At 44.1% G+C, this 125,266-nt stretch overlaps 3 protein-coding genes across 7 annotated transcripts; all 3 read right to left on the bottom strand.

The window, feature by feature from the left end:
* Window positions 1–6,204: 6,204 nt before the first annotated feature.
* On the bottom strand, window positions 6,205–10,887 carry LOC144730084 (uncharacterized). Its single transcript, XM_078610629.1, has 4 exons — window positions 10,728–10,887; window positions 8,865–9,031; window positions 7,892–8,020; window positions 6,205–7,289 (listed from the first exon to the last, which is right to left on the bottom strand). Coding segments are annotated over exons 1-4 (450 nt in total). The 5' UTR covers window positions 10,730–10,887; the 3' UTR covers window positions 6,205–7,137.
* A 3,213-nt stretch (window positions 10,888–14,100) lies between these two features.
* SLC6A1 (solute carrier family 6 member 1) lies at window positions 14,101–30,030 on the bottom strand. The gene is made up of 13 exons (XM_078610404.1): window positions 30,021–30,030; window positions 28,667–28,767; window positions 27,259–27,368; window positions 25,287–25,419; window positions 24,498–24,632; window positions 24,218–24,321; window positions 22,716–22,840; window positions 21,841–21,953; window positions 21,324–21,455; window positions 20,105–20,207; window positions 19,240–19,340; window positions 15,672–15,839; window positions 14,101–14,229 (listed from the first exon to the last, which is right to left on the bottom strand). The coding sequence occupies exons 1-13, from the start codon at window positions 30,028–30,030 to the stop codon at window positions 14,146–14,148; spliced, it is 1,419 nt and encodes a 472-aa protein (XP_078466530.1). The 3' UTR covers window positions 14,101–14,145.
* Window positions 30,031–42,658: 12,628 nt separating this feature from the next.
* LOC144730083 (IQ motif and SEC7 domain-containing protein 1-like) lies at window positions 42,659–120,674 on the bottom strand. Of its 5 annotated transcripts, none has more exons than XM_078610625.1 (14): window positions 120,221–120,674; window positions 88,656–88,962; window positions 84,341–85,608; window positions 72,416–72,577; window positions 71,353–71,475; window positions 63,584–63,750; window positions 60,362–60,501; window positions 58,566–58,691; window positions 57,708–57,807; window positions 56,055–56,216; window positions 55,113–55,295; window positions 50,338–50,387; window positions 49,287–50,025; window positions 42,659–48,803 (listed from the first exon to the last, which is right to left on the bottom strand). In XM_078610625.1, exons 1-14 carry the CDS (start codon window positions 120,253–120,255, stop codon window positions 48,742–48,744), a joined length of 3,624 nt encoding a protein of 1,207 aa, XP_078466751.1. In that variant the 5' UTR covers window positions 120,256–120,674; the 3' UTR covers window positions 42,659–48,741. The 5 variants fall into 5 exon arrangements, with proteins under 5 accessions (XP_078466751.1, XP_078466749.1, XP_078466753.1 ...); XM_078610623.1 differs by lacking the exon at window positions 120,221–120,674 and adding an exon at window positions 105,226–105,934; XM_078610627.1 differs by lacking the exon at window positions 120,221–120,674 and adding an exon at window positions 105,226–105,832 and having other exon boundaries at window positions 49,600–50,025.
* Window positions 120,675–125,266: the final 4,592 nt, after the last annotated feature.

The following is a 125,266-nucleotide window of genomic DNA, read 5'->3' as shown; positions in this document are numbered from 1 at the left end:
ACCTGCCATGACCTATCAGGTCTCTCAGCTGTCTGAGGTACATGCTTCTGTACTCAGCTGTTAGGTAATATGTGGTCACAGCTCCTGACTTCAAACTGAATCCCTTTGTCCTTCCAGCTGTCTAGGTGTCTTTGTTCGCCGTTTCTTCTATAGCTTGGATTTGGCCAAAGGGATTGTTGGATCCCAGTTGAACTGAGAAGCCTCCTTCCATGAATTCCGTGTACACATCTGGGTGTGTGATGGGCAGCTGAGACATCTGAACGTAGTAGTATATTCAATAATATTCAGTCAGTTTTCACCTACACCATACAGTACAATCAGAAATCATCAATACAAAACCTGAATTAATCTGTCAGTACTTTGGTTACACATTGACAGCAGCAGAGAGTTACAACGCAAAAGCAAAACTAACATTGATAAAGGGTAAAATTCATCTTAACTAATCTTAACTAAATTAAGGGGAGGTACTACAGGTGAATAGGCAAAAAAATTCCTGTCCTTGTATCAGAATGAAAAATGACCAGATGAATATACACAACAATATAATATTTTTTTGTATTGTGACTTTCCCCGATTCATTTATGCATATGTTGTGTTATCGCATTAGATATGCACAAATGTGCATATTATGTAAAACACAATATTGACTGAGTAGATTAAGTTATAACTTTTTTTTTATTGTGATCAATAACTAATTGGTTGGTAATCTATAGAGGCTTTTGTCAAAATATTGTTACTTCAGTTAATTATGTTAAAATACACTTGACACGTTAAAAAACAAGATTTTCGCCAATTTTTTTTAGATATAATACCACATAAAATGAAAATGACAAAAAATATAAAAAAAATCCCTCAACATTTCTAGCGATTACAAGTAGGAAGCAGTATGTAGAATTATGTGTCTTTACCTATTATGAAACATGAGTTGTCAAACTCGGCATGCAAAATGTCATTTTGAGAAAAACGCAATGCCAGTTCTGGCATTGTGATACCCATAGCAATGAGATTTGAGAGTTCTACTTGTGTGTTCCCCCTCGTATTGCCATGACAGCAGAGCCGGCCCAGCCACTAAGCGACCCTTGCAATTGCAAAGGGCCCCGTGGCCAGCAGAGGGCCCCCTAGAGTCATTGCTAGCGAGTGGGTGAAAAAAAATCATACATCAAAGGGACCTCCAACCAAATTTTGCTTAGGGCCCCCAAAGGTCTAGGGCCGGTTCTGCATGACAGCAAAGTAAATAGCCATATATGGCTGAACTACACATCTGCTCCAGAGAATAAGCTTTTCAATGATATGCAATTCAACTCGGTTCTTTCTTAAAATGCGGACACAAATTGCGATGAAAGATGCAAAAAAAACGCTAATTTAAGGCTTTGTTTACTTGGCGAAGTTTGTTTAAAATCGTAAAAACGAACTATTCATAAAATATGAATAGTTCATTTTTATTATTTGAATCATCAGTTATTACCAACATCAAAGTTATTGGTAATAAAAGTTATTGGTAATAATTGTGTGCGTGTTATGAAAGTTTACAATGTATAGAAGCAAAATATGAAAAAAATATATAAAAATTGACAAACTGAACAAAAATCATTATATTTGCCTGTAGGACCTGGCCCTAACTAATAATCTTAACAGGTACATTAACAATACATTGAGGATAAAGTTAGCACTTTAGACATCTCCTGCCAGTAAATTTTCATGAGCAAACAAGCTGCTCGAAACAGAAGGAAAACAGATGGCGCCAATCTTTCCCAGACTGAACTAAGTCACTGAAATTGAATAACAAGCGTGAATAAATGCAAGAATGTGTATGAAATACATGCATTGGGGACAAACATCCATTTTGTCAAAAATGTATTGTCTTAATTAATAGCAGAGGTGTTGGAATGTTTTATTTGTAACGTCCGGGCAAATAGGCGTGATTGCGATAGGTGCAAAAACAGGTTTCCTGCGAGAAAAATTCAACAGCTGCTCATTTGGAAAGGTAATCACGTGTTATTTTACGTGTGTTGGTTGTAACAAATAAAATGGCAGCATTGAAGTTTTGCTACCTTGGGTGGTACCGATATCTGGTCTGGCCCAAGGGGGCCGTCCATAAATGACGTCACGCACCTAGGGGGGGTCAGACATTTGTGACGATGTGTGACGAGGGGGGGGTTTGAGAAATGTGACGTCACATCAAAATGCGCAACTTTAAACAAATATAGACAACACGTTTTAATAAATGTTTCTCCTACAACATCAGAGTGCAGCGCCACATTAAATACGCACTAAAATGGCAATAGTTTAAAGCAATTTTAAGCATGGTTTTTTTGGGGGTGGGCAAAGCTTTGTGACGTCATATTTGAGGGGGGGGGGTCTGACTTTTTGTGACGCCGTGTGACGAAGGGGGGAGGGGTCAAAAATCGCCTAAAATCGCGTGACGTAATTTATGGACGGCCCCAAGGAACTGGCCCTCCTCCATCCTGCACACCTATCCCACCCAGTGCCTCATCATGTCGACAACACTCACCTGCCACGTTATTTTCCGGACATCCACATCGCTTATTCGTGTCTTACACTAAAGTTTCGGGCATCCGTCTCAGACACCTGTGCTCGAATGCCAAAAACTTTTTTTTTGTTTCGAGAGGCTCAATTGTAAGTAAATCAACCGCGTACCAAGTAGAGCCAGATGTGTGCCCACCTCGTGCTGGGTTGATGATGGGAGTCGTGGGGAGTTGAGGAGGAATATGGGACAGGTGGCTGAACGTTGAAGTCAGCAGAGATCCATTTTACTGATGCATTATTGCACCAAAACAACATGGTCAGACAATAAAAACAATATATCATTCTTTATTGCCGATTGTTTTATTTTTATTTTAAGAATGATGCATGCATATGTTCTTACATTGGATACATACGTTTCGATTTAAAGCTTTCGTGACTGCAGGGATTCATCTTCTTGGTTCTTTCGGTAAAGTCACGACTTTACCAAAAGAACCAAGAAGATGGATACATACGATTCAAAGGCTCATGGTACATGCATTGAATCATGTGTGTGAGAACATATATCGAGTATATGCCCAATTGTATTTTAAAATACGACACTGTAATAAAACCGTTGAAAAATGAGACATAACAAATAAAAACAGTACACATGAGATGGCAAAATTGACCGGTGAATTTTAAATCGAATCTTAACAATTCGTTGAATCGCTCGAGGGGTGAATCGTTGCAATACCTAACATTTTATTTTCCAATTCTAAAAACATGAAATTGCATCTCAATACTTTTTTCAGGAGAATGCTGAATTGGGATGTTGTGCCAAATATTTTTTTAAAAGTAATATTTTGTTTCGTGTAGGATTGGCTAAGGTTTTGACGAGGGGCATTGAGGCTTCTCCTGAATAAACGGTGTTTGTGATAGTGTGGTGTCGGGGGGGGGGGTCACCACTGAGGTCACCTCATACCATGGGGATGGTGGCCACTCACATTCACACCCTCCGTGTAAAACTCACTGCGTGCGATGGTTACAGAGCATAACTCAGAGATCAGCCGGTGATTACATGTGAAACGTATTGACTTTAGTGACAAACTAAGGCAAAATGTAACGCCAGGTGTGTTGTGGCATCAGTTGTGTATCCCTGTGTGTGTACCTCGGGGTCTGTTTGCCCAACTGTATTTTAAAATACGAAACTATCTATTTTTATTCTGCTACTCATCTTGTATTTCAGTTTCTCTAAATGCCAGACGTTGGGAGTCATATTCCACGTGACGTAATTCAAGCACTCTGGAAATGTGTAACACAGTTGATGTTAAATGACACATCACTTCCTCTCTTTGTTAATATAAAGGGATTTAATAAAATGTCGTTAAGGCCGATCAATGGATATTAAGAGTTACTGTTCTTTTAACATGAGATGTCAGCTAACATTGTTAGGCCGATAGGTACTCGAAAAAAAAATCTTTCATAGTTTAAGCTATACAGATCAGGCCCACTCAGCTATATAGCTCAGGCCTATTGAGGTATATAGCTCTTTTTCAGAAGAGACCTGGCCACAAATGATAGCTCAACGAAGTGGCTTATGTGGAAATGTATTGCAGCCAAATACTCTAAACGCACGTTTATAAATGTGGGGGGAAAACCAGAGGACCCGGAGAAAAATCCCTACGACCACGGGGAGAACACGCAAACTCCAAATAAACTGCAGGCGTCAGGGTCAAGATCAAACCCACGACCTCCTGTATACGAAGCGAGCTAGTTACCTCGCTACCATGGCGCCCACCACCATGTGAGCTGTATTCTTAACACCTTCATACAAAGGTAGGCTCCTCTGTTACCCACACCTTTGTTGCTAACATAACTTGCAGAATATGTAAGATCATCCCACCCCCCTTCCTTGGCAAGGGTTTGTACTTGTGCCTCCCCCTCTAACTTAAGATGTCACCAGCCTCCACACGCACTGTCTCACTGGGCATGGGTCACCACATAATAATCTGACTACTCCAGTGAGTTGTGAGTTGGGGAAGTTTGGCAACCCCTGTAGGATGCAATTGGCCTCAGGCCATGGCATCTGATAGGTGGCGAGGTGTGGTGAAATCAATGACGGCTTTTGGCCATAACCACCACCTTTACTTTGAACTTGGGTGCATCCCCACAGCCACCCTGAAGAGCTACCTCTGAGTGGGGGCGGTAGTACAATGGGGGGGGGGGGGGTGACCTCTGACCCAATCGGGAGTCGTTCGCTTCCCAGACACCACACCGAGAGATTCCCCCACTGCTCACATCGCTGTCGCGACGTCTCACCCTGCGAGACGTCGCATTCGGAGGCACCGCCAGATGTAGCCAAAAACACGACCCGGTGCAACGTCGCACATCCGACTTGCTGGTGTGGAGGACAATGTAGGCGGATATGTGAGAAGGTTATATACGTGAACATCTAAAGATAATGAATGAAACCATGAAGAAAAAACGTTATTTGACAAGGATAAAGCACAAACTGCTTTCAACGTGGGAAACTAATGTGCTTATAAGCGAATCTACATGATTCTAGATTTGAAGCTTTCATGACTGCAATGATTCATATTCTTAGGTTTTTTTGGTAAAGTCACGTAGGTAAAAAATTTAAATTAATAAAAGTAAAATAAAAATAAAGTAGCCAAATTTTGTTTTATTTGATTTTTATTTAACTTTTATTACTTTTAATTTTTTACCTACGTGACTTTACCCAAAAACCTAAGAATATGAATCTACATGAGTTTAAGAAGACAATACTGCAAGTGAAAAGATCATATTTGTGAACATTTATAGAAGATTACAATTGCACCGTGTATAAATGCTGCTGCGGTTTGTCGGCTGTTTATTTTGCCAGGACGGATATGAGACTGTTGGATACGTGACGCTGCACTGTCGCATTGTAGCTGGTGCATAATTACTACAATGGACTGTGGTTCATTAATAGAATGCGTTGAGCTATGTTTTTTCTCTCTCTAAAAGCCATAACAATTCGCATTTGTCACTTATTTATTTGTAATGGGGGACAAGGTTTTGTTTGGGGGGTAAACCATAAACATAAGCCATATACACAAATCATAAACAATAAACAGACCCCACATTAAATGCTGTTTAAGTGGCAACCCAATACTTCATGCAGAGATCCTGGTAAGGATTTTTCCTGATGTTTTTTTGTAAACAAATTTTAAAGTCTGCTTTTAGAGGCACATGACGTATTGAATGCTGACATTTCCTTCCTGCATTCCTGTGAAGTAATGGCCGTGTCTCACCGCGTTATGTCCAAATGTGACACAAGCCCGCATTTTTAGTGTTCCCTTTGCAACAAAATGAGTTGCAGATGTTTGGAACAATTACCCTCCGATGGTAAATTCTGCATACCAGCAAAAACACCTGATTTGTATTAGTGCCACTGAATTGTGCATTGCCTTGCACAAGTAAATCTGGGAGAGGGGGGAAAAAGTTGGTGATGGTGACGAGCAGACATATGGGCAATTTCAAGCAAAAACGGTTGTGAAATGAAGTGTCGCTTTTACCCCTGCATCCTTATATGGCAAGAGAGTCGTGGGGTGAGGTGGTGCGTGAAAGATGTTGGACTAAAGTCAGTGATCGCAGCGGTGAATATTTCTGGGATATTCCATGAGCTGTGCAAACCAGATGTGTAACAAAAAACTCCCCAATAGCCTAATAAGCAGCAGACACGTGGCTTCGTCCTTTGTATCGAGTCAGTGATGTGAAATGTATTTTTTTTGGGCAAATAAAGTTACGGATGACAGATTCATTGAATAAAAAGTGATATTGAAAACATCAGAGGTATTATACGGTAAATAATATACTCTTACAGGATATATTTTCAATTGTAATAGGTTAAAAGTGCTCTTTTAAATCATTTTCCTTCACTACTCATCTTGTATTTCAGTTTCTCTAAGATCTAAATGCCAGACGTTGGGAGTCATATTCCACGTGACGTCATTCAAGCACTCTCTGGAAATGTGTAACAAAGTTGATGCTAAATGACACTTCACTTCCTTTCTTTGTTTATGTAAAGGGCTTTAATAAAATGTTGTTAAGGCCAATCCGTGGCATTAATGGTTACTGTTCTTTTAACACGATATGTTAGCCAACATTGTTAGGCCGATAGCTACACAAAAATCGTACAGCTTTACCTAACACATAAAGAATTCCCTTCCAATAACGATCATATAATCGATAAAGGACGCTCCAATCAAGTATTGTTTTGAAGATAGTTTGAAGTTCAGCCCTAATCAGGTAGAACAATGTGTTTTAATCATGTGTAACTATGTTACCTAACCATAAACGTTTATATATTATAATCGTTAACATACAACTGCAGGCTGTACGAAAATGGGGAAATTAAGCCAATTAAGGAAGCCCTTTGTAGCACGAATTATGTTTGGAATCCTTTAGGTAAAACACCATTGGTTTGCTTTATTTAAAGTGATTTTTTTTCCCAATAGCAGATTTGCCTGTCAAGGCATATGGTCAGTGATACACACGGCTATACATAATGCATAAATGTGTTTAGATAACATAGGTGTGCGTTTTTTTTGTAACTGGCAGTAAGTAAAAAAAAAACTACCCCACCAGTGTTGCACTCAGCAAGAACACTGGAGTCAAAAACATGCGTTATTCTTCCACAGAAACTTTTTCCCCATCGGCAACTTTTTCAATGACTAAGTGTCCCTGTTCATCTTCTTTAACAGGGTTGGCAATGTCCTCCGGTACGTGAAAAACCCAAGGCGCTTCCAAAAATTCTGTTTTGGAAAGAGCATCATTCCCTAAAAAAGAAAAAAAACACAGCATATGCAGTTTTCATTTGAAGAACACTGGAGAATGCGCAGTAAATTATTAAAATACAATGCTACGGCCTTTGAAGTTTTATGAAGAAAATAATGTTATATAGGTTTTATTTATAAATAATAATGATGATTCATAGCACTGGTGAATCCATTGCTGGGCGAAAGTATCCCTATAATGTGTCAGGTTATGGGGGGGGGGGAGGATTGTTTGACCATACTTCACCATTACAGTCCATGTGAAGTGGGAGGCCCAGGACGAGGGTAGATACCACTCACCGCTGACGTTAGGTGTGGCCGGAAAATCCAATTCAGTTCATCGTGTTCACAGTGTAGTGCGCTAACCGCTGAGCCACTGCATCCCTCAATACAAAGTTAAACACTTACATAATCGGTAAATTAACTAACGTATTGTTAACCAATCTTGACACCACTCAGGGGTTTTCTCAAGTCATTTTTTTTTTCTCTCCAGTGAACAGATGTTAGATCGTTGCCATTGGGCTCAAACATTTTTTTGTTATATAAGCCTCTAGCTGGAGCAACGTTGCAGTTTCAACTGCTGGCACAACAGCTGTCCTCCTTACCATCGACGTCCGCACTCTCAAACGGCTTGATGGCAGCGTCTTCGCTCGTCTCCGTCACATTTGAGAGCTCAAGCAATGTTATTTTCCCGTCACCGTCAATGTCAAAAGTGTTGAACTCTGTTGGAAGGGCTGTGTGGAGGAGGGATCAAACGTTGCATTGCACATGCTCAGCAACAACAGCGAAAACATTTACAGTTCTTAAGAAAGAGAATTTCCCCGATGTGGATTTTTTTTCGGTGGGAACATGTTAATACCATTTAAAGAGTCCACGTAAACAACGCTGCATCTAAATGATGAAATGATCCAGTGCCAAATGCTGTAGTTACATGGCTACTTTGTGAAGCTCACAAGCTCAAAACATACATCTTTAAGTGTATAAATTATACATATAAATATATAAATGATATCTTCCAAATTATATTTCAATTTGTGATTTCTGCATCATTAATGGAATATTTCAAATGTAAATATAGAACCCTACAGATCGGCGTGCATCATAATAATATCATCGAACAACTTAAAAAGTCGCTTCAAAAAGAGCACAACTTTTATATTCCCAGCAACACGTGTCCGTCACGTGTCAATGCTTTCACATCTAAGAACTGAAATAAGCCAAATGAAGTGAGAAAAAAACCTCATTTAAATTCTACCGATGGTACTCTTTGGTTCATTCGGTAAAGTCACGTAGCTAGTCACGAAAGCTTCAAATCAAGATTATACCGACGGTGTGTGGTATTAGTGACCGCCCAACGTTCCCTTTAGCACCCCGTTGAAATCACGGGTCGCTTCATCCCGGATTCAATCTCGGGGTTCTCACCTGTTGCCGGCCTCAAGAGCTCTGACCTCCTGAGCCACCCGGGTTCACCCTGTCCCCAAATTTTCTTAAGGACACTCAACACTGAGCTGTTGTGGAATTCGCTTTCTTTAGGCTACTCTCAAAGTGGAGCGGGCGGGGAAGGGGGGATGTCGGTACCTTCCATGTGAAAGTTGTTCACGACTTGCGGTTGTGTGGATACCTCGGGCAGGTCGTCGCCATCATCGTTGTCATCGTCCGCGGCCGGTGGTCGAGGGGAGGCGCACACGAGAAGGAGCGACAGGGAGGCGACTGCCAGCAGCAACTCGAAGCGAACCCAACCGCGCCTGATGGTCGAGCGGTGTCAATGTCATTCACCGTTTGTGTTCGCCGAGACGCGCAAAGCTCGCACCGTTGTGTGCAAAAAAAAAAGCTTTCCGCCTCTCAACCGTTATGCAATAAAAAAAAAACCCCACTGGTTCCTGATGAACTGCACTGTTGGTCATCATGTCTAATATGATTATAGGTTTTTCCCCTTTTTTATGGCAACAAAACAGGTGTTAAAATGTTATAACACCAAACTGAAACCTTTTTACGAGGAATCGTGTCTGCATTAACCACATTACTTGTGGTCAAAATGCAAACAAAAAAATACTCTGATAATATATACATTGTCCTTGAAACTGATTGGTCCACACCAAAGACAGCTTTCTTTTGAGCCTCGTCTCAAACGGTGTTAGACCAGAGGACGCCAAAAGGCGTAGACCAATCAGTTTCAAAGACAATGCATATATTATCAGAGTATGTTTTTGTTTGCATTCTGACCACAAGTATTGTGGTTAATGCAGACATGATTCCATGTAAAAGGTTTCAGTTTGGTGTATTAACATCTGAACACCTGTTTTGTTGCCAGAAAAAAAGGGGAAAACCTATGATCATATTTTGGTACTGGCAAAGGAGGTCCCATCATGTGGTTACCATCAATAGTTGGAGCAAATGTTCGCAATCAACAGGCAGCCGTGGGACACGGAGACAACTGTCAAGCGTTTTTGTTCTTGTGAGTGCTCATCAGTACGGCAGTCACCGATGCTTACTGTTGCAAAGTCTGCCTCTTCTTTAGTGATGGGTTTCCTCATCATTTACAGCTTTGAAATTGAAACCTCTGCATTTTAGTCATAGTCTTAGCCTAGTCCATACTAACATGTGGAACTTGAATGACGTCTTAGATTGTCTTTTTAAAAAAATCATACTTCACCACACTTGTCAGCGTGTGTTGATGAAGGGAGAGGGAAATCGATCCCAGGACTGGTTCGGATATCACTCAAGCTAGCTGTGTGCTCGGTATCGAGCTCATGTGGCTTAGTTCATAGTGCAGTGCGCTAACCACTGTGCCACCACTCCACCCAATAAAGACACATTTCAACGAAGACTGTGACTCAATATTGTTTGTAATGTATCAGACCAAGCAAAAGCCAGCCAGATACGACAAGTTCGTCAGTTTACAGATGATGAATGTAAAGAAGAATGACCAGATAATGTGTATTCTGCAGTAATCCGAATAGCATTTGCAAACAATCACATTGGCAACACCATGTATTAACGTTCACATTTATTACTTTCTTCTAAGTGTCCTAGCTATAGTGCGCGTGCTATACGCAGGGGTGATACATTCATTGATATGTCACTGATTTCTAATGACCCTTTAACTTCTCAACAGCTGATCAAATATCGTGAAAGCTCCATATCTTACAGAGGAGAGCGTTCAAATGAGTTTATTCACATTGGTTTGTAAGGGGACATGCGGACGAGGCTTGGGAATTAAACGTTGTTTCCTAAAAATGTCTCCGTTTTATTTTGTATATACACACACACACAACACACACGAAAGCAGCGGACACAAATGCTAAAAGCAAAATGGGTTAAACGAAACGCCTATTGCCTCGACATAAAGCATGAAGCCAGTCCAAACACACGCGGGCTGTCTCTAACAGTAACACAAGTGGCTAATAACAGTAACACAAGAAGAAGCCTTAAAATACTCACATGGCTATGACCTTCAAGCGCACGGACGGAGACTTGTTATGGAGATGTGTCTTACTAAAATTCCGAGGCAAACTTTCTCAGTTCTTTAAATGGTTCACTCCAGGTTTTGACGCCGGACGGTTCAATTGAGTGCGCATCGGCGTGATTTCGTTACGCACAGAGGGGGTGGAGGGTGGATGACGTTCGGAAGAGAGGCGTTCCGTGAGTTTTTTTTTAGTGGGTTACTACTTAAATAACACAAGGGCGAGGCTACCATCTCTCGGACGAAATGTATCATTGCAATTGCATGAGTGTGCATAATACAGGTTTTGTTTGGGTTAGATCGCGTGAATATAGAAATGTGTCGTTAAACCCGCCACCACCCGACACAGTGAATTGGTAAGGTGTGTTACGTCAACAGAACGTGCCAATTCGTTACTCGTACAGCACGCCGGTGTGTTGGAGAGTAAATCCACAAGATTTACAATACTTACTAATTGGCTGTGTCGGGTGGTGTTGGTGATGGGTTTAACGACACATTTATATATTTACGAGATTTAACCCCCCCCCCCAAAAAAAAAAACCCTGTATTATGGATGATATTGGTCGCGAAAGCCTACGTGTTAAACTACATAAGTGTCGTGGGAAGAATTCCAGTTTGCCAAATGCACGCCCCCATCATCAACTTGCACTGGAGTGGACCGGCGATGGTGAAGTATGGTCAAATGCCCTCCCCGCCAGTCCCACCCATGGCGTGTTCTGGCCCTCGTTCAGGGGACCGTGTAAGTAGAACACAGTTTGTGTTAGTGTACCACGATCCCATAATTGTTCACGCGAAATTTCACGGGCGAAGACCACCCCCCCCCCAACACGGAATCAGACTAAAACACACAAAGAAACACACGTTGGATTCAGTGCCGGATTATCCTAGTAGCAAACGTAGCTACACATGTAGTAGCTACATATGTAGTAGCTACGGGCTCCGTACGTTCAAGGGCCCTGTGCTAAATGCGTTCAAGCTATCAATTCCAGTTTAGTGATTCTGCACTTGCTCTATTACTATAGTACTATACTGCCTTCAACTTTTATGAATGACTGGGTGTTTAAGGTTAGTGATTTGTCGTATTATCTGGCTGTATAGTAAATGAAAAAATACAATTACTTTACTATACAAGTAAAACATTTGTGTTTTAATATTTACGTCTTTTTTTAGGGCCCCTTTATAACATATGCTACAGGCCCCGCACTAGCTTAATCCGGCACTGATTACAAAAAAGTAAAATGAGGTTGTTCCCGAGATTAACCTTTCAGTTTACAAACATATTACCTCTCAAAACGGTCTCCGTGATTTCCTGCTCAAATGAGCATTGGATTGGTGCTCATCTTCCATTTACAGCCCTGAAGCAGTGGTGGAAATTCCACATTCATATGACCAGGGCAAGTATATCCATAGCACAAACACTGTTGACGCCCCCTTCCAAATTTTTGTTTTCTTATTTTATTGACCCCAGCGAGGGGAACGATGGGGCTGAGTCAAGCTCCAACCAGGATTTGAATCCGGAACCTTTCGAATGTGAGCCACTCGCTCTACCGCTGATGCAGCAGATCTCAACTCATTAAAAAAACAATGGAAAGAGAGTTTGCAAAGTAGCAATGGAAAGAGAGTTTGCATATTTCTAGAAACCCCATAGCATGGTGAAAATGTTCTATTTTGTTCGTAGGTCACACGTAACTCATCATCGATACAACACTTCCCTGCCCGGTTAATTCCAGGCCAGAATTTAATATTATTTGAATCCGCGTTAACATTCATTAAAGTGCCGCGACTGACAGTGCATGATGCACCCTGTAATTTTCCACTACTGCACGTGTCAGCTAATTGAACTTGGTAATCGATGGTGGCCGAGTAACACGGAGATTTGAACGTCACAAATTTGGCATATACAGTACATTCAAAGTCAGGTACAATACTTTCCAATAGCTATCACTGGCATAAATATGCATTTAAAGAAACTATACATCTTGCTAATAAAATCATCTTAACAATTTATATTAAAATGTGGAATATATAGAACTAGTCAAATTTGATATTGTTAAAGTTCCTACAGTAATACAGACTATCACAGGCAATGTGAACCATCAAATTGACATTTAATTGGTGGTGGGCAAAGGAATCAGATCACTCACATTTGCCGTTAATCATAATGCATTTGTTTATCCCACTATCATGGAATCTCAAGACGCATTTAAAGGAGAGTTCTGCTCGGGGATGATAGCCAAAATTCCTCTTTTTGGTATTTGGAAAATGATAAAATTAAATACACTGACTGCTTTTGCAGCGGTGCACAAGCACAAAGGAAAAAAAAAGTGCTCGTTACTTTACCTTTGTTATTAACACAACATTCTACCAGAAAAGTACCTCGCAGGCTAACATGCCATTGGTGGAATTATAGCTTACAATGGCATAGAGCTGGGACAGTTTAATCACATAAAAAAAATAGTTGACTACTATTTTGTCATCGATTGCTTGGGCACTTTTAAAAATGCTGGTCACCCTCCACATGCTCCTTGTGAAAGCAGGAAACCCCCTGGAAGCCACGCCCCCATCGTGACACACCACCTGAAATGTTTTCGTATTTATCCAGTTAGTTAAGTAATTTAACCAATAATCAGTAGAGCAATGTATGCCTTAAATAATGTGATAGTCCAGCTCTACTCTAGCATATTTCCTTCATAAGGGAGTCTTGATGAGGAATGTGGTGCATTTTTAAATATTGCTTATGCTACCCATGGCTACAATTCAATTTCGCCTGGGGGGGTATTACAGGGGCTCACATTGCCTCTTCAGTATATTTTGTAAAATAAATGCTGTCTCTTGCCAAAACACACTGTGCATACTGAATTGAGAAGCTCTACGCTCAAACATAGTACACATCACAAGGGCTTCAGTTATACAACACATTTAAAAAATACCACATTCTGAACCAAATGCACATCAACTTTTGAACGTATATCAATATATGTCAGTTTAACACGTAGGTTTTCGCGACCAATATTATTCATAATCAGCGTTTTTGGGTTTAGATCGCGTTATTAATAAATGTGTCGTAACCCTCCACCACCCGACACGGCCAATCAGTAAAAAAGTTTCACGTTTCGCTGGTAATTGCATCCAGCATCCAGCATCATCGGGCAATTCGCGAATTGCCCGATAATGCTGGATGCAATTACCAGCGAAATGGTCGTACTCAAATTGTAAATGTTGTGGTTTCACGCTTCAACACACCGGTGGGCTAAAGCAGTGAACTATTTGTCTTTTGTCAACGTGACACTTTTTTACTGATTGGCCGTGTCGGGTGGTGGAGGGTTATGACACATTTATAAATAACGCGATCTAAATACAAAAACGTTGATTATGATCAATATATGTGTTGAGCACTTAGAACGTGACTTCATTTTCATAGCATTCTCCTCCATTGTCTTGGCGCTTGATGACTTGAACTCTGGACATTTGGTGCCATCGCTGCCAAACGAAGGAAACGAGAGAAGATAAAAGGCGGTACACGTTGAAATACAGGGGAAGAGACGGCGACGCAGTGGTCAGTGCGCTGTTGTTCTGAATCTGAGAAAACGAGTTCGATCCCTGCACCAGTAGCTAACGTTCATTGTGAGCGATACATGAACATGTCTGGCCCTTGCCACCAACCGCAATCCCAAACCTGCATTGACCAGCGTGGTGAGGTATGGTCAAGCCACCCCAATGATTTATATGATGGAGGGGGGGGGGGCTTCAGCCAGCAATGGCTTGACAATGCACTGTATATTGTTACTACAATAATTGTTTTTTAATAAGTACATTTAATACATATCGCTTAACATATACGCCTGTATGGCTCACGTAAAGCCACAAGTGTGAAACATTTGACAATCTGCGCACACGTGAAATGTGGCACTTTCCTGTATGGAAACAGAAGGCGCATTTTCTACCCGTTGTCGGTATTCGGTGGTAAGTGACCACGTAAGGCAGGGTTTTAGTCAGACCCCTTGCCTCACAACCGACTAATGCCCACCTTTCCATACCCACCAAACATCTCCACTCAAAAAAAAAATTGAGTTTCTAAACGGTGCACGTACATAATGATTGTAAATGCCGATCGTCATGCATGTACGTTGAACTCATATTCTTGGTTCTTTCGGTAAAGTCACGTAGAAGGAAAATAATAAAATAATATGCATATATTTATATTATTTTATTAAAATAATATAAATATATTAATGTTATTAAATCATATAAATAAGTATATATTATTTAATTATTTCCCTTCTATTTCCCTTCTACGTGACTTTACCGAAAGAACCAAGAATATGAATCCCTGCAGTCATGAAAGCTTTAAATCAAAATTTACGTTGAACTCCTTTCGCACTAAGCAGCCAACCGTGCTAATCTCTTAATTTGAATCGGCACTCCTTGCGTCAGGTGGGAGACACCACGCGTGCCCACGCACTTGTACAACATAGACAAACGTCTGTATCGCAACGTGAGTCAAGCGTTCTCCCCGCATCATGCTGGGTGTGTTCATCGGTGTTCACGTGCGGCATGTAACGACTTCAATATTCTAATAGGGGTTTTCCCCTTTTTTCTGGCAACAAAACTGACACCTTTTGCAAGGAATCATGTTTACATTAACCACAATACTTGCAGTCAAATGCAAAAAAAAACCATCATAGTATTGTTTTTTGTTTGCATTTGACTGCAAGTATTGTGGTTAATGTAAACATGATTCCTTGCAAAAGGTGTCAGTTTTGTTGCCAGAAAAAAGGGCAAAACCCCTATTAGTATATTTTGGTACTGGCAACGGAGGTCCCATGATGACTTCAATATTGTTCAGCGATTCATATAGCTTAATAGCTCTTGACAACGACCAGCTACAACGATGAACTGCGGTGTGGACATCGCCTTAGTACCTGTCGCAGAGTTCCCTTGCTGATCAAGAAGAGGTAGACCATGTATCCAGGGATGAGGAGCATGGACGACAACGCCATGAACCAACCCATGCCCTGACCCCACATCGGGTACGTGTAGCTGCCCAACGTCAGCGGAGTCATCTCCACGACGCTGAACATGAACACGCCCTGCAGTGGCACCCGGCAAACGGCGCGGTTAAGAGAGCGGTGGAGAATCAAATTCAATTTCTCAAAGATTCATCTCGCGAGAGACGGTCGCGTTTGTTGCGCGCGAAGCAAAACGCGCGACAGCGCGCGATGACCCCGCGGTGACCCCGCGGTGACCCCCGCTTCTCGCTTCGGCTTCCGACCACTTAATGACCACAAATTAATGGGTTTGTCCATCGAGAGGGCCTCTCTCAAACCTAAATAAATAATAGTCCGAGGTAAGGTAACAAAAAAGAAAAGGGTGCAGCGCTGCAATGTGTCGCTTACATCACTCCTGGCAGAAGGGCCGTCCGCTACAGAGGCTCCAGAGAGTCCCTCTAAAGAATATTTGGCATATTCATATTTTTGTTTCTTTCGGTAAAGTCACGTAGGTAAAGAAAAAAAATAACTTTATTTTTCATTTTTATTATTTTCTTTACCTACATGACTTTGCCGAAAGAACCAAGATCCTTGCAGTCACGAAAACTTCAAATCTAGAATATTTGACATGCTCTTCCATTCTGGTCAGGCGGTGGGAGTACCCACGCTTTGCTCCACCTGCCGATTGACTGACTCGTGCTACTCGGTGGACAGGGGCGAGAGGATTCTAGAACACTTGCCCCATTGTTCAACTGCCACACTTGGGTGGAGTGGGGAGGGATTGAACTGGTGACCTCTGGATTACACATTCAATGTGCTAACCATTACACCCTAGCAGCATTCTCCCAAGTTTTGGCATTTTTCCATTTTAGTAACAGAATCGATACATTATGAGATGTCTCGTTTTAATGCACGTGTTTGCGGTGCGTTACTGTGTAATAAACATCAGTTTACCACGTAGGCTCGAATTGTAAATGTTGTGGGTTTACCCTCCAACACACCGGTGTGCTGTACGAGTAACGGATTGGCAACGTTATGTTCACGTGACAAATCTTACTAATTGGCCGTGTCAGGTGGTGGTGGGTTTAACACTACATTCATATGTACGCGATCTAACCCCCAAAAAATTCGATGTTATTTTTGATAAACCTCTTTATTACACAGTATTTTATTTGTTCTATTAGTTACTGACAATTTCTAAATTTCCGAGGGCGGTTTGGAATTGATTTCATACCAAGGAACCAAAAACAATGGTTCTTGCTAGAAAACGGCTCGGCTCACCACGTTCATCGATCAACAACCAAATGCGCCACTTAGGAGGGAGAGGCCGCATTGTCATTCCCTGCAAGAAAAACAAAGTGTTTCTTTGAAAGAGTCTTTGTTTACAAAAGGTCAAACCCGTTAAAATTCCCCATCACCACCACCACCTGCACTTGCAGACAGGGCAAATGGGGACCCACAAGATGTCATTTGTAAAGGGGACAGTGTTTGTTTCTTCATAAACAGCAACACTGCTGTCAGTGTTCCGCCACGGAGGAATGTGCAGAGTAAACACCGTGACGAGGTCGACGGCTCAGACTTGTGGAACACCCAAGCTGTGGTGGTTTTCTGTATTGTGCTTTATTTATGGATGCCAACATTCTTCCTGATGATAAGATGCAATGGAAGAAAACATGGGTATTGTACACAACGACTAGATCAAGTTCGATGTAAACAAAGTGTTTAAAAGGGACAGAATGTGCTGCAATTTTGCAATGTGAGTGATATAATATGAATAATCATCGTCATTATCAGCCGTAATCAATCCAATGTGGGATGAAGACCTCCACATTCTATCGCTATCTCTCACGCTTCTGTCAAATAACAATTCGCATAGCTTCTACACACGAGCTGATTCCATTGCTCCATCTCCTCTGTAGAGGTGCTCTTGGAATGCGTTCCTTTCCTCGCTGTTGTTGAACACTGCCCATCATTTGTTTTAGCGGTGTCACCTTCCCAAGCCCACTTAACTCTCTCCTAAACGTTTTTAACGAAGTCTCTAGCCTGCCTTCGTTCTCTAATTTGTCTTTCAATCTAATTCCGATCGTGAATAAAATAATAACGTCAAGATGAGACAACAGGGTTGTTTCACCACAAAGGGACAAAATGAAACACAATCCAGAGTTTTCCAGCAGTATTCGCTGAATCGACTTTCTCAGCCTCACGGTCTGTCAAATACATTCTGCTTCGTCGCCAGATGTTATAGCCAACAGCTCTCCGAGTCGTGTTTATTTGACCCTTGTCCATTTTTAATGTTACTATTTTATGTCCCACAACCGACCGTGACAGTGCATCATGATGCTCGCAGTCGAGCCTTAAGCTCATGGTAAGCCCCTCCCTGGGAAATGAGAAAAAAGCAAACCGCTTGGCAGCCTTTAAAACTGGACTGCGGCAAACATGTTTACTTGTGAAAATGCATCGGTCAATCTTTTAAGCAGTAACTGTATTTGATTTTGTTTTAAATCCAAAAATAATTGTGCAACTGTTTAGATTTTCCGCGGTTGTGATGTTCTCGCCCTCCGATGTGTTTTCGGGTCGCACTGCGTGTTTCTCAGCGCGGATGTCCGACGTTCCATGTGCTGGACGTTCAGTGTGATGATGTGTGACTAAACGTCAGATATTATTTCAACTCTGAACAACACGTCGGCGAGCCAGAAGAACTTGGGCTTCCCTGATTTGAAGCTTTCGTGACTGAAAACATTACTCTTTGGTTCTTTCGGTAAAGTCACGGAGAAAGAAAATAAATTGGCCTTCCCTATTTTACTTGTTGATGTTCAGCATACTGTATATGTTTTATATACCTCTTGCATTCATTACTTGTACTGTATTAATTAACATGGGTTATATATTCAGAGCACTGTTTTTATCTGCAAACAGATGACTTAAAATGGTAAGTTTATGCAGCTTGCACATTGAAACCTACATTATGAATTGTACATTATAAATTATGTCGATGACGATAATATATTTTGAACAATTCTTATATACTTTGGCATGATATACATCAAGTCATACAGTTTGGAGTTGTGCGGCATTAATTGTACAGCAGAACATTGCATATCCGATTCTTGGGTACTGTGACAAGGTCAGATATCTGAACATCCAAAGAAAAAAGACAGTTACAGAAACCGTGCACAGAGAGTTTACTGGACAAAAATGTACTCTAGGAGTGAGCACATGTACACGAGATTAAGAATACATTACAGCGTGTGAAAAGGTTAGATTTGTGAAAACGTAGATAATAATGGCTACACCATGTAGGAAAATTCCATTGAGTGTGGGCGGTTAATTGGTCAGGGCGGATGTGTGGTGGTCAGATATGCAACGCCGGTCTGCCGCATGATGTGTAAAATAATGATTTGATGTTGGAAAAAACACATTCTAAGTTACTATGCTTCTGTGTGCTTAATGGACAAAAAATTAATTCCATGTTCTGCATTGCAATTAACCCTCATATACTCACCACGACCACGAGTGGAGTGAAGAAGACCCAGCAAATATTCCACCATTTGTGGACCTTGTGCCCAATCATCTCGCAAATGTTGTCGTTGAACCTGTCAACACCTGAAAAAAGAGTCACGTATGCTCGTGAGATGAAAGTGTGTTCGCCTGTCACTGTTGTGTTCGCTTGAGCAGCAATGTTTATTAACGTAACACAAGCCTCCGTCATCAGGTGGAACTGCCACAGCAAAATTACTGTAGTGATTTAATTTAGTTGTTTTCATTTTTATTTAATTTAATTTTCACCTACGTGACTTTACCAAAAGAACCAAAGAGCATGGATCCTTGCAGTCACGAAAACTTCAAATCTAGAATTTATTAACGGAGGTGAAAATGTTTTGTCGCGAGGAGACAAATGCAGCGCCATCCAACAAAAAAACATTCAACTACGGTGTAAGCGTGATGACACATCGTAATTTTGCAATATTCAACCGGTTAAACTTATTTTCTTATAGGCAGTTTATTTTCACGCGCACGTTTTATTTTAAATTACGGTTGCCTCGTAAAGGCGCAAGATGTCAACTTGCCAGCAACAAACAGCACTCTTGAAGGTGTAATAGATAATGATTAATACTGTAGAGTTCTTAAATGGAGCGACGTTACAAGAATTTGCTAAAACAGAAGAGTGCAGGGAATTCCTGCCTTTTGTGCTTAGATGGCTGTCCTTCCCCTGTACCTACAATGAGTACGGCAGGCTACGTTCAACATAATACAATTCCAACGCGAAATAAAAGTTATGAACATCTATTAAAACGAGAGCTCTACTGCGCCACAGTGTTCTTCCTCAAAAGCCACTAAACAAAGATCCAAATGTTTAAACAACGTACCGTAACACCAAGATATGGCTATCGTTTCAAAGAAGACGAGGAAGAGCAGGCTCATCCCACTTGCTGAGTAATAGTCAAACATCTTGAAGACATACAGCCCGCCCTGTGGATCGGCAGGCAGTCAAAGCAAATTCACGTCATTTCAGGGTGGCGACACAGCCCAGCGGTGACGCGTTCGCGGCTTGCTGCGAGAGGTTCACGCCTCCGAGTCCGGCGGCCACCCTGGTTAATACTGCAGTGCGTATTAACCGCTGAAAACACGCGTGCCGTCTGCTTCACGGTGGGCGTTTAAAAAATGCCGTGGCGTAATTTGTGGGCCATTGTGTGCCGGTGTCACAGTCCTAACGATTGACAGATTGCGCCCCAAATTCCTCAGTTTGAATCGCCGCAGCGAAAACTTGGCAGTGCGAAAACTTGGCAGGACCCTCCTGAAAAAGATTCATGAGACTCACTGAGGCTTTCCTGGATAAACAAGCACAATACATGAAAGAAAATTGTCCACTTTTTCGAGATAATACAAAATTCAATGCATTGTGTTAACGCTGGTCTATGTCACCCATGGAGAACAATGTACTGCTAAATTTACTAACTAAAAGCCACAATATCGCTGACATATTTATCGAGTATGACATTTAAATAATACAGAGCAGGGCTTACTATTAAATGAGACACTGAATGTCGAAACTGGTCCACAGTGTGTTTGTGCTGCTGACATTATGCACTCCCAGAAGGCCGTGTGGCTGATGAGGTGTGTAAAAATAACTTCCTGTATTTTTTTTTACGTGAAGGGACAGATATGTGAAAGTGTAGAAGTAGAATTTGCTTGCTTATTTATTTTAGTTATTTGAATAACAGCATTGTGAGGTGACTGGCTTTGGAAACTGAGCATCTAGTCGTCACTGTTCAGATTCTAGGCTTGAATTTGGGTTTCAGCCACACATAATTGTTGATGGTCTTGATCACCAATCAATACATCAAGTAAAATGGTATTAAAGTAGATTTTTTTGTAAGTTATTTTGGGTGAATTCCTCTTTGCAATGGTTGTCAGATGAATGTTGTGGCATGTACTTTTCGTGGGTTGTTCTCTACCACACAGGGTGATGTATTAGTACTCTGAGAAAGTCCTAAATGGAAACGTTGTTTTTTTATCATGACACCGATAGCGCAAACGGATTCAAATTGTAAAAAAAAAATACAACAAAACAGCATTGCACTTAACCTGTGTGATGTTGGCGAGTCCGATGATGTAGGAGATAACGCAAATGACGGCGATGAAAATTTCCTTATGCCCACGGAGGTACTGAGGATATTCATCAGATAGTGCTGTGACGAAGCCTTCCACCGTGCAAAACTGCAGGAGAAACGTAATTTCACAGCACTTTCAGTGTCAAAAAAGTTAATTTACAGCTCTGTAATGTCTTTCTCGCACCCATGCTGGAGCAAGGGGTGTCCACTAGAAGTAACTCTGTAAAGTCCCTCCAACAGTGTGTGTTGGTCTATTCTTCCATGCTGTCGACACATTATCACAAATGGTACTTTTTTCATTTATTTCGTTCAACCGGTAAGAACATAAAATACAAGGATAGTCTCATTTGCAGGAGTCGCATGGGTTATAAAAAATTACAAATTGGTAAATAAACACGAAAAAATGTTTATATAAAATAAGGACACATTGAACAAATGTATGCACACCCCAATTGGGCAGGTTTTGCCTGATAAAAAGCCCGAAAGATTACCTGACTGTCCAGTCCAAGCATGAGAAGCATGGAGAAAAAAAGAATCGACCAGAGAGGCGATATGGGAAGTTGGGTGACAGCCTGTGGATAAGCCAGGAAGGCAAGGCCTGGACCTAATCACGCAAAAGAGAAGCACAAAGGAAAAGAGTACAATTTCCACTCTATGTTGTAACAATTGACAATAACAAGAATGACAGATCGTGGTGAGTAGAATAGCAAGTACGGCTATACTCGGCTTATTCACAATTTACATGATGCACGTTGGCCTGGTTATTTTCCCTCTGTTCTGGTTTCCCAGGATCAGCTTCTTTGCTGAGGCAGCCATTTTGGAAAATGTGTTAGTCTTCCTGGGACATTAAAAGTTCTCGCTTTTGCGAGTTGCGTAATCATGATAACAACACGCCACTCTAGACAATGCAATTAAAAGTAGTTATCCCATATAGTGGTATTGTGAAATATTTGTCTTCCCAAGATATGTTGTGGTGTTTGTGTCTCAAGAGATTGCAGCCCTATCTGATGACAATCACAAAAATTGGCACATTTTCACCAAAAACGAGACGAAGAAATATTGAACACATTTGTCAAACAAACAAACAAACAAAGAGGAACGCTTGCCAAAACGTGAACGAGACAATCAAATCTGTAAAAGATTGAGAATATCCGTCATAAGAGAAACATTGTGAAAAAGACACTCAAAGGCAGTGGGGTCAAAAGTGGCGGGGGGGATTTGCCTCCAGGCCTCACACGAAAGAGGGCTCCACATGAGGCCTGTTTTTTTTGTTGGTGTCGGTAATGGTCATGAATAAGTATGCCCCACGTGGCATTCTGCCCTGGGCATCCAGGAATATTGTGTGCGGCGCCCTGCGTCTGTTTACCCGATGCGGCCAGCTCCTTCACAGGCTTCTTTGAGATGTGAGACATGAAACCCACGATGGAGAAGATGACGAATCCAGCGAAGACGCTGGTGACCGAGTTGATGCAGCACACAATGATGGAGTCCCTGCCGATGGAAAACAAAGAATTGCTGTTTGTCGCAGCACCATGCCCTTTAACGTAAATTTGAAGTGATCTCCTGCTGAAATGAACTTTGTTGTGGTGTGTCATCTCCCGTTTGTAGCCCTGAGCTTGGTGGTGTAAGTTCCACATTGATGTGGCGGGGGCGAGTGTATCCATCGGACAACCACTATTGACTTACCCAGAATGTGGTACTTATTTTATTGATACCACAGGGATAATAGGCTAAGTCAAACTGCAACCAGGATTTGAACTCACAACTTTACGATTGTGGGTCGCTCACTCTACCACTGAGCCACCTGGCCAGTTCCTTTAGCCACTTGTATAACACTTATTAAACTGTCAAGCTTTCATAAATAAATGCAAACAGTGAATGGTAGCTTTTCCAATGGGTTAGCTAATCAAGTCTCACAAAAAGGTGTCATCGGACACTTTAATGTAATCCTCGTAATCATAACATTGCGGTTTCCGACGTACTCTTGCAGCCTCCAACGCCAGTTGACAGTTACGCTTGGGTTATATTGGCACCATTATGCATGTATCCAATTTTGAAATCCACAGCGGAATAATAAGTTAAAAGACACCACGTGACCAGATGGAATCTAGAGCGGGTGACGTCACAGCAGAGCGTGCTCTACAAAACAACTAAACAAAATCATGAAAGATCTTGTGTCGCCACGTGACAATTAATCACGATTTCGTTGCGATGGCCTTTGCTCCTTCCAGATTCCTGTGCTCAGCAGCTTGCCGTCTGCTCAGCAAATGCTCGCAATGCACCAACAAAGTGAATCGTCAAATGTGAACAATGCTGCCGTTGCTCCACAGAATGGGTCTCAAGGTGTTTGTGCGGAGCGATTCTTTCTCGCTTACAGCATCAGGGATAACACAAATTTGAACGGGCCACGCACACCTCAGACGAGACAGGCGAAGTCAAAAAAACCTGTCCAATGTTTGATTCCGCTTAAGCAAAATGCTGCTCGAAATACCACGACCCCCCCCCAGCTCCGACAAAGGCCTCCCTCAACCACACCTGAACCTCTCCCACCTGTTCTCCTGCCACCATCAACTACACCGGCACTCCGTAATAGAGTCCATAATAGAGAAATATAAACGTGTCGTTAAACCCGCCACCACCCGACACAGCCAATATTAGTAAGGGTTGTCACACAAACGAAACATGCCATTTCCTTACTAGTTCAGCACACCGGTTGTGCGTTGGAGAGTAAACCCAGAATATTCACGATCTAACCCAAATTTCAGGGCTGCACCTCTACATATAAAATGTTGTCTTATATATTTTTACAATGAACCGAGACCTTTGCCTATATTTTTGTGTAATTCAAATCATGGTACGGCCGCTCACTTGTAAACGTTGTTGTGGAAGGGGTTGTAGCTGCCAAGAGCGACCAGAGAGCCGAGGCCGAGGCCGTAGGAAAAAAATATCTGCGTCGCAGCATCCAGCCAGACCTTGAAAATAAATCAATGAGTTATCTATATGCACAGCTTACATACACACACGCACATGCACCACCACCCGTGTGCTCTTAATTCCAATCAATACTTGGCCTTAATTGGAGGGCAATGAAGTGTGATTAGCATGATGCACACTGCTATGTGTGCGTTTGTGTGCTGTGTTTAGTTACCGCGGAGTCTGTGAGCCTGCGGAAGTCTGGTGTGATGTAAAACAGGATGCCCTCTTTGGCGCCCGGCAGGGTGATTCCACGGAAGAACAGCACAATCAGCATGATGTACGGGTACGTGGCCGAGAAGTACACGACCTGCACACGGCAACCCAACGTGGATTCGAGATTCTAGTGATGCCACCCACCGCATCGTCATGGTTACCCAACACAATCTGTCAGAGCAATGCCCGCAGCGCTTTGTTAACCTGTTCGCGAATTTCCGCGCGTTGCGTCCATGAAACAGTGGAGTGCGGAGCAATTTTGGTTAAATAATAGTAGTACTAAAGGGAATGTTTAGCAGTCTGACAATCCACTGCTGAATGAGGCCTCCTCTCCACGCCATATGATTCCGAACCCGATTCAAATATCGTTGCCACTGGTGTTAGCCATGGCCAGGAATTGAGCTCAGGTCATTGGGTTCAAAGTGCACCATAACTCTATCTTTACTATAAAATAACAAGTTGATAATAATAGTGTGTTCTAAGACGTGAATTAACAAATGTAACCATTAAACATACATTTTAATCAACAAATGCACTGTTTACGATTAACTATTTTGAATAAATAAATCTGAATTTAACACTCGCAGATTTTTTGTGCCACTAAATTTGCTAAATTTAGATATCCGCAAAAGCCAGAGAACCGCTACGACGGCCCGATGTTATATAATCATCCCTTGAATGGCAGAATGCTCATTCTAAACTCATCCATCAAATTCAGCAACATTTGGAGAGCTGAGACGCCGCATACCTTGCCAGTCCACTCAACTCCCTTCCAAATGCAGAAGTAGACCAAGACCCAGGAGATGGCGAGAGTGACGGCCAGAGGACCTCTCACTTCACCTGGCTCATCCAATCCACTGGACAACTGGTGCATGTTCCGCCTGCATGCGTGGAAATGCAAGGCACGCGTCGTCTCTGCGCAAGTTCAACAATTGGCATTGTGCGGTTGTGGATAAAACGACGAGCCGATAGCATCACGGGTGTACTTATTAATATGACCATTCCTTACTAAAATAACTCTCGAAGTCGTTGATGTCAGTGTTGTGTCACTGTAGCCGAGACGTCACCCCCAAGATTTAAATTGCGGACATCTTTGACAAGTACAGTAAAACCTTGGATAGCGAGTAACTTGGTCTGCGAGTGTTTTGCAAGACGAGCAATTTTTTAAAATAAATATCAATTTGATAAACGAGCGAGGTCTTGCAATACGAGTAGTACGTGTACACGCTTTGTCTGCCGAGCGTCACGTGATCACCACTGATATACGAGTGCTTTGATATACGAGTGCTTTGGATTACAAACACGTTTCCGGAACGAATTATGCTCGCAATCCAAGGTTTTACTGTATATACAAATGAGTTAGGACGGGATGGCAGCGGTGGCCATTAAAAAGTTAGTTTTCATTTATTTATGGGGCTCGTTCGCTTGGATCATTATACAAATTTATTATGTTTTAAATCAGTAGGTTACGGACTCGTGAAAATGTCAAAAGTGGCCCAATGAAACCCCCCTCTCACATGACTATAAACATCTTTTTAGAGTCACTTTCGCTCAACGGATGTAATGCTTAGCCTCCAATGTGTTGTCGGGTCGTTCGACATGGTACCTGACGTTTCACTGCACGTGCTCAAGAAGTCACCAGGACGTGGAGCGAAACGTCGGACATTGTGCCGTACAACACGCGGTACGTTATACAAAAATACGTCGGAGAGCTGTACAGAACCATCGCGAAAACTACGTAGTACATTTAAGACTTTGTGTCAACCCCAATGAAGCTGCGTGAGGACCAATATCTCCCTCCTAAATCAAATTGACTCAGTTCTAAGTTCATTGGTATCAAAAGATGAAAACCACAGGTCCCCAACGTTTGCTCAAATTCGCAACATCAGCTTGCTCGTGCCACTGTTGGCAGAAGGGCATCATTAAGACAAGAGTCCTATTGAACACCTCGAGAGGGTTTTTGGCCTACTCTTCCATGCCGGACAGATGTCTTAGACGAAGTGAGAGTGACCACACACTTTACCTCGCCATACACTGTGAGGGCGGGCACAAGCCGGCGTGAGTAGGTTAAACGTTGGGTTTTATAAGGGCACCACGGGGTGACCAGCCCCTCCCCACCCAGCCCCACCCCTCCCACCCTCCACCCAGCCCCATCCTCCCCACCCAGCCCTCTCCATCCTCCCCTCCCCTCCCCACCCACCCAGCCCCACCCTCCCCACCCAGCCCCTCCCCACCCTCCCCTCTCCACCCAGCCCCTCCCTCCCCACCCAGCCCCTCCCTGCACGACGGACGGACGGACACAATAATCCCCTGTGGGCTGGTGTACCTAGGAGGTTCCTACCAGTATAAAGACAGCAGTCATGCACTTCCCTGCATGAGCGCGTGCTACACATTAGGGGGCATAGTCACTCCACCGAGGCTGCTGCCACTGTGCAATGATTGTGAGATATCACCGAGCTATGCTTTTGGTTTCGATTTAACTCCGCGAGCACTTGTTTAGGTACACTGAAGGTACTCAAACTTTACACGAAGTGACTGCTCTATCATTTACACTTTAGATTGCTTTCCAAATTGGACGGAAAATCTATGTAATGGAAGCTTTTTTTCACAAAGTGTTTTTTTTTTATCATTTCCAAGTGGCAATAACAAAAAAATACTGTTTAGTGGATGTATCGACGGAAACGCTAATGTCTCTATTGACGGAGCTGTTGGCCACTCACTCCCAGAACTCCACAACGGTGCTTGTGAGGTTGGTGGTGTCAAGGATGCTGTAATTCGAGAAACATTTATCTGTGTTCCACGGGTTATTGCAGTCTTGCCATGGCAGCACCTGCAAACACGCAGCACACAGCAGTTGGAAAGTACGCACTTAAAATAGAATCAGAATCATACTACGTGTTTATAATGGAGGGAATCCGACGAGCTATGAAGCTCTTATTCACAAAGCACAGCTGCTTTATTTGTGATTATTAAAATCATGCATATTAATTATAATAATTGACAGTTCTACTAACTGTGCTGGTGAATGCAGGTTCGTAAAGAGGTGGGGGTGACCTCAATCAGTTCATTGTTCACTCACCCACTGAGGTTAACGTTGAGCAGTAATCATACCACGTTCACAGAACAATGCGCTTACCACAGTGCCGTCACTCCCTAGCTCCCCGTTTACATTGTAACATGTGCAAACCTCTGATAGCAGGCATTAATGCAGCTGGTTCAATTATGAAAACGTCAACAGAATTTGTTTGCATTGCATTTGATGTCTAAGTCGCTAATGCTATTCCAGTTTTTCTGTTGGTGCTATGTTTGTGAGCCGACGGTATATCCAGCCAGAACTTTCGCAGAGCAGTGCACCGTCCCCTGGTAGAGAGGCCTGCGAAATTGAAATGTCATAGAACTTCTTCTGAGACCCCTTCAAGCGACCTCTTATCCACGCACCCAGCAGCAGAGATGTTTGCAGCGTGGCAGCCAAACTGAAACCGATTCGATGTGTCGGTTTTCGCGGTGCAGTCATTGGCGACCAGGTTGAGATCATTGACCCACTGGGCTTGAGGTCCTTGATTAATCACGGGTGGGCCAAACCCAAGGTCAAACTCGGATCTCAGTGGTGACGGCTAAATGTTCCAAAACTTGGAGCCAACAGGCAACCTCTGGCTTAAACAGGTTAAATATAATAGAATTATATCCCATGACACGGAACTATGATGCGGACAACATGAATATGAAGTTGTAGAATTTAACTTGTGGCGTATGCTACCGTTATACACAGCCCTTTGTCAAGCCAGTATTCTCTTGGTCGTCAGGGTCGTTCGACCATTATTCATCACACTGGTCGGTGTGGGGGTTGGTGAACAGGCAGGGAAAAAAACTGTTCTGGTTCTAACACCACACGCTACTGATGGTAGCCGTAGTCGGGAGTCTAACTCACGTCGCCGCGTTCACAGGGCAGTACGCTAACCACTGCGCCGCCGCTCCGCCCAAATGTCACGTGATTTTCCATTGCACATGTCGATGAGTTTGATGATTACACCTGGCACGTGGTATTCTGTGTGCTACTTTGCTTAGTTTTTTTTTCTGGCTCCTCTACATCAATTGGTCAACGCACAGCACCACACGTGCCCTACTCACAGAGGTGAAGGAATGGTACAGGTAGTAGATGGCCCAAGAGATGATGACGATGTAGTAGATGTTGAGGTAGAATGAGATCACGACTGAAGCAAGCCCCACTCCTACATGCCAACACGAGTACAATGACATTTGACCGTGGTGAATATCATAAACGAGCAATAAGAGAGGGAATTGAGGAAGACAGTTTGCTGTGGCGTGGTCACGTTAGAAGAATGGCACCGAATATGAATGTCCAGCAAAAGCAATGACAACGCTAACGGAAGGCAATCGAGGGAGAGGTGGGCGGAAGAAAAAAAAACCCGCTGGGCTGATAGAGTGGGTGAGGACGCGCTAAGGTAGAGAGGAATGACACGGGAACATCAGCAGCAGATGAAATATGAGACGATGGCGATTGCAACAGTGGAGGACCCCCGTGGCCTCCGAAAAAGGGTGGATGGGAGAAGAGAAAGAAATATCGTAGACAGTAGATTATACATTCGTCAATAATTTATGTGTACATATTTAAAAGAAATCACGACCCTTAACCACCACACATTGAAAGTTGTCGGCGTACAATATTACGACAACATTATCATTGATTTGATTTATCAGTAGATGGTGCAATAGCCTTTTCAAAATAAAATTGTCAAGATAAATAATTGTATTTAGCAGACCACATAAATCATCCTTGCAATGTCACACTTGTGATTTTAAAGCTGTCTTGTGAAAGGATATATGAAAAAATATTTTTATGATTTTGATAAAGGGTCGAGGCCACTGAAGTACTGGGCTTTGGAACAGATTGGGCTCACAGCAGAACTCCATCTACTTATCTGCGAAAACAATTGCAGATAAAAGTAATAATGACAATTTTCTGCAGTGAATGCCAGAAAACTGCTGTTCAATTCCTGTGGATAACCCGCAGATAGTAGAAGGAGTTCGCTGCGTGACTCCATTTTTCAACAATAAATTTCGGAGAATAGGAAGCCATTCCGTGGATAATAGGAGTGGTGGATAATAGGATGGCAGATAATAGGAATTCGAATTTAGAATTGAAAAATATATACTTTATTAAGAAAAACCAAGGGGAACATTGCCCCTGACTTCCAGACTAAATTCCAATTGCAGACAGGAGCTTTACCACCCTTTGCCACACAGGAACAAATACCACCAGGGGGTCCCCTAGGAAGAGAAAAATAATCGAAATATACAGCTGGGAAATGAAATAATTTAGATGACACGTGATGTCAGGCACGTTGAGATTCTAGGGCAATCTAAGCGTCCAATACGTGCAAATCCTTATTTGTTTCTTGCATCGCACAACCTGGTGTCCACTGCTCCTCGGTAAAAGGGAAGAGTCGTGACCGCCGGTCACCTTTAAACATGGGAGCCAGCTTCCAGACTCCCAGGCCGCCTACGGAGGTGTACTGCCCAAGTGAAGTCTCCAGCAGGAAGAGCGGAATTCCAGCAAACACCAGCGTCAGGAAGTATGGGATCAGAAACGCCCCTGCAATGTGTCAGATGTGAGCAGCATTCACATTCAGAAGTTGTCACATGGCAAATTGCACAATTTGAATAAGTACCCCGTATTTTAGCTAAAAACAATGCGCAAGTTTCTTAAAATCCATCCCCGCCTCTGTCTGGCCAGCGGTATAAAAACGGGTAAACCAGTTCGTTTATCGGCAGGTCCGCGTGTGGTGAGGCAAAGTGTGGGTGCTCCGACCTCTCCCATGATGTCTGGCCAACGTTGAAGATTCGGCCAAAACACTCTCTCGTGGGACTCTCTGGGACGAGAGCTCCCTCCAGTGGAGACCCATCGGCCAGCAGTAGCGTGTGTAAGTCGAGTTGGATTACTCTGCTTACGATGGAGATGCGTTACGACGACCCCATCGTAAGTCAAAAATATCGTAAGTCGAAGATGGCCTAGCCTACAGTACCGTACTGTATAAACTATATACTGTATGTATTTATTAATTACAATACTGTATTGCACAGTAAAATGTAAAGTAAAAAAACAAAGTAAATTCTTAGCCTGTCTATATGAACTGCAATTCAATATAAAGTTTTTTCAGGAAATAATCCTATCTGCTATAAAAACTTTTAATATGCATTGAACGTATCGTATTGTGGTAATCCTGAAATAAAATCGCTAAAGCTACGTATCATACATGCATTGAACGAATTGTAACGTATCATATTGTACTGTACTCACCAAGATTCGTATGCTGCTGCGTTTGCCTGCCGCGCGCATTTTAAAATATTTTACAATTTTGTCGTATCGCTATCGCCATCGTAAGATCGAAATATCGTAAGTCGGACCATCGTAACTCGAGGACTATCTGTCCACAGTTGAAGGGCTGTACCTTAACGTTTTACATGAACGATCATGAGTACCACTTGTTGGGAAATCAACAGTGATCATCCATGGATCGACTGGCTACTGCCATGGAAATGTGGAATCTCCACGACTGCCTTAGGGCCACCAACAGAAAATAGCATCACCCCACTGTTCATTCGAGCAACGGAGACGATTTTACTTGACGTTAGATTGGACGAACAACTCACATTAGTGATTGTCAAAGCAGAAGAACACCATTGGAGAATCATCCAAGAAGCGGGTGAACTCTCAAAAGTCTTAATTTACAACGGGTTAAAATACATGTCATTCAAAAGTTATTGTTGCTACATAATTACACGAAATGTGTATTCCCTATTTTGTCTTGTAATAGTTTGGTAAAACGTATTAATGAAGCAAAGGAATCATGGATGAAATGTAAAATTCAATGTTATATCTTTTCCGTGGCAATTTCGGGCCAGAAAACTTGAACTTTAACGCGTATATTTTAAAGGGAACATTCATCACCACTTCACAATCTGGTAAGAATCCACTTTTGATTCAATATTTCTTTCTCAGAAACAATTTTGCAGAGAAAAACAAAAAAGGAAAACATCAATCACAGCCGCAATTGCAAGTCGTGATTTGACAAATGGTGAAATGACTCACGTAATGGGGAAAGAACTCTGGAAGATAAATGCGCACAAAACACTTTTTTTTACATTTATGTACCCAGGAAAGTCTCACTGAGTCTCAAAACTCTATTCCAAGAGGGTTCTGCTACGTTTTGCAGTAATGGGGTAATGATTACTACGTATCTTTCCAAAATAATAATTTGCAGGTAGGGTATTTGGTTTATGTATTGGGGCGTATTGGCGATACACCGGTTCAGCAATAACTCACCGGTCCTCATAAAACAGTCCAACATCAACATTTGAACTGACATTCGTTTTCCGATTGATTCGACATCACGAGGTGTACCGCCACAACACGTTCATTTTGATAATTTGTAACACAACGTCGGCACACGTGGCCTCGTCTTTTTCGAATGACATCACTGGATCCTTAACGGCCGCTGTGAGAGCAAACGGCGCTTATTTTTTTGACGCTTCATGCACCCACAGCATTGACCAAGGCCGCCCGCCCGGTCTCAACCCGTGAACCTTTCCACAGCGAACAGCAACACTTTGCACGAAACGCTCCGACATTCTCACGCCCGCTCACCTCCGCCATTCTTTCCACACAAGTACGGAAAGCGCCAAACGTTGCCCAAGCCGACGGCGTAGCCCACGCACGACAGAAGGAAGTCAAACCTCCCCTTCCAAGCACCTCGCTCCGGAAACTGTTTCTTCTTGGCCACGGGAGCCTGGCTGCTGATGTCATCGACTCGCTCCAGGTTTGGTAGAATCCTCTCGTGGCTGTTGAGTTGGGACCCAGCTCCAATCTCAACCGCTGCGTAGCCCTCCGCGTCTGAAACGGTGTTTGGCATCTTGAGGTCGCCTTCGTTTCAGCTCAACTTATCTCGCTCACTAAAGCGGAGTTTGAGGATGGGTGGGACAAAAAATGTAATCACAGCGGCGCTCTCATCTTAGCGGTGCTTCAACTGATGCCTCGAAGGTTGCTTTTGTTCCTGGTTTATCTTGGGTTTACCGGTGCCTGCAAGACATAGGCGGTCAGTAAACATCGACAAAAGTTATTTGAGCAACGACATGCAATTATATTACAAAAGACGTAATTACTTGTGCAACAACATGCAATTATATTACAAAAAACATCTTCAAAATGCTCATTCCAACGTGCTTCTCAACGTTAGACCTGAGGATGTATTTGACGTTTAAAAAAAAAAAAACATTGCGCAAGTATTTTATTTGTCCTTTTTTTTTTTTAAAGTCTCATCATCAACCTGTCTGGTGCCTCGATTGCATCAACAGCGGCGAGTCCCAAGTGGGAAAGCCAGCAGCTCCCCCGCGGTTGGTGCCACTCGTTGGACAGGCGTCGAGCCGGTTGGAATGCCAGAGTGAAGTGGGCAGAGTCGTGGTGAGCTGGGGTGGTGGGGGGAGGTGGCACGGAGCGGGCGAGCGAGAGTTTTTTTTGTTCTCGAAAGTTGCCATTCATTGCAGGAGGGGGTGCCGTCCATAAATGACGTCACGCGATTTTGGACGATTTTTGACCCCCCCCCCTCGTCACACGGCGTCACAAAAAGTCAGACCCCCCCCTCAAATATGACGTCACAAAGCTCTGCCCCCACCCCCCCCCCCCCAAAAAAAAACATGCTTTAAATCGCTTTAAACGATTGCTATTGTAGTGCGTATTTAATGTGGCGCTGCACTCTGATGTTGTAGGAAAACAACATTTATTAAAAAGTCTATTCAATTAAGTAGAACGTGTTGTCTATATTTATTTAAAGTTGCGCATTTTGATGTGACGTCACATTTCTCAACCCCCCCCCCCTCGTCACACATCGTCACAAATGTCTGACTTCCCCCCCTAGGTGCGTGACGTCATTTATGGACGACCTCAGGGGACGGACGCGGCTTGCGGGGCGACGATGCCCGCGCGTGCCGTGCGCGCAATTGAAGCTCATGGCGTGACCCCGGGGTCCAGCCACGAGGTTCAATTATCGTGGGTTGTGACGTGGAGAGAGGTGGGGGGGTGCCGTTTAAAGCGATGCGTTTGCTTGTCAAACCGAGGCTCCCTTCGATTAAAAAGCCACTCCTCCTCGGAATGAAGTCAGCCGTGGCGATGACGCAAAACGTGCGTGACTTGTGAACTTACCCTATTTCGATTTAAAGCTTTCGTGACTGCAGGGATTCATCTTCTTGGTTCTTTCGGTAAAGTCACGTAGAAGGGAAATAATAAAATAATAAAAATAAAACATAATAAAATAATTCTCACGACGTTTCGGCCACAACGCAAGCAGCCGTCCGCAGGTGAAGACCAGGTCTGTCGGGGATGCTGATAGTCTTTAGATGTGGTCTTCACCTGAGGACGGCTGCTTGCATTGTGGCCGAAACGTCGTGAGAATTATTTTATTATGTTTTATTTTTTATTATTTTATTATTTCCCTTCTACGTGACTTTACCAAAAGAACCAAGAAGGACTTACCCTATGTCGGGCCCGGCTAAAGGTCCTCTCAGATGGGGGGGGGGGGGGGTACCAGTGGATCTGTGTGGGGAAAGGGGGGGGGGGGGTTACAAGGTGACCAGGGAGGGGGTAACGGGGGGCAGTAACCAAAGAGTAATTGATAGAAACAACATTTCAACTAATTATCAAAGCTACGTCGTCATGCATGTGCCACTATTTAACTGATTGAAACACGCAGTGGGGATCTATATACAGTCACCAACACAATGCAGACATTAAACAAGTAAACCCGTAAAAACAAAGTTTTTCACTATAAATCCTTTATATGCGTGGCATCGGGGCGGCTAGAGTCCTCTCGTCCTCTGGCAGCATTAAACAATTGGTAATTAAATATTTTAAAAAAATTCCGTAAACAGTGTAAAATTTTGGAAAAATTTTTCACGAAAATGCATTGTCACGCACAACGAGTCTGTGTGCAAAATGTCAGCTCGATTGGATCACGGGAAGTGGGTTAAAACACGACCTAAAGATTTGCACGGTCCTAAGCAAGCAAGCGAACTTAATATAAAGGATTTAAAAACATGCCTTGAGCGTGTTTGGCAGCTGTTACAAATGCAGCGGATGGGTTCTTTCATTACAATTTGTAGCTGATTTGTGGCATTTTTAAGTAGTCGTATTTGCATATTGATCACATTGCAATAACAACAATAATTGAAATGCAATCGTAAGTAATAAGAGTTAAAAGACTGGAAATTAATGTTCTGATGTGAACTGTATGATCTAAGAATGACCAATCCAAGACTGCAAAATATGACAACGCACTTTGGATGGGTGCAGCGTCCAAGAAGACCTTTAAGGAGGCGATGGAGTAATGAATCAGCTCGTGTGCAGGCGATATGTTGAGTTTTACATCCCCAGACCGTGAGAGATAGTGACGGCTTGGGGCGGCCTTCATCCAGCAGTGGATTGATCATGCCTGGTGATGATGATGATGATTGTGTTTAAATGCAAGTGCATCTCAAGACGTTATCCAGAAGTCGTGGGAATAGTTCTTCCACAGAAGGAGGCGGTCAGTTGCAAGCAGAGGGAACATCTGGTCCAGGAGCCTGCACCTGAGCTGAGCTAGGAAGTTGACAGCACGGATGCCATGGGGGGGGGGGGGTGGGGGAGTTCCTGGCTATGAGTGGTGGGAGAGTGCGTGGAGGGGAGTAGAGTGAGATGAGAGGGGAGAGGTAGGAGAGTGCGTGGAGGGGAGTAGAGCGAGATGAGAGGGGAGAGGTAGGAGAGTGAATGGAGGGGAGTAGAGTGAGATGAGAGGTAGGGCAGTAGAGTGAGATGAGCGGGGAGAGGTAGGAGAGTGAATGGAGGGGAGTAGAGTGAGATGAGAGGTAGGGCAGTAGAGTGAGATGAGCGGGGAGAGGTAGGAGAGTGAATGGAGGGGAGTAGAGTGAGATGAGAGGTAGGGCAGTAGAGTGAGAAGAGAAGGGAGATGTAGGAGAGTGCGTGGTGGGGAGTAGAGTGAGATGAGAGGGGAGAGGTAGGAGAGTGAATGGAGGGGAGTAGAGTGAGATGAGAGGTAGGGCAGTAGAGTGAGATGAGCGGGGAGAGGTAGGAGAGTGCGTGGTGGGGAGTAGAGCGAGATGAGAGGGGAGAGGTAGGAGAGCGCGTGGAGGGGATTAGAGTGAGATGAGAGGGGAGAGGTAGGAGAGTGCGTGGAGGGGAGTAGAGCGAAATGAGAGGGGAGAGGTAGGAGAGTGAATGGAGGGGAGTAGAGTGAGATGAGAGGTAGGGCAGTAGAGTGAGATGAGAGGGGAGAGGTAGGAGAGTGCGTGGTGGGGAGTAGAGTGAGATGAGAGGGGAGAGGTAGGAGAGTGAATGGAGGGGAGTAGAGTGAGATGAGAGGTAGGGCAGTAGAGTGAGATGAGAGGGGAGAGGTAGGAGAGTGCGTGGTGGGGAGTAGAGTGATATGAGAGGGGAGAGGTAGGAGAGTGAATGGAGGGGAGTAGAGTGAGATGAGAGGTAGGGCAGTAGAGTGAGATGAGCGGGGAGAGGTAGGAGAGTGAATGGAGGGGAGTAGAGTGAGATGAGAGGTAGGGCAGTAGAGTGAGATGAGAGGGGAGATGTAGGAGAGTGCGTGGTGGGGAGTAGAGTGAGATGAGAGGGGAGAGGTAGGAGAGTGAATGGAGGGGAGTAGAGTGAGATGAGAGGTAGGGCAGTAGAGTGAGATGAGCGGGAAGAGGTAGGAGAGTGCGTGGTGGGGAGTAGAGTGAGATGAGAGGTAGGGCAGTAGAGTGAGATGAGAAGGGAGAGGTAGGAGAGTGCGTGGTGGGGAGTAGAGTGAGATGAGAGGGGAGAGGTAGGAGAGTGAATGGAGGGGAGTAGAGTGAGATGAGAGGTAGGGCAGTAGAGTGAGATGAGAAGGGAGAGGTAGGAGAGTGCGTGGTGGGGAGTAGAGCGAGATGAGAGGGGAGAGGTAGGAGAGTGCGTGGAGGGGAGTAGAGTGAGATGAGAGGTAGGGCAGTAGAGTGAGATGAGAGGGGAGAGGTAGGAGAGTGAATGGAGGAGAGTAGAGTGAGATGAGAGGTAGGGCAGTAGAGTGAGATGAGAGGGGAGAGGTAGGAGAGTGCGTGGTGGGGAGTAGAGTGAGATGAGAGGGGAGAGGTAGGAGAGTGAATGGAGGGGAGTAGAGTGAGATGAGAGGTAGGGCAGTAGAGTGAGATGAGCGGGGAGAGGCAGGAGAGTGAATGGAGGGGAGTAGAGTGAGATGAGAGGTAGGGCAGTAGAGTGAGATGAGCGGGGAGAGGTAGGAGAGTGAATGGAGGGGAGTAGAGTGAGATGAGAGGTAGGGCAGTAGAGTGAGATGAGAAGGGAGATGTAGGAGAGTGCGTGGTGGGGAGTAGAGTGAGATGAGAGGGGAGAGGTAGGAGAGTGCGTGGTGGGGAGTAGAGCGAGATGAGAGGGGAGAGGTAGGAGAGCGCGTGGAGGGGATTAGAGTGAGATGAGAGGGGAGAGGTAGGAGAGTGCGTGGAGGGGAGTAGAGCGAAATGAGAGGGGAGAGGTAGGAGAGTGAATGGAGGGGAGTAGAGTGAGATGAGAGGTAGGGCAGTAGAGTGAGATGAGAGGGGAGAGGTAGGAGAGTGCGTGGTGGGGAGTAGAGTGAGATGAGAGGGGAGAGGTAGGAGAGTGAATGGAGGGGAGTAGAGTGAGATGAGAGGTAGGGCAGTAGAGTGAGATGAGAGGGGAGAGGTAGGAGAGTGCGTGGTGGGGAGTGGAGTGATATGAGAGGGGAGAGGTAGGAGAGTGAATGGATGGGAGTAGAGTGAGATGAGAGGTAGGACAGTAGAGTGAGATGAGCGGGGAGAGGTAGGAGAGTGAATGGAGGGGAGTAGAGTGAGATGAGAGGTAGAGCAGTAGAGTGAGATGAGAGGGGAGATGTAGGAGAGTGCGTGGTGGGGAGTAGAGTGAGATGAGAGGGGAGAGGTAGGAGAGTGAATGGAGGGGAGTAGAGTGAGATGAGAGGTAGGGCAGTAGAGTGAGATGAGCGGGGAGAGGTAGGAGAGTGCGTGGTAGGGAGTAGAGTGAGATGATAGGTAGGGCAGTAGAGTGAGATGAGAAGGGAGAGGTAGGAGAGTGCGTGGTGGGGAGTAGAGCGAGATGAGAGGGGAGAGGTAGGAGAGTGCGTGGAGGGGAGTAGAGTGAGATGAGAGGTAGGGCAGTAGAGTGAGATGAGAGGGGAGAGGTAGGAGAGTGCGTGGTGGGGAGTAGAGCGAGATGAGAGGGGAGAGGTAGGAGAGTGCGTGGAGGGGAGTAGAGTGAGATGAGAGGTAGGGCAGTAGAGTGAGATGAGAGGGGAGAGGTAGGAGAGTGCGTGGTGGGGAGTAGAGTGAGATGAGAGGGGAGAGGTAGGAGAGTGAATGGAGGGGAGTAGAGTGAGATGAGAGGGGAGAGGCAGGAGAGTGCGTGGAGGGGAGTAGAGTGAGATGAGAGGGGAGAGGCACGAGAGTGCGTGGAGGGGAGTAGAGTGAGATGAGAGGGGAGAGGCAGGAGAGTGCGTGGAGGGGAGTGGAGTGAGATGAGAGGGGAGAGGTAGGAGAGTGCGTGGAGGGGAGTAGAGTGAGACGAGAGGGGAGAGGTAAGCCCATTCCTGAGTATAGTAAATACGAGCATGAAATTAAACCAATATTTGATTGGGAGTCGGTGGAGGGATTGGAATATGGGGGGGGGGTGGTCTGTTTATGGGTCTTGGAGAGAAATCTAGCAGCAGCGTTGCTAATTATCTGGAGGAGGTAATGATGAGAGATTTGGAGAGTCTGTTTGAGAGGGTTGTAGTTAGGTGTTTGGCATATGTGGGAAACTGGCATCAGATCACTCACAAACCTTGCATGAGAATGAAGGCATGTCCCCTGATGCCACTGATATGGCAAATCCATAAATTAAGTTTGTCATGTTCCACAAAAGCTTTGATGTATTGTTTCTTCAAAGTAGATGGTAGTAAGAAAATACCGCAAATGTGAAATTGTGATGTGGAATGAGCGAATTTAATGAAATAGCTATTTTCTGTGCCGAGCTAGCATACTCAATCAGGGTTAACTTGAGATCAAAATATGTATTTGTAAGTGTTCCTTGTCTACAATACCGTACAATGTATAAAAGGTAAAATTATACATTACGTAAGTATAACAATTTGCATATATTCAGAGCTTATATGCAACAACTTATAGTGATACAGTTCTTTGTCAAACCACCGCTGCATGATGGTCTCATTCCATGTGTCTCGACCGCAGATGTGTTTGACTTCAGTTTACCACCATGGTCAGCGTATGTGCAAATATTATATAACTCAAAATTACATTTTGGTCACCGAAATTCCGCATGTGATTGTTGTTGTTGTTAAACAATTCTGTATACGCTATATATAAAAACTCGTGATGTAATTTACCCAATGTGACCTATTGCGTAAACAAATGCATTATCGGCAATCGATAATTAAGAAATCATTTTTCAGAGTGCACTGATGAATAAGTAATCACATGTCAGAATGATTTTAGAAATGCGCACACGTTGTACATGCGCGGTGTGGTGTTCATGGCCCAGGGAACCAAATGCCATTTCCGTTCGTCTCTTATTTTATCAACGTCGCAGAATTTCGCAATTCAACCGAAAATTTAATCATTTAACTATATAGTTCCATATCATTTGACGTATATTTGTTATGTACTGTTATAGCAGTGTTCCAACAGATGGCTCGCGTTTCATAATCAAGTTTTTTTGGGTGAGATCGCGTAAATATCAATGTCGTTAACCCACCACCACTGGATACAGCGAATTCGTAAGGGTTGTCACGTGAACTAAACGTGCCGATTAGTTACTCTACTCTTTGGTTCTTTCGGTAAACTCACGTATGTGAAAAATAAAAAAATAAAAACCAAAAAGAACCAAAGATCCTTGCAGTCACGAAAACTTCAAATCTAGAATGAATTAGTTACTACTTCGCCTACCCGTCACATTTATGACAATGATGTATCATTGGATACCTCCCAGGTTTCATCCAGATGTTTAAATATCCACAGTGATTTGATGTTGCGAGGCATCACGCTGCTTGTCCATGTGACAGATGGGTGTGCTAAACAAAACCCTTCTGCTTCGATTTAAAGCTTTCGTGACTGCAGGGATTCATATTCTTGGTTCTTTCGGTAAAGTCACGTGACTTCAACGAGTGCTGACCAGCATGATGAAGTCGAGTAGAAAACAAACTTCCAAGGCCTGCACGGAGTGGAGAGGCCCTCATCCAGCAGCGGAATTACAAAGGGCAAGACATTTGGATATATATCTGTAATTTAGTCGACCTAAACTGAAGTGTATGGAGAATTTGGAACACACTGCAAAATTGATTTCCTTACCTCCATCAATAATATTCATGCCTTTTCACATGGAATTATATAGCAACCCAATTAGAGCCTCACTAATGACATAGGAGAGTAATTAAAAAGCAAGAAGCCCCAATAAACGTCATTAGGTTACAGAATTCAGATAAGGTGATGAATATTGCGCTGTGGTCTACGTGAAAGCAGCGCGTGAAAATATGCAGTGTGGTGTGAGTGGGTGGGTGGGTAGGTGAGCGGGTGGATGAGTTGTTGTGACCTGCAGGGTGGGGTGAGTGGGTGGGTGGGTAGGTGAGCGGTTGGATGAGTTGTTGTGACCTGCAGGGTGGGGTGAGTGGGTGGGTGGGTAGGTGAGCGGGTGGATGAGTTGTTGTGACCTGCAGGGTCGTGTGAGTGGGTGAGTGGGTAGGTGAGCGGTTGGATGAGTTGTTGTGACCTGCAGGGTGGGGTGAGTGGGTGGGTGGGTAGGTGAGCGGTTGGATGAGTTGTTGTGACCTGCAGGGTGGGGTGAGTGGGTGGGTGGGTAGGTGAGCGGGTGGATGAGTTGTTGTGACCTGCAGGGTCGTGTGAGTGGGTGAGTGGGTAGGTGAGCGGTTGGATGAGTTGTTGTGACCTGCAGGGTGGGGTGAGTGGGTGGGTGGGTAGGTGAGCGGGTGGATGAGTTGTTGTGACCTGCAGGGTGGTGTGAGTGGGTGAGTGGGTAGGTGAGCGGGTGGATGAGTTGTTGTGACCTGCAGGGTGGTGTGAGTGGGTGAGTGGGTAGGTGAGCGGTTGGATGAGTTGTTGTGACCTGCAGGGTGGTGTGAGTGAGTGGGTGGGTAGGTGAGCGGGTGGATGAGTTGTTGTGACCTGCAGGGTCGTGTGAGTGGGTGAGTGGGTAGGTGAGCGGGTGGATGAGTTGTTGTGACCTGCAGGGTGGGGTGAGTGGGTGGGTGGGTAGGTGAGCGGGTGGATGAGTTGTTGTGACCTGCGGGGTCGTGTGAGTGAGTGGGTGGGTAGGTGAGCGGTTGGATGAGTTGATGTGACCTGCGGGGTGGTGTGAGTGAGTGGGTGGGTAGGTGAGCGGGTGGATGAGTTGTTGTGACCTGCAGGGTCGTGTGAGTGGGTGAGTGGGTAGGTGAGCGGGTGGATGAGTTGTTGTGACCTGCAGGGTGGTGTGAGTGGGTGAGTGGGTAGGTGAGCGGGTGGATGAGTTGTTGTGACCTGCAGGGTGGTGTGAGTGGGTGAGTGGGTAGGTGAGCGGGTGGATGAGTTGTTGTGACCTGCAGGGTGGTGTGAGTGGGTGAGTGGGTAGGTGAGTGGTTGGATGAGTTGTTGTGACCTGCAGGGTGGTGTGAGTGGGTGAGTGGGTAGGTGAGCGGGTGGATGAGTTGTTGTGACCTGCAGGGTCGTGTGAGTGGGTGAGTGGGTAGGTGAGCGGGTGGATGAGTTGTTGTGACCTGCAGGGTGGGGTGAGTGGGTGGGTGGGTAGGTGAGCGGGTGGATGAGTTGTTGTGACCTGCGGGGTCGTGTGAGTGAGTGGGTGGGTAGGTGAGCGGTTGGATGAGTTGATGTGACCTGCGGGGTGGTGTGAGTGAGTGGGTGGGTAGGTGAGCGGGTGGATGAGTTGTTGTGACCTGCAGGGTGGTGTGAGTGGGTGGGTGGGTAGGTGAGCGGTTGGATGAGTTGTTGTGACCTGCGGGGTCGTGTGAGTGGGTGAGTGGGTAGGTGAGCGGTTGGCTGAGTTGATGTGACCTGCGGGGTGGTGTGAGTGAGTGGGTGGGTAGGTGAGCGGGTGGATGAGTTGTTGTGACTTGCAGGGTGGTGTGAGTGGGTGAGTGGGTAGGTGAGCGGTTGTATGAGTCGTCGTGACCTTCAAGTTCAAGTTTCATTTATTAAATATAGCCCTGTGAGCAATTCGGCTCTTGAATCGGGTGCAACCGCAACAAACAAAAAACTAAAACATGAACAAAAAACATCTTAAAGTGAATATGTTACAGCAAAATTTTGCAGGGTGGTGTGAGTGGGTAGGTTGAACACAGTGTGGGTGAGGCGAGACAGTCGGTCTGATAGACCGAGTCCTCAACATTGCTGGAGGAATCGAGTGAAGTTCACGGGGACCGTGATCGTGGTAGTAACGATAGAAGAGCGATAGGGAGGTGACTGACCACCGGTGAGATAATATTCTTAGGTTTTTTCGGTAAAGTCACGTAGGTAAAAAATTAAAATTAATAAAAGTAAAATAAAAATAAAATAAAAATCACGACGTTTCGGAGGCAACACAAGCTTCCGTCTTCAGGTGGAACCGTCACAGCACGATAGCTGTATCAAGTGAGAGAAATTCCAAGAAACAGTATTTGTATATATACTGGTTGAGGGTGGGAGGAGCCAAGGTAGGCCCTGAATATTATTTTTGAGGTTCGATAATGTTGCTGGGAAATCGCCACCATCACGTGTTGGTCTTGGAAAGTAGCACGGGAATGAATAGTTTCACAAATATTAACACACACTTGTTTATTATTGCACGTCTAATTAATGAACCAAATTGGTAATATTTGCATAGTGGTTACATTTCATTGACGATCATGTATTATACATACAATATATATCCACAGTTACTGAGTTGAATTAAATAATAGGTAATTACATAATCTTCACCACAGATAAAAAAAAGTGTTCTAATGTTAAAACAATTCAGTCGAACCGACAAATGAAAACCACATGATGAGAGAATGTTTTAAATAAGTAAATTTATTCGATTACTGTACATTACAGCTTGTAACGTTTTGTGCTATTTGGAATATCAAAACAAGATTAGAGATATATATACGTTTATCTGTACACATGTTTGTCCCGGCATTCTAAATCTTTCCAATGTGCTTCACACGGGGTCTCCTCGCATGTCTTTTTCTCTATGGCACAAACAAACGAACGCAAAAGACTTTACCGGCTTGACGAAGAATCAGGTCCCGGCCACGTGAGCTCGTATTGCACTGTGGGACTGACATTTTTCACGGCAGCATACTAACGGAACCCCTCCCCCCCCCCTCGAATTATTTCTCGCCTACACAAACCAAAAAACCGAATGCCCCATTGTTGGCTGGGATACTCAATAAATTAAGGGACAATAGAGAAGTGAAAAAAGTTCAATCGTTTCAGAAATACAAGAATTTTTTAAAATATGGGTTTAAGCATTAGCTTGCATCCATTGTACATATTCACCAGATTGACTTGATATTGCAAAATAACGTTAATCACTTCTGAAGTTCATGATCGGTACGCATTCGATTGAGATTTCAATAGTTTGAAATGATTCTTTAACGACGGTATGATTATCTGAATGCTATGAAGGAATTAAATCGGCTCGGTGAGGACGTAGCGGACGTGGTTGAATTTGCGCACACCAATCACCCCTACCTCGTGTCGGTGGCACTCAACAGGCGTTTTACGCAGTCCTCCATCACCATTTAGTCATTTTAGAACAAAGTGTGTAAGCAACTCGAACACATTACCTTCAACCTTTAACAGGCCTTTCACACAGCTGGAACGTTCCAGATTAAACTTTGGTTGGGATAACACTGAATGTGGCTCATCTTCGTCTTTCTATACGCATAACCAACCATAGCACACACTTTGACAAAAATAATAATACATATATAATACAAGTGGACAGAACATTTGAATATAAGAAAACATCATTCCAGACATATGCTTGCCATGTGGTACAGAAAAAACACATTTAATACAAATATCTACTGGCATCAATTGTGTATGCAAAAAGGTGTTGTTTTTAATACTCTTATGTATTGCACACAATATAACAAGCATCACAAAGCTATACATTTTTTGCTAGGGTTTTTTAAAATCTACAAAGTGCTCATATTTCTCATGTTTTTGCACATTATTGCAATATTCCAAAAAGCCCACTGCTCCCGTTCGTTGTTGGAAATGCAACGTGCAAACTCAGTGAATTCAAACTCCTTTTATTTGAAATGCTTATGTTTTGTTCGGCTGTTGCACTCTGTACGATAGAATTTCCACACGTTACCTCTTCCCTTATATTGAGCACCAAATCAGACGGTCAACTTCGGCTTTAGACACTGTTTTTGGAATCCCCCGTCTCTTTATAAATCACTAAATATTACTTTGCATCTTCTTGGTTCTTTCGGTAAAGTCACGTAGAAGGGAAGTAATAAAATAATAAAAATAAAACATAATTATTACTTCCCTTCTACGTGACTTTACCGAAAGAACCAAGAAGATGAATCCCTGCAGTCACGAAAGCTTTAAATCGAAATATTACTTTGCAAGAAGGGAATTGTGAAGATTATCAATGGTGTTGCCAACACAGCTATGCAGGGTGTTGCATATCTTAGGTGAGCCTACCAGGCCATTGCACAAAACTACAGCAGTACGTTCCGTGTTAAGTTTGGGCCAGCAATTCTCAAACTCCACAACCCAGGATGATGGATTCTCACGCACTTTATTTTACACATTCAGTCGTGTTTTACATGCCCACCGCTCATCCTCATGAATAACAATTATAACACAATTTTGATGAATGGTAAACATTGGAATTTGCAAGATTGGTATTTGGGAAGTGTAAAGGGCTTTATTTGCTATGGGCAAAAGTCAGTCTGAAGATATCCTGATTTCATTTACACCAAATGCCACTTGGTAGTTGGAAGTTCCATATTCCACTTGAAAAAAACTATGTGTGAGCCATGTTTGCTAATTTAAAATAAGTTATCTCGACAGACGTGTCTTTGCTTGTCACAATCGTTGCTGTACTTAGTGGACGTGTGACGTTTACAGTCAACAATTTGCGTCTCATGTTGTAATACATTTGCCACGAAAAGGTGCGGGGATTGTTACCGCTCGGCGTGTAATGTATAAAGTGTAGATAATTAAAATGCCAGAATAGAATTGTCCCGAGTTGAACAATTGATGTTCTTGGACTAAAGAAAATAATGATAGACATAAATACGCTATACACATCCCAATCGTGTGGTACTGTACACACAACATGGCTGGAAATGTGTCATTTGCAGTCATGATATAGGAGGCCTTCCACTGCCCGATGATATAGGATGTATCCAATAGAGATTAATTGCACCTGGAGTACTGGCAGGTGTGTTTTATTTTTAGTTCAGATCAAATGCAAACGGACAGGGCGATTTAGAATAGCGTAACATTTAATAAGATCATACACCACAATACCGTACGGTATTTGGTAGTTTTGGTAAACAAACAAAAAACCTTACCGTCACGTGACTAGCTACTGTCTAACGCTTAAATAAACGTGAAACAATTCAATTAGCTTATTTTATGCTCAAGGCAGAATCACCATTCAAAAAGGTAATTCCCTACTCAGCCAGCTGAGTAGGTATTTACCTTTAAAATGTAACTGTGTAATCATTTCCTCTTTAAAACAGGATACACTTTATTTTGATTGCGATGCATCAGATATGGACCATGTGCTTCGAATATGCTGCAAAGCAATTTCTTTGCAATGTTGATTTTAACCTTCAATCAACTTCGATTAGCATGGTTGGCTACGTAGGGTGCGAAAGAAGTTCAACATACATACAGTATCATATACATAACCCTCCGTATAACCATTTCAAATGTGATCAGCTCCACTCTGACATTAAATGTATGCGTGACACATTGAATCTGTGACAGTGTAATTGCCCGTTAATGTGATTTTTGAAGATGTGATATAATAGATTTATAAGAGCATACTGTGGTGAATTTCAGCTTTCTTTCTACGCCTCAAAGACAAAGTTCCCCCGTATAGCCTTAACAGGCTGCTGGGGCAAGTGCTGTTAGCGAGCACTTATTAAGGCCGGCACGGCACACGAGGGGGCGTGTGGCCAACACCACGCCCGGCCGCCTTTGTCTCCCCAGTGGCGATGTTTACACACCACACCAGGTACTCAATTGAGGCTGAGTCGACCTAGGGGAGGGCTCAGGACCGATTCAGACAATCGTCACCGGCGTTGTGCCGTGAGCGGGAATCGAACTCGCGTTGCCGGGTTCGTAGCGCAGCACTCACCCGCTACACTACCGCACCACATCATTATGCCTCACACACGTGAACACAGTCCCATGGGTGCCCGCTTGCCGTTAGGTCAGGTACGTGTGTTGCAAAACGATGTCCATGCTGGACTCTATCACGCATCGCACAATGCTAAATGCGTATAACCCCATTTGCACGCACGCCACGTTTCAGATCGACAAAGTAAAAAAAAAACAAAGCGAGCGGTTTCACCAACAGAGATTAATTTCCCAAAGGCAGGCGTTTAAACCACGCTACGACTAATATGTGCCACACAATGATCAAGCCAAGGGATGGAACTCGCCCAAGGGCCCGCGCACTGAGGAGATGGAGTGATGAAATCAAGTTCATGGATCGTTTCATCGCAGGATCGCGAGAGGTTGGCAGTGGCTTTGGGATGCCTTCATCCAGCAGCGGGTTGGCTACGGCTGATGATGTTGGTGACAATGAGATTAGTTTAGATTAGCATCCCTTTTCTGCCTCCAAGGCATTGCTAAGTAACTTCTACCGGAAGCATTGGCTTTCGGTTGCCGAACAAATACATTGGAAGGTCGCACTCATTACACACAAAGTGCTTGCCACAAATGAACCACAATACCTTGCTGATCTCGTCAAAGAACACACACCATTACGCTAACCTCAGTCATTCTCGCAGCGGCTTTTGGAAAACCATCGAACAAAGACAGTCACTTCGTCGCGCGCTTTCACATGCGCTTTTGCGGCCGTCTGGAACGCTCTTCCTTCCGATATTAGGAAGTCACTGGGGGCTATGTACTTTTAAATCTAGATTTTTTTTAAAATTTAGAACTGCTTTTTGTGTTCAGCTTGTTGTCCTTTCTCTGCACCTCCAATTAGCACGGTTGGCTATCTATAGTGCGAAAGAAGTTCAACATACCTACAACTGTCTGCTATTTTAAGCCTCGGACACGTAGCTGAGCATTTGTAAATGTTGTGGGTTTACTCGCCAACACACCGGTGTGCTGAACTAGTCGCAAATTGACATGTTTGTTTACATGACAAACCTTACTAATTAGCTGTGTCAGGTGGCGACGGGTTTAACGACACACTAATCTTTACGCGATCTAACCCAAAAAAAACCTCCATGGATAGCCGAGCATGATCTGCTATCGACTGCAATCGTTTTTGTTGCTGTTGTTGCGTCTTCTCCAGAACTCGTACCAGACCTGAATTAATCTTGCTGACTTCCCAGCGAAAGCAGTGGACGGAGAAGAAAGAAAACAGTTTCATCAACACTCTGCCTGCAGCGCGGAAAGTAATTGCATGGAAACGTACACGCAAATGTATGGGGGGGGGGGGGGAAGGCTTTTTGTTGTTGCGACCACGGTGTGTGCCCTGTGCGAATGTCTTCCGCGATGACCTCGCGTTGTTCGGCTGTCGACATAACCGCAGTGGGTTTTTTTTAATTTATCTGCCCCCTCGTTGGACTTGTTATTCATTTGTGACCGAATCACAGCAAAGGGGGGAATACATTCGTGTCATGGGTGTTGGGTAATGTGGCGGGGCTTCCGTAAATGTGCGATGGTGTTTCAAATATATGGATTTGAACAAAAAATAAACCCCGATGCAATAACGACACAGCACTGTACTAGAGAAAGTTTACAAAGGTCCTCGAAAGAATAATGAGACCGGAATAAAGAAACGTCAAATGCAAGTTCTTTAGTAAGATACCGTATACTGTATTTCCTTTAGAACACATACCGTAATAGTTCAATAGACATTAAACGCGACCTCTCATCTCATGCTTTAGCATTTTCTGGTCATATCAGGACCATGCAAAAGGTTGCCTTGGCTGAGTGTGAGCCACTAGCTCTTTGACCTTTGACCTCACACAACGTATTTGTGCGTCCCTGTCGAGTTTGCACTCACGCAAAGATTTCGTGAGACACGACCGCACGTGATAAAGTGCCCTTCTTGAGCCCTTGGCCTTCGATAAACCTTCTGCACCTTCCTGAGCTCTCGCCTCTTTTGTTGTTCAATTTCCAACTGAAGAATATTATCAGATCACCTTTTAAATTAAGAGTTTTTTTTTAAATCGTTTGTAATATAAATATTCCCAGCCACTTTAAAATGATTTAAGTATTCGCTAAATTTTTTGTCGACGTTGAAATTTTTAACAAAACATATATTTTCAGGACGTATAGCTTCCTCGTTGATGAGCCCGAATGTATCAACACCGAATGCACCTTTAGGTTGCCAATGTCCAGCTGTTAATCAAACCACACACAAACATGCCATCATTGCCACCGCTAACTTCAGCCACAACCAAGTGGAGTTTAACCGAGGCGTCCGGCCTTGGGCAGTGGAACGTTGGAGTGCGCTTGAGGAAAGAACAAAGGCGTCGTTCACGGTCAGGCTCTCTCTTGCCCCCTCCACCAACCCCACCCTCCTCGCTGGACCCAAATTGACGGCACCTCGACGTCAAAATATCAGGACGGATGCCGTGAGTGCAGCCGCCACACAAACATCGCTTGCCATTCGAGACCGGTTCCTTCTAATGCACAGCGCATCATGTTGTCACTCCGCTTGCGGGCGGCTCTCACTGCTCATCCTGGCATGGCAGCCGATGATGTAACTTGGTCGACGGCAGAGGATATCGGAAGCAGGTCCCTATGCTGTGAGTGTATGCACATCGCCTGGCTTGCACCATTTTTTTCCCCTGCCCGATCGCCTGACGACCGGCACAGGGTTCTCGCTGAGGATTACACAGAGACAACTTGCCCTTCCAAGTCCTCTCTTAGCTCTTTGGGAGCTTATCTTGTGGTTTCATTCTGGGTAGAGTGTTGGCCTTCGAGGACTCTGTGAAATACAACACAATAAACGAGTATGTTTCATGACTGGCTGACACAGAATTCCATAAGAAGTTAAAGGGCATCTTTCTCCAATACAAATTCAGTGTGGTATTATGAGCATTTTAAATACAGTAATTGGCAATAACTACAGTGCAGAAGCAATCTTTTGAAAGAGAACAATGTTCTGGCTTTTAGGATTGTGTTTATTGGCAATGAAACTGCAGCTTATTACATTATGTAACTTTACACCAAATTGCATTTTCTGCATCTGATGTAGTACTTTGGAGAGCATAGCGCATGCATTTTTGTAAAACTTTTATATGCCCTCCGCGAAATTACCCTTGCTCTGACACTGTCTCGAACCACGGTAAAACTAAGCCACTTAGGCGAGAACTAATCCATATCAGCAGGAAAGGGTTACGGCGCATTCCTGTAAGCAATAAGAGCATTTGCCATTGTGAGAAACAAATATGAAAGTGGCTGTTTGTACCCAGGAGCGTGGAGTTGGCTGGCAGGGGGAAGGGTGGCAGCTGGCCTAAGCCGGGATTCTGCCGGGTGGTAGCGGCCGCGGCGGCGGCAGAGTTGAGGGGAGTGGGAGGGAGGGAGGAGGCGGTGGCGGCAACAATGCTGACGATCGGGAAGGGATGCGGGGGGAGCACCCGCACGGCGTCTACGGGAATGTGCGGCTTAGCGCGCGAAGGCGAGGAGCAGCCAGCGGCCCGGGCGAAGCCGCCGCCCCCCTCCTTAGCTAGGACCGACGATCGCTCGCACAACTGCGGGAGGGCGTGGGTCCCCTGCGGCACCTGCTGCTGCTGCTGCGGCGCCGCCTTGTGAGCGTACTGGCGCTGCTGTTGCTGATGATGCTGCTGCTGCTGATGATGATGCGATGACGGCGGCGGCAGCCGCTCGGCCCGAGCCGACCGGGGACTGTGCGGTGGTGCCTGGGCCGATTCTGCCGGCGACGCGGCGAAAAGCTGCTGAGGTTGCGCTACGAGCGGGGCGGCGACGGCCGCCGCCGCCGCGCACGCGGCCATCGCCGCCTCGGATTGCTGGGAAGCCGAGCGGCCTCGGCTCGACTGGGAGACTGACTTTCCGCGCAGCGAGCCGAAGATGGTCCCTAGTCGGAAGGAGGACGAGTTGGACAGGCGGGAGTGCGAGGAGGCCGTTAGGCTGTCCGCGTCTGTCGTTGATGCCTTCCTTGGCGGGGTTGGGCTACTCATTCCAGGGCTCTACAGCGAAACAATACAATTGCACTACTCTTAGAGGTGGCCCAGCGCTTATGACCGTGGGCAAAAAAATAACAGATCAAGATTTCATGACTGACGTTAACCAATTACTGCACCAGTCCTGAAGAAGTCTCTTGTCAAAGCCATGCTAAAATACATGTATTTGATGCACAGACGTGACGAACAATGGTTTAAAAATCGATGCTTCCAGTCAATACGTTAAAACGTCATCAGAGTTCTTCATAAACTACCAGCATGCAAGCATACGTTAGGGATGAAATGTGTTGAACTTCAGCAGAGCAGTTAAGTCCTTACCTCTGCTTGGCCATCAAGTGTGCTTATACTTCCATGCCGTCCTCGCTTTCCTGAAAAGGTAGCACAGAATTCGCTCTTAATGGATTTCATTCATAGGATTCTGCTGTGGTGTAACGGAGGAAATTTCACCAAAAAGGGTCTTTGGACCTTCCACTGCAACCAGGACCATCTCCAGTCGTCTTGACTACGTCTTGCCACTGGGTACAGATGGGGCTGGTCGAGAGAGTGAGGTTGACGCTGCGCAAATCACCCTCACTTAAATCCAAGTTCTCTGCGCAAGTCATGGCACTAAAGGCACTCATCAAAACCCAACAAAATGACAAACGTGCCATGGTCATCATCAACTATGATGGACGAACAAGAGAGAGAGAGAGAGAGCGCACCTGACTTGCAATGCAGAGGTTGCCGGTTTCATACTCCAGTGCAGGAGTTGAAACAATGGACAGGCAAGTTTCTTAAATCCCCACACCTCTCTCCACCCATTAGAATAAACGGGTAAACCGCAGTTAGGCGATCGGCAGGTTGTGTGTGGTGGGTTTAAAGTGTATGCACGTATGTCACACTTCTTTCGCACCGCACGTAGCCAACCTCGATAAACGAAGTGTGGGCACTCCCACCCCTTTAAAGACATCTAACCAGCGTCGAAGAGTAGGCCAAAAAACATTCCCTCCAGAGAGGCTCTCTAGAGGGAGCACTAGAGAGCCCCTCCAGTGAAGGGACCTTCACATAGCGGTGGCGTGAGCAAGCAATTGCAGGGGTGCATCTTTACTTTGTGACATCTTGCGTATTAGCATCGTCTTGTGGAATTCATTTTTCCATGCTGCAGCATTTCATAGCTTTCTTTTACTCATTGTATTCTAACTAATTTTACTGATCCTCGTTTAGTTTCCTTAACTCTGCATTTTTTATTTGTTGCACTGGATAAACTGACATTTACTCTTTTTGCCTTTGTTCTAAAAATCGTATTCCATCTGTGGTTTTTGGCATCATGTAATGAGATGGATGAATCGGGATGGGTTATGGCATCTCTGTGGCCTCTGATTGGATGATTATTTGGTTCTCTACGATCATCATGACCGTTTACATTCATGCGAGACGAGAATAGTACGACAATAATATGAGTGAACCACTTAATTTATGTGTATACAGCAAAAAAAAAGATGGGTCTGCTAATTTTCACCGAACAGCTGGTTCCTCTTCCTTGGCGATGTCTATATTTATTCCATCTGGTCTGGAAATTGTCCCTGATTTCTCTGCGAAAGGGCAGCAGATACCCCTTCAAGTGCGATGAATGGAACACCCTCCTCACATGAAAGATGGTCGATTTCCATGTGTATATGATATGCATAGAAATCCTACAGTAGTATTATAATGATGTCTCCATTATGTATTATGGTTCCATCTTTCTATCCAATGGCTACTCTGAAGATATTTAACAATCATCAAGTCTCTTTTCTGCTTTCATGCTCAGATTAAAACAATTTTATTGCATTTTTTAAAAATGTTCTCAATGATTTCCTTCACTCTTTCCTGAGTGGTTTTCAGAGTTCGGTGTCTGATATTTTTAATTTTCCATTTTTTCATTTTCACATCTCTTCTTTCTTCATCGTGCTGTTTGCGGTTTGAGATATCTTGTTTTCTATTTAAACATTTTTAGTGATCTAATTATTGAAAGTGATGATAACCATTCCATCATTTTAGTTTTATATTAATTTTAAACTTTGCTAAGGACCAGTCTAATCCATCAGCGATATCTTTGATGAGAACTGTCTTTGCTGTAACTAGTTCTGTCTTACATTAAATCAAGCAAAACGAATTTAATTCAACTAAAAAACATTGTATTCCGACCGTTTCAAGTATCGTATATCAAAATATTAATTGGCACAGGCGATATACCGCAATTGTATTTAAACCAGCAGTACCTTGGCATTCAAGGAATTCATACATTCACTTGCTTAACAGCGTTGGGAATACATCTGCAAATTTAAGACTGAGGCACCCATAGGCCAGAAATGCTCAACTGAACAATCAATGACCACCTTGCTACCAATTAATGCCCTTGCAGCCCCATTCAGCCAGCCAAACAACAAGGCTGCATTTGCGTCTCTTGACTGCTGATGCACAGCGGCGCTGCAGGAGTTGTGACACTTGCAATGTCCTTGTCGAACCATTCTTCATCACATGTGCGGGGCAATGTGCGTTTTGCTCATGCCTGGGGGGTTTTTCATCACACCCCATGGGATTCTCCTCCAGAAAACAGGGAATGCTTTTCGGAATGAATCTGCTGCAATACGCAGGAGGAATTGGATTAAATGTGTTTCAGATAACAATTTAGTGTTTATTTATTACCATTATTCGGCATGATGACTCCGCGCTAGAACAATCGGACGGTTGTAACTTCAAATCTCGGTTTTGGAGTTGTCTCAGCCCATCATCGCTCTGAGGTCGATATAATTCGTACGCACCGCTTTGTGGAAAAGTCAACAGTGTTTGAATAGACTGCCCCCACTATGAGACATCTCCTTTACCAGTGGCAAAATATAGTAATAGGTGTTTACCCTTTCAACTGGTACAAAAAACTGACACCTTTATACAAGGAATCATGTTTGCAATAACCACAACACAAGCAGTTAAAATGCAAACAAAAAGAAACAACTCTGATAATGATAATGATATGCACTGTCCTTGAAGTTGATTGGTCCACACGCGATACAGCTTTTCTTAGAGCCTAGTCTCCATTGTTGTTGGACCAGATGACGCCAAAAGATGCCTTTTGTTTGCATTTTGACTGCTTGTGTTGTGGTTATTGCAAACATGATCCCTTGTATAAAGGTGTCAGTTTTTGTACCAGTTGAACGGGTAAAAACCTATTACTAGACTGCCCTCCCCACCCGCAAGAATGTGGGATTTCCACCACTCCCTCAGGGCTATTAAACAAGATGTGAGCTACACCTCAATGCTCATTTGAGCACAGGGCATCACTTTGATGTGACCAATATGTTGGCACGTAGTGTCACGTGTGATTAATAAAAAAAAGGAAAAAAGAAAGGTGCATTTTCAATTAAGGATCAAAAATCTGACGCTCATATTGCAAAAATATGTTTATTTAATCGTCTTATAATTTTATTCAGCTCAAGTGCGGAAGCTGGGTGGATTGTTACATCACAGGATCGTCAGGGTTGGTGATGGCATATGGAAGCCTTCATCCAGCAGTGCATTGGCCATGGCTGATGATGACGATTGTTTATTTTATGCCATTCCAAGTAATGCCTTGTCGGAAATTGCCATAACATCCTCAATATCCACCGCATACAGCCACACACAATCGCGCTTCTCCCGTATTGCACCCAATACACCCTGGAGACAACATCAGGCATCTCGCCCACGAGCCACAGGGGTTGATCAGTCACCACCTGATGTGTTTTTTTTGTAAATGCACAAATGGTTGAGCTTTTTTTTTACGCACTTTGAGTCTTAGTAGTAGGTTTTTACCCTTTTAAACTGGTACAAAACTGACACCTTTATTCAAGGCATCATGTTTGCAATAACCACAACACATGTAGTCAAAAAAGCAAAGAAAAAGAAGCAACTCTGATAATGATAATATGCACTGTCCTTGAAGTTGATTGGTCCACACCCGAGATGGCTTTCTTTAGAGCCTAGTCTCCATTGGTGTTGGACCAGATGACACCAGAAGGCATACAACTCAAACACAGTGCAATATCAGAGTATTTGAGTCTTGTTTAAAACGATTAATAATATTGCACACATTGTATGAAAACTTACCATCGAATGGAACTACAAACGACTTTCCCTAATTATCATAAAAGCTTTCTCTTAACTTGGCGTAAAATATGAATAATCATTGAATGAATATTGGGCTCGTTATAAAACTAGTTCTGTCTTACATTAAATATTATGAATGCAACGTTGCATCAATGTATCGTTCACATGTGTTCTTGCACTGAAGACACGTGCATTTGTTTGTGTAAGAATCGATTATTTACCACGTGGTTCTCCTGGATAAATACATTTTTAGATAAAAAAAATAAATCACACCTGTGCATATATTAAGTGTGCTTATATGCAACTTCAACTGCACGCATCTTCTTGGTTCTTTCGGTAAAGTCACGTGACTTTACCGAAAGAACCAAGAAGATGAATCCCTGCAGTCACGGAAGCTTTAAATCGAAATTCAACTGTACTATTTATGCATCGTGTATGCACATTTTATATTAATGGCACATTCGTTCACATGAAGCGTCCAGCATGTGCAAATTACATGCAAACGCCACGCGAGCAAAAACCTCACAGACGAGATGAACAACGGTCGAGAAACAACACAAATGATGCAGCAAAAACATGACGGAAAGAATGGGTTCTTAATTTCGACCACGACTGGCACTTCACCGAATCACTGGGAAAAAGTCAGGGGAGGAGAGGGGGTAGCATTTGGCTGCTATAAATTTCTGCACAATAAGCCACTTCTAGTTGAGCTATCGTTTGTGGCCAGGTCGCTTCTGAAAAAGAAATCTATATAGCTCAGAGGGCCTTATCTGGTAAAATAAAAACAGTTTTTTGTTTGTTTAATTGGTGGGTTGGGGGCTTGGGGAAAGAGTGGTGGGAGGGGTAGCTGGGTGGGGAGAGGGGAGACATTACTATCATTGAGGAAAAGAGTTTGGGGGTAGGGGCATGATGATATTATAATTCAGAGGCAAATTGGCATTAGTGTAGGATGTGGGATGTCAGCTTTGCGTGACAGCAGGTGCTGTTACCTCCGTCAGTGAGGTCCCGCAGAGAGCTGCTCAGTGCACTCCTCTTGAGGCCCTCTCCACCCACGATGCAGCTGTCATCCAGGCTGCCTCGGGGCATGCCCCCATTTGTCGCTTCCTTCCTCTTCCCAGCATGCCCCTGTGCTGACGTCTGCCTCATGATGCCCTTCTGCTTCTCCAGCTCGACTAGACGGATCGGTTGTCATTTGTTTTTTTGTTTCGTGAAAGAGAGACAGAAAGAGGGAGAGAAAGAGAAATAAAAAAAATCCACACGGCCAAGTTCACACACAAGGGCATTGAATCGTGCCGCTTTGTGTGGGAGCGCTAATCCAATAAGCCGTGTCCCTGTGAGCCGGGTCAGCACACGGGAGCGCGTAAGGAACTGCACACTCATTAAGTGACTGTTGTATATTGCTGTTGCCTGCAGCATTCTATAATTGCAGAGGAAATAATATATATTAAAAAAATACACGTGAATTTTACCAAAATTGAGAACTATTCTGCCTCGTTGCACCCGTTTCATAGCTTATTTTCGAGAATCTACGTGAAGTCAATCATAGAGATGCACGCAGTCCACTGCAGTTCCTGAGACTTGTTTCTTAAAAAAATAATCCATCACCTGAAAATGTATCTGGCTTGATGTGGACAGCAAGTACTGGGGGTAGCAAAATGCATATCTAAAATCACCAGCATAGTTCCACATGCTGTTACAGCACTTTGTGAATGTATTTACGAAATGCATGCAATGTTTTACGATGACAAGAGCATTTATTTGCTTTCAAATAGAACACTGTCAAACATTTTCATGAAATTCACTTGCACCCATATTACAGACATGTTAGCTGAAATGATGACCGTCGCATATTTCTTTAGATTTTTGATAAACTTCTTGAAATATATATATATATTTTTTAAAGCAACCCTTGCTTTTTATACCATCTGTACCTTCTATTCTGTACTTTTCCATCTCTTGCACCTCTGAAGTCGACTCTTTCAGATCCTCCACAAACTTTTTGCGGTCTTCAGGATTGGGAGCATTGAAGATGACGAGGATTTCTGTTTCCGAGCCAGGCGTCGATGAGACGAGCCTTATCCCGTGCTGATAGTCTGCAATTGCAAATACAATACGCCAACATCGGACATCCTCACTTTCAAAGCGACACAGGGAAGGTTTACAATACGGTCGGCATTAATGCTGTCCTGTAAAAGGGACAGTTACAAAAAAAAGTACACAGCCACATAAGGAAGAGTTATTATCTAGCACGTAATGAGGTCTAATTAAAAAATAACTGTGCACTGTATTCGATGCACATGGCCGCTCAGTTAGATTAAGGTTTAAGAATGGCCGCGACTTGTGTCTGGAGACTTTTCCAGCTGTGTTGGGGCATTTCCCGTCTATACTCTCCATGTACTCTTATGTTGTGGCATGTGCTACGGAATGCCCTGTCGTATGCCTCTCTGCTCCGAAATGCGCTCTTAATCCCTGATGTCATCCGAGCCAACTTGTGTAACTCAATAAAAAACCATGCTAGCGCAATTTGCAAAAACATTCGGTCATAAGACCCTCAGTGATATGAAACGTGACTTTGTCTTGCCAGGTATTCAGTTTTTCATAAGAGACCAACATCCTCCACTCAACAAAAACACACTCTGATAATATATTGCATTGCCTTTGAAACTGATTGGTCTACACCAGAGACATCCTTCTTTAGGGCCTAGTCTCACCAGTATCAGACCAGAGAACGCCAAAAGGCCTTTTGGCGTTTTTGTTTGCATGTTCACCACTAGTACGTGTGGTTAATGCAGACTTGATTCCTTGTAAAAGATTAATATTTGGTGTTTGAACATCTTAACACCATTTCGATTTAAAGCTTTCGTGACTGCAGGGATTCATCTTCTTGGTTCTTTCGGTAAAGTCATGTAGAAGGGAAATAATAAAATAATAAAAATAAAACATAATAAAATAATTCTCACGATGTTTCAGCCACAACGCAAGCAGCCGTCCTCAGGTGAAGAAGACGCTATCTTTCCGACAGGCCTGTTCTTCATCTGAGGACGGCTACTTGCGTTGTGGCCGAAACGTCGTGAGAATATTTTTCATTATGTTTTATTTTTATTATTTTATTATTTCCCTTCTACGTGACTTTACCAATAGAACCAAGCAGATCTTAACACCAGCTATATTTCCATAAAGGATAAAACCTATTCTTACTTATCCTAGTCCCGTGACTCATTGGCAGCATCATCATCATCCTTAGCAGAGGCATCAGCAGCAGCGGCTTCAATATTATTACCATTGTTATCAGCAGAGGCATCATCATTTGAAGCAGCGTCATCGTGGTCAGGAGGAGCAGTATCAGACAGTTTATCAAAGGGATTATCATTATGTTTTACCTTTGTCAACATCACCATCATTAGCATAAATAATTCCTGTAATTAATAATTTATGTTCGAGCTTGTTTAACACAAGTCTCCCTTGAATAAGATACCTTTAACTCTCAATGGGCTCCCCATCTGGTTATAAAGTAAGTATATCATTGGTAAAAGTATTACTATTATTACTATAGTTTTTGAACGCATTCTCTGCTGAGCACTTACACTGATTCTCAAAGAGATGGACCTGCATTCCGTACAGGGGGAACGACTGGCGGAAGCTGTAACTCGTCGAATGTTTCCGCTTGTGGAAGATTTTTGTAACCTGGAGGAATAAAAAAAAAATTGTGACGCAACAGTAATGCTCGAACATATATAAATACATTTGAAATGTACTGACATGTGGATTATAAAACGATGATTGTGCTACACGCTATTGCATCGATCTATATGTGTAAGAATCGCTTAATTAAAAATGTGCGTATGCTGCATGTAATCGGTTCGAGTGGACCCTGCAATCCACTCAAGAGTCCACATGACATGCAGTGGCACAAAGAAAACAAACTTTGGTTGAACTCTGACCAATAATCCTGGCAATATGTTGAACTGAGATAGGCGCGAATGGATACGTACATAAACAAAAAACATGTTTGCACAAATTCCCCATTCAGATGCACATTTCTATTTGCTCCTTGCACACATCTAGCATTCAGAAAAAAAAAGCTAACTTAGATGGTGAAGTTGTGGAGAAAACTCCATTTTTTTTACATTTAATTCGTCAATCTTTTCCCTCAAATTTTATCCTGACTGGGCTAACGAAGTCATGCATATAAGATCAAGTATCCATTTAAATTATTCGCGGAAAAGTGCAACCCTTCGTGTGACCCAGGACAGCGGATATCACAGAGCTCCACCTCAGAAATCCCTTCAAGCGACTCTCTGGTCTACGCAGAGCGAAATTAAACTCGATTGTTAGTTTGTGCAGCCATTAGTCGTTGGGCTAAGGTCATCAACTCAGCACACTTGAGAACACGGGTTTTATCACAGGCGCGGCTGCCTGGATTCAAACTCGCGGACACTTACCACTAGTAGGTCATTGAAGAGGAAAATCTCTCGCTGATGGAGGCCCAGTTTCTGAGGTCGGTTTGGGTCTGGCACCTCGAACAGGCGGCAGTAGCACACGAGGCGGCGGTGCGGCAGCGAGAGCACCTGCGGCAGTCAAAGCAGCAGCGCAACATCCAATGAAGCTCTGCAGCAGTACGAAGGCCACCACCCGTTAAAGGAATGCACTTCCAATAGAAACAGAATACGTACTCATCTTCTTGGTTCTTTCGGTAAAGTCACGCAGAAGGGAAATAATAAAATAATACAAATAAAACATAATAAAATAATTCTCACGACGTTTCGGCTACAACGCAAGCAGCCGTCCTCAGGTGAAGAATGAAACACCACCAAGCTTGGAGCGTATATTTAAGCTGGGTTGGAGGGGGAAGAAAGAACCAAGAAGATGAATCCCTGCAGTCACGAAAGCTTTAAAACGAAAAAGAATACGTATTCATTGTTTTTTTTTGGTAAAGTCACGTATGTGGAAATAAAATAAAATTTAAATAAATAAAATTAGATTAAAATAAATCACCAAATGAAAATAGATTTTAATCTAATTAGATTAATCTAATACGTGACTTTACCGAAAAAAAGAATGCATACGGTTAAACCACTGGAATATTAAAGCGTTATTTTTTCAGCAGTGGACTGCTGGAAAAAATATCCACAGCTGTGAATCGATCTGCAAAAAAACTCCCATTGTCTGTGGGTCAATCTTCTTAATTTTCTGAATTTCCTTGTGGATAAGTAGAATTACCTGGAAGTGGTGAGGGCAGGTGCTAAATTCCTCTCATTACCTGGAAATTCCCACGGATAAAGAGTAGTCGCGTGGCAACTTCATGCCATTGTTCACGGAGTTCCCCCAATAGTACCTCCCACCTGAAAATCTGCCAATGTACATTTTACTGAACTCCGCTCATATAAATGCACATCCGTAGCTGTGCGTCCCACTGTCTGACGCGCTTTGTATGTGGTTGATGGTAGATAAAACGATTCCTATACCTGCTGGTTAGTTGGCATCAACATATTAAAATTATTGTGTTCCTAATAAAATTTGTCAACACAATATATATGTGTGTGTGTCATAATGGGCTAATTGGGCTGTAATTCTTCAAGTCAGTTTTATCACTCCTTTGAATAGACGAATGATTGAGGCATCATTTCATTATTGAATTATTTTATGGCTGATGAAGATGCTGGTTCCTGTGAGTGATGTGTAACCTCACTAATGGAGTGATTACATTGAGCTCTACAATCAAATTTCACGGTGGAAAGATGTCTCGTGTGTCAGGACTCACTGTGGTTACACAGTGAATGAGGTCATGCAGGGCCATAAGGGGAGGGGAGGGGTGGAAGGGGGGAGGGGGGTGGAGGGGATGGCAGGTGGGACAATTTTCCCCAAGCCTCGGATCTGAGTGGCTCTTGAAAAGGCCGAGAGGGCCTGAGAGGGGGTTTTAATTTAGGGCCTAGGTGGCCTCATCTGCCATGTTGGCTCAAGCTTCCAAAATTCGTGTAGTGCCCCTCTGAGGTTATAGGCCATGTGTGCCACAGTCAAAATTGGCCCAAATTTGAAAAATTACTCGTAAATTACCCAATTGAGAAAACACATAGAAATCATCGCCCGCTACCACGAAACATACCAGGACACCTCCTGGTTTAAAAAGTCTAGAGAATCTCCAGTGATGTGTTTTTTTTCTGGGTACGTAAATGTTATTCTAAAAATAAAATAATAGATCGTCCTGCAGAAGCGGTGTCGCGCTTCGAGCTGTCCGTACCGGCTTCTTGCCCACGATGGTCTTCTCCACGTTGGCCACCTGCGTAACATGGTCATCGTTGGTCTTGAGCTCTCCACGCTGGATCCTCTCATAGATGCCCACCAGGATCTCCCGAGGGATGTCCGCCCCATCGTCGACTCCTAACAGCGACAGAGCGGCAGCCAGGACACGTTTAGAAGGAGGGCACACGGTGAGGTCATCAGGTCCAGGGCTGGATTAGCGCATGGGGCTTTAGAGGCTGCAGTCTGGGGCTTTGGACTTTGAGGGCCCTGCCAAAAAAAAATGCATTTTAATTTCTAAAGGTTGCATGGAATATTGTAATTATATTAAATTAATGCAGATACCAAAAAACATAATGATGCATTAGCACAGTTCCCTGAGTGCTGGGTGCTGGAATGGTGTTCTAATGTCTATGTTCAAAGCATTTTGGTGACCATTGTATGAGTAATCCTGGAGGTAATTTGGTAATTAAAGCCGTAACATCACTATGTAAATTCTTGCCAATTAGAATGATTTTGCTCATGTTAACTTGTACGTAGCTTTACAATCCACGCATCACGTAAAAAAATGGAATGTTCGGCATTGGGAATGGGTGGTGTTAAAGAGTCAAGTGAAGGAATTGACATAACATAGAGGGCCTACCCACCCACAGCAACAAGCCCTCCACTAAACTTCATCTGGTGCTGAGCATGTGGACAAATCCTAGGGTGATACCTGCATAGCAAACATCATTCTTCCTAATTTTCCAAACAAAACGAATTATAACTTTATATAGGCATATTTCATAATTGCAATGCTCGTTTGGTTTGGGCAATACGAATATGCACAAAATTGTTTCCCAGAGATTATAATTTGTTATTGTTGTGATGGACCAAGTCTAAATCCAGGATATGTAGATTAATCACCACATTAATCTTGACTCGATGAGAAAAAAAAAATAATGCAGAAGGCAACCAGCTTCTCACTCATATCCTCCCCGCCAAAATAAACAACAAAAAACCTCACAAATAAATGCTGGGAGGCCAGACATCAACCCTGCGTCCTTCCCTGTGGAAGAGGTATGTGGATGACACTTTCGTCATCTGGCCACATGGCCTCCCAGCATTGAACCACTTCTTGGACCACATCAATTCTAGACACCCATCCATCAGATTCACCATGGAAGTGGAGAAAGACGGTAAACTACCATTCTTGGATATTCTGTTTGAGAGGAGGCCTGACGGATCCTTGGGACATTTTGTCTACAGGAAAGCCACCCACACAGATTCCTACTTGAAACCGGATTCCCACCACCACCCATCTCAAAAGAATTCTCTCATCAAAACGCTATACCACAGAGCCCATGGCATTTCTGACCAACACCACCTGGCCGGTGAATTAAGACATGTACATCGGGCCCTCAGGATGAACGGATACTCTGACCGCACTATCCGCCAAGCTGTTTCTCCCACCACACAGAAACAGCCACATGAAACTCTGACCAAAACTATCACGTTACCATACATAGCAGGCGTGACCAAAAATATCTCCAAAATTCTAAACAAACATAAGATCCAAGTCCGATTCAGTACAGTGCATAACATCCGTGATCTGATTCCATCTGTGAAGGATGTCGTTCCTGACTTACAGTATCCTGGAGTCTACAAATTGAGTTGCATTTGTGGTGATTGCTACATTGGAGAAACGAAACGTCATGTTTCTGATCGTGTCCGCGAGCACAAGTCAGATCTGAAACACGGCAGAACTGATTCTTCGGCCGTTGCCGATCATTGCTACAACTCGGTGGGCTCTCATGAAATTGTCTTTTCCGAGACCAAGGTTCTCTGCAAACCTCCTGGCTACCATCAAAGGTTTGTACACGAAGCCATACAAATATACAAACACAGTTATAATTTCAACCGTGATGATGGTTACAAACTGAGTAATCATTGGAAAGATGTGATTAACCATGCAAAAAAGATTTAACTACACTTATTTGGCCAATCTTATTTGACAGACAACTATTACAGGTTTACCTCTCCATAACAAAGGCTCAACCTCTTAAGCCTCACCTTACCATATGAATAAAAAGTGTGCTGTACTTGGCCCTTCCTCCCTCTCCAACCATTATATAAACGGAGTGGTAGCTCCTGCAATCTCTCATTTACTTGATACAGCTGCCGTGGCTGTGACGGTTCCACCTGAAGACGGAAGCTTGTGTTGTCTCCGAAACGTCGTGATTTTTATTTTATTTTACTTTTATTAATTTTAATGTTTTACCTACGTGACTTTACCGAAAAAACCTAAGAATACTAAAACTAATGCTATAAAAACAATGTAACAGTGATCATAAGAAATGTGATTGAAAGTTTACAATAGGGACATATATAACATATATTACTAAGCCTAGCATCCTTCGCTAGCTGCACGAGTCAATCCATAATCGCAGGAGTAACTATAGTAGTAGCAGCACACTATAATCAAAATACATGATCATTTCTCGCATTGGTCATCTATAGCTATATATTTTATTTCAGGCCACTGGATAGCAGTGGCAGCTTAAAAAAAGAAAGAAAATCCAGTAAAGGGACATGTGTGCCGGCGTCACAGTCCAAAATATGACAAATTATGAGAAAATTACCCGCTTAATTGGGTAAATCCAGAAAACTAAACTGTTTATTTTACGAGGTAAGGCCCATTGAGCTAATAGCTCCTTTTCAGAAGTGATCTGGCCACAAATGAAAGTTCAACGAAGTGGCTTATCATGTGGAAATTGATAGCAGCCAAATACTCTAAAAGCATGTTTCTAAATGTGGATGGAAAAGCCGAAGGGCCCACAGAAAAATCCACGCGAGCACAGAAAGAACATGCAAACTCCAAATACACAGGCGTCAGGTTCGGGATTGAACCCACGGCCTCCTGTATAACAGGCGAGGTCGTTAACATCTCGTCACCGTGGCACCCTTCCAATTTGTGCACTCGTGATGACCTAGGTTATAAGAGTTGAGTATTTATAAATGTACTTACTTACTATTGGCTGGCAGCAGACTATACCCGTCTAGGAAACATACCGCCTTCGTGAGAGCCTTGTGCTATAAAAATGGGCGTCGATACCAAATGTACGAAATCATTATTATAATGATGGGGTTTCCTTCTATCGACACCATCATCTGCTCGCTTGCTCATCTGCTCCCCCACACACGCGTTCATCCAACCCGCGCACTCACCCTCTCGCCCGCTCACCTCTCAGGTTCTTGACAAAGTCGTCGAGCTTCATCTTCCTCTCTGGCTTCACGTTGGGACTGTACATGTCGGTGTTGAGCAGCACGATGGCGAACGCCAGGATGAAGATGGTGTCTGGGTTCTGGAAGTTCTTCACCACGCCCGGGTTGCACATGCAGTAGCGCTGGCTGCCAGCGGAAAGAAAAAAAACCAAGAGTGATCATTTTACATTCTAGATTTGAAGCTTTCGTGACTGCAAGGATTCATATTCGTAGGTTTTTTCGGTAAAGTCACGTAGGTAAAACATTAAAATTAATAAAAGTAAAATAAAATAAATTTTTTTTTTATTTTATTTAACTTTTATTAATTTTAATAAAAGTAAAATAAAATAAAATAAAAAATATTTCTATTTTATTTTACTTTTATTAATTTTAATGTTTTACCGACGTGACTTTACCAACGACCCAGAAAATATTTCCGTGAGATATCGCTTTTTGTGTTTAGTTTTGTTGTCCTTCCCCAGCAACTCCGATTAGCATGGTTGGCAATGTATGGTGCGAAAGAAGTCCGACATACATACAAGCCCCCATCAACCCGGCGTGTGCCCTATCTTGCCAGATCTCAGAAGCTAAGCAGGTTTGAGCCTGGGCAGTTGCTTGGAGGAGGGATCACCCATGCACAACAGCTATTATAGGCTGTAAATACAGCGCAACAAATTCTCTGCTTCAACGTTTATAATCCCCACCTTCACTAACACGCACTGCCTGGCACGGTGAAGTATGGTCAAATAATCCCCACGACTCCGCATGGTGTGGGGAGGACACCGTTCAGCATTGGATTGACAGGTGCTGTACATGTGCACTGTACAACCTAGGCTTTTACACGTTCCACCTCTAGAGTTATATATTCTCACACTCAATCACATGGAAAGATTACACTGGCTCTCTTCAGGGAATGCTCAGTATTGAACAATATCTAACTGTTGATATTAATATTTTCTGCACACGGCGCGCCTTGACACCTATAAAAAAATATATGGCGTGGGACCTTTAAGAACACTCATATGGAGGTGGCATTATTCGGAATAACGTCCTCTTTTGCCGGAGTCACTGCCTCGACCGAGAGTGGCTTACACGTACAAACGTGTGGTAGCAGTACAATCACATCTGACGGCCCACTCCTGACGATATACAATCACATGAAATTTGGATGTACTGCATGCCTCTGCGTTGGCGAATGTTGTTTTTTTTTCTTCGGGGGCTTTGTCGAGGTCATACCGGACCCGATGCTCAAATACAAGAGTGCGATTCTGTGGGATTGAGGTCAGGCCTTCGGAAAGACAAGGTTGGGGATAGATGCCACTGACACTGAGGGGTGATACTTCTCTTTATTATATGTCTATATCTAGGTTGCTGTATTTCTTTCAAATTGCTGTCCATTGCAATAAACTACCGCTGGCCTCATTGAAAGTCTTGACACCGACAACAAAAAACCATTGCCCAGAAATGTGTTTTTTTTCCACTTTGTTCAAATGGAAAGTTGTCCCGATGAAATATGTAATTCTCGAAGCGGCTGAATGACTGTGCAACGGGCGCTCAGCGTGTCGAATGAAACAGGAAGTTCACAAATTGGCCAGAAGGGGGTGGTATTGGAACGCGTTGGTTTTCAGTGTTGGATAAATGACTCTGTGCCACGGACTCATTTGTATCATCAGTTTCTATTTCACAACCATATGCCGCTCAGAAGCAAAGTAATCTGGTGAGTACTCTCTTGACGGACTGTCTGGGATACGAGATGTTGCAGGCTAGAGCTGCGAGTTTGGCCACAAATTGCAGTCCAGCTATGGATAATTTCAATCTATCCATGTAGAGCTTTGAATGCGACTACTGCCTTCCTTATATTCGTCGATTTTAGTCCAGATAACCTGGCTTATTCCTAAAAGCCAAGTACTCTTGAATGGAATTGGTTGAAGATTCCAATGTAGAACCCTCATGAAAGTCTTGAGACTCAGTGAGCCTTATTGGATTCAGGACATTCTTATCATTATTACTACACAAAGTGGGATTTGAGTGAGGGCTTTCAATGCTTGTATTGTTTAAATTTTTTTCAATCTACATCAAGGACATAAAAGCACTAATTCTGCCACAGTTTAAATACTTTTTGTGATATCTGCAGCTCCTAGTGCGTGTATGTGCCTCTGTAATAGAGGTTTTTGGGTGAGATCGCGTAAATATATAAATGTGTCGTTAAAACCCGCCACCACCCGACACAGCCAACTAGTAAGGGTTGTCACGTTAACAGAACGTGGCCAATTCGTCACTAGTACAGCACACCGGTGTGGTGGAGAGCAAAGCCACAACATTTACAATCTGAGTACGACGTTTCTATAAGGTTCGAAACAGTAAGACTTCTCCACAAATCTGGTTGTCGCCTGATGAAGCTAGTTGTAATTACTGGCGAAACGTCGTACTCGGATTGTAAATATTGTGGCTTGGCTCTCCAACACACCGGTGTGCTGTACAAGTGACGAATTGGCACGTTCTGTTTACGTGACAACCCTTCCTAGTTGGCTGTGTCGGGTGGTGGCGGGTTTTAACGACACATTTATATATTTACGCGATCTAACCCAAAAACCTCTATTATGGATGATATTGGTCGCGAAAGCCTGCTACGTGTTAAACTATGTGCCTCTGCTTGAAACAATCCATCTAAACAAGTGACGTTGAATGATGTTGTCCCTATGCTCACTGAATCACTCAAAACACTCTCTCATGGTCATTCAAACCGATCGCCTTGTTGTCACTCTTTAATCGCTACTACAACAGACATTGTTCCTACAATCTTCACGCTATGGTAGCCCCCCCCCCCCCGCAAAGTCAAGGGCTCGTTAGAGCTGATTGTTTATCTCAGCTAATTTGTGTCCCAACAACCACGGCAGTCCAACCACTTCCCTTCCTCTTTCTTCTCTCCCAACGACTGAGTCTGGAATTCCTTGACACCGTCTATTCTCCAAAATCTCTTACAACATTGCTCATATCAAGGATGTTATTTTACCATAGGTGAAGTTTCACTTCTATATTTGGGGGCGGGGGTGGGGTTCGCTTTGTCCTTCACATTAGGAATTGTGGGTTCTTACAATTAATACATTTAAAAAAAAATGTAATTGTAAACTATCAAAAATAAACTAATAAAGGTGTTTGCCATTTTGTGGTATTTGCGCTGATTGAATATGTGTCCAGCCAATGTTATCTGCTCGATCGTCATCATCAGCGCTGGCTGTGGCTGACCACTTTGCGTTATAGCCCTGTGCTCAGGATCTGTGATAAAAAGAGAACACAGTGGTGCAAGTGCCTCTAATGGGCCAAGTGTTGAAAGGTCACCTGCTCAAGGTTTTAAAAATAAGCAGGTAGCAGTTGCTTAGATACGACACTCAGGTGGCAATAGATGTAAAGAAAAGAATGCTTCCATCTAAACTTCATGACATCCAGCATAAAGTCCAACCAAAGGTGCATGGCTATTAGTGGTGTCACGTTACCCCCCCCACCCTGCCATCCCACCCTCAGCGATTCTATAAATTGTGTCAGAGCCACAATCTTAATTAATAATTTATCTTTGTTTGCACAATGGTGGTGAATGTAGCAGCTAATAAGAGGTTGCAGTTTTCACTTGAACACGTTACAAACAACTGGCCCTTTGACAACGCAATGCTAGATAAAGGTCTCTTCTCTGGCATAACAGACATTTAGGTTGTTACTGGTAGGAACCACCTGGTTCCACCAGCCCACAGGGGATTATTGTGTCCGTCCGTCGTGCATCCAAAAATGGGAGGGGTGGGGCTGGGTGAAGAGGGGAGGGTGGGGAGGGGCTGGGTGGGGAGGGTGGGGCTGGGTGGGGGGTGGGAGGGGTGGGGCTGGGTGGGGAGGGGCTGGTCACCCCGTGGTGCCCTTATAAAACTCAACGTTTAACCTACTCACGCCGGCTTGGGCCTGCCCTCACAGTCGGCCATATTTGCGGAATACACCACGCTGCTGTTGACCCTGGCCATTGACCCTGGCCATTGACCGAGCAACCTAACGTTCCTACCAGCTCCCTCTGCAGGAATATATTTTCGCCATACTTCACCGTGCTGATCAGTACAAGTTGATGAAGGGCGGTTGCCAGACCGGTTCACTCACGACTGATGTTACTTGTGGACGGAGTTTATGGTGCAGTGCACCGCCGCTCCATTCCATCGCACAAAATCTCACACTGAGGGTTTTATGCTTGTATCATGAGCTTAGATAATCAATATGAATCAATGCATCAGTATACCCCGAGTGTTTCCTAGTCTTAGAAGTTTGTATCGGCCCTTGACCAAATAACCCGTAATGCAACCGATCTCATTAGGTCTCGGAAGCTAAGTAGGTTTGAGCCCGGATAATGCTTCGATGGGTTGCCACCATCATAAAACAGGTGTTATAGGCTGCTGTGGGAACCACAGGACAGTGCAGTAAAATCCATTGTTATACTATACTATGTTCCAATGTCTATGCTTCCCTTCAACCGCGTATTGACTAGTGGACGATGCTCAAATAGCCTCAAACGGTCTGCAATGGTACAGGGGGAGGTCGTCATCCAGCTGTGGATCGGCAGTAGATTGATGAATATATATTTGTTCATAGGCCTCGTGAAGTGCATTACTTTATTCAAACATGGGTGTAGGGGCTGGTGCCCGTAGGGGGACCCATGTGTGAAGAGGCAAATCCTAGCTTCTAAGGCGAGCTCACTATAGCGACTGCAAGTCACCTGCCAAGGCAATCCTTCCTCCCCAGGGAGGAGGCATTTAGCACAAACATCCAGATGGTGGCTTTCCGACCCGGTTATTTATTTATTGTATTTGCATTAGATATTTTAATCGTGGATGCATTGCCGAGATGGAAGCGTTTCCGCCTGCAATGAGGTTTCGCCCGTGCCCTACGATGGTTTGGTCATGGTGCTGTCGCGTACAAACGGGGACTTGTCCCTCCCTCCACTTGCAAAGTGGAAGCTCTTCAACCTTGGAACGGGTTTGGTCTTTACGCTCAAAGCATTCGGGTGTAAGGCGTTTGACCGCCGTAACATTGCCAGCACAGAGCGGGTATATTTGGGTTGTATTTATTTAGCATCCCATTCAGCAACGGTATTACTGGGCCCCGCATGTACAGTGGGACTTGACGTGCCGCCAAGTTCACATTACGCAAGATCATGCCTAAATGTGACCAAATCTCTTCCTCCGTACTGCTATTCCAAAAATCCACTGTGTTTATAAAGGCTGCCTATCTTTGCTTCATGAAAAAAAAACATCCATTCGCCCAAAACATTGCATTTGTTGTTATTGTTGTTCTCACGCGTTTAACAATTAAACACGGTTACAAATAACAAAACTAATCGAGGTAGGCTGAGTGATAATGGGATGTATGGATTTGTTTGGGAACTCTCAGCAGCAATTTTTTTTTACAAAAAGCACTTGGCACCAGTTCATATACTCTTTGATTCTTTTGGTCAAGTCACGTAGGGTATAAAATATAAAATAAATTAAATCACGACGTTTCGGGCGCAACACAAGCGTCCGTCATCAGGTGGGACAACCACAGCAAGAAACAACTGCTGCAGTGGGCAAAATAGCTGCTTCTTTTGCTTACACTGGTCAACAAAAAAAAAAGTTTTTTTCTGGCCTGGACATTTGCAGCTGTTTTAGACTAATTTCAGGGTGCTGATTCCAAATCTGATATCAGATTTGCTCTATCACATCTCATTTTTATGCTATCGGCATACCCCATTTTCATCGATTTTACCCGAAATTAACTCTGTCACTTATGATTGCAAGTTGTTGCGAGTCAGTGACTGCTGTAGTGTTAAAATATGGTGCTGTATTTTTAGGATAGTGTGTTTATAATATAATTTTATGTAGATATCCACATTGTTTAATATTTTTCTTCTGCAGTTTTTATTGTAAATGCAATATTTGATATCTCAAAAACCTGATGTGATAGACAAAAACTGACGCCAGATTTGGAATCAGCACCCCAAAATTACCTTAATACCATTGGAATACCTTATGCCAGAAAAAGTGTGTTGACCAGTGTTATAAAGCCCCTTGTCACAAACAGCTCGTTTGCCCACTGCAGCAGTTGTTTCTTGCTGTGGTTGTCCCACCTTGTGTTGCACCCGAAACGTCGTGATTTAATTTATTTTATATTTTATACCTACGTGACTTTACCAAAAGAACCAAAGAGTATGGATCCCCTGCAGTCACGAAAACTTCAAATCTACAGTTCATATGTAGCAGCTTCCTCGAAAGGTGAGCATATTGCAGTTTTATTTATTTCCTTAATTTTTTTTTTTATTTAAACGAAACGTGTATCCGTTGTGCGTGTCTACTACATATCGAACACATTAGAAGCTGGACACGCATGCACATTGCGAGTAAGTCAAAAAAAATTGTTTATATCTCAAGTATAAGAAGCTAGTCTGTGTGTTATTCCCTGTGCACCAGTGGTATGTAAAGATATAAGCTTTATTTCAGAACGGTGCCTTTCTAGGGTGTTCTTGTACACATATATAAGCAGAACTCCATTCTGTATCTCGACATATAAACACATGTTTTGGCTGATCGGCTTTGCAGACGAATATTTTCGAGCAGAGTTTGTTTAAGCCAGCAAAACTCATGAGCAGTCAGGCTTGTTAAACAAACGCTGTTGGATTAACAGAAGTTATTGGCAAGATTACTCCAAAAAAACTACGGGACCCTATTCCATGCATAAAGCAATACTGTACACAAACCGATTGTAGATATAGTAGGATTGAGGCAACAGTAAAGGGATAGAAACTTGTTTTTTTAAACCAACATCGCATTCTGCATTGAGGGATAAGGGAGTGTATACATTTCCTGGATTTTATTCTGACTTCTTTGATTTTCCGTGAAGATGTTGGATGTCATTTCAAGAGAAATGTCACATCTTATCGAATATTTGGGTTACGAGCACTGGTGGAGCCAGTGGGGGGTGGGGGGGGTGGCACGTGTCCCCCCAACAATAGTCTGAGTCTATAATTGGCAATAAGTAACGGCAAAGCAGTTATAAGTGACTCAGAATTGTGCGCAGTTGCGTATACAGTACACGACTTCCCTGAAGGCATTCACCTTCAGCGAGCGTAATGCCGATCACACATGGTTCGAATTCGACCCTCGATCGATGGCTGCGCCATCGCCGCACACGCGTTGAATAGAAAGCAAGGGACAAGTCCTTACTTACTAACAACTCCTATCATTTTCATTGCTGGAGGGGTTGCCCCCCCCCGACCTGAAAATCCTGGCTCCGTCATTGGTTACGAGAATTGTCAATAGCTCAGTGGTGCGTCGAAACAATAATCATCAGTGTGTCAAATGCTTTTACACCACGTGACAATTTAACGACATCGGTTTTTCTTCCGGAAGAAAAACTAAAATAAAATAACTTTATCGGTACGTCTTCAAGTTGAAGACTACAGAGGCTCACACAAGGTCATAGAGAAGGGCGTGTGGCACATTTTGGTGCCGGCTATCATAGAGTGCGGTCGTGTTGCTCCAGTTCTCTGCGGTGAGTACAATGTCTTTAAAAACAACGGTGCTATGCCTCTCCAAAATAAAATTAACGCTAACCGCATGCGCGTTCTGAGATTCAGTGGCGAACGGGACACCCACCCTACAAACTTGCAGATGTTTCGGAATGGAAAAGGGTTCATTTGTTTGGCATGTTTAAGTCCTGGTTGTGGCTGATGTCGTGAGTGAGCACCTGAAGGCCTCTATGAGCCTCTCCACCTTCTGCGCCTCTCCCTGCACGCGGATGTGAGCCTGGAACATTCGCAGCGCCTCATCCAGCTCCATGCCCGAGAAGTCCATTTCATCCACCACGCAGCTACAAAGAGACAAACACAAAGATCCCTCGGTATAGCCTTAACAGACTTTTGGGGCAATTGTTGTTAACGAACACCTATGAAGTCCGGCACAGCACACGAGGAGGTCGGTGGGCAGCTACACGCACACACACACACACACGAAATACACTACCCCAATGTAACTTGCTCTGTAATATTCTGCCATGCCAACCAGTTTAGGCTGGACACTTGTGAAAAATTACTTCATAGGTCCTCGCATTCTTCGAGGCTGCATAAGATGTCTGTACAAAGATGATAATAATACATTTTATCTAGCGTCATTCATGCAAATTGCACATCAGAACGCTGTAGAATTTCCAAAGCATATAGTTCTCGTATGGAGGCATGTATTAAGGCAGCCAACACCTCCGCCATTAATTTCCCAAGCTCCGAGGTCCTATAATGGGATGTTATACCAACTCCATTAATGAGTATTTATACATGTGGGAGGACATTTGGAATACCTGGACAAAATCAATGTAAGCAAAGGGGGTAACAATCAATGTATTGCAGTGGAGGCTGTTTAGGCAAGTGTTATTAGCAAGCAGTTATTAAGGCAGGCATGGCACATGAGGAGGTGCAGCTGACAGTACCATGCATCGCACCAAGTACTCATTGAGGCCGAGGACTGACTCAGCAAATCGTTACTGGTGGTGGCCGTGATCGGGAATCAAACTGCTACCCCCACAAACACACACAAACTCGTCGACGCACACGCGCAAACACAAAAACACACGCGCGCGTCCACGCAGACACACACACACACACAAACACTCGCGACGGATACGCGCACGCAAAAACACACGCGCGCGTCCACGCAGACACACACACACAAACACTCGCGACGGACACGCGCACGCAAAAACACACGCGCGCGTCCACGCAGACACACACACACAAACACTCGCGACGGACACTCACTCAAGCACGTCGCGGTTGAAGGCGCGCTGCCGGTTGCCCAGGAACTCTCCGATCATTTGGCGGCTGAGCCCCTTGCGCTGAAGGAGGAAGTGTGCGACTCCGACGGGTGTGTCGGGCACGAAGCCGCGCTCCATCAAGTAGGCGACTCCTTTCTCCGGCTTCCTGCGAGGGGCACGGGCAGCCTGGGTCAACTCAGGCGCCGCTCACAATGCAATTGCCTCGCAGTTTTTCTGGTTTGCATGGAATCGTCCCCGCACGTCGGAAGGGCGAGGTTGGCGTACGTACGGTGCGAAAGAGTCACGACACGCATACATTTGTATACAGCTGTCCAATTTGAGAAATTAAATGGTTGAGATGAGATGTGATGTTCTGTGCTTTGAGTCGCTGAGGCATCTGAGTGACCTATAAATGGAAATCCGTATTCATTAGCATCATCTTCAGCTTCTTCAGATGGTGCACCTGCCACATGGAAAGACATTTTCTTCTCAGTTTTTTTTCCCTTCAAATTACAATTGTGCTATTCATACTCTTTGGTTCTTTCGGTAAAGTCACGTAGGTATAAAATAAAAGCTTTCCCACCTGATGACACGTCGTAATTTATTTTATTTCATGTGCTATTCATGTCGTGATATGCAAGAGAACATCCATTCGGTGTTAAAGAGGACAAAGCAATGCATCATCCAGTGTTACAGGACAGCACACAAAAGTGAATCTCACAAAACTACTTCGGAGATCCATTCAAATGAACAAGTCTAATTTACTGTTATTCAAATGGCCCTTTTATACACACTGAGGGAATTACACTCTCACACAGATCCTACGCCTGACATGGTTGTCAAACTGACATTGAAATAAAAATCCCTCAGCTGACATGTAACCAAGTTAAGATTAAAAAAACTAATTTAACATAATGTGGTTCTCTCTGCGCAGACAATGGTGAGTGGGCCGGCATGATAAACTCACTACACTTGAGACACCCCCCCCCCCCCCACGTGTATTCAAGAGTGGCTGCCTTTATTTGAACCCAGGGCCTCCAGCCGTGCCACTTCTGAACTCAGCCTCCCTCTGTGGGAAAAATGTCGAAGTAATGAAAGCAAATAGCCTTGGTGAGGGTAGGGGGCAAAGGAATCGATGAAAGCTGTTGAAGAGATACCTCAAACGGTTTGACCTCTCTCTCTATATTGTAAAAAAAAAATGGGGTGGTGGCTTCCCTCCCTGACCTCTAATGTCCAACATCCAGGGTGTGTGTACATATATATACTCTCCAACACACCAGTGTGCTGTACTAGTCACGAATCGGCACGTTCTGTTTACGTGATAAACCTTAATAATTGGCTGTGTTGGGTGGTGGCGGGCTTAAGGACACATTTCTATATTTACGTGATCTGACCCCAAAAAAACACCTGTATTTTGTATTATACCTGCTGCCTCTCGAACTACTGCTGACCTGTTCTTAAATGAGAACTGGGAAAAATTGTGGCCTCATCATCTTTGAGATTCACGTAAGCGTCACGGCCCTGAGCTTGTTTCATCGAGGAGGGACACGTAAACCGTGGGTGCTGGCTAATAACGGGATCGCATAGCGCAGCACACACGGGCACACGTGTTCAAGGGCACACGCGTTCATTTTACAGGACAGACATGTTTGTTCGCGTATGCTGGTTGGTGCCGTGTTTCCAGAAACAAAAATGTTTATTTTTGACAGAGGAGACCTGGGTTCTTCTTTGTTAAACATCACCGTGAAACATTTCACCTTCGGCCAATCAGGAGAGGCTCTGCGAGCAACGACCATGATGCTACCTCTGCACGCGCTGCTCGAGCAACAATGTTTCCTGCCAATTTCGGAAGAAACGTGCTTATTTTGGAAGTATGTTTTCCTCGTGTATGCCGAGCTGCAAGGGTCAAAGTTTGCCGACTGAATTCCCGTTGTGCCACAACTGTCAATGCGCTGCATTGGATGCGCGCCGGCGCTTCGAGCGGCCGGAAACACAGATGCCGGCACTCGACGGCGGCTATGAACGTGGCAAACAAAAAAAAACGTCGGTGAGGACTTGAACCGTGGAAGTACCGAGATTCTCCCTCTGTCTCGCGTGCGCAGCACGAGAGATGCACGCACGCACTCAGTAATCTAAAATGTAAAGGAATTCATCTTCTTGGTTCTTTCGGTAAAGTCACGTAGAAGGGAAATAATAAAATAATAAAAATAAAACATCATAAAATACTATTCTCACGACGTTTTGGCCACAACGCAAGCAGCCGTCCTCAGGTGAAGAACAGGGCTATCCAACAGCCCTGTTCTTCCGACAGCCCTGTTCTTCACCTGAGGACGGCTGCTTGCGTTGTGGCCGAAACGTCATGAGAATTGTATTTTATTATGTTTTATTTTTATTATTTTATTATTTCCCTTCTACGTGACTTTACCGAAAGAACCAGGAAGATGAATCCCTGCAGTCATGAAAGCTTTAAATCGAAATATAAAGGAATTGCCGAAACTACTATAAACGATTTTTATTTTACCAGGTAAGGCCCACTGGGCTTTGTAGCCCCTTTTCAGAAAGTGACCTGGCCACAAATGATAACTCGACCAAGCGACTTATCACGGGGAAATTTACAGAGGCCACACACCCGCAGTGCACGTTGATTTTAAATGTGGAGGGGAAAACCGGAGCGCCCGGAGAAAAATCCACGCGACCACAGGGAGAGAGCGAGAGAGAGAGACACGCATGCAAACTCCAAATATACTGCGACTGTGGTGAGGCCCAAACCATCCAACACATCACCGCGGAGTGCGCCATCCACGCCAAGGGTGGCACAGTCGGGTTTTTTACAATCGGGTTTAATTGTCTTTTATATTAAACCCGATCATCTGAGATTGGGAGAAATCCGGCTATATTGGATCTAATTGCAGAACCGCACTTTGCCAACTTCTCAACGATGGGCTTCATCCATTCCAAGCGAAGGAACTCACTGGCGCCCACGATTGTGGAGGAGAAGCTCGTGTTCATCAAGACCAACCTGCCCGCCGCATTCTACGACTACCCCGTGCCCGACGGCCCCCCCCCCCCGAGTACGATAGCAGCACCGACGAGGAAGCAGCCTAAGCCTTGGATCAGAGTTCCGTATTCATTAAACCAGGTTTTAATTCCCCGAAATCGGGTTTAATTGTATTAAAGAAAAAACCCGATGCCTGCCGCTGGAAAAATCGGGTTTTTTTCCTGCCATGATCCCCGCACATCCTGGTTGAAGGACCTTAACATTGAACTATGACACCAATAAAAACGGTTGCCTCCCCCCGCCCCCATACCTTGAGAGAGAGAGAATGATATAACATGTTAACATAAACAATGGATGTTAATGATTCATCCTCCTTACTTCCTCTTGTGATTCAATGATTGTTGTGATTCATGGTGATGGTTCAAGAATTGATTCTATTTTTTTTACATTGCGGTGAATGTCACATCCATGATACGCAATGGCATTCATAATTTAAAAAACAAACATCAATTATTACACGTGTGATAAAGTGCACGTATCATAATTTGCATCACAATGGATATTAATCAATGAATCAATGCATCATCATGCCCCTCATGTTAATGACGGCAAATTCATCGGAAAATATCAACACGAATTACCATCGAAGATAGGAATACAATACTGATAATCATGGGACTTCCTTTTCCAGTACCAACATATGAGAATAGGTTTTCCCCTTTTATCTGGCAACAAAACAGGTGTTGAGATGTTAAAACACCAAACTGAAACCTTTTACAAGGAATCATGTCTGCGTTAACCACAATACTTGTGGACAGAATGCAAACAAAAAACATAGTCTAATAATATATGCATTGTCTTTGAAACTGATTGGTCCACACCAGAGACAACTTTCTTTTGAGCCTCGTCCCAAACGGTGTTAGACCAGAGGAGAATATCTCATTTTTTGGTACTGGCAAAGGAGATTCCATGATGTAGATGCTCACCCCGACCAGAGGACGCTTTTTGGCGTCCTCTGGTCGAGCACCAATTGAGACTAGGCTAAAAAAAAAGCTGTCTCTGGTGTCGACCATTCAGTTTCAAAGACAATGCCTATATTATCAGAGTATGTTTTTTGTTTGCATTCTGACCACAAGTATTGTGGTTAATGCAGACATGATTCTTTGTAAAAGGTTTCAGTTTGGTGTTTTAACATCTTAACACCTGTTTTGTTGCCAGAAAAAAGGGGAAAACCTATTCTCAATGCTGATAATGTTTTTTTTACAGTACAGCATCTGGGATGACAGTGATAAATGTTGTTAAAGGATTTTAGTAGTTTTTTTTCAAAACATTCTAAAGGCGTGCACGTTGGTAGGGTGACATTAAGTGGTCCTCTTATTACTATTGACAAGAACATAATTCGTTATTTTTTACTTTGTTTTCAGTGTGCACAGTACGAATGACTGCAGAAGCGATGCATTCGTCACACTTTGTCTAATATTCGTAGCAGTAGTAATATATGTCTCTTAACAGAATGTGCATACTGGATACTGTGAAATATGGCGAAGCTGGAACGCACATTGCGATCTACAATGTTATTTAATTTAGTCAGCATTTTCGAGAGAGAAAAAACCCTACACTACTTCCTCAGGGCATCCAGCAGAGTTTGTTCAACATAATTCACTACAGGGGCTTGTTTTTCCATGCAATTTTCACTTGCCCAAAAGATGCGCGTAGCTTAACTCAACGGTAGAAAAAGCCATCTGGTCATTACATCACTTCAAGTGTAATGATTTCAAAAGCGTCATTTGCCACTGTGTTACATTGAGAGCAGCGGATAGGTAAGCATTTATTTCCATTCTCACCGTCGTCGTAATGAAGTTTAGCATGTACATACGCTTAAGTCTAGATTTACCGTAACGTGAAATTGAATAAAGGTCAACCAATTTTTTTCAGCTAAAGTAAAAACATAAATCTGCCCTGGAGACGTAAAACTAGCTAATTAGGTAATTACATTTTCTCTCAACATTCCAGAATCATGTCTTCCTCTTTGCCGTGATCCTAAACACGCATCCCTCAATGCTTCTTTGTGCACTTTTCACATGTTGTTCCGTTTTCTTTGTCAATGTCTCTTTGAAATCCATGTCATAGCAGGGGATATATCAACTGATAACAAAAACTAGTTTCTATTCAGGCGCATTGGTATGTTTCTCTTGTCATCATCAAGGTCACTTTTCCCAAAGCACTCAAACCCCATCTCATCCGCCTATTTAATAATTTTGATCCCGCTCTGCCTTCAAGAGCTGGCAATATGGCTCTCCAGAGATATGATATTGCGCTGTTTGTGTTGCTTTTTCCAGTGTGAATGCAATATTGCTTTTTTTTCACATTGAACAGGGGCCCCATCATTTACCTATGACATCTGGCAAACCAACAGTATTTGTTTAACAAGTCTGTGCTGATGAGACCCAGAACAATAGAACCATCCCCGAGTCCAGTTGCTTAAACAAATGCTGCTGGGTAATATTGATCAGGAAGGACAATTGGCCAATGGACTGAGCCATATTTGTATTTCTGCGTGGAGAAAAAAAATGGAGTTGTGCTTATAAATCTCTCTCTCTCTCCAAAGTGTGCTGAAGGGGTGCCTTTCTCACACATTCCATATCACCGGCGAAGCGAACCGCATGACACTGTTATAAAGGTGAGCTCCGCAAGTGAAGATCGTATCGACCGGGGTGCTATATTACTTCATACTGAAGGTAAGTAAGCCGTGCCTGTGATGATAATACCACTGGAGAGCCATACTGCACCGAGTTAAAAGTGAGCCTTATCGCCGAAGATCATATCACTGAAGAGCCGTATTGCCCCTCGCCTGCTTTTGCCCCTACCTTGTCTGAGCTGCCTGATTTATAGCAGGGGGCTATTGGAGTGCTGTGCTGAGCCTGGGAGAGCCAGGCACGTCTCAAGAGCCATTGAACGGAGGGTCTAGGTGCGTGATGCGGCAGTCGTGCCGACTATTTGTCCCAACAATTGACAAATTTAGTCTGTAAATCCCATCGATGTCACACACGAATGGAGAATGGTGGCTGTCAACATAAGGCAGCGGCGGGCATGGACGCTGTCGGTCTTGATTGTCGAAACCGCCCGATTAAATGATAATGTGAAAAGATAAACGTGCAGCCCTGCAATTGCTTGCTCATGCCGCTGTTTGGTGGCAGGGCCTCCACGAGGAAGAGCTCTTGAGAGCCCCCTTAGGGGGTCTACTCTTTCACACTGGCCAGACATCTTGGAAGAGGTGTGAGTACTCACACTATAACTCCACCAAAAACAAAAGCTGCCTGTCGACTAAGAGTAGTGGACCCATTTATAGTGCTGGGTGGACAGAGGCAGGGAGGGGGGGATTTAAGAAACTCGCTCCATTGTTTTTAGCTGCCGAGCCGGGATAATTAATCAGAACCGTACTCTTTGGTTCTTTCGGTAAAGTCACGTAGGTATAAAATAAAATAAATTAAATCACGACGTTTCGGGCGCAACACAAGCGTCCGTCATCAGGTGGGACAAGCTGATGACCGAAAGAACCAAAGAGTATGGATCCCTGCAGTCACGAAAACTTCAAATCTAGATTGAATCAGAACTGGCAAACCTCTCGATTACAAGTCCAGTGTACTAACCATTCCTCCATGGCAGAATCCCTGTATATGTGTAGACTTCACAACGAGTGTGTGCTTAGTATCGATGGGATGGTGCATCGATTCACTGATTAATATTTGCGTTTAAAGCTCATGATAAACGCGTTGAATCACATGTGTAAGAAACAATCTTTTTCAATTTGCTGGATAATTGTTGTATGGCGGGAGGGCTGGTTAATGTACTGCATTATCAACCCAATAACCTGCGTTCAATTCCCAGTTGTGGCTATTATCAGTGGGTTAAAAGTGATGCCTGGACCGTCCCCTGGAAACCCATCTTCACCAATGCACTGATCAGCACGGTGAAATTACAGGACCATGACTTCTTATGTTATAGTCAGTCGAGACCGCTATATTTACCACTGCAATGAATTAGTTATGAAGTACGACTCTGAACCACCATAATATATAAAATCACCAGGGTCAGGTTAATCGTTCAGTCCCCACTGATCAGCCAATTAAAGCATCATCATCAACATCATAATCAGTCGTTTGCATTGCTGAGGCCGAGACGCATTCTGTGGGATGAAGAAATCAGTCAGTGCCAATGTGCCTCTTATCTGCAGGAACATGAAAACAGGCTATTCAATGTTACAGAGTCTAGTCTTTGGGTCAGCATATGTTTTTGCTTGGTAGAAAACTGTGGTCATATTAAATGTGCAAAAGAAAAAAATACAATGCAATATAAGGTTTATTTTTTGCCAAATGCATTTCATACATTGTGTTTTTCTCTTGCGTTGTATTTATGGAATGTACATATTAACCTATTCAGCTTCTGCTAAAATAAACTCCCTTTTCCTTTTGGATCTCTCCATGGGACTATTACAGATTCCATTGTCGGAATGGGCTGAAGGTAACGGTCTGTTTCCGATCATACCCAAATGATTTGGTGCAGCACAATTGTTTAAGTTTAGTGCTGCAACCGCATTGCCTTCAGCCAATTCGGTTTGAAAAGGCTGATAAAAATGGTGACATCCACCAGGACATAACTTATTTACTTGTTTATTTTAAACGACAGTCATAACACAAGTATTGCATTATTATTTTGGTGGGTCGCTGCCCCTTAATGAAGTTCCATTACAACGTAATGCATTATATCTGTCTTGGCAAGCCCATTAAGTCTCTGTCACGATGAACTTTATTTATTGCGTGTTAGTTTAAGCGGATGCTCCAGTAGGTATACCTTAACAATTTATGATCACGTTCATAAGGAACCTCTCACTGATCGCAAAAACGCTTTCCGCCACGAAAATGATGCATTTGCAATAACGAGCCCGAAACTACTTTGGACGGTGTTACGTCTCGATTTAGTCTCGGCCACTGAAGCATCGATTCTTAGTTGCTGGCAGCGGCGATGTTTAATTCAACATGAAAACTGCTGCGCACAGAGAGTCTGAGCGATTGTAAAAATAATAATTTACTGCCTATTGTCAACCCCTCCGCACTGTGTCATTCATGTTTTTTTTTACCATACTTCATAATTTTTCGATTTAAAGCTTTCGTGACTGCAGGGATTCATCTTCTTGGTTCTTTCGGTAAAGTCACGTAGAAGGGAAGTAATAAAATTCACCTGAGGACGGCTGCTTGCGTTGTGGCCGAAACGTCGTGAGAATTATTTTTATTATGTTTTATTTTTATTATTTTATTACTTCCCTTCTACGTGACTTTACCGAAAGAACCAAGAAGACATACTTCATAATTCAAGAGGGGCCAGATATCACTCGACATTGACATAATCTGTAATACGGAATGAACCCAGGTTGCCGAGTGTGCAGCGAGGTACGCTCGCTGCTGCACCACAGCTCCCGAGCGGTATTTCATTTTCATCTTCGAGCGCTGTCCATCTGCTCAGCAGCAATGATGGGTCTTAGTGAAGTCACTCTGTCGCTGTCCGCTCTCTACCGATTTCACCACTTCGGTCACCGCCAATCCCCTCCACCCACCTCCGCTTTGTCGAACGCACGCTCCGTTTGCCTCTACTTCTCAGTCCTTATTTTCTGGTGTGCATTGCCATATTTGGTAGTCATTCTCGAGACGTGTCCCGACCACTGCGGTTTCCTTTCTTGGATCATTTGTAACGGCAAGTAATTTGTATTTATTTATTTAGTTGCAATAATAACACACACACACAAACATCTCAAATGTCGTCCTTTTGAAACCTAGGGAGCAATTATGGGACCATTTGTTCCACTTCCTGAATTTTTTGACCGTTGTGAACAATGGGGCACTGGACATGCGTGATGCATGCGTACCATTTGCACTGGACAGATGCAGTTCATGCAGTTGTATTAAAAGCACACATCACTTGGCTTTGGTCAACATGCACATCGGCATGCTGTTATGTAAACAGCAGCAATGTTTTGCAGCAATTACAATCGAGCTGACTTTTACAGACCGGCTCAACTGGCAGGGTTGCACACTTTTGATGCTAAACCGACCTGAACTATTCGGACAGAAATCCTCGCTGCAGACTCCAAACATTTCCGTACAGTACAGCCAGTCGCCCCTCACGTCGGTGATGTCTTATGTGGGCACCCATTGAAAATTGATATCACGTGTCTCCTTTGTATTGGCATTTGTTTTGGTCCAGCCTAAACGTGGGTTACGAGATTGACGCATGGCTATTATTAAAACAACAAAAAGCAATTTCCTCCTGGACTTTCCACCTAAACTTGGCCATGCTACATGCGCAGAGCAAACAGGTTGCGATGCAGAACAGGGTCATGTGATGTGTGCACTTGGGCACAACGGCCTTTGTCGAGAGGAATAAACCAGCTGGGGAAGTCTGCTTCTCGCTTTCATCCGGAGTGGATTCAGCAGTACATTTTGGGTGTTCCATCATGCATTTAGCAACTGTCGAATTTCATCAACGAATTAATACAAAAATATATGAGATACATGAATATATATATAAAACACCTTATAAAAATGGCAAATTTGTAATTTTAAACATGCAGTGTGGGTGAATTTGAGTTTACGTAAAAGTTAAGTGAAAGTCAGCCACAACACTAAATTAGTATCATCATTCATTTGTCAGCTACACACGCGGATCTGCACTCTCTCCCTCTCTCTTACATTACATGTCACGAGGTGATGAAGACAAATGCTGCTTTTCACTGTGCATCTGCTCGCCATTTAAGTGATTGTTAAACAGTTGAAGGATTATTGGCTCAAATGTCACACGGCATTGTGCACGTCTTTCACGGTAATATTTAAGCCCTCCATGCATTATCTTGTTATTGATGAGAACAGATGTCGCTTATGAGGCCCGCTAGGCTTTATATTAAACCATACACGTTGTTTCCTGGCTTCCCATTGAACGTCTTGCACGATTTATGGAACAGGTTGTGCAGTGTGCGCTGTTCAGCATGATCAGAATAAGAATCTTCATTCATCCTGGAGAAATCCAATGAGCTATGAATCTCTTTTTCAACAATAGTCCAACGTTGCACTCCACGGGAAGCCAAAAGCCAGACAACAGCCCGATAGAAATGTGATTTCGTTCCTGAAGATGCTCCGAGGACGTGGAACAAAAGATCAGAAGTCATGCCGAACGACACGTGGTACTAACTGTTAAAAAACAACATCACGTAGCTATACAGGCCAACCGCGAAAACCGACGCGGTGAATATTTCTTGCGTGTAAAAAAAAAACACGCGTGGAAATACGAATCGCGTGACTGGGGCCTCTTTTTTTCCCTTTGCTCAAGCTTGATTCTGCCGACGGATTATCACGGTTGGCTGCTACGTTGCGGTGCGAAAGAAGTTCGACATACATGCACACAATAACTTAGGGGAGTGAACGAAGTGACCGAATAATCAAATGCATCACCCACACAGTTGATGATTTGCACCTGCGCCGCTCCACAGAGACCTCTGTGCTATGCACAGCTGCGAGGCATTAATAATGGAGCGTGTCGGGTGTTTTTGGCGAAGCTAAACAAAATATATATTTTACAATATACATAATGTAATACAATTTGGATTTATATCGAGTCTAAATGCAAAGGCACCTCAAGACGCAGTGCAAGATAGTGGGACGTGTGCATCACGGGTGAGAATACACTGAAGGAGAATATTTAAATATAATTTAAAGAGAAGAGACAGTCAGTTCTAGCTACAGCCATGGTTATATATATATACACTGTATATAAAGCACCATTGCTCAATCTGAAAATAACTTTAAAAATCGTAATTGGACACAAATTAATTTCCCTTGAGGGTATATATTTGTCATATAGCTGTCGACCCTAATTATCTCACATCTTAAAAGAGAAATAGGAATGACAATACGATAATACATGGCCTTTCTTTTTCCCAGGAGAGCCTCACTGAGTCTCGAGACTCTTTCGCAGGAGGGTCCTGCAAGTTGTATCATGGCCAATTCCATTCACGAGTGTTTTGCATGTGAATGCAAAGAGCGGGTAGCTGGAGAAAACCCGTCACACATGCGAGGAGGAAACACTCAGAGCTCCTCATACAAGCGGCACACCGCTGTGCTGCCAAACGCCGGGTATTTATTCCCTTGGATTCTCCCAGCTCAGTAATGACCCAGCCTCAACCCCTGCTTAGGCTTCTCAAAGGACCCAACGAGATCCATACATTTCAGGGTCATTCGCTTGAATACATTTGGAGAGTACTCCCAGCGATGTTAAGAATCAGGTGGTGCAACTGCACCGGGGCACACAGGCTGGAGGGAAAAAGAGGTAGAGAAAATTGACAGAGGGTCCCCATCTCGTTACTTGCGCCAGGGCCCATGCCAACCACGTTCCACCAACTGATAGTAGTGGTCCGTGCTAAGGATTTCAGCTGATGTGGGCCGTATAGGTGGCTGGTAACCGCCGTGTTTGGTTATGGCTAAGGGACACCCACAATATTTTGGACAATGTAATCATTGCATTACTGAGTCCGCGTTTTTCTCCCTTCAACAAGCTGACGTGAATGCTGATTAAGCTGAACATGCTGATGATTAAACCGTTAAATACATAGCCATGGATGACCGGTAGGCTCCATACTAAGCCAGTACGGTAATTGTTCTTTAGGAGTCAGCAAAGGGATTTTTTTACGATCGCTCAGGACTCGCAACCGCTCAGAGAGACGAGCACGTGCGAAACGATTCAGTTGCGTGCAGCTGATCTCTCAAGCGTGGACCCGGCTTAATCAATGACAATTTGACAGCCCCGCATCCCCCCCCTCACCACCCCCAAACTTCGAAAGTGTGTCCACGCGCCTGCCCGACCTCCCCTGCGGGGTTGCCGTCTTACTTGTTGAAGAGGTTGAGTCCGATGCGATACTGCCGCTTGCGGATGATGTCGTTGCTGAAAGCGGGCGAGTCGCAGCCCCCCTGCGCGTCCTTGTGGTAGCCGGGCCGCGTGAGCGCGGGGTCGCGCGCGCTCGTGTGCGACGACGTCTCCGACCCGTAGTTGATGGTCTCGTTGGAGTTGGACGTGCTGTTGATGCTGTCGTTGTCGGCGTCCGAGAAGTCCGAGTCGGCCTTGCTCTGCCTGCTCCCGTTGACGCCCAAGCTGAGGCCCCCACCCTGCCGCAGAGCGGAGGGGGCCTCCGGCGGCAGGACCCGCACCATGCTGGCCCCGGGCAGCGAGCCGGAGTCGACGGATCCCCGCGAGGGGCTCTTCGGGCTCACGGGGTGGCCCGAGAGGCTTTGCTTCCTCAGCACATCCTGGCTCAAGGAGTCCATGAGAACCTGGGCCTTCTCCACGATGGGCATCGCCCGCATGTCCCTGGCCGTGTTCACGGTTTGGGAGGCGACGGTCGTTTTGGGTAACGTGCTCCTGACGTATGTGTGCGTCTGGCTGCCCTCGGAGATGCTGCACCCCGAGTGGAATCTGTCCGGCGCAATAAACGACCCGGCCGCGGCCGCGGCCGCCGCCGCTACTGCTGGCACGGCAGAGATACGGTTTGTCGGAGACGGCGGCGTGATGGCGTCCTCGTCGATGTACAGCGTGATGTCGCTGTACGACGCGGCCAGCTTGTCCTTCACGATGCCGTCGTCCGCCTGGCTGGGGTCCTCCGCGAGCTCGTCCTTGGGGAGGAGCGTCAGCGTCGAAGAGTTGCCATCGTTCCCCGCCGACCGCGAGTCCAGCTTCTCCTCGTCCGACTTGCTCAGGCCCCTGCAGTTGAGCGCATCGTCGATGGAGGCCGCGAGCGACTTGACCTGCTTAGAGAAGGCGTCCTCCAGCTCCGTGATTGTGTCTCCCTGTTGCCGCCCGCCATGCCGCGTCCGCTTCGGGCCCTCTTTGGCCTCGGCCTTCCGGTCTGCGGAGGCCACAATCACGGCCGTCACGGCCGTTGTGGGTGCAAGCCCTCCTTGTGGTGGCGCCTTCCCCGCAACGGGGGACTCCTGGGTCGGTAGCTGCATCCGAGTGCCCTTGGAGACACGGCTCTCACACATGGAGTCTCGGATCCTCCGGAACTGCTTCTTCATCTGGTACTCTCGGAAGGCGGTCTGTATGGTGCACGCTGCTCGGCGGCTGATGTAATGGCCCCCGTATTTACGCTCCAGCATCTCCACCTGGGAACAAAGAAAAAATAACAACGTGCAGTTCTCGCGCGAGTTCGGCGCGGCGTCCGACGTTTCACTCCACATGCTGAGAGCTTCAGTCGCGGTCACGAAAGAAGCCCCCGGGGCGCGTAGAGCGTTACGTCGGACGTCGTGCTGGATAACGCGAGGTACCACCTGAAAACGTGTCGGAGAGCGGTACAGCACAACCACGATAACGTATGCGGCGAAAATAAAAATACGCGTGCACTCTCAGCAGTTTACTGTCGAGCGAAAACACTCGTGTCGGGTGTGTTCAGCGTATAACCCAAAACGTGTATAATGACACGTAGCGATTTGGCAGCAGCATCACTTTCAAATGCTGAGGTACATTTGTCCTACTCTTATTACAGTAAACCAATGACCGCTGCTTCGCTGAGCGATTGCGATTGGCTCAGAAGATTCGATTCCCACTTTAGGGATCTGTACACGAGGCTAAAATGTCAATAAAAGCAGGCTTGATGCATTCCTTTTACTCGGAATGCATGGACTTGGCAAACAAAACAACAAGGGCAGCCAATACGAGCAACGACTGCGAGTTCACGCAATTCGCATTAAATTTCCAGGACCACTTTGGCGCTCATCAATAATTGTACGCATTGTGAATCAAGCCAACGTTGCGGCTGCTTGAGCACAAGACGTTCTTTGCTCATGACACCATGACACGCTACTTTGCTACGGGTAGTGTGGGTGGGGGGGGGTGGAGTTATTTTTCTCTCCTCTAAGTGAAACACTCCTAACCAAAGGAGAGACATTCTACTCGCAATCAATTTCCATCACACCAACTCGTGTCCTCAGTGCATGCCTCCGGGTGACAAGATGTAATAACTCGTTGCTGAATAATGGAATATGCAGGTATCCATGCATATTTTTTGGAGTATATTAATTATACACTACTCTGACCACATTTACCCGGAATGCACCCAGCCTCATCGTATCTCAGGAGCAATGTCGGGCAAAAGTTTGAATAGTTCTTGAATGAAAGACCACTGTGCAACAACAGCCGTTTAGTGGCTGCTGCAGGACAAATGTTGTGGCTAGAATTGGGTAGTGCAGAAGAATCCATCGCTGTTCTGTGTACGAAGTCCCCCACATCTGTGCCCACTGCGCCATTCACCACCCTGCACTGACCTGCGTGGCAAAAAGAAATCCTCACGACCCACACGGTGTGTGGTGGCCCTCATCCAGCGGTGGATTTACAAAAGTTTCCGTACGTGTACATGTTATGAGTATTGTAGGACTTGCACAAGTGCTGTAATGTTTTGCAAGTTCTTTTGGGACCATCGGAACAACCACTATTAATCATAGCAGCATTTGGTTTGGCAGTGTCCATACATCACAAAGTACATAAAAGTGGCCTATGACTCAACAGAGCCTTGCTTACTGGTGCCAAGCCTGGCATTTGGCACACACAGATAAAGTTCACTGCTCCAATTAAGTCTCCATGTGGGCAAATGATAGGGCTACAGTGGTCATTTATTATTCTGCTTGCTCTGTTGTATATGTCTCTACTATTGCGTGTCACAATGGACAAAGGCCGTTTAAACACACGTGAAATGGTGACAAATGATATACCGGGTGGTCAACAAATTGTACGCTGAGTCATAATAGCCAGTTTTTAGAGTGGTCTGCATTATGACCGTATTTGCTCGGACGATTGAGCAAGCGGACCGGAATGTATTGGTCAGCATGCTGCCTCACCAGGTTGCTGGTTGGTCAGTCATTGCCATTGATTGACCCAATTCTGTTGCGGTGTCGGACCAGGTGGACGTGATTGTGGCTTGCTGTAACCAATTGTCAGAGGCAGTGTTGGACTCTTCAGCAATGCCTCTGGGAATTACCGAGAGGAGCCCCCCTTCCCTCATAGGCATCTTTGGGCAATCAAAGGCAGTTCTGATTTAATGACTGCTCGAGTTAAGGTTGTGAGGCATGAAATCAATTTGAGGGAAATCATTGCCGGCGATCATCTCGCTATTGGCAATGCATTTACAATGGGTAACTATATTAACATTTACAGCAATGACAGAGCATGATGTAATTCTTCTACCTTGAAAACAAAAATGTATGCAGCAACTACTAATGCCAGTGATGATTGACATTAGTTGCCCTATTGCATCAAGGCATTTAAGGATCAACTAAATGCCTCATTGTTATGAAATGTACCCCATGGAGGTGTACACAATGCACTGATTCATCTATTGAAATCCATGTTGTCTGCTCCAGATACGTGCATCGAAAAGTTGTTGTGAGAATTAATTATTATTGATTTGTCCATTTGGTATTTTACGTAATTATTTCATGTCACCCCGGCAGTCACCAGAGGAGCTTTCATTCGCTAAAAAGTTTTAAGATCATTAGATCTTGAACTGAATTGTGATCCTTGACTCGTGACAATTCATCAAATTGTTAGGAGACCGAAATCAGGAGTCGGCTAAATCTCCGAGAATCCATTCGTTACCATCGGTGCTGGCAGCCATTAGGCTTGTGAGATGGAGTTGCCACCTGTCCTGATTTTCTCAGGATCCTCCACTTTTTGCGGTGGAAAAGCTGAAAGTCTTTTCAAGTCATTACAAACTTCAGTTTATGTCAACTGCATATAAATACACCGATCAAAAAAGCGCATTTACATGTGGTTCTTCGCTCTTCCAGTATTGTGACATATTCTTCTTCCAAAGATATGTCCTGTTTTTAAAGCCTAGGCGGTGGCAAGAACAGCATGATCTCTGCTGCAGTCACACCACTATCATCAAAATCGTCGCCATTGACCTGGCCCCACGGTGTGTGTATGTATGTTGAACTTCCTTCACACCGTACGTTGCCAACCGTGCTAATCAGACGTGCGGGAAAATAAGCAACTATATTAACCGTTACAGCAATGATAAAAGCACGATGTCATTCTCCTACCTTGAAAACTAAAGAATTAAGCAGCGACAACTACTGCCGGCGATAATAGACACGAGTACAGGGCTCCATCACGAATATTAATAACGGGGCGCAGGAAAGCGAGGGGTGAATGTCACCTGTTTATCCTGCAGGTCGGAGGAGAGCTCGTAGCTCCCGGCGAGCGAGTGCTTCCGCCGTGCAGCGGCCGTCGCAGCCGTGGTCCCGTCGTCCCCTTGCTGCTGCGCCCGGCGCAGCGCCGAGTTGGATCGCTGGAAGCTGGCCCTGCGCGACGTCGATTGCCGCGATTGGGCGGAGGTGCCTGGCAAGGCCGAGGCGTCGTCGGACGCGCGGGCCGGGGAGCAGGCCGCCGCCGCCGCGGCGTCTCGACTGAGCGAGCCGTCTGTGCACGTGACCGTCTCTGGGCCCTGTGCCTCAACATCCACGCTGCGGTCGGTGAAAAAGAAAGAGACGCAAAGAGGCATGGTTTGATATCGGGTGCAAGATTTCTCTCCCCGTCGCCGGTCTTGACTGGCACTGCCCACGCCTTGCAAACTCCTGCCTAAAGTTACACACAGAGGAGTCGTGACAACTCATTTTGGTTAATTGTACCCTCGATTTAAAAACGAGATGTTTGACATCAGGTTGAAGTATGAAGCTGTACTTCAAGCAGGGAGAAGGGAACGTCGGACATATATACATAATTTGGGTACAACTGAAAAACACATTTTGGAGAAAAATTTGTGGTAATCAGCTTGTTAACTACGTGTAGCCCGATACCATTAAATATCTACATTTATTTTGACAGTCAGTGTCTATAATGAGCTATCACAGCCAGCTAGATGGCTCAGCGGTCGTGGGAGTGGCTCACAACCAAAATATTGCGAGTTAAAATCCTAACTTTGGCACGACACAATGAGGACCACTTTTTTGGCAAAGTCAACCAGTGGTTGTCTCTTTGGAGAGACCCCCCCCCCCCTCCACCATGGGAATGTGGAATTTCCAGCACTGGCTCAGGGCTGTAAACAGGAGATGAGCACCACCTGAATTCTGAGTTAAGAAAGACATAGCTGTAATGCTTGTGGCTGTTTAGTGCGAAGTGAAAACCCACCAATGAAATTCACGGGACCTGAAGAATAGTTAAATGAAGTCACGCAGCAGATGATTGGCCATTTCCATTAACAAGGGTTTAGGATCTGTGAGTAACACACAGCTAACCACCACATTAGTACGGCACACAGCATGATCCTGTCGAATGTGTAAGCCATGCACCAAAACATGACTATATTTTTTTATGTACGAGTGCTGGTTATATATATGTATCATATTTGCTTAGTTTTCTGAGTGAGCATTGCCGTCCACCCCCTTTCTGAGCACGGACCCCGGTTATGAAACGCGTTTGATGGAGTGGGGTGCAGGCACATTGCCGCAGGCTCTGTGCTGCGTTACTCTGTGAGCACGCGATCGCTTTGTCGGAGACTTTCTGACCCTGGGAGCACGTGGCTGTGTGAGAGTGCACCAGGACGCAGATTCAAATTGAAAAGGCGCCACGTAATCATACGATTGTTCACAATAATTATTGATGCCTTGAGTTTTCCGGCTGGCTGCTGGCCGGGCTCCTATCCACCCCAACGATGTATCTATCGTGAGTGGCTGCTGCGGGCCATTGCCACGGGAACTATCTCGGTTAACTGGATGAATGGGATTTTCCGTGAAACGCCTAAACATTTAATTGGGTTGAAACGGCGGAAAGAAATTCGGAAGACATATAATAGAAGGTGGGAGTCAGGGATATAGAAGAATAACACGGATTATTTCACATTTGCCTAGCTGTTCAACTTGTGCTCATATTAATGTTATTCTTTCACCAGATTATTCTTTAAACCCTCGAGATTATAAAAAAACAACCCTCACAATATGTATTATTTTGGCATTTTATTATGCTGAAAAGTAGATTACTTTTAATAAGAGGCAGTTGTCATGAAAATGGCAGCTGACTCTTTATTTTCCATTGCAGAGCAACGGGTTCTCTATCAGTAATAATTATTATCTTTATTTACTCATGTAACCCTCACTGAGCCTCAGGACACCTTTACAAGAGGTTCCCACCCACCAGTGTACATAGGTATGCCACAGTAGATCGAGCGGCAGGTTGCACGTGGTCAGGTAAAGTGTAGGTATTCCCATCTCTTCCAGGATGTCTCGTCAGCCTGGAAGAGTAGTACAACGGCACACTCTAAAGGGGGTTTAACACGTAGGCTTTTCGCCATTCTAGCGAATTGCCCGATGATGCTGGATGTAATTACCAGCGAAACGTCGTACTCAAAAACTGTAAATGTTGTGGATTCACTCTTCAATACACCGGTGGGCTAAAGTAGTGAACTATTTGTCTTTTGTCAACGTGACACGTTTTTGCTGATTGGCCGTGTCGGGTGGTGGAGGGTTACGACACATTTATAAATAGCGCGATCTAACCCAAAAACTTTATTATGAACTCTAAAGGGGATAATTTAGAACTCCCTGCAGTGGAGGTTCTTCTGCCAGCAGTGGTCTGTGCAATACACCGCAGGGCTGAACCTTTACCTTTTTAGCTGCAGCCGGATGTTTGGCAAATTAAATTTAATAAGTGTTTGGCATGCAGGAATAAGCCGTAATACCTGGAAAATGTCTCACAAATATAAGGGAGGTAAGACCTAAAGCTCTGACAGGAAAGATTATCAAGAATCCACAGATGTACTGCCATTCACTGGTTACCCCACAGCCAAAGCCTACAACAACCGACGTGCATCGGCAGTGTAACCATGAAAGTAGTAACTGGATCACATAGCTCTTGAGATCTCACGACATTGGGGCACATTTAGAGTGATTTGGTCACGCGTGAACCTGTGCTGTTGATATGGGAGCAGAGATTGGTTGCTAACTGGTGAAGGAACAGAAACACGGCCTAATTCTTACGCGGAACACAACACCACCTCTTATAAGTCGACCCAGCGCAACTCACAGCTGCTGCCAAATGGGTGGCAAAACACGCGCCAAAGATAACGTTTTAACTAAACCTTAGGGGTAGGGGCTTTTTGTCATCGTCTGAAAGTTTGACATCGTATTCTCCTGGGCGTCCGACTTTGGGGGACTGACCGCTTGCGGCAGCTTCAGTTGAAGTTGCTCCGACGGACAGATGGAGAGGATTTGGCAAAGCACGTATGTACTAACGTAAACATGTCTCAGAGCTTACAGGACTCAAATTGCGTTTGAAAGGCTGCTGCATTATTTTAGGAAAATCAATATGTCCGGGACATTTTATGCAGCTCATGTTTTGTTTATTAGATTCTTCCTCTCAAGGGGAAGACGTGTTTTTTTTAAAAATATATATATTCCAAGTGTAGTACGAGTATATACAGTTTATGTTAAGAAAGAGACCATATAATGTATACAGATGCATGTAATATATGTCTCTCTGTGTATAAAGCGGGAGTGTGGGGAGCAGTAGTGGAGCGGTTAGCGCGCTGCACTACAAATCCGGCGACCAGAGTTCGATTCGCTCATGGCCAACATCGGTGACGAATATCTGAACCGGTTCTGGGGCTCCCTTAGGTCGACTCAGCCTCAAATGAATACCTGGTGCGGTGGGTAAACATCGCCACTATGGAGACAAAGGCGGCCGGGCGTGGTGTTGGACACCCACCCCCTCGTGTGCCGTGGCGGGCTTCATAGGTGCCCACTAACAGCACTTGCCCCAACAGTCTGTTAAGCCTATACGGGGGGTCTTTGTCTTTGGTATAATCATACAGCTCATTGTAACAAAAGAGAACATGCACTTCAATGGGCTTTTTCCGCCTTAAGTAAAGGACGTCATTGTGCACTACTGTATATGCAAAACATCAAATAAAATATTAATGGCCCGCATTAGCAGAGGCACGAATGGACAAATACAAAGGCCAACCGACATTCATCATAATCACGTCCTTACAATAGCAAAGGTAAGCGTCCCTGGTACAACGGTTAGTACCCTGGACCTTGCAACACAGAATTTGTCGGTTCAAGTTCCTCTATTTGGCACGGCAGTTGCAACAATGGTACAAGCTTCTCAAATCCCGACTCAACGCTTTCCGTCCATCAAATGACACATAGCAATGACTTGATCCGCAGGTCCCATGTGGAGGGGTAAAAAGTGACGGGTTATCTCCCAGCTCTTCCAACATGTTGTTGGTCAACGTGGATGAATAGACCAGGCATCCTCGAGTGGCATGAGCAAGCATTTGCAAGGCTCGAGCTTGAACTTTTATCAACAGTAAAATGTAAAAAAATACTGTTCAGGCAAAGAGCCTTCTTCACGCCTGAGAGCGAGCAGAAAGTTGGAGGTCGCACTAAACACGAACGGCTAAACACTCTTAAGCAGACAAAGTTAAACGGGTTTTAGTTGTTGTGATGCAGTTATGAAGTCTCAAACGAACATGTACTTTCATTTACAACGGTTCGTGTTTCCATGATTTGACTTGATGTGCTTGTCAATTGATTCTTGTGAAATAAAAAAAGTAATACAGTGATCCCTCGTTCATCGCGATTAATGGGGACCGGAACCCCTCACGATAGATGAAAATCCGCGAAGTAGGATTGGCCCCATAGGAATTTCCGTATATGTGTGTGTGGGTACCAGAATGTTTTAAATATGTATATCTATACTTTATATATATATTTTACTTAAATCTATTTAATTATAAAACCTTAATATTATACATTCACTCTCTCTCTCTCTCATACGATACGTATTATGGTGTTCTACACTCACCAATGACAGTAGTATCTTGAGACTTGACTCCAGTAATGACGACGACGACGATGACAATGACGATGACAATGACGACGATGACAGACCTGTGCAGTTCGATGAATGTGATGATGAATGATGATGATGATGGTGTTACTGCACAGGTATAATGAGGCCTTTAAATCATTTCGAAAAATCCACGATGCACTGAAGCCGCGAAACTTGAACCGCGAAGTGGCGAGGGATTACTGTATATCAGTTACATGTTGTAAATTAAAATGCATATTAATTTGAGTCTGCATAACTGCTTCACATTAACAACAAAACAAAACCCAACACGTGTCATTCGTCAACTCCACAGTTTATTAATTGTCAAGTGCGATCTCCAACTTTAAGTTGGTTAGTCACTCTGCTCTTAAACGTCTGTCTATTATAAATGTTTGCATCGTCAAGCGGGAACGTGGTGCCATGGGTCAGCACACTGGACTTGCAAATCCAGAGGCAAACCAGTTCAATCTCACGGCGCAGCAGTTGCGACAATGGTGCACGTTTGTTAAATCTACCCAGTGGTATGTTGCTCAATGGGCAGTTTGTGTGTTTAATTTGGAGCTTTCGTGACTGCAGGAATTATTCTTTGGTTCTTTCGGTAAAAGTCACGTATAAAGATAAAATAATAAATTTAATTAAGTATGCTAGTATATAATTTAAATTATTATTTTATCTTTATACGTGACTTTACCGAAAGAACCAAAGAACAGTTTGTGTGTTGTGGGGTGACGTGTGGGGTGACGTGTGGGTACTCCCACCGATTCAAAGACGCCTTGGCCAGCCTGGAAGAGTAGGCCACATACTCTCTTCTGGTGGGTCTCCCTAGAGCTCACTCTGGTGGGGGATCTTTTTCTAGCTGTGGCATAAGCAAGACATCTCAGGGCTGCACCTTGTCTTGTTAATAAAGCAATGTTCATGGTGAGTCTGGTGAATTTTCTTGGCTTGTTTTCTAGGGCGAAGGTTTTGAGAAGACATTGCGTGGCTCATTCTGGCTAAACAGGTCTGCCACTCAACGCTTCACTTGTGACGTTATCTGCGGTGCCACACACTGCTTACCTGTCCGTGCTCTTAACATTGACGACACCATCTGATAAGACTGCATCACATTGTGTGGTCTTTCACTGATGTCAACGCAGCTCGTATTTTTTGTTCCGTAGGCTCCCTCCAATGCTATATAGCAGAGGTGGGACAAAGTCATTGTTATGCAAGTCCAAGTCGAGTCGCAAGTCATCAAATTCATGACTCGAGTCTGACTCGAGTCCAAGTCACATGACTCGAGTCCACATCTCATAGGTGGGACAAAGTCATTGTTATGCAAGTCCAAGTCGAGTCGCAAGTCATCAAATTCATGACTCGAGTCTGACTCGAGTCCAAGTCACATGACTCGAGTCCACACCTCTGCTATATAGTTTCATTGGCAGACGCAACATTTCATGCAACGGAGCTCCATACACATAGCTTTATATGATCCAAAATGAAAGGCATGGTTTAAGATGAATACTTGATAGATTATTTCAACGACTCCTCCAGGGTTTGAAGTACAACACACCTGAGAAACATTCAAGCCAAGCCGAGCTAAGATATTCCCGATTTTCCTGAAATGTCGTCGGACATCTCATTCAGTTTTTTTCGGCATTTCCATAATTCACTCGTGATGCAGGGAGCTAAGCTCACAGGACTCATTAAATCAACGGTGCCTGAAAGTCACCTTCCCGAACTGGTGCTGGCGCGCCTGGTCAGCATAAAAAAAAACAATTCATCTCGTTATTTAACAGCTTACCGCCGGCGGAAATTGGGGAGCCTTGCAATGGTTTTGGCAGCGGCAGAAAGGCCCCCAGTATGAGCCATCTAGATAATGTATCCACAAAGACAACTGACGTCTGACTATTTTATGCGTTTTTTTTTCATCTGCCGAGTTACTTAGTCGAATTGAAAAGCCACTGCGGTGGATGCTGTTTATCCGTAATTGTGCGTGCGTATTAAATAAATATTGATCGAAATGAAATGGCCGATATTGAATGCTGTCAGGTCAACTTTCCGCGGTGACAAGAGGGCTCTTTTCACATAATGCAATGTGACACTTTGCGTACTAAAGTATGATATAATCTCAGTAACCCTTTAAAATTACATATCTGCAGTACTGTATGTAGGTACAGCACATCAAGTATGCCATCTCTAACCGTATCTATTTTGAGTTTGTTTTCAAAGATAATAAAAGACTTCAACGCATTTGAAATATGAATGTGGAAAAAGTATGATCAGGGGTTTAATTTTAGCCACGTCTGTCCATGTAGGCGACCAGATATGTATCACCATACCCAGCACACCACATCCAGTATACCTATCGCAAAGACCATAGCGAATAATCACGTGTCACTTGTACTCCAGGGCTATCAGCAACCCAGAACATTTCGATTTAAAGCTTTCGTAAATGCAGGGATTCATATTCTTGGTTCTACGTGAATTTACCGAAAGAACCAAGAATATGAACCCAGAACATATTAATTGAGAAAGTAAGCTCTGTTTATGATTATTCGTAAAGTCATCTTGTTCAGCCTATGCATGTACTTTCATTGAATGCTTGTCTCTTGCACAACATCTGCAAGGGAGTCACGGTAGTGTTTAGTCATAAGTCACATGAAGTGATACAATGCCCTGTCAGCACGCGGTGGCCACGAGAATATATCGACAACCTGTGCTTGTCTGAAAACCCTCTCTCGTTAATGAGATTTTTGTGGCGACAAGCCAGGGATGGGCAGGAAGCTCCAGTCAAAATCTGCGTCTAAATACACACATTTTACTGTCGTCTTGTACGAGGCACCCCATGGGTGTAACGCGATTCCCTGCATTCCGGCAATTATCCAAACTCCCCGTTTGTCCGCTAGCTTGCTCGCCAGAAAGGGTGCCCCAAGTGAGTGATCCCGCATGTGCACGGTGCAGCGAGTGCAGTTTGTGTTATGACTAAATCCTGCCTCACGCATATTTAAATCAGGAGTACATATACACCTCCAGGCTTGGCACATTAAATAATGCGCTTCTGAAATCTCCCACGCCTCTGTCCACCCAGCAGTACGAATGGGCACGCCACTGTTAGTCTGTCGGCAAGTCTCGTGTGGTGGGGTAAAGTGTGGGTCCTGCCACCTCTTCCAACGTTTCTGGCCGGTATGGAAGAAGAGTGAGCCAAAGTACACTCTTATATGGGATCTCTAAAGCTCTTTTGAGTCGAGGCCCTTCTGCCGGCAGTGGCTTGAGCAAGCAATGTCAGGGCTGCACCTTTGCCTTTTTACAGCCCTTTTGACAATCCACACGGGAGGCCTTAGGGCAGTCATTTGATCATATTTCACCATGCCGGTCGGTGCAGGCTGGTGAAGGCGGGGAGCATGGATGCAGGTGCATAGAAGTACAGCACGACATAGGATTTCGTCACTGTCCTCTGCTTCCCACAATGCACGGAGCCCCCGCAACCTATGACACCTGTTTTGCCTGTGGTCGCCAATCCCAACGGCATGCAGATTCAAACCTGCCGAGCTTCCAAAATGTGATTAGATCTCCCGTTGAGAAAATGTCACACAGGAGGTGCCTGACTTTCCTCAATAGAAAGTGCTCTGAAGTAAAATGTCTATTTTAAATTCAGACCAAAACTCATTAAAGTAGATATTCCATCTCAAGGGAGTTGTAGCTTGGTTCTAGATGAAGCCTTGCATTGCTTGTTTTAGCCGCAGTAAATGTGGTAAATAAAAGAGTGCAGAAAGTGTTATGTAAAGTGTTGTTTGTGCATATTGCTGACTATTTATCTGGATGCTTTCCATGTCGTCTGGAGAGACATTTATTTGTATTTAAAAACTTTGGAAATTCAAATTACGACACCGATCATCCCTTCATTTGTTTAAATTCAGATAGTCGTTAGTCAATCCACTGCTGGATGAAGGCTGTGGGTCACTTGTTTTTTTTTACCATACTTCACCACGCTGGTTAGTGAAGGTTGGTGAAGGGGGGGGACTAGGATTGGTTCAGATATCAATCATCGCTGATGCCAGCCATGGCCGTGAACCAAACTCATAGCGTAGTGCACTAACCACTGCATCACCGCTACCGCATTGTACTCTTAATTACTATTATTAAAATAATCAATTCTGACAGCTCCACTCTTTGACAGCCCAAACTGGACGCTGGTTAATCAAGTGCCCATCTAGAGCCGCATCATTACAGGACATGTACTTCACAGTAAATGCTAAAAGTTCCGCAGTGCGATGTTGTAATAGTAAGTTGTCAAATCGGACTTGCAATCCGGTGCGGCAGTTGAAACAAGGGTGCAGGTTTCTCAAGTCCACCCATCGCTGTCCTTCAAGCAGTCCAAGATGTCTCAAGTCCACCCATCGCTGTCCTTCAAGCAGTACAAATGGGTTCACAACAGACAGCCGATCGGCATGTCACGTGCGGTGGGAAAAAGTGTGGATTACTGCCACCTCTTCCAAGATGTCTGGCCAGCATGGAAGAGTAGGCCAAATACCCTCTCTTGAGCTCCCACTTGTAGAACCCATTCCACCAGGAGTGGTGTTAGCAAGAAATTGCAGGGCTGCACCTTTACCCGTTATGACAGTATATATATATATTTTTTTTAATTGTAGCACAATAGCTTTCGGCTGTAGTCAAGCAGCATACATCGTGGAAACTTCTTCCTTCCGTTATTCGGAATCCACTGGTGCTATGCACTTTAAAATCTAAACTGAAAACGTATTTGTTCGGAACTGCTTTTTGTGTTTAGTTTCTTGTCCTTACCCCGCACCTCCGTTTAGCACGGTCGGCTACGTACGGTGCGAAAGAAGTTCAACATACGTACGTACGGCGAGCACAATGTGTGTCAATGTTTCAATGTTATCTACACGGGTATGAACGAGATGTGCATTCATTCTCGTCCCCTTACAAGCTGGTTATAGGTTTGTAACAGGGTGCCCAGCAGTCCATGTTTTGACTACAGCTGGCCTGTGGCCCTGCATACCTCTTGTGCCGCGCTGCAGCAGGAATGCTCCGAGGCTTGTGGGCTAGCGAGGTGAGCCAACTCCCATGGCCCAGGGTTGTGAGATTCCTATTTTTGAAAATTCACCCCTTGGGTCCCTCGTGCGTGGCGGGCGGCGCTAAACAAAGTACAAGCTGTACGCGTTCGCAGGCGATCGTTTTTTTCTTTTAAAACCCTCCGGCCAACTTCACAATAACGGACGAGCCCTCATGCTAATTTTGTGTTTAAAACGTAAAAGCTACCACAGCTTTGCTTGTGCAACCGAATCCGTGGGGTTACAAAGTTATTTTCTTGCCCGGCGAAGCATTCTGCGGGTTTATAAAGCCTTCGCCAGAGCCGTGACCGCCGCGCTGTAATTACATATTCACCAAATGCTTTTTGCACTTGGGACCTGCGACACGTGTTTGTGATTCACGCAAAGCACCTCAAATGGGCTCGTAGTTTTGTTTCCACCGTTTCTCGGCACACCGTAGCTCACCTAGAACAAAAAGCCAATCGGCGTATCAATGCTTGCATGCTGTATTGAAAATAACAAAGGGGTGGTAAAAAAGTTTCTTAGTGTTTAGAGTGCGTTGAAATTGCTCACACTCGTTCTAGTGCAGTATTGTCAGCAGTATGAATGGGTACCCAGAAGTCAGTCGATTTGGAGGTCTTGCGTGTGGTGGGGTGAAATGTGGGTACTCCCATCGCCACCAAAGACATCTGACCGGCATGGAAGAGTAGGCCATGATGCCCTCTCGAGGAGCTCTCTAGGCCTCCATTCAGAGGAGGCCCTTCCACCAGCAGTGGCATCAGCAGGCAACTGCAGGGGCCACGCCTTTACATTTTCAGTTTTTAGCTTTAAAGTCTAAATCATTATTATTCAACCACAGTGTATGGTTAATAGGATTCAAGAACAAAAGTGTATCCTAATTTTAAGTACACGTGGCTTTTGTATCCCCCTTATTTTGAATACTTTTCAATCAACCCCCATATAAAATAAGGCTCCGGGCACATTCAGCCTATAGAAACTAAATCCAGACAGTTGTGGTGTCTAAGTAGTTGGATATGACTGCCACAGGGATATTTCATTATCGTATGTTTCGTGACTTTGACCACTGTCATGGGGTGAAGACAGCTGCTTAAACCATCGTGGAAGGATTTTTTTTTTGCTTTGTACTTCCAAGGTGCCTTCTGACACTATTTTTACAGTCCTGTGCACAGTCTGCTTCATCTGGAAGTAATGCATGGACCATGCCATGATTTACAGCCAATGATAACATTCCCAACTCACAGCACAAATAAAGCATTGCTTTTTACAAAAATTACCAAACTGGCTGAAGCGGGAGAGAGAAAAAAACTCCAGTTACTACGAATTTTAAGCTGCGCGCGGCTATTGGAAAACAGAAAGGTCCATTTTTCTCTTTTTTTTTGTTAATAATCGTTTGAGACAGCCGGCGAGCGAACGTAAAAGTCACACTCGGACTAAAATTCACAATAGGGAATATTGTGCCTCTGGCTGGCTGCGTTAGTGGCCATTACTTGCATTCGCGGTGACTCAAGCAAGCTGCCTGCGAGTAAACAACAGACGTTCAGTGTTGTACTAATAGAGCCCATTTCCAGCTGTGCCCGGCTTATGTGAGGAATGCACGTACGCATGGTTGAACTTCTCTCGCACCGTACGCGGCTAAGCGCGCTAATGGGAGGTGCCGGGGAAGGACAACAAACTAAACAGAAAAAGCAGTTCTAAAGAAATTAGCTTTTCAGTCGACATGATTTAGAAGTGCGCAGATCCAGTGGCTTCTAAATATCGCAAGGAAAGAATGCTTGAACCTCGCCGCCGTTGCCGCTGGTACATTAGTCGTGTTAACGCGACGCGCTGTGGTGATAAAGGCTGGCCTGCAGGCTACTAATAGCTGAGTGGGCTTCACCTGGTAAAATAAATAGTTTTTTTAGTGATTCGATTATCTTTCCTATACTTTGCAACTCCTATCGTGAGTTTGTATTGTTTCTTGTTGTAACGTTCTTACCCCGTGCCCCGACTGGGTATCTGTGAAAAAGAGCTTCATAGCTCATCGGATTCCTCCTGCAGTCTAAATAAAGAATCTGATTCAAGAAAGAGCCACATTCACTTGTATCACCAATTTATGCACTTTAAAAAATACTTTAAAAATATCTACGATTTTTTTTAAAAACCTTCTATATGAAAAAGTGCATTCATACACGCTGATCAATGTAGAAATAGCACACGTCCTTTGATTAATGAAGATTTTAAAAATGCAATCAATTATATTTTCAATTAAGCAAATTGATTACATATGATCGATTCCCAATGAGTGCTGTACGTAAACACCGTTAACTAGAACAAATCCCCACACTCATCAGCCGCCCTGAGAAGTGGAAACAGAGGGAGGGGGAAAAAAACTGCAACAAAAAAGAACCAAAGTGAGCAGACATCGCTCGTGGCGCAGGACTCACCAGTCGTCCACAGCGAGCTCCAGCAGAGACTGGGTCCTCTCAGCGGCACAGTACAAACACCAGAGCGATGACATTTCTCGAGCAGCGCCGCCTCCTCCAGCCGTGGAGGAGAGGGCTCAAGCACGCGCGGGCGGGCGGGCGGGCGGCGTCCAGTCGCCGGCTAAGGGAGCGCAATGGGCGACCTCCCGCCAGCGTGGAGGGAGGTCTCAGAAAAGAAAAGGACGGACGAAGAGGCGAGAGGCCATCCAACGGGAGAAATAAAAGAAGGGCAGCGATCGATGGAAACCAAAAAAAAAGCTCAGGGCGCGCACGCACGGTCACGCCGGGCGTTGAGAACGATTGTGCGGAGCGAACGAGGCCATGCCCCTTAAAAGCGGCTCGCAGAGAGAAAAAACACGAGAGACGAGACAGCTGATGTAAACTTCACAGGGCACGCACACGGGCGGGACAGGAGCGTTGTGAGCGAGCCGGACGCGCGTCTGCGAAAGTAAACCGCGTTTATTCTTAGCCGGTGACGGTCCGAGAATGCAGCCTTTTTCCTTTCCATTCCTTTCTTTCCTCTACAAACTCTGTCTCCTTTGCCCATTGCCAAATTCGCTGGAAGGAGTGTGCGGCTGGCTTGGTGGCTCACGCATTCCAAAAGCGATGTGAGAGCTAAAAGGAAAAGGGGCCTCTGAGGGAGGCTCCCAAGGTAAAAAAAAAATATCGCAGCCTTGCCTCAAATTGTTCAACCTTTATATTGAATGTACGAACTATCTTCATAACTTCTAAGTGAATAGAACATTGAAACAAGACTGGCGGCCGTGTGGTGGCAAATCGGAGAGCTACGTGGTGGTCTAAGTTTCAGTTGAAAGCATTGACTGAGAAGACATCACACGTGTTATCCTGTTTATTAACTCCATTTATTATAAACTCTTGCAATTTGAGTTGTTCACTATTAACCTTCCATGTTATGTTTTTGAAGTGAATACCACACGTTTGGAAACCATACCCCCCTACTATGAAGCACCTCATATATGGAATAATATTGTAACCCTTTAAAGTACTGTACTGTCATTTCTCAATTATATTTTAATGGGAATTGGACTATGTTTGCCTCAGAAATTACGGATCTTCGTGCTCTGAACAAAACCTTAAACATACTTTTATATCTTTTGATTTGAAGCTTTCGTGACTGCAGGAATCCATACTACTTTTATATCAGTACATTACTGATAACTACAAGTATATGCTCGCCTTTGATTGGTGTTGTCCTTTAAGGTTTGTGAATCATCGCATGCTTTGCACACTGCTGTTATTCACTTAGCTGTGGGTGTTTCCCACACGGTGAGAGGGCCTATGCAGTTTCAAAAGGAAAAACTCAACCAAGAATAATACAAATAAAAATTCGACCGAGAATAATTAAAATAAAAACACGACCGAGTGTGCCTTCGTCTTGCTCGCACTGAAACCTGATTGTTTTTTTTCTTCCCAGGTCTCCCATTGGACAGTATTCTCAATCGGCTATCATTAGGCTACAAGTAAGATACTGTACATGAATCATAAAATAAAAAAAAATTGGCATTTAGAAGTAAAGATCTATAATAGCGGTTTTGTTTTGGGTGAGATCTCGTAAATATAAATTTTGTTAAAAATATAAATGTCGTTAAACCGGCCACCACCTGAAACAGCCAATTAGTAAGGCTTGTCCATGTTAACAAATCATGCCAATTCATTACTAGATCGGCACATCGGTGTGTTGGAGAGTAAACCCACGACATTTACAACTTGAGTACTGTGGCGTTTCGCCGGTAATTACAAGCAGCCTCATCAGGCGACAGACAAAATTGTGGAGAAATTCTCCTCCTGCTTCGGCCTTAAATAGAGGGGGGGAGGGGGGAAATGTGATGTAATTGTGGGTTAATCAGGTGCGAAGACTCGGGTGGGGGGGTAGTTTATGTAGTCATATAAATTACAATGGATGTATATTATTGGTTGGGTGATTCACAGCTAATCAACATGTATAATGTATGTACGTTATGTACATCATGGATGTACATGACCAATTTTTTTAAGATGATTACTTTAGAAAACTTTACATAACGAGTCCCGAATAATAGGGTTGCTTGTACAAAAACCATGCAACTTTCATCCCTTCAAATCAACGTAGAGAAGTTCATGCAAAAGTGATGCATGGTTGCAACGGAGTGAGTCACACAGCCCCAGAAGCGTGAGTGTAGCGAGTGACCTCTTGATCACAGGAGTCTCTGTGTAAAAAAAAAACGAAAGTATTTGCCTGTTGGAAGTGAAGAACTGCAACCAAAGCCCTTTCAAGGGGTACCCGGTGGGACTCGGGAGGTATTTGAAAGGCAAAAGACAGCTGGATGCAACAGTTGCATTCAGTTGCGCATGTGAGTTGAGGTATGGCTTCTGCGATGAGGACAAACCGGGATGGCTTATCCCGCGCTCAGTTCCAACAGTGCCGTAATGCGGGAACGACTTCTCACAAGAATCGGACGTTTAAAAAATAAACAGCTCCGCTCAAGAGATTTCGGTCAGATCAGCAGAGGCAGCTGTAAACGAAGGCCACAGCCTCTCGTGGACATCTGTGAGAAAAAAAAGAGCTTTGGAGCTCAACGGATTCCTCCAGTATTAATCAATATTCTGAAGGTCTCAACTGCCAATTTGAGGATGACTCATTATTCTTGTCCTAATGCAGCCTTGCCAAGTCACGGTACATTATGTTTTTTTTACTTGGGAAATCAAAATGTCTTGCAACGAAGTAACTTCAAAACATCCGCTGGCAGCGTGTGTAGGGATTGCACTGCGAGAGAATCGGTGTGATCTTCTTGTTGTGACTTTGTGAGTTAAGCCGGGATCTGGAGAGTATAGCCCGACTGGATATATAAGAAGTGCTTCATTCTATTACCACGTACATCAGCCTATGTATGTGGCTTTCCAGACCAATATCATCAAGCAGCATTTGTTAAAGGAAGCAAACACAGAACCGGTTTCAACATTTTTGGTTTCAACAGCAGATTCAGGCTTAAATTTTGATTTAAAGCTTTCGTGACTGCAGGGATTAATATTCTTGGTTCTTTCGGTAAAGTCACGTAGAAGCAATCATGGAAATCCACAGTGGATTTCACACCTGATGATGATTGCTTGTGTTGCAGTCGAAACGTCGTGAGAATTTTTATTGTTTTATATTCATATATTTTATTATTTCCCTTCTACGTGACTTTACCGAAAGAACAAGCAGATTCAGGCGTGTTAAACAAATGCTGCCGGATTGCCATATGTTATTGGTAAGAACACTCCATATAAAAAACGGGTCCCCGTTCATCACAAAAAAGCAATATCGTACACAAAACTCATTGTAGACATAGTTGGACTGAGAGAGAGTGAAGGGCTCAGAGTCTTTGTTGTTCAAACCAACACTGGGTCCATAGTGCCAAAGGGATAAGGGTTGGGATATTGTTGTGAAGTCAACAGTGCTTGCAGACTACAATTACTCACTTCGGCTGAAACTCAGGGATGGGCACATAGCCTGTGTGCATATTTCTGTTAAAACATTCCGCCAAAGACGACATACCGAAACCCAAATATACATGCAGATGAAATGTTCGGGCACATGCTGCACATTTTTAAAAATCAATTAAATAAGTCAACACCTTTGGCACCAAGTAAGAACACATTATGCGTCTGGTGGACCTCTCAAAGCCATTCTCGGCTGTGCGCTTGTTTTTCAGCTAACTTTAGCTTTTTCATTGAACACGATAAACATCTTTTTTATGTTAGTATCAAAGCAATGCAACTGGAATATGCAATGTTTCATTAGTTCAATGGAAATATTACATTCCAATGAGGATTCAGTTAAGTGTCAGGTTGGTCCACGGGTATGATTTAATGAGTGGTTACTATCATGCATTTTATACGTATCTATCTCTGTTGTTTAACAATATCATGGCACATGTAGCAACAGTATAGCTAAGAGGGGGAAGTGGTGGCACACGAGTTTGCGCACTGCGCAATGAACTCGGCCACCTGAGTTCAATTCCTGCCCGTGTCTAACGTCAGTGGCGATTGAGATCTGAACTGGTCCTCAGTTCCTTCTTCACCAATGTGCACTGACCAACCTGGTGAAGTATGGTCAACAACAAAAAAACTTTGACCACCACTGCGTGGGGAGCTCTTCATTTCAGTTGTGAATTACCAAAGCAGTTAAAATGACATCATTATTGAGTACACCTATTAAAATCAGACTGCCCGTATAAGTGTGGCACTGCATTATTTCGACAAATATTTAACAGTTTCCAGCAACTATCAAAACTTTCCGTGATTACCATTTGCTATTTATCGGTTGAACGTTCTGTATTCTATTGAGCAAATAGATCTTAAAGAAAAAGAGCTCCAGAAACAACGGCGAGCTTTGGTACTTTACCCGAAGAGTAGTTTTCTCAGGAAGATGTGGAAGAGACGACATCCACACTCGATGCCGCTCAAGAGGTTTAGCACTCTGACCATACGCAGAGGCATCTCGGCAGCATCGTGGGCATACTTGTGATTTCTTGACAGCTATACTCCCCACAAAAGAACATCGGACGAAAGGAAACCGCCCGACCATTCAGGACCGAGCGCTAAATGCCGCTCACATCCAGTTGCAACTCTGTGCTGAACAAATCTGCATTAAGGGAGTGGGAACGTGGGGTCAGGTGACGAGGCAGGGCCAATGATTAACCCTTTGCAGTATCTCCAGTGCGGCAAAAAGTGGCCTCGTCGGCTGCAAGAGGCGGCCCACCCTCTCGCGTGCAGCGTCAATTTTCGACGATCTGCGCAGCTGTCTGTGATTTACCGGAGTTTACATTGCATAGCGCTCGTTGAAAGGGCATTTTGAGTGCTGAATTGGAGACCAAAAATGTACACGGGCTGGGTTCAAATGGGCGAGTGTCTGGCTTCTAGGGCGCTTGGGCATTTTTCACACAGGCAGCAGTTGTGTGTTTGCGTGCAGTTAATGGTTAAGAAGCTGCTATTGGCTTCTCCCTTGATGCCTGTGCTATCCAGGGTAACGCCCTAGTGCTGCAGTGGAGCTCGCCATAGCGCTGATGTAATGCGATATTTAAATGTGCTGCACTTCCCACCTTCGTGCAGCTGCACAACATAGACAAGGCATCGCGTATGAAGATGGGAATGAATTCAACTACAGAGCTCTTTTGGGCAGATTGATGGAGCTTTTATTTAGAAGATGCATTTGTTTAACATTTTTTTTTATAACCATGAATGCAAAGGCAGCCCAATCATGGTGCATAATTGGTGAATATCAGCCCTTCCATTAAAATTGAAGTTAATAAAAAGGGCTATAATTTACCGTGTTTACAGAGCCACATAATTTTACATTGCTGATAGTAAACTGGCTGTTTAACAATTTTTCAAGTGAGAATTCCACCTGGAATTTTAATGTGTTGTTGAAATTAAACAATTTTGCTCGTGCTGGGTGAGAAAACCCTAATTCTTAGCTATGTGTTGGTACAAGTGGAATAGCTGCGTCCACTGATAAATCCACTTACGTAGATGTACAACGGTAGACTTTGAAAACACCACTTTAAAACTGTTCTGCAATTTGAGCGATTATTTTTTCGCCAGTGATAATATTTATTGTACCAAAAAAATCCGGAACCATCTCAGACAAAAAGAAGCTATGCAGGACTTAAAAACATCTCTGTTTATTGACATTTTCTCAAAATAGCTGAGTCATGCAGCAGATCTTTCAGCTTGCAGATTTTTTTTGACAGGGAGATGGCGAGTTTACTTATTTGCTTGTTTGCATGTAAACCGTCGAGAGAACATTAACTATTTTTCCAGGTTATATGTACGGCGCGCTAACCACTGTGTCAAAACATAGCTGGAACGGAGCGTCATTGATCACTACATCATGATTCATGCCTTAACCTCTAGGTTAATGGCATTTTCCATGCCAGTGTAATTCTTTAAATAAAATCGATACATTTAAAATGAGCGTGTAAAACTGTGGGGGATGAAAATAACCAGTTACACGGTAGGGTGGAGGGGCAGTGTTGGGTTCAATTTATGGTCCCACTTTTAGCCCAATTCCATTTGTAGGATTTGTGCCGAAATTTAAGACTTACTGAGAAATCCCAAATCCCACACAATAGCCAGTCCAACAATAATACAACGCTTGACGTACTATTTTCCAAACATTTTGAGAGCAGGCTAAACTTTTAAACATTTGGTTTCGTGAAAATGACTTGTATTTTCCATTTGTCAGGCTTAACTCCTCTTACAGCCATGAGTATATGCTGGCATTTAAAAAAAAATGTTATTAAACTTAAAATTTAATTATCAAGATTTAATTTCCAACTAAGAAAGAAATCCATAATAGAGAAATGCATAACTATAACTCAAATTAATTCCATATGAAACAAAAAATCACCAAAATGTCAACTGTCAATCTACTGCCAGGCATTCGATGCAGATCATGATGATTATTTGACCATGCTGGTCAGCACAGGTCAGTGAAGTCGGGCAGCAGAGAAGTGGGGAGATTAGAAGTTCAGTCCAACAATGTAGCTTGCCGCACTACTCTCTGCTGCACACCACGTAGCGCACAGTGGCCACCCATGCAAGCACTTACCGAAGCTCAACCCTGCAAAGTTCTAACGAGAATTAGTCACATTCCACGTGGTTTTGTCATAGGCACACATTATATGAATATAAAAGAAAAACTTACCACTGTATCTTCAAAGCTCTTTGTTATTGAATGATAATTCGGAAAGGGCCAGCCATTAACAAAACTGAACACATTTGAATGGTCTCGGACACTGCAGTGCGAGTTTTTACCTGCGACTCTGAAGGTGCTCTGCCTTAAACACACCGCGCTTCCCCTTTTTGTTCCCGTGCTATGGGTGTGCACAGGCCACCGTGGCACCTGACAGGCTGGTTGAGAGATTAGTCATCTCAATTCATACATTTTTGCTGTCTCCAATGCGAGTCCCTGTGGGCTGTCTGCTGTTTGGTGACTGTGGTTGAATGAGCGCCTCTAATGGAGTAGATGCCCGTACATTGTGAGACCTGAGATTGCCTTATCTAAGGAAACCCGCAGTTACAATTTGTATACGCTAACGACTGGAAAAACGACATCTTTACGATTATCACTTTTTACCCACTGGGGTGGACTGATGGAACAGTGGTTCGCGTGCCGTACCTATGGACCCATAAACCAGACTTTAGATTCCCAGCCACAGCTAACATCAGTGCTGATACCTGAACCATTCCAGAATCACCCCCACCACTCCCCCCCCACCTTTCCCAAACCTACACTGACCAGCATGATGAGGCATAGTCAAACGACCCCACAATTATCACTTTTCCAAGTGGCTATTTTACTCAAAGTGCTCGAAATACCCAAATATTGTGCATGGGTATAAATTTAATAACGTTTTAAATTTATGAAAATTTTCTAGCAGTATCCTGGGAACACAGAATCCCCAAAAAACACTAAAACCCTTCCTACGCTCCTTGTTAAAGCAGGATGGTATCCCAGTAATTGTCATGTAAAGATGTAATAATATAATTCGAGTAATAACCAATTTCCTGAATTATATCTTGTGTCCGCAATTTGCACAGTGGGTGTTCAACCACAAACGCGTTCATCGCACGGTCGCCTTATCCCTTTCGGGGATTAGGGAGGGCGACTCGCGGCAGGGTAAGGTATGAGGGTGCGGTGTGGTTTGGTGGGTGGCGGGGTGAGTAAGAAGTTGGGGGGGGTAAGGGCTAGATGGAATGGTGCGTAAATCCTTGAGCTTTCCATCAAGCACAACAGCTCCTTGCCAATAGGTGAGCCGATGATTTCCAAAGGGACCGAGGTCCGGGTACGGTGGAGTGGCAGGGGACATCCCTGTCAAGGTTATGGGCTGAAATTAAAGAGAATGGGCTGCTCTTCCCGGTGGCTTTCTCACCAATGTGCAATGACACCCAGTAACACGAGGCCACCCAGGTCCAGTGGGAGATGAGCCATTTCTTTTGCTTCCAAAACAGGTGCTCACATTTTGAGCAGATTGTGCCAATGATGTGGGCGGAGATGGTCAGATTAGAATGCTGTGTTTTTATATTTCGAGATCATATCTGTTTTTGGCCCAAAAACTTCAAATGCATCTTACCTTGGTGAGTAATGTGCCGAATCTTATCGGCGGGGAAAAGGAAGGAAAAAAAGCAAAACATAGCCGAACACATGATCGTTTCATTTATCGGGAAGGATTGCTTTACCGAGGTGCCTCATCAAGTCGGCTATTCACACCTACTCTGCCTCTTCTGTTCATGAGCAAGAGCCTGAACTTACTTGTACGACACGCAGCAGGGTAGCCGCGTTGGCTAAAATTGTGCATCAGCCCATGGGTCCTGGGAATCCGAGGCTCAAATCTGGCTTGAGGAGGGGAGATTATAATTCATTCCATTCTGATGGATGCTGGATCACGTGCGCCGTGAGATATGGTTCCAGCGCAACGGAGCGTGGTCGCAATCCCGCAACATAACGCCCTCTCTGAAAATGTGGTATTGATACACGTGGCAACATCCTCCACTCTTAGGAGGCTTACCGAGCAGCACGGAGGGAAGCGAAGCGGACGGGCAAAGAGCGAGCGGCTACTCTTGACATTTCAGAAAACTGGAAAGAACACTTGCGAAAAAAAAGATAGGTGGCGAACGCATTATCAAAGGTCAACGTCAAAAAGCATCACAAGCAATACCACTGATGGCACCAAACCACGCCATCAACTTCCATATTTCCGCTAGATTTATTTTAATAAAATCTCCATTGCTGAGCACAGGCCATGAGACCCAAAACTTCAAGCGGCCAGCAGCAAACAGTACGAGTGAAGGTGCAACAGGTAAGCGATAACGTTTCGAGAATTGAGCACGGTTATAACACACAATGCGAGGAAATGCCAAAGTGGAGAAGTAAGGGAAATCTTGCAGCAAAATAAGTGACAGCAATTTGCGGTGTGGTGCTTGACCACAGTGCGATTGCGATGAAACAGTCTGGTAGACCAAGTCCTCAACGTGACTATAGGAATCAATAAGTTCATGGGAACAGTAACAGTCGATATTGTAGCTGTGGCAAAGTTGACACTTGACTTCTGAGTTCCGCTCTTAGAGTATGCCATCATCTGGCTTCACGTCTACCCCTTGGTTATCAACCTCTGGGTTCCACGCCAACGCCCATCTCGGTAACCGGCCCTTCTCCATCCTGCACCCGCGCCCCACCCATCTCAATCTTCTCCTCGCCCTGATTACATGTATCCCAAGGGTCTATGTTGTTTACAATATCCTCCCATTAAATTCCTCGCATTATTTGCACCATGGAAACAGAAAGAAAACATCTCCGCAAGCAGCATAAGTAAGAACGTAGCGAGATTTTCTTTCATCCAATAAAAAATATACGTGAACTATTGGGGATATAGGGCTTTAACGAACCTGCAGTCTTACCATATACGAAGACGTTATTTAGCATCTGTCAGAGCTTAACTGCACATACTTTCATGCATGATTACAACCCAGTTAGCGTGACCCCGTTCCAAGGGGGGGGGGGGCGGCTACCAAAACCTCAGGGAGCGGTGGGTGGGGGGCACAATACAATCGATGTTAAACATCGTGCATGGCATGAGGGGGGGTGGGCTCACATTAAACAGTGAATGTTTAAAAAATCTGCACGTGCACGATGTGGAGTTCACAAACGAAGGCTGCTTTAAGGGGAGTGGATTTTGTCCTTTGGCAGCGGACAAGGTTTGTTAACACACCGCGGGCCAGATTCACATCCCCATCGCCTTTGGCAATTCGCCCCACTGCCGGTAATGGAGACATTGGCACGAATTCACCATAAATTGGACGAAAAGGAACATTTGCCAACACGTGAATCAAGCCCCATTGTCTTTAAGCCACGCACACAGTCACAGAGCTATCCTGAAACCCAATCAACAAAAAAAACTGTTCATTATTTTGAAATGCAGTATTCCCAAGGAAGCTTGCAATCATGTGACCAAGCACGGCAAACTATATGCAAATGCGTTTTGGATTCCAAACAACTGGTGAGCTGACAATGATGGATTCCAGGCTTCAAACGTCAGCCCAGAAGCTAATGAAATAGCACCTTTCAGCAAGGAGACAGATTTCCTCTCGCGAACGCAGACAGACGCCATTTTTGTATCATTGGCTCCAAGTTCCGTGGAAGATAAATGCAATTTTTTTTTTCATGCGAGACATATACGTAAGGAAAAGAGATTGAATAACAATAAATAATATCGTGCGTGCATATTTACAGTTATCCGAATCATTGGCAAAGTCAGACGGGGAGGGATGAAGCTAAATAAAGTACGAATAACGTTTCATAACGGTAGAAAAAAATCACCTGGTAAAATCATGGGTACTAAAAGTTATACGGCAAACAAAAACACGCTCTCCCCCCTTCCCCGGAGTCAATCCAAACCTTCGGTGCTTCCTTTCCACAATCACCATCTCACTTCAATCTGGTAAATAACACCCTTCTCCTCCGCCTCTTACCAACGATCGAGACGTCTCTGGTGGAAATAAAGCCGCAGGGAATAACACCCTTCTCAAAATGTTTAACATCACAGCAAGGAAAACCGTTGTGGTCACGTGGAAGGTGCGCGGACCTCCCATCTACAATGCATTGGTACAGAACTCTTTACCAACTGGCCTCCCTGGGACACCTCGGGTATACGTTGAGAGGGAAGAACACGCGAGTCTCAGAAGATCCGGCGTCCTTTCCTTAGACCAGGGGTGGGGAACGTGTGGGCCGTATAAGGCCCGTGAAATCATTTGGTCTGGCCCTGCCAAGGCAACCGCAGGCGGGACTCGAAATTCAATAAATCTAGGAGCAAACCTGGAAAAGCAGTTGCGAGTAGCAACATCATCAATGCCAGCTAACATCTCACAATCCTCACCAAAGAGAAGCAGTTCCAGCCATCACATTAGGGGTGAGTTAATTAAATGTTTGACCAAATATAACGGGCTAATTTTTAAGTTGATAATTTTGTATGGCCCGCGAATGATGTTATAAATATCCAAATGGCCCTTGGCAGAAAAAAGGTTCCCCACCCCTGCCTTAGACAATCCCTTCACCCCTAACAAAACCTAACCCCAACTCTACCCTGACATTTCCAGCCCAAACCCCATGGACACAGAAATTCATAGATAAAAGATAAACAAAACTCGGGAGATGCTAGAAAATATATTGCCTCCTTACAATTAACCCCCCCCCCGTCCTACCTCGCCCCCCCACTAATCCTCCTCCACTTCCCTTCCACCCACCCTTACCACTCTACGTATGGCAAGTGGTTTGTTAACAAGAGAGAGACAAGCCACTCCCAGGGCGAACAGAGAGACGCAATGAGAGCCAGTCGAGTCGGATCTCTCCGATGGGTTACGGAAGGGTGTATTGGTTCACACCTCCGATGAACACGATTGGCTACATATGGTGCGGAAGAAGTTCAACATACATGTGCAGTCCCATAACTATAAATATTCAGACGACATATATACGATCGAATATTATAACTTTTTAGGCTAATGTGATGTTTATTTATGAATTGATATAACCGTGCCGGGAGATCAAATCAAACTGGGAAACTCTTGATTGCAAGTCCGGTATACGCCACGGCAGTAATCGTGTTTTTGTACTTTTATTTTCCTGCCGTCAGGCAAAAAAAGACATCGGGGCCATAATTTCTGCTTTCGATTTTAACGCGGTTAATTGGTCTAGAAATGCCACGTGGGTGAGAATGCTGGCAGCATGCCGTCCAGACAGGCGTATCAGGTGACTAAAGTCGGTGGAACGCTGTCTCTGGAAAACCAGGGAGAAGCTGATTGATCATGCCTTGGATGAATTCCTGACCTGCTTCACATGCCACTCACTGATGGGCAGCAATGGGGAAAATACCTTTTTGGCAGGTGAGAAATAATGAGCAAATGCTACTTTACATTGTTTTTCCTTGTCTTGCCCGCATATATGTTTTGACAGGACAGGCACATTCAGCTAAATTGATACTTAGCATTGCTACTTTAAACATTATTCCGTGGCTCTTGCTTCATGCAAAGAGACATGGGCATTTCTTTTCCGTGTCAAAAGGGCGGTGACACGGCCTAGCGGTGCCGCATTCACCGCTTGTTGCAGATGTTTACGGTTTAAATCCAGTGGCTGCCCCGATTGTAAATAAGCATAAAAATATACTCGGTCTCTTTCACAGTGGACGTGAAAAATTACGCGACTTCATTCGTCATGGGCCCAATTTGCAAAATGACACCACGAATTTCTCAATTGGAATGTACTGCAAACATCTGGTAGGACCATCCTGTCTCAGGCTTTCAAGGGTAAACAAGCATAATAATGAGTGCATCATCCCGTGTTCAAGAATGACCCACAGAAGGAGATATCAAAGAAGTATTTCTGACGTTCCTTCACATGGGGGGGTGCTACAATGGCCCATGCTACAATGTCCCATGCACTCTGCTGCAAAGATTTTTTTTTCTTTTTAAACGAATCTTTATTTTTTTTTCAGAGCTGGAATTCTTTCCAAATGAAATGAACATTTTCCTTTAATATGAGTGGATTTCTTGCGTAGTAATTGGCGACTGGGGTGAAACCATCATCTTACTAAATTTGAGAACCCGTTTTTAATCGGTGCCGGCTGTCTGGATTTTAAATTAAGATCCCAGCGGTGCCATCCCATTGCTCCAACTCCTCAGCTACTAATCCACCTCTAAAACTATGTATTAATAACAAGCAACATATTTCAGGAAATTGCATCATGAACCTTTTGAAATATACTATTTTCCATTATAAAATCGTGTTGGTTTTTCTATGACATCAGTCCCAAACAATTACGTAAAGTTATGAATGCTACTCCTGAAAGCTCCTTAAACACAATGGGTTGGCTTCCTCTTGAGCCCTGGGACTCATGTCATGGGCTCACAAGCATCGTTGTAGGCGCATGAACAAATACCGTACAATGATCTGGATCCACTGAGCTGTGTCCTCTCATCACTTTTATAATTGGGTTGTTATGTTTTTAGAAAATCTTCAAACAGTTTTGTCATTTGCTGAGAAACTGCAGGATATGCTCATACTGTAGATACGGCCTGGGTCAAGAATTCCACAGGGCCACCACTACCGAGCTCTGAAGGAGATATCACTGAACAGTTTTTTTTCTGCAGATGTATTGATGTTGAACTTCTTTCTCACAGTATGTAGCCAACCGTGCTAATCGGAGGTGCGATCTCTACACCTGATCTATTTTATCCTTATCCCATGCACCCAGCTGTAGAGAGGGCGTTTGTTGCTTGCAAACCAAACTTAAAATTAAGTCGAGAAACCCATTCATGACTTCTCTTTGGAGATGCAATGCTCCATATTGTCTACTTGCATCTCACGATTCAACCCCCTCCGCCCCACTCCATAAATTAGTCTATGATGTATTACAATTAGCAGTCACTATTAGATGCAATAATGTGTAAAAGTATAATTTATAATGCCTTGCTTACACTGTCTGTCTTGTACAGACATGTATTTTTTCTTGTTCATTCTATTAGCCTATATATACTGTATTGGCACAAAGTTCTTAAATAAGTAACATGTATACGCATGATTCAATTCACTTATCATGAGAGTAAGACAAGATTAAATCTGGCGGAATCGATTAATCATTACATGCCTAATGCACTTAATGGCAACATTTAGAGGCAATTATTCTCGCTTGGGTTTCTAGATTAAGTCTACTGCAAAGATTTGCATTAAGGTCCATCATCTAGATGTTAATACGGCTAATGGCAGTTGTGAAGCTGAGCGGGCAGACTGTTCCATGAATATAAATCCATATTGGCTACAGCACAATGTTACTGGCTATACTGCAATTCTGGCTGTATCTAAAACTATTGGCTGTATTTTAATGTGGCAGGGTGTACTTTGTGCATGGCATTAAGTTGGGCTTGAAAGTATACAAATATAGCAAATGTGTCTGCAGCTTCAAATTTTGGTGTGGTTCAGGAATATATCTCAGCTCATATATGTTAATATACTGACACCATTAAATACCACAACATCTGCTCTCTTGTTGTAGTTTCATGGGCACATTAATTCAGAATAAATGTGGTGCAGTGGTTAATATTGCATGCAACCAAACTGGCCTCTCTGCAACATTTATATATATGCATAAACCAGTTCCGTATAATACTTACTGGCTGAGCCTTTTGACATGTAACAGCTAAGACTTGGAATGCCTTTAGAATGTATCATGCATTGCTTGTGGTTTTCTGAATATTTTCACAGTGGCTGCACATGGCACTGTCATTCATCTCCACAATAATCCCACGAACATCTCATTACCAGCTTAACATGTGTCTGAGTTGTTTTGAATACAAAAATATCCCATAAGGCCACACATATATGTAAAAAAACGCATGCAGACATTCGTAAGGGTCATGGAACCATCTAACTCCAAGAGGGTACGCAGCAAAATAAACAAAAAAATCCTTAATTTACTCCGCAAAGCTGACAAACGTGTCTGACCATGCGAGGATTGTAAAGCCACGCTTACGGCAGCTGATTTTTTTTATGTATATAAATAGACACACGCTAGAGAGCAATTGGCCACTAAGGGATGCACCACCAAGAGTGATCAATGCCACTGACCCAGGATCACAGACTCCACACTCTTAATGAGAGGCCTTGAGCAAACTCGCCAACACCATCACGAGCGTGCAAATGTAACAGGACGCGCTATTCCCACAGCAAAGGTAAATGGACCAATTGGAATGGTGACAACGGGTTTAAGATTAACATTTACATTTCTAAAATGCATTCAATTCACTTTATCATACTCTTAACAGACCAGGAGTCAGCGACTGAAATCCAATTTCCTAATGCAGAGTGAGTTTCCTGCGGTGTCAGTGGTGGATGCAGTGAGTGGCAGATTCTTTGAAGAGAAATGGGTTGTGGCAACTTGGCAGGACGCATCACCGCGTGGAACGAGACAGTTTTATTTTAACTGTGTCCGGCTAGATGGGCAGGCTGTGCCGCCAACCTCTGATTTGTGAACACAATGAGGAATAGCTTACTTTAAGGCAAAGCGTGTAGGTTGGCAGAAAATCACATGAACTGTTCAGTTTGCTTGATTGTTAAGTTATTGGATTCGTTACATGTACCAGATTGATGCTGTAAAGAACAGCGGATAAAGTCCATGATGCTGCACACACTTTTCCATATGAACCTTATGGCTGGACCCGAGGTCCCATAAGCCCCTGGCTCGTGCATAAACATTATATTATAATGTAAACAAAAACTTTGCTCTTTTTCACCAATGGGTTTAAAGGATGGTGGCAAGTGTTGTCTTGTTAAACTATGCCTTTTAAACTGAAAACTACTTATCTGCAGTACCTATATTTAAATACACTATCGAAGAAATAATTTACACCCCTCTGTCGATCATCGTGTTTCTCAGTGTGGATTTGTGAACACACCTTGTAAACAGTGCGTAAAATAGTAAGCGTTTTCAATGCGCTGTTCATATTGTACCAAGCGTTTATACCAATGTTACTCTACAGAGTAGTGGGTCGCCGCTCCTCTTATCCACATTGATACTAGCGGTATGTAGGGACGATGCCTTAACCGCAAAAAAAATCTATCTGCACAGATGCATACGGACAAGAGAAGTATTATCAAACACGAGGAATGAACGATGCGACGCATCTCATCTATTAAATATCTGCAGGCGATAGGATTGTCATCGATTGATCCTGGCTGCAGAATTTGGTAGGTCACAAATAATAATGAAGACAAGAGAGCAGTTTCACTCTATTATGCATTCGTCCTCGCTGCTGCGCTTGGACATGACATGACACAAGAGAATGATCCGCGCCAGGTGGGTCGCGGTGTTTTTGTTGCGCGGTAGGACGGAGTCGTCGAAAATAGATGAATTAATGACGATTTTGGCTTCCGTTTAATCGGGGCCATGAGGTTCAATTGTTATAGTTAACACATTCCTGCGGAGGGAGCTGGTAGGAACGTTGGGTTGCTCGGTCAATGGCCAGGGTCAACGGCGGCGTGGTGTATTCCGCAAATATGCCCGACTGTGAGGGTGGGCACAAGCCGGCGTGAGTAGGTTAAACGTTGAGTTTTATCAGGGCACCACGGGGTGACTAGCCCCTCCCCACCCAGCCCCACCCCTCTCACCCAGCCCCACCCTCCCCACCCAGCCCCTCCCCACCCCACCCCACCCAGCCCCTCCCTCTCCACCCAGCCCCTCCCTGCACGACGGACGAACACAATAATCCCCTGTGGGCTGGTGTAACCAGGAGGTTCCTACCAGTATAACAAAATCTTGACTGCTGTGCTGTCAACTATTGACTGACTCTTGTGCCATGTGCCTTGAAACACAAAGGTCAACTCACCTTCTCCCCGTAAGTGTTTTTACGTGAATCAGGTGATATCACCACAACGCATAGGCTGAAATATATCGTTTTCATTCGAAAGCATGGGAATTGAACAATGAATAATCAACGAGTATAGATGTGATGATTTACCCTGCTACCCTACTGCAACGAGTCAGTGAATTGTCAGTTTGATTCAATAATCAATGACGATTTAAGATATTGTGGCGAGTGTGTTTCCTGACCACGAGTAGCTGCAGAGGTCGTCTAAATCTATTAAAAAACAATGCACACGTAGGGATAAACAAGAAGTATTGCACGTGCCGGTGATTAAATATATGCAATCATACTGATACATCCGATTATTGATATTAAGCGATTGATACACATGGGGCAGTCCATAAATGACGTCACGCACCTGGGGTGGGGGGGGGGTCAGATATTTGTGACGATGTGTGACGAGGGGGGCGGGTTTGAGAAATGTGACGTTACATCAAAATGCGCAGCTTTAAATAAATATAGACAACACGTTCTACTTAATTAAATAGACGTTTTAATAAATGTTTTCTCCTACAACATCAGAGTGCAGCGGCACATTAAACACGCACTAGAATGACAATAGTTTAAAGCGATTTGAAGCATGTTTTATTTTTTGGGCGAGGGGGGGGGCAGAACTTTGTGACGTCATATTTGAGGGGGGGTCTGACTTTTTGTGACGCCATGTGACGATGGGGGGGGGGGGGGAGTCAAAAATCGTCAAAAATCGCGTGACGTCATTTATGGACGGGCACCATATACTCTAAGACCCATACCTATAGGGTCATTACACTAACATTAACTTGTTGTGGCTTGGCTCTCCAACACACCGGTGTGCTGTACGAGTGACGAATTGGCCACGTTCTGTTTACGTGACAACCCTTACTAGTTGGCTGTGTCGGGTGGTGGCGGGTTTTAACGACACATTTATATATTTACGCGATATAACCCCCAACAAACCTCTATTATGGATGATATTGGTCGCGAAAGCCTGCTACGTGTTAAACACTAACTTATACTACTTTGCCAATCCACCGCTGGATGAAGGCCTCCCCCATACCGTGTCATTCACGGTGGTTGTTTGACCATACTTCACCACGCTGGTCATCGTATGTTGAAGCGTGACAAGACATGGCCTGGGGTAGGCTTTCATCCAGCGTTGGAGTTTCTAATTCATACACGTTTATTAATGAACTCGTTTTGGTGTGAATAATGCTGCATTAGTTTACAGTATTTTAATAAAAGGTGTGTGTAGGGAATTCGTACCCAATGTTGCTTCAGATGTACACTGTACGTGTGTGCAGTAAATATAAGTTAAGGCATTAAAAACACGCTGATACATCCCTCACTAGACAGTTACTCAAGCCTTCTTTATACTTAATATTGTAATAATTACCGTTTCAAACATTCGTAAGGTCTTATAACCAGTCTTGCTCAAGTCAATACGACTATAACACATTCCTGCGGAGGGAGCTGGTAGGAACGTTGGGTTGCTCGGTCAATGGCCAGGGTCAACGGCGGCGTGGTGTATTCCGCAAATATGGCCGACTGTGAGGGCGGGCACAAGCCGGCGTGAGTAGGTTAAACGTTGAGTTGTATAAGGGCACCACGGGGTGACCAGCCCCTCCCCACCCAGCCCCACCCCTCCCACCCCCACCCAGCCAAACCCTCCCCACCCAGCCCCTCCCTCTCCACCCAGCCCCTCCCTGCACGACGGACGGACACAATAATCCCCTGTGGGCTGGTGTAACCAGGAGGTTCCTACCAGTAATAGTGCTGCTTGTTGGTGGCTACTTGGCGTTTTGGGCCTTTGGACCTGTGTTCAGCTTCCGTGCTAAATCTTATATATAGAAAACACAAAATTAGGTAGCAATGAGCCAGTGGCAAAAATACAGGTTCTTTGGGGTCTTTCGGTAAAGTCGCGTAGATAGAACAATAAAATAATAAAAATGAAGTGAATAAAAAATAATAAATAAAAATAATAAAAATATCACCTGATGACGATTGCTTGTGTTGCGAACGAAACGTCGTGATATTTGCATTATTTCTTATTTTTTATTCACTTCATTTTCATTATGGTATTGTTCTATCTACGTGACTTTACCGAAAGACCCAAAGTTTCATGAATTCCTGCAGTCACGACAGCTTTAAGTCAAGATTTAAAAATACAGGTGTTAAATTAAAGGCAAGATCACAAAGGCATCGAGGGCGAGACGCACGAGGGCTTAGGGTCGATCACGGATGTTAACAGTGGTGTGGCTCACGAGATAGCTATCGAGTACAAACGCAGCCCACGTTGCCAGGACAGAAATTGGAGGGAAAAAAAATCGAGATTAGCCATCGGCAAGCCAACCACTATCTTCAATCTCTTGGAGGGTGTGACATTTTAACTATGAGCGCCACGGAAATCTGCGTGGAGGAACATTTTTACAAACGAATTTTCACCACAACGCGTACAATCTCTGACAATACAATCGAGTGGTACTGTCTATAAACATCTTTGTTTGGCGGCACAACGGAGACAAATATAAAAAGCACTATTTTGAGACTTTAGTACAAGTTCTATTGTTACATATTTGCGGCTACATGTTGTGAGATGATAAAGGGTCGACGAAGCAGAAAAATAAAAACACTGTTCCCCCCCCCCCTTTCCACTCGTAGTTTCGTTGCCTTCTCGTAATTTCGCGAGACACACGATTTACAGGCAGTCCTCTTTACGACGGAGATGCGTTACGACGACCCCATCGTAAGTCAAAAATATCGTAAGTCGAAGATGGCCTAGCCTACCCAGGAGTCTTAAAAAATCGTGATGATTTAGCAAAACAGAGCAATTCACAGTACCGTACTGTATAAACTATACACGGTATGTATTTATTACTGTACTTATAATCATCACAATCACCCTGGGGAGGAAAAATAAAAAAAAAAGTCTGCGATGCGAGATTTACCTGAGCGTGCGCACGCTGATGCACACCTTCCACATGTTGGCCACGCTTCGTGCTCGCCAGAGACATGAAGGCAACGAATATGTTTTATTTTGTTCCAGACCACAATTGCAGCAAAAGCGAGCAGCCGAGAGCTGGTCTCAGAGTGACATTGAAAATGATCTCCTCCTTGACGCGCCGACACCGCCAAATCACAATGGCAGCTTAGGGCAGTTGTTGTTGTTGTGGCGTCGTCCACTGGAGCTCTTTAAAACAAATTCCAAAGAAGCTCTCTCTTATTTCTGGTGAGGCTCTGCGAAAGGTGACTCATGCGGGTGACCACGCGACTTCGCTCATGGAAATACGGCGTATCGTTTACACAAAATACAACGACTAAGCAGCTCGTGTAATGTAAACTTCTCCGCCTGCCCTCTGCACTGTACCGTTGACAATTAACAGATGTTGGAACTTGTCAGCACTGACTCTGGAACACGGCCCAGTTTCCTTAAGAACTCCCCCAACTCACCTCCACCCCTCTCTTCCTCCTCTCCACCCCCCTCTGCCCACCAGCCCCTTGCCCAGCCTCACCACTAACCCTGCCCTTTCCGCTCCCTCGTTGTGCAAAGTCTGGCCTCCGAAACGTGTTTCGAGATGAAAGTCTTCAATATAATTGCATCTGTTTGCTCTGTGTGCCGATCATAGCATAGACGTTCAGCTGAGCGTGAGAGGGTCACTCACCTTTTGGGGGAAGCTCATGCATTGGGCAAGTTTTATGTGATTGGCTTGGTGACCCTAACCCTCAGAGGTAACAGAAGCCTCCAACACCCTAGGACAGCGGTCGGGAACCTATGGCTCGCGAGCCATATATGGCTCTTCCGGTGACGGCATATGGCTCCCAGACAATTTTCAGTTGAAAAAAATAATAATAATAAAATAATAATAAAATCAGTTTGGAACTGATTTTAAAATACGTGTGATATTGCTTAATTATACTGTGTCATTTTAAAGTAAACAGAAATTAGTTTTGAAGATAAAATTTCTCGGGTCACGGGTCCCGTGACCAGAAGTCGCATTAAAAGTAAGACATATTTAATTTATTATACGTTAAAAATACTATATGGCTGTCAATGAAATATATTTAGAAATATTTGGCTTTTATGGCTCTCCCAGTCAAAAAAGTTCCCGACCCCTGCCCTAGGATGAGCCGCAAGGCTGCACAGTAGCAGCAGCTGTAGACTTCGTTTTGGGAGGAAACGCATTGAAATCCAGATTAAGTTTTGCTCTATTATTATTAATATACCGTATGGAACTAAGTGACAAATACTACATTTGGGGATGCTTCCGTGGTATAATGCTTAGGGGCCGGCCATAAATGACGTCACGCGATTTTGGACGATTTTTGACCCCCCCCCCTCGTCACACATCGTCACAAATGTCTGACCCCCCCCCCCCTAGGTGCGTGACGTCATTTATGGACGGCCCCTTAGTACACTGGACTTGCAATCCAGAGGTTGCGAGTTTGAAAATTATTTTAGATAATCCCATGTCTGTTCACCCAGGAGTATAGGCTGGTCGAGCATGGTGGCGTAAAGTATGGGTACACCAATCACTTCCAAGACATTTGGCTAGAATGGAAGAGTAGGCCTAAAATATCCTCTCGTGGAGACCCAACTGTCCACAGTGGTATGAGCAATAAAATACTGGGCTACACCTTTACTTGTGCCTTTTATTACTTTAAAGGTATGGGTCCATTTTAAAGTCAATGGGTACGTTTTAAATTTCGATTTAAAGCTTTCGTGACTGCAGGGATTAATATTCTTGGTTCTTTCGGTAAAGTCACATAGAAGGGAAATTAAAAAAAAAATATCAATTTAGCTTCAGCTTAAAAAACCTACCGTTCTAAAATGAAGCTAAATCAGGTCCTATGCAGGTGCAAGTTGGATTGTTACATCAAAGTATCATGATAGATGGTGGTGGTTCAGGGAAGTCTTCATCCAGCAGTGGGCCGACCGTGGCTGATGATAAAAAAAGCCACTACCTTTGAACATCTTTATAGGTTCCAGAGCACTGCTTAACGATGACAGTTTGAAACATATTTTTCTCTAAACTTAGGCTGCCCCATATCCTACATAACTGACCCAGCACTGATCGGTTGGGAGTTCCCGCGACTCTTTTTCTACAGAGAGGTCACCGCTTGGCACTGGAGCGAGGAATTGCGTTTTGAACTAGCGAGCTTTGAATATAGGGGCACTTACTCATCTGAGCATCTCTTAAAAAACTTGAAAAACCAGGCTAAGAAGACTTTGATTTAACCTATGAAGCATTGGGTATAGTGTCCACTGTTATCATTGTTCTGTTAAGAATGGCATTTTATATGTAATGAGTTTGAAGTGTACATTTTAAAAGCTACATATTTCTGGTACGACTCTTGATATCGTCTTTCTCAGTGGTGAGAATTAAAACGAGCCCCGAGATGATAATTGGGCATTCGTCTGGCTCTGTGAGTCTACAACAATAACAATGAACCTGAAACATTCCTCTATTCTTTGCATTATGGCATCAATTAGTGTGTTTATGCGAGGATAAACAGTATATGATGCATATTCTTAGGTTTTTTCGGTAAAGTCACGTAGGTAAAAATTTTAAATTAATAAAAGTAAAATAAAAATAAAATAAAAATCACGACGTTTCGGAGGCAACACACGCTTCAGCTATCGTGCTGTGACTGTTCCACCTGTAGACGGAAGCTTGTGTTGCCTCCGAAACATCGTGATTTATATTTTATTTTTATTTTACTTTTATTAATTTAAATTTTTTACCTACGTGACTTTACCGAAAAAACCTAAGCATATGAATCCTTGCAGTCACGAAAGCTTCAAATCTAGAAGTATATGATGCAGTCGTTTGTACAATGCGCTATGAACTTAGCAACCTGAGTTTGATTTACAGCCATGGCTAACATCAATGGCAAGTGATATCTATACCTGTCCTGGACCCCCCTAGGTCCACTCAGCCTAAAATGTGTACCTGGTGCAGTGTGTGAACGTCATCACCTGATATATAAAGTCAACTAGCCATACCACCACCTCAAGCACAATACTACCGTTCATAGATGCTCGCTAACAGCACTTGCCCCAACAGTCTATTTACGCTATAAGGAATCTTTACCTTTGTACTAGTATATTTGCGTGATGATGCACATGTGTCTACTCGTTTATATATGGAATGTAATTATAAAAAGAGTTACATTTTAAATGTGTGGTGACAGCATGCAAGTTGTGCCATCCCAACTTGCCCTGTGCTTTTGCCTTATTAATGAGCATTTAAAAATGTTGGCATCCACAAAAAATCTCGGGTAAATATCTTCTTAAACTAATGCATATTTTTTTCACGCTGAAAAGAAACAACGTCATAATTCACAATGACTTTTCAGATTGCAACATTCAGTACAATTCGGCATCTTTGTGGGCTAACATCAATCTTTTTTTAAAAATTTCACTCCCACAAATGCAAGGGAAGTCATTTTTAGAACTTACAATGGGTTGTCTATCTCGCTTCATGTGGTCGGAATGGGAAAATCGCATGAAGAGTTTGGCTGACCTTGACAACATTTTCACTGACAGTGTGGGAGATAAGACAGTGACATCCAGAATTGGATGACTTTATTTTTTAAACAAATAAATGGCTGACTGGTGTCCTTTACTTAACTGAGTGAGATCCCTTTAACATTAATTTAATGTTTTTTTTTTTAACACAGGTGCCCATGACAATGTGAAACAGGTATAAATTTAGCTGTTTATTTACAGACAATGTTATCAATGTAACTAAGGCCGTGATGCAAGACATTGGTACACTCTTGTGACTGTCATGTGGTCTCAAGCATACGGCACATTGGAATTGCTGGGACATTGCAGTCAACTAACAACGTTTAGCCAGCTCATAGACTACTTGGCTATTCAATTGTACAAATAAATTCCTCTATTAGCTCTTGTAGGGTGTGGCAGGAAGGCATTCTTTCTGGAGAAAAATACCTCCAAAAACACCGTTTAGATTTTTTTCCAAAAGCTGTACTTATCGGTGACTATTAAAAATGGTGAGTCAAATGTCAGATTCAATCATCATCATCGGTCAAAATCTATCCATTTCTGGATGAAGCCCTCATGAAGTCGTTGCAACCTCCCACGCTCCTACTATTCCACAAATCATATAACTTGAACATGAGCTGAGGTCATTGCTCCATCTCCAGGGTGGTTGTCCTCGCCAGAAAATTCCATTATAATTAATGGACTGCCAAAATGGTGATATAAAATTACATGTCCTGCATCTAATTTATGAGTTCGGTTATTTTTTTGCACATAAATCATGCACATGTGCATTGTTTTGCTCTGGCAGACTGGTTGAGCTTGAAATATATCTGAAAAGCGTTGCGTACGGTCTGTATTGTACATCATTTTCAGGAGACGTGTGGCACAGTGGTGACACTGAGGTGGTCCCCATCTCCTGTTTTACAGCCCTCAGCCAGTGGTGGACATTCCACATTCCTATGGTACGGGTGAGGCTATCCACATGGCAACCACTGTTGACTTCCCCACAAAGTTGTAATTTTATCAACCCAGATGGACAACACTGGTCAACAAAAAAAAACGTTTTTTTCTGGCCTGGACTTTTGCAGCTGTTTTAGACTAATTTCAGGGTGCTGATTCCAAATCTGATCTCAGATTTGCTCTATCACATCATTTTTATGCTATCGGCATATCCCATTTTCATTGATTTTACCAGAAATTAACTCTGTCACTTATGATTGCAAGTTGTTGTGAGTCAGTGACTGCTTTAGTGTTAAAATATGGTGCTGTATTTTTAGGATAGTGTGTTTATAATATCATTTTATGTAGATATCCACAATTATTTAATATTTTTCTTCTGCAGTTTTTATTGAAAATGCAATATTTGATATCTCAAAAACCTGATGCGATAGACAAAAACTGATGCCAGATTTGGAATCAGCACCCCAAAATTACCTTAAAACCGTTGGAATACCTTATGCCAGAAAAAGTGTGTTGACCAGTGTAA

This window comes from Lampetra planeri, chromosome 34 (assembly GCF_965212315.1).
Source record: "Lampetra planeri chromosome 34, kcLamPlan1.2.h2, whole genome shotgun sequence".
Lineage (NCBI taxonomy): Eukaryota > Metazoa > Chordata > Hyperoartia > Petromyzontiformes > Petromyzontidae > Lampetra > Lampetra planeri.
Note: the sequence above shows the minus strand (reverse complement) of the source record. Positions and strands in the feature narration are given on the sequence as shown.

Bases quoted from the DNA above. Each gene is read 5' to 3' on its own strand.
- LOC144730084 (XM_078610629.1), bottom strand. The intron at 8,021-8,864 runs GTACCGACATCC...TCCTCCACACAG, and splicing joins GAACAACTTTCACATGGAAG to CCCTTCCAACAGAGTTCAAC. The intron at 7,290-7,891 runs GTAAGGAGGACA...TTTCTTTTTTAG, and splicing joins TGAGAGTGCGGACGTCGATG to GGAATGATGCTCTTTCCAAA.
- SLC6A1 (XM_078610404.1), bottom strand. The intron at 21,456-21,840 runs GTAATCTTTCGG...TTTCTCCTGCAG, and splicing joins TGCTTGGACTGGACAGTCAG to TTTTGCACGGTGGAAGGCTT. The intron at 20,208-21,323 runs GTTAAGTGCAAT...GCCGATCCACAG, and splicing joins GACTCGCCAACATCACACAG to GGCGGGCTGTATGTCTTCAA.
- LOC144730083 (XM_078610623.1), bottom strand. From the start codon at position 105,320: ATGCCTCTGCGTATGGTCAGAGTGCTAAACCTCTTGAGCGGCATCGAG. The intron at 56,217-57,707 runs GTAAGTGCTCAG...TTGCAATTGCAG, and splicing joins CCATCTCTTTGAGAATCAGT to ACTATCAGCACGGGATAAGG. The intron at 50,026-50,337 runs GTAAGGACTTAA...GTTTCGCTGTAG, and splicing joins CACTTGATGGCCAAGCAGAG to AGCCCTGGAATGAGTAGCCC.